General features: G+C 36.2%; 2 protein-coding genes across 3 annotated transcripts; both read left to right on the forward strand.

Moving 5' to 3' along the window:
• The first annotated feature begins 6462 nt into the window (after window positions 1–6462).
• On the forward strand, window positions 6463–36191 carry CCDC112 (coiled-coil domain containing 112). The gene is made up of 10 exons (XM_021009561.1): window positions 6463–6582; window positions 11508–11629; window positions 13361–13482; window positions 19827–19916; window positions 20649–20724; window positions 24147–24537; window positions 31518–31931; window positions 34782–34877; window positions 35864–35982; window positions 36067–36191. Exons 1-10 carry the CDS (start codon window positions 6490–6492, stop codon window positions 36095–36097), a joined length of 1554 nt encoding a protein of 517 aa, XP_020865220.1. The 5' UTR covers window positions 6463–6489; the 3' UTR covers window positions 36098–36191.
• Window positions 36192–44046: 7855 nt separating this feature from the next.
• On the forward strand, window positions 44047–119871 carry PGGT1B (protein geranylgeranyltransferase type I subunit beta). 2 transcript variants are annotated; one of them, XM_021009520.2, is made up of 9 exons: window positions 44047–44197; window positions 49353–49471; window positions 60150–60217; window positions 65193–65344; window positions 73785–73917; window positions 79239–79284; window positions 83681–83865; window positions 85008–85116; window positions 111849–119871. In XM_021009520.2, the coding sequence occupies exons 1-9, from the start codon at window positions 44058–44060 to the stop codon at window positions 112028–112030; spliced, it is 1134 nt and encodes a 377-aa protein (XP_020865179.1). In that variant the 5' UTR covers window positions 44047–44057; the 3' UTR covers window positions 112031–119871. The 2 variants fall into 2 exon arrangements, with proteins under 2 accessions (XP_020865179.1, XP_020865188.1); XM_021009529.2 differs by lacking the exon at window positions 49353–49471.
• The last annotated feature ends 24308 nt before the right edge of the window (window positions 119872–144179 follow it).

A 144179-nucleotide genomic window follows, 5' to 3' on the forward strand; every position in this document is an offset into this window, starting at 1 on the left:
CTGCTAGTTTTCCTAATACTGAAGCAACCCTGCATTCCTGGTATAAATCCCACCATGCTTTAGTGTGTGATTCTTGTGATATATTGTTGTGATATATCTCCTTGCTACTATTTTACTTAAAATTTTTGCATCAATATTCGTTAGGGAAATTGATCTATAGTTATCTCTCTCTGTTTTGGCTCTTCCTGGTTTATGTATCAGCACCATATTTGTGTTGCAAAAGGGACTTGGTGGGACTCCTTTGCTTATTTTTCTAAATAGTTTATATATTATTGGGATTAAATGTTCTTTAAAAGTTGGTAGAATTCACCTGTGAATCCATCTGGTCCTGGGGATATTTTCTTAGGGAGTTCATTAATGACTTGTTCAATTTCTTTTTCTAAGATTGGGCTGTTTAATTATTCTATTTCCTCTTCTGTTAATTTGGGTAATTTACATTTTTATAAATATTCATCCATTTTGCTTAGATTGTCAGATTTATTGTCATATAATTGGGCAAAATAGTTGCTAACAATTGTTTTAATTTCCTCTTCATTGGTGGTGAATTTACCCCTTTCATTGTTTATACCAGTAATTTGGTTTCCTTCTTTCCTTTTTAAAAATTAAGTTAACCAATGGTTTATCTATTTTATTGGGCTTTTCACAAAACCAGCTTCTAGATTTATTTATTAGTTCACAGGTTTTCTTATTTTCAATTTTATTCATCTCTCCTTTGATTTTCAGGATTCTAGTCGATGTTTAATTTGGAATTTTCAATTTGTTCTTTTTCTAGTTTTTTTTTTAGTTGCATACCCAATTCATTGATTTGTTCTTTCTCCATTTTATTGATGTAAGCATTTAAAGATATAAAATTTCCCCTAAGTATTGCTTTGGCTGCATCCCATAAATTTTAGTATATTGTCTCATTGTTGTCATTATATTTAATGACATTATAGAGTATTTCTATGATTTGTTCTTTTACTTGTTTATTCTTTAGGATTAGATTCATTTCCAATTAATTTTTAATCTATCTTTCCACTGCCCTTTATTAAATGTAATTTTATTGCATTATGATCTGAATAGGATGCCTTTAATATTTCTTCTTTTCTGCATTTGGTTATGAGAGTTTAATGCATGGTCAATTTTAGTGTGGGTTCCATATACCACTAAAAAAAGTATATTCCTTTCTATTCCCATTCAGTTTTCTCTAGAGGTCTATAAAATCTAACTTTTCTAAAATTTTATTCGCCTCCTTAGCTTCTTTTTAGTTTTTTTTGGGGAGATTAGATTTATCTAGTTCTGAGTGTGGATAGTTGAGGTCCCCTACTGTTTTCCTATTTCCTCCTGTAACTTGTTTAACTTCTCCTTTAAGAATATAAATGCTATGCCATTTGGTGTGTATATGTTTAATGTTGTTATTACTTCATTATCTATGGTACCTTTTAGCAAGATATAGTTTCCTTTCTTATCTCTTTTAATTAGGTCTATTTTTGCTTTTGCTTTGTCTGAGATCATGATTACTACTCTTCCTTTTTTTTTTTAACTTCAGCTGAAGTATAATACATTTTGCCCCAGCCTCTTTCCTTTACTCTGTGTGTCTCTCTGTTTCACATGTGTTTCTTGTAAAGGGTAAATTGTAGTTTGGTTTTTTGTATTGTAAAGAGTAAATTGTAGTTCTGTAGGGTTTTTCATCCCTTCTGCTATCCACTTCTGTTTTATGGGTGAGTTCATCCCATTCACATTTATGATAACTAACTGTGTATTTCCCTCCATCCTATTTCCCCCTTCTTTATCCTTCTCTCTCTTACCTTTCACCCTGTCCCTCCTCACAAGTGTTTTACTTCTGACCACTGCCTCTCCCAATCTGCCTTTCCTTTTATCAGTCTTCCCTCTCCCCATTCCTTATTCTTATCCCTTTTTACATCTCTGTAGGGTAAGAAAGATTTCTATAACCAGCTGATTGTGTAGGTTGTTCCCTCTTTAACCCAAATCTGATGAGAGTAAGGTTCAAGCATTGCCTGCCACCTCCCTATCTTTCCCTCTGCTGTAATAGCTTTTGTGCCTCCTTCATCTCAGATAATTTACTCCATTCTATCCCTCCCTTCCCTCTTCTTCCAGCACAATCTTTTTTCTCACCCCTTAATTTTGTTTTTCTTTTTGGCTATTAACCCATCATAGTCAATTCACATTCACACCCTCTGTCTATGTACACTCCTTCTAATTGCCCTAATAGTCATAAAGTTCTTAAGAGTTACAAGTATCATCTTGCCATGTAGGAATATAAACAGTTTAACCTTTTTTAATCTCTTATGTTTTCTCTTTCCTGTTGAAATTTTCATGCTTCTCTTGAGTCTTGTAGTTGAAGATCATTTTTTTGTTGTTGTTCAGCTCTGGTCTTTTAATTAGGAATGTTTGAAAATTCTCTATTTCATTAAATTTCCATTTTCCCCCCTAAACGATCATGCTCAGTTTGGCTGGGTAGGTGAATTTTGGTTGTAATACTAGCTCCTTTGCCTTCTGGAACATCATATTCCAAGGTGCCCTCCCTCCCTCCTGGTCCTTTAGTGTAGAAGCTGCTAAATCCTGTGTAATCCTGACTGTGGCTCCATAATATCTGAATTATTTCTTTCTGGCTGCTTGCAGTATTTCCTCCTTGACCTCGGACGTATGGCATTTGGCTATGATATTCCTATGAGTTTTCATTTTGGGATCTCTTTCAGGTGGTGATAAGTGGATCCTTTGGTTCTAGGATATCAGGCCAGTTTTCCTTGATAATTTCTTGAAATATTATGTCCAGGCTCTTTTTAAAAAAATTATAATTATGGCTTTCAGATATTCCAATAATTCTTAAATTATCTCTCCTTGATCTATCTTTCAGGTCAGTTATTTTTCCATGGAAATATTCCACATTTTCTTCTATTTTTTCATTCTTTTTATTTTGTTTTATCATTTCTTTTAAATTTTTTAAAATTTATTTTTAGTTTTCAATATTCACTTTTATAAGATTTTGCATTCCAAATTTTCTCCTCTCCCTCCCTTCCCAAGATGGCATGCAATCTGACATAGACTATACTTGTACAATCACATTAAACATATTTCTACATTAGTCATGTTGTGAAAGAAGAATCAGAACAAAAAGGAAAAACCACAAGAAAGAAAAAACAAAAACAAACAAATAAAAAGAGAAAATAGTATGCTTCGAACTGCATTCAGACTCCATAGTTCTTTCTCTGGATATGGATAGCATTTTCCAACATAAGTCTCTTTCTATTCTTCTTACAACTTACTCCCCAACATGTCTCTTTGATCCAGTGACACTGGCATCTTGCCCATTCCACAAATGATACACTCCATCTCTCAGCTCTGGGCATTCTTTCTGGTTGTTTCCCATGCTTGGAACACTCTCCATCCTCAATTCTGACTAGACTCCCCTGGATTCCTTTTAAGTCCCAACTAAAATCCCACCTTCCCTAACCCCTCTTAATTCCTTCCCTCTTAATTATTTCCAACTTAGCCTATATATAGCTTTCTTTGTATAGAGTTGTTTGCATGTTGTCTCCCTCATTAGATTATAAGATCCTCTAGGGCAGGGACTGTATTTTGTCTCTTTTTGTATCCCCCGCACTTAGCACAGTGCCTGGTACACAGCAGATACTTAATAAATGTTTATTGATTGATTGTCTATAATTCTTTTCAGCATAATATAGTTTCCCTTTTCATTTCTTTTAATTTTTTGAATGATGTTTTTTATTTGTCAGATAGCAGGATTGCAATTTTTGGATTTACTTGGTGCATAGTAAGTTTTTTTTTCCAATCCCCTCAGTCTTTTTTTGTGGATGTCTTTATTTTTAAAATATGTTCCTTGTAAGGAACAGATTGTAGGCTTTTGGTTTCTTATTCAATCTATCATTCTTTTTCATTTTATTGGATTGTTTAATTCATCCATATTTAAAGTTATAAGAATTAGCATTATATTTTACTCTATTTTGTCTCTAATACTTTTCCAAGTTATTATTTTTCCCTCTTCCTCTAGACATTGTACTATGTCTCTTTTCTCTAAAGTTATTTTAGCTTAATTTAAAAACAATTTTAAAATATTTAAAATAATAAAAATAATAATTACAATAATATAATAATCATAAAATAATAATATTGTTATTGTTAAGCACTTTAAAGATATTTCATTTGATACAATCACTCTCGGAGGTAGGTGCTATTGTTATCCTCATTTTACAGTTGAGGAAACTGAGGTAAACAAAGGTTAAGTGATTTGCCCCAGGGTCACCTAGCTACTAAGTATCTAAGGTCAGATTTGAAGTCAGGTTCAGGACTGACTCCAGGACCAGCACTTTATCCACTGAGACACCTATTCACAGAGACACTGAGTTTCATAAGGTAGCCCTATTCTCACTCACTCTCTTCCCCTTGCTCCAGTCTCCCCTCCCTTTTGTCACCCATTTTCCTAGTTTTGAAGTTTTGCTTATTAGTCTTTTTCCTTCCTTCTTTTATCTGGTTATTTAATTCTCTCCCTCTTTTCCCTCACTGTTAGTGTCATCAATTCCCATTTCCTCTCCTCCCTTTCAACTACTATTGTTCAATAGCTTATTAAATTTAATTTTTTGCACCCCTTTCCAGAGACCATTTCTCTCATTCTCTTCTTTATCCATCCCATCTTCCTGTATAATCTAGATCCTCATTCTCTGGTTCATGACCCCAGTGTTTATCTAATTACTCTCTGTTCTCTGCATTTCTCATGGAATCAAAACTCCCAAGGTATCTATTCTAGGCTCTCCCCTCTAAGCAGTTTCTTTTACTGCCTTGTAGAATTTGCTACATGATTTCTTTTCCAGTGTGCCTCACTTCCAGGAAAATATCAATTCTTGCAAATGTCTGAGAGGACACTGACACTCACCCATGGCAGGTTCCCTACCCACTTCCACTCTCACCATATCTCTGATTATGTAACCCGCCACTGACTTATGCCCTCCTGGCTATCTTCCTTTTCCATTTGCGGTTACCCTTTTTTTTTTTAAAGGCAATTGGGGTTAAGTGACTTGCCCAGGGTCACACAGCTAGTAAGTATCAAGTGTTTGGTCTGATGGCGGATTTGAACTCAGCTCCTCCTGACTTCAGGGCCAACGCTCTATCCACTGCACCACCTAACTGCCCCTTCCTTTTCTATTTGCCTTAAAAATTTCCTCCCTGGGTTCATGCCCTCCCACTCCCTCATGCATCAGTTGCTCCTAAGAGCTCTAACTCCCCACTCCTGACACAAGATGGGCAGTCTTCTCAAGCATCAGATCCTAGAGACAATCCTGAGCACACAGTCCCCATCTCCCTTCACAGAATATCTCTTTCCACCTAAAAGAGTGAAACCTCCTCCAGCCACTGAAACAAATCTTCTCTCTTTTTCAGTCTTTTTTTTTTCCATCCTTCCCTCCACCTTCTCCTCACCCACTCTCCCCTTAAGCTCTTCTTTTCCTGAAAGACCACAGGGATTGCCTTCCCCTTATCTTCCTTCTCCTCTCCTCACTTCCATGTGCCCTCCCATTTTGCAATGTAGTCCCACAAAAAAACTCCCAACATTAATTTATGTGTAGGTGGGGGTGTCATAATTTCTATCTACAATGCCCCCAGGCCTGCTTTTCCACCTTTGCCTCCAACTGACTTCCATCTTCAACCCTGTTTCCTTGTGTATGTTTAGAAAGAATGTACCCCTCTAACAATTCTGTTCTATGGAGTATTCAGGAAGCAAATAATCTCATCAGATCTGGGTTTCTTTCTAAGCATGTTTTGAATAATTCTTTATCATTGAAAGTCCATATTTATTTCATTTATAGTTCAGTTCAGATTTGCCGAGTAGGTCACCCTGGGCTATATCCTGAGCTCCATTATTCTTTGGAATACATTATTCCATTTCCTCCTATATTTTCTGGCCTGTGCAGAATAGTTTTGTGTAATTTGAATTTCCTTTCCTTTGTATTTGAAGGTCTTTCTCCTAGTCACTTGCAGAATTTGTTTTTCATAAATTAAATTATTAAGTTTAACCACTGTGTCTTGGAGTTTACAGTCTTTACTTTTGTTTTCCTAGAGGCAATCAATGCATCCTTTCCATTAGGATTTCTTTTTCTGCATTCAGAAGTTGTGGGCAGTTTTCTTGTATTATTTCTTTAATTATGGTGCTCATGGTTTTTGCCCAAAGCACAGAAACTATAGATCTTAAAGAGGTAGTGGAATTACAGAGTAACAGGTGGCCAGAGAACTCCACTCCCCCCACACCCCCCACCCGCTCAGTGAAATCCAGTTGGGATAAATGAACAGTAAGCCTGCACACTATGTGCTAGGCTCGCACATCTGAACACCAGGAGAGCTTCCACTGACCAGGTAGAAAGATGCCCTTGGAAATGTAGCGCAGCAAGGTCCTGGCCCCGCCCCCGACGGCCCCGCCCCCGACGGCCCCGCCCCCGCCTCAGATTCATTCTCCGTCCATACCAGAAAGATTGTTGAAAGATGGCCGCCTTGACTACCGTAGTGGCGGCGGCTACTGCAGAAGCCGGATCTCGGACCTTGGCCACGGCACTTCCAACCGCGGGACCATCGCAGGTGAAATCCCCGGCTGTTTTGCTTGAGCAGACGGTGCCGGTTCCCAGCGTCGCTGGGCCCATGGCGGGGTCGGAGGTCGGAGGGGAGGCCGCTAGGCCAGACCTGAGGGTGGGCCCCTGGGGTGGGGGGGAGGAAGCGGAGGAGGGGGCTCGGAGGGGAGGGAGGGGCGGGAAGGGGCGCGGGAAGGGGTGGGGCACTCGGGCCACAGGTTTTTTCCAACCTGCCTGACAAGGTGGGGCATGGGGATGGGGCAGAGGGTGCATTTTATCCTTGAGCAGATGGATTCTTTTTGCAAGCTTCTTATTTTTCTGACTTTAGGGAGATTGCTTCGAAAGCACAGGTTGGAATTTGGGGAAGGTGGGAGATTAAAAAAGGCATTTTGGTAGAAATGTGACCAAACATTTGCCAACGCCTCTTGTAGAGATGCCTGATCACTCAAGGAGGAATTGCAAGAGGATTGTACCGATAGATTAATGCATATTTACTCCTGGCACACTGCACAGGTGAAGGAAAGTGGGCTCCACGGTTGCAGAGAGGGACCTCCCTTGGTCTGGTGACTGAGCACTTTTGAGTATTAGTGTTGTTTTCATCGATGTTTTCATCCTTTAGTTGTTGCTTGTTGTTACGCCGTTTTTCAGTTGCGTCTGACTTCTCCTGACCCCATTAGTGGTTTTCTTGGCAAAGATACTGCCAGTTCCTTCTCCAGCTCATTTTACAGATGAGGAAATTGAGGCAGACAAGTTTAAGTGACTTGCACTGTGTCACACAGCTAGTAAGTATCTAAGGCTGAATTGAGCTCAGGTCTTCTTCACCCCAAGGCCTGCACTCTATCCACTTCACCGCCTAATTTCCCTTTTCATCCTTAGTAGGGATACCTAATAAATTCATCCAAGGCTTTTTTTCCTTCCATCACCTTCCATTAAAAAAAAAATTTAATATCCTGTGTCAGCCTCTGAGAAAGAGATTTTTGACTTTGCCCCTATTATGCAAATAATGGACTTTTGGGCATATGTGCCATCTTGCAAATATAGGTGGATCTCCTTTAAACAAACACACCTGAAAATCTGGATGTAAAATAATGATTGTAACTTTCACAAAAAATATTATTTACAGGATTTGTTAATGTATTTAACACATGATTAAAACTTTAATTTACATACTTTTCAGAAGGGTTTATTTTGTGAATTGTGCTACACCTGTATAGTCAAAAATCCCTGTTCAATTCTGTGCAATTAATGGAGTACAAATGCTGCCTGAATTATAAGTGCATGACTCATTTTCCTTATCTGTAAGACGATAGGGTTGGGCTGAATTGTTTCTGAAATCTCTTCTAGCTTCAGATCTGTTGTTATTTGTCATTTATGGCTCTTATAATACATATAAAAAATTGAGTCTCCGTATTGCTTCTCCCTTACCCACTTTGAAGCTACTTTCACTACATTGCCCTTTAAAGTAATCAAATTGTCCTGGGCTTATGGTACTTAGCTGGTGGCCAAGGGGAAAACTGTCTGACCCAAACCCTTTACTATTACTCTGTAAACTGTAGCTGTAAACTTTTTTAAGCAAAGGCACTGTTAAAAATCCTGCATTTAAAAATGGGTCTCAATACTGTTTTCTTGGCTGATCTTTTATTTTCCTGCATATCAGTACAATTTGTTGCTTTCCACCATTTTCCACCAGCTCTAAGCTTCTAAGATCCTTCCCTATTTTCAAAAAATTGTGAGTTCATAAATAATGCCAAATGGAGTAAGTACTCTTCTGGTAGTACCCTAGTTCTTGGGACTTTAGATAACATTTCTTTATTCCTGAGTGGAGATAAGTTCTAATTTGACACCACTGGAATATTATTAGACCTAAAAGGAAACCTATGCAAATTATGAATCCTGTATGGACTATTTATGTAAGACTATGGACTCACAAGATGAGGCAACTTGGACGGACTTAAATCTGTAGTCTGAGAAAGGGAGTACCCACATCAGTGATATATATCACACATCCATTGAAATATTGAAGTTTCAGACCCTGCTGCTGATTTGCTTTTGACCAAACCATTTAGTAACTCTGTTAAGCAGTTATAAAAGGAGTAAAATACTTAAACATTAAGTGGAGGCATGGTATTCCCCACAGGGGAATGTGGTATAAGGGGAATATATTGTTGTTCAGTCATGTCCAACTTTTTGTGACCGTGTTTGGGGTTTTCTTGGCAAAAATACTTCAGCTCATTTTAAAGATGAAGAAACTAAGGCAAAAACAGGTTTAAGTGACTTGCCTAGGGTTATGAGTCTGTCTTCCTGACTCCAGGCCTGGCACTCTATCCACTTCTCCACCTAGCTACCCAAGGGTAGTGTAAGGATATTTAAACAAAGCAAATCTATAAATTGTATGTAAATATATGTCTCATTTTGCATTTGTGGTTATACCCACCTGTAAGAAAATGAGAAACGTGATTCATCATTATTAGATTGTCTTCTGCATTTCTCAAAATTTAAAGTCTTTTAAGAGTTGTTTTTCTGTACATTGTTATGGTCATTGTTCTCATAGCTATACTTGCTTCCTTGCATCAAGGCAAGACAATTCAGCAAGCATTTATTAAGCACTTAATATGTGCCATGCAAATGCAAACAAAAATACAATTTCTTCCCTCAGGAAACTTATGTTTTAACTGGGGAAGACAGTACACAAAAGGGAACTGAAAAAGGGGTTAAAGTACTGAGAGAGGCATGGTATTGGAGTCCGTAGAGTCACAAGCACAGCTAGGACGGAAATGAAGATGAGTTGGCTTGGGCTTCTGCCCAAAATGCAAGCACTAGGAGGCTGGGAGAAGGGGAGTAGCATGGCAGAAGGATGTAAAAGACAAGGGTGATTAGCCCTCAGGGGATGGTTAGATGATCTGGGTTAGACGGCCCTCAAGGAGGTTGAGGGAGGAGTTGCTTTGCTGCTGTTAAAATCTGGAATGTGAGAAGCGCAGCCAAGAGAAAAATGAAATCATTATTAGTCTGTACATATCTCCTCAGGTTTCTTTGTCTTCCTCCTTTTGATTATTTCTTATGGCAAAATAATATTCCATTACATCTATATGCTACAACTTTTTCAGCCTTTCCGCAGTTGATGTTCATCTACATCCCAGTTCTTAGCTATGACAAAAAGTACTACTGTCAAAATTTTTATTCAGGTAGGTCATTGTCCTGTTTCTTTTCCCTCTTTGGGCAAAATGCCTAATGGTAATGGTCAAAAATAAGTCAAAAAAACACAGGCCATTTAATGACTTAGTATATAGCATCAGATTGCTTTCCAGAATTATTGTCCCAATTTGTAGCCCCACAACAGTGCATTAGTGTGCCTGTCCATCCACAATCCCTTCTAACAGTTGCAGGTTTTTTTTTGGTCATCTTTGCTAATCTGATGGATGTGAAGTGTAATTTGACAGTTATTTTTATGTGCATTTCCCTCAGTGATTTGGAGCATTTTTTCATATGGTGTCAATAAATGACATTTCTTCTGATTTCATAAGAAATCAAAGCTATCTAGAGGTATATGAAAAATTGCTCTAAATCATGATAGAAGTGCAAATTAAAACAATACTGAAGCACCACTTCACACCTATCAGATTGGCTAACATGACAGAAAAGGAAAATGACAAGTACTGGAGGGGATGTGGGAAAATAGAGACACTAATGCATTGTTGGTGGAGTTGTGAATGAGTCCAGCCATTCTAGAGAAATATTTGGAAGTACGCCCAAAGGGCTGTAAATTTGTGCATACCCTTTGACCACTACTAGGTGGTATACCACTACTAGGGCTTGTATCTCAAAGAGATCAAAAGAAAGGGAAAAGGACCTATTTGTACAAAAATATTGAAAAATATTTAGTAGCTCTTTTTTGTAATGGCAAGAAAATTGTAAATTGAGGGGATGCCCATCATTGAGGAATGGCTGAAAAGTTGTAGTAAATGATTGGGATGGAATACAGCTGTGCTGTAAGAAATGAGGAACTAGAGGGATTCAGAAAAAACCTGGGAAAATTTACATGAACTGATGCAGAATGAAGTGTGTAGAACCAGGAGAACATTGTACATATTAACAGCAATTTTGCATAATGGTCAGCTATGAAAGACTTAGTTGTTCTATCAGTACAATGATCTAAGACTATTCCAAAAGACTAAAGATAAAAAAGGCTAAAAGTGCACATTGAAGTATAATTTTTTTAACTATTTTTCTTACTTTTTTTTGGCAACATGACTAATATGGAAATAGGTTTTGTAAAATTTTGCATGTATAATTGATATCATATTGCTTAGCTTCTCAATGAGTTGGGGAAGGATGGGGGAGAGAGAGAATTTGGAATCCAAAATCCAAGCATTTCAAAAAAGAAGAGGAAACTGCCTGTTCCTATCCTGACTATTTACCAGTTGAGGCATGGCTCTTGTTATTTATTTATATCAATTCCTAACATATTTTGCTATCAATATGTATCTGAAAGATTTGCTGCAGATATTTTTCCCTTCTAACTAAAGTGAGTTTAGAAAAACTTTCAATTTTATGTCATAAAAATTGTACATTTTACCTATCATCTGTCTGTTGTTTAGTTAGGAATTCATTATAGTTGTGAAAGGTGTTGCCATTCCTTCTTTTCTAATTTGTTTATGATATGGCATGTGACCTTTTATATTAGGTTATGAATCTGTTTAGAGCTTATTGTTGTATACTGTGGAGATGATGGTCTAAACCTAATTTCTCTCAGACAACTTTCTAGTTTTCTCTGAAGTTTTTGTCAAATAGGAAATTGTTACCCTTACATTGTTGTTATCCATGGGTTTGTTGAACTCTTAGTTTATCTTAAAATAATTCTTGGAAGTAATAATTAAGCTTTAGATGAATTTACATTTTTTAAAGTGTACAATAATTTTTTGTGTGTGCTCTTTGAAGAATGACAGCTATTCAGGTACTCAAGATGGTGTTCGATCTTTTCAATTACATAACTGGAAGCAGAAAGCTGATCAGGCCAAGAAAACTGAATTCATACGTACAGCAGAAAAATTAAAAAATCAGTAAGTTTAAGAAAATGATTAGAAATTAACTTTGCTACTTCTAAACTAAGACAATTGAGCTCTTTCGGGGGTTAGTTCACAAAAATACACATAAAGTTAATGAATCATAATAGTACACTTTTTGTTTTTAAATGAAACATTTTATTTTCCTTAAGAGTTTTCTTTTACTCATGTTCCTGTAATCCCTGTGTGTTTTTTTTAAAGGGAAATAATGCAAGAGTATGTGGGTCAAAGGTAGAAAGGATGAAAATTTTAAAATAGCCTACTTCATACAATATAGATAGAAGTGAGAGGCAGTATGATACAGGAGAAAAGAAGTATATGGAGTCAAGAGGAGCTGAATTCAAATTCTATCTCTAATGCTTATTACCTTTGTGACTTTGGGGCATTGGTTTCCTTATGTATGAAAAAAGGAGTTGGACTAGATGGCTTCTAATGTGTCTTTGGTTCTAGAGCTGTAATATGTGTGTTCTAACTCTATACTCAATAATGATTTGTTTGTTAATGCTTATGTAGTCTTTCTAATAAGTAGTCAGTGACAGTCATTGACTGATTAGTGCTACATACAGAGCAATGAGGAGATACTTTAAAAAAAGAATTAGAAGACAGAGCACTAGTTCCCAAAGACTTTTGTAATAAAACCTTTTTGAATTTTTATAGAGGCTTTTTCTTCAAATAACTCATTTATTCGTTAAACGTGTTTATTTAAAATTGCATTATATTTGTGTGTATACATACACATACACACATATAATTATACGTGTGTATTTATTGCAGTTCTATAGATAGAACTTGTTTAGGAAAAAAAGTATTTCCTAGTTTGTGAAAAATGGTACTATAGAAAATCCCTTGGTAAAGTAAAATTTTATCGCTTTTATATAATACTTTTATCGTAATATATTCTTTATATGGACTGAGAATTTGGAAATAAATACTTTTCTTTTTCTTAATCATCAAAATACACTCACCTAATTATAGTTAAGTTTGTTGGGTTTTGGCTGTTTTAATGGTATAATGGCTATCACGTGGTAAATTATTGGCAAATTAGTAAATGATACTTTGCAATCAAATGTTTTGTTTAATGATTTATGTTTAATGATGTGTTAATTAGGATTTCTTAACCCAGTATAGGAATATTAGAAAAAATTATTCTTTTTTTTAAACTATACTTGAGAGCAAAATAATAAACAGAAGAAGCACAATGTATAATTTTGCCTTACTTGACAAATACCTTTTTGATGTTCTACTAGTCCCTAATCAAGTTAGCTATTTATAAAATAAATCATTACGTTGAAAACAGAAGTGTCATCATATTAAAAAAATCTCCCAATTAAATGATTCATGGGTGTGTTTAAAAAAAACCCAAAACAGCCCTTGCAGAATGCCTCAGTAAAGCCAGTGTAGGAGGCAGTGAAGATGGAAGAGGTCAGGAATGAGAGATTGAACAAGTTATTTGAGTTTGTGCCTCACTTCCGTTGTCTGTCATAGAGAGGTAAATGTGAGGAATTATAACTTGATAAACATGCATTTTACTGAATTTAAATTTTCTTATAATTTAAATTCCATAAGTATATATATAAATTTTTGTTAAATTCAGCAATATTGTTTAATAAGTATTGGAAGGAATCAAGACAAATAACTATAAGGGTGATAACTGGTGTATCTTCATACTTGAACTAATTAAAAATGTTTTCAAGTTAAACTTCTCACAATGTGTTTCTTTCCCTTAAGAGTTGCCAATATAGAAAAAGATAAAAATGGTCGTCTCTACAACAAAAAAAATGACTTCCGAATAGATTTTATCCTGTTGGAAGAACTTGAACATAAACTGGTTAACAGCAGGAAAACAGAAAGTAAGCACTTTATATACTAAAACTTTTATGGAGAATAAAATTGTATAGTTGTCTTCTTGTGCTTTGATACTGTACAGGCTATGTTTATCCTAGCTGGTAGTTTTTACTTTGTTGCTAATCTCAGCTCCTTACTCTCCCTTACCCCAGATATCCAGTCAGTTGCTTAATCATGTTGCTACCCCAGCAACACTGCTCACACTATCCACTTCACAGGCACAGTGTTTGGGTGTGCATGAAGTCTTTCTTGAGTTCCCCAGCTGCTAGTGTTTTCCCTTTTAGTATTACCTCATTTATTTTGTTTGTATTCTGTATGAACTTATATTTGTAAATATTTTCTTATCTGATAGAATGTAAACTCCTTGAGGATAGAGAGGTACTGTTTCATTTTTGTTTTTGTATCACCAGTACCTGACATAGTTCATGCATAATAAATGCCTGTTAATTCAGTCAGGCAATCAGTAGGCATTTATTAAGCTCTTAATATTTGCCAGACTCTGTGGTAAGCTCTGGGGATACAAAGAAAGGTATGAAAAACAGCATCTGCTCACAAGAAACTTATAATTGGATAGAGGAGACAATATGTAAACAGCTATATACAGGCTGCATACAAGACAAAATGGAAATAATCAGAAGAGTGAAGGCACAAGAATTAAGAGGGATCAGGAAAAGCTTCCTGTAGAAGGTAGGATTTTAGTTGGGACTTGAAGGAAGCCAGGGAAGTCAGGAGGTAACAGTGAGGAGGGAGAGCATTCCAGACCTGGGGGACAGCCAGAGAAAATGACCGATGTTGATACACTTATCTTATGATTTACAAAAAAAAAAAAGGGTCTTAGGAATAATTTCTGTTAATGAACAGAAATTGATTCTTGGGGTCACACCACCTACTTAATTGTTCTGTGTATTCCTGTATTAAAGGATAACATCTTGATTATCATTATCATAATAATATCTGACATTTACATAGCACATTACATATATTCACAGTCCTGTGAGGTTGATATGACATTCATGGTATTACTCCTATTGAGTAGATGAGGAAACTGAAGTTCCCAGAGGTGAAGTGATTTACTTGTACAACTTGTGAGAAAGGTAGATCCATATCCAGTTTTTTTCTGACCTCAAATCTAGTGCTATCCTCCTTAGGCATAGTTCCTTGCACATAGTAAGTGAGCAGTTAATATTCATTGAATGAATGAATGCTACCACATCAATATTGTCCTTAAAAATATTATCTGAGAATGACAGCAGAGAATTGAACTTAATTGATAAGAACTACATGTAGGAAGACTAATTAGTAGCAAAAATAGTGCTCGTGGGAGAAATAGTGTTTGATTATGTAGTAAAGTGTTATGAATCAAACAAAAGGACTTATTATTATAAAGAGAGTTCATGGTATAAGAAGCTGTATTGCAGTTTGTTATGAGTCTGAATTTAAGGGGCAGCTAGGTGGTGCAGTGGATAGAGCTCTGGCCTTGGAGTCAGGAGGACATGACACTTGACACTTACTAGCTGTGTGACCCTGTGCAAGTCACTTAACTCCGATTGCCTCACCCCCCCCCAAAAAGTCAGAACTTACCAGTATATTTCTTTCCCCCCCAGTATATGAGTTTGAACCATTTGAAAATTAATTTTTTTCATTTATCAAGTATTTTTCTCCCCTCATGTCTCCTCCATGAAAAAAAGAAAAACAAAAAACTTTATTATAAATATACCTTGTTAAAAATGAATTCCCATATTAGCCATTTCCAAAATGTATCTCATTCTCCATATTTATTCCATCATCTCTCTGAGATTTAATTAGTTAATTTAATTTAATCTCATTAATCAGATTTAAGTCATTTATTTCATTTTTACATTGTTATATCATAAATAAATTATACTCCTGGTTCTTCCTGTTTCACTCTGCATTAGGTTATACAAGTCTTCTGAGGTTTCTCTTAAACTGTCTCTTTCATTATTTCTTAGAGCGCAGTAGTATTAGTTTGCACTGTTTTTAAAACTGCCTTTCAAAGGTTTTTATTAGTAGGAACCATAAAATCCAATTCCTTCACTACATTGTAATTCATAAGGGAATTAAGGTTTCCTTGTGGAATATCTTAATTTCCATTGTCATTAATTAAGTGTTTATGGAGCATCCACTATATATGAGCTGCTATGGAAGATAACAAACATTAAACTATCTCTATTATATTAAAGATTATTGTCTGAGAGGAGAAATGAATACAAATAATTACAACACAAAATAGACTGTGATAGCACAATAAGAAATATTCAAAGAAATATAGAAAATCAGAGGAGGGAGTGATTCCTTTTGGCTGTGGAGATCAGAACTTCATAGCACTTGATCTGAGACTTGGAATTAGCATACTTGGTATGGTAAGGGTGTTCCAGATAAAGGGAATAGCATTAGCTAGCAAAGACAAGGTTGTGGAAAAATGCAGATTGTGGTGTGTTCTTTCACAATCTTTAACTTATTCTCTGCACCAGATTGCTAGGCACATAGGTCTGTGCCTCCTAAGTACTTGCTGAATAAATAATTCTACTCCTAGGTTAAGTATAATGTAGACTAACAACATGATTTGATCTCTAGGAACATCACAATTAAAAACAAGAACCCCCAGGGCTAAGTGGCCTATACCTGAGGCAAAAAGCCAAGCTAGGCCTGTCTCCTAACGTAAGAGAAATGAGTCATGTATAGCATGTCACAGTGCTTCATTAGTTATCTTATTAAGATTAAATATTTATTATCTAATAGATGTGAGTAGAAGAAGTGTCCCTGGAGGCTAAGTCCTTGAAATTTAGGTATATCACATTTCCTTGCTCCAGTTGTTAAAATGATGCTGTTTCAGAGCAACACACTTATAGCTCAGTTATTTCTTCCCAATCTAGAACATGAACATCCTGAAGGCAAAGGAAGCTAAATAGATGCTTATATATGGTGTCCATGGAAATAATTGTTGTTGACATGACCATAAGGTTCCAGATGACACATCAGTGAGTTTAAATCAGTTCACTCAGCTTCTATTCTGAATGCCATTTCATGGATCAGGGAGAGCAAAAAACAGAAAACTATAGGCCAATTTCCCTAATGAATATTAAAGCAAAAAAGTTTAAATAAAATACTAGCAAGGAGATTATAGCAACATATCATGAAAGTCATAACTGACCAGGTGCAACTTATATCAGAAATACAGGGCTGGTTCAGTATTATGAAAACTATCAATTGACCATATTGATAACAGTAACAACAAAAATCATGTGATTATATCAAGAGATCCAGAAAAAACTTTGACAAAATACAACACCTATTGCTATTAAAAAACACTAGAAAGCATAGGAATCAATAGAGCCTTTCTTAAAACTTTGAGTAGTATGTCTCTAAAACCAAGAGTAAACATTATTGGTAACAGGGATAAACTTAAAGCCTTCCCAGTAAGATCTAGACTGAAACAAGGATGTCTATTATCACTGCTATTATTCGATATTTTACCAGAAGCCCTAGTTTTAGCAATAAGACAAGAAAAAGAAATTGAAGAAAAATAGGTAGTGAGAAAACAAACTCACTTTGCAGATGATATCATGTGTACTTAGAGAACCCTAAAAAACTAGCTGAAACAACAACTTCAGCAGAGATACAAGATACAAAATAAGCCCATATAAATCACCAGCATTTCTGTATGCTACCCACAAAACCCAGCAGCAAGAGATAGAAAGAGAAATTCCATTTAAAATAACTGCAGATGGCATAAAACACTTGGTAGTCTCCCTGCCAAGACAAACCCAGGGATTATATGAACACAACTACAAAATACTTGTAACACAGATCTAAACAATTGGAGAAATGTTAATTCTTCATGGTTTGGGCCAAGCCAATATAATAAAAATGACAGTTCTACCTAAAATGATCTCATTTAGTGCCATACCAATCAAACTACTAAAGAATTATTTTATAGAGCTAGAAAAGATGGTAAAATTTATCTGGAAGAACAAAAGATCAAAAATATTGAGGGAATCAGTGAAAAAAAATGTTAAGGAAGGTGGCCTAGCAATTCCAGATTTCAAACTATTACAAAGCAGTAATCATGAAAACAATCTGGTACTGGCTAAGAAATATAGTGGTGGAACAGTGAAGTAGATTGAGTACACGATACGCAGTAGTAAAAGACCATGGTAATCTGGTATTTGTTAAACCCAAAGATCTAAGCTTTTGGGGTACTTAACGTTTGACAAAAATTGCTGGGAAAACTGGAAAGCAGTTTGGAAGAAATTAGTCTTAGTCTAGCATCTCTCACCATATGTCAAGATAAGGTAAAAATGTGTAAATGATTTAGACATAAAAGGTGATAGTGTGAGTAAATTAGAGGGGCTTGGAAAAATGTACCTGTAAGAAAAAAAATAAAAAACAAAAATAAAAACAAAAACAATAAATAAAAATTAAAAAAAAGTACCTGTAAGATATATGATAAGGGAAGAATTTATGACCAAAAAAGAGAGGGAAGTAGTTATATGAAATTTTAAAAATTCAAAACAAAACAAAAAACCTTGTATAGACAAAACTAAAAGCAGCCAAAATTAGAAGGAAAATAGGAAAGTGTAAAAAAATCACAGCAAATTTATCTGATGAAGGCCTCCTTTCTCAAAAAATGAGAAACGGAGTCAAATTTATAAAAAATAAGCCATTCCTCATTTGATATGAAAAGCTATGAAAAGGCATTTTAAAAAAAATAAATTGAAGGGGCAGCTAGGTGGTGCAGTGGATAGAGCACTGGCCCTGGAGTCAGGAGGAGCTCTGTTCAAATCCAGGCTCAGACACATAACACTTACTAACTATGTGACTCTGGACAAGTCACTTAACCCCAATTGCCTCACCAAAAATCAAATAAATAAATAAATAAATAAATAAACAAATCAAATAAATAAATAAATGAATGAATGAATAAATAAATTGAAGCTCTCAATAGTCACATGAAAAAATGCTCTAAACCATTACCAATTAGAGAAATACAAATCAAAACAACTCTGAGATACCACCTCACACCAGTCAGATTGACTGACATGATAGAAAAGGAAAATGACAAATGCTGGAGGGGCACTACACTGTTGGTGGAGTGGTGAACTAGTCTAACCATTCTGCAGAACAGTTTGGAATTATGTCCAAAGGGTGATAAGACTATCCATACCCTTTGATCCAGAATTACCACTACTAAGTCTCTATCCTAAAGAGATCAAATAAAAGGGAAAAGGACCTATTTGTACAAAAATATTTATATCAGCTTTTTCTTGTGTGTGTATGTGGACAAAAAATTGGAAATTGAATCAATTGGGTCATGGCTTAACAAGTTGTGCTACATAATTGTGATGGAATATTGTCGTACTATAAGAAATGATGAGCAAGATTGATTCAGAAAAACCTGGGAAGACATGAACTCATGCAAAATGAAGTGAGCAGAATTAAGAGAACATTGTACACAGTAACAGCAATATTGTAAGGATGATCAACTGTGAAAGACTTCACCATTCTGATCAGTATAATGATCCTAACACCCATAAATCCAATTCCAATGGACTCATGATGAAAAATGCTGTCCAACTCCACACAGAGAGCTGGTGGACTCTGAGTGCAGATTGAAGTATACTTTTTAAAACTTCCTTTATTCACAGTGGATAGAGCACTGGCCCTGGATTCAGGAGGACCTGAGTTCAAATCCGGCCTCAGACACATAACACTTACTAACTGTGTGACCCTGGGCAAGTCACTTAACCCCATTGCCTAGCCAAAAAGCAAGCAAACAAAACTTCCTTTATTTTTGGTGTGTGGGTGTGTGTGGTGTGACACATGGCTGGTATGGAGATGTTTTTCATAGTATCATATATATAATTGAAAAAAAATTGCTTGTCTCTCAAGGAAGGGACATGAGAGGGAGGGAGAGAATTTGGAATGTTCAAAAATTTTAAAAACAATTGTTAAAATTGTTTTACATTATTTGGGAAATGTGTAACAAAATAAATAAAAATAATTTTAAAAAAAGATCCCCAAGCCCAAGCTAGCTAATTTTTCATTTTTGTAATGCACTATTTTGTGAACACAATTTCAGTACAATAAAATTTGGACAAGCTCTTAGAGTTATTTAATTCAGGATTTAACATTGGACATTAAGTGTCACTCATAAGCAAAATTACTATCAGTGGTAAGCAAAAATTTTCCAAAACATCAAACTCTGTTCTGTGTGACTCTGTTATAGATTTCATCAGTGTTAAAATGACTTTTCCAATCCTTAAAGAATTTCTGAATTGTAAAAATATTTCTAATAGAATTATTTAATTTTTACTTGTTATCTCTATAGGAACTAAAATCCAACAACACCTGACAAAAATACATAACAATGTAAAGAGGCTTCAACAGCAGTTAAAAGATGTAAAATCTACACCAGAATGTAAGTGACTTATGTTGTACTTTTTGTGTATTAAAAATTATCTTGGGGGGGAGAGATTCATTTATACTTTGAGATATCAGATGTTTTTCTTTTTAGCACTAATTGAGCAAAGACCCATTTTGTGTAAACAAAATGGAAAGAACAAAGAAAAGTTGTGGCATTAATATATGTGAAAATTACACTATAGTTTATCGTATCTTTATTAGTGTTACAGAACATTTATTGTTAGTTATGATAATGATGTTATTACAACTAATATTAATGCTTTCATATCATCCCGTGTGGTAAGGCAATGCAGGTATTTTTCTATAATTTATAGATGGGGAAACTGAAGTACAGAGAGGTTAGTTTAAATGAGTCACTCAAGATAACTAGTTAGTAAACAAATGAATATATTGAGTACCGATTACTGAGTACAGTTTTTTCCACTGTTACTTTTTTTTTTTTTGGTGAGAGAATTGGGGTTAAGTGACTTGCCCAGGGTCTGAGGCCAGATTTGAAATCCAGTCCTCGTGACTCCAGGGCTGGAGTTCTATCTACTGCACCACCTCGCTCCCCCCCACCCCGTGTTACTTTTTAAGATTAATATCTTTTGCCACTGTTCTTGTACTTTAAATTAAGACTTTTTAAATGGAATGAAAGTCAACTTTTTTTCTTATAATTTCATATATACTAGTTATGTTGAAGTATAACAAGTGTGATAGGTTGTTTCCTCTTTTTTTATTTTTACAGTTGTTGAAAAACTGAGAGAAATGATGGAAGAAGTTGAAAATGCAATCAATACTTTTAAAGAAGAGCAGAGACTGATGTATGTTTTAAAATATTTTAAAATCAATCAGGTTTATTTTCACTCTGTTGTTAATGTTATTTTTAAGACTATACAAAAGTGATATGGCATGACTTAGATTGTTATTCCTTTTTCAAGTAATTACTTTTAACGTGGACATATGTTCAAAGTGAATTTTTAAAAGGCAAGATACTTTTTAATGAGACTTTAAAACCTAAATCTTTTCCTCATTTCATTTATACACAGACACAACAAAACCCCAAATCAGTAACCAGTAATTTTTTTTCTGTAAGAAATAGTTATTTTTCATGATGCTTCTGAGTTCTTTCCACGTCCAACACCTTTTCTTGATTTGACAAACAGAAGCATCCAACAAATACATTCTCTATGATGTACAGACTCAAGAAATACCTCCTTGTTTATTGAAGAAAGCTTATTCATGTGATACAGACATTAGGCTTTTGAGTAGTCTAGAAGGTTTTGGCATCTTTCTTTCTTCACCCCAGCTTAGGTTTCCAGCATTTTTTTTTTTTTTTGCTATTATCCTCTGTGCCCACCTTTACATTGAAGCCACTGGATATCAAAGTACATGTTGACGTGGTTTGGAGGATATAGAATTTCTGTTTCTTTGTCTAGTATTAAGTTCATTGTAAGTATGCAAAGGCAAAATTTCCAACTGTTTACTGAAATGACATTTCTTGTTGCATTTGTATGCAAAATAATAGTTTACAATGTGACTTTTTTCTTTCATTCTTCTCTCCAAGGAGAATCTAGTATCAGTCATTGAACTTAGTTGCAAATCACTTATTTCTTCTTTTCATTTATAATGTCACTGTAGATTGGATTTGTTTCCTCTTGGAATGTATCAAATCATCACTGGTAAAGATTGCATATTAGGAGCACCAACAGTTAGCAATATTTGTAGATAGATAACTGTATGATTCTAACCTAATTGCTTGTCCCACTACTCTGCCGTTCTCATTGTAGAAGGAGAAGGGGGACAATATAGGCTTGAGGGTCATTTTATAGGTGATGCAGTAGATAGAGTGCTCAAGAGGGCTGGAGTCCAGTAGACCTGAGTTCAAATATTGCCGTAAATGCTTACTAGCTGTGTGATTCTGGGCCAATCACTTAACCTCTTTCTGCCTCAGTTTTAAATGGGGATAATGAGAGCACTTACTTCACAGGGTTATAATGAGAGTCAAATGAGATAAACTTGTAAAGTGTTTAATACAGTGCCTGGCATATTCTAGAGGCTTAATAAATACTCGTTTTCTTCCCTTTCTCCTCTGTGTTGCAGAGGCCCAAATTTGTTACCCAATAGCCAACCTTTTGGTGACGAACTCTGTGCTTATCTGTGGACAGAGTGCTGTTGTAGTCTGAAAAACCTGAGTTCAAATTTGGCCTCAGACCCTGGGCAAGTCAACCTATTCCTGCCTCAGTTTCCTCATCTGTAAAATGGGGATAATAGTACCTACTTTCCAGGTTGTTGTAAAGATAAAATGAGATAGTTTTTGAAGCAGTTTGCAAAACTTAAAGCATTATGTAAGTGCTGGTTATTGTTATTATCTCCTCTGCTACTCAGAGAGTGAACAGTCTGTCAGGAAGCCTATTCTTAAAACCTTTCCAGGTTGGCAGAATCTGACAGATTTTGCATTCCCCTGGTATAGATTTTGATATCTCAAGGTCTTTTCTACTTCTGGGTCTCAGAGTTCAGCTAGTTCAACCTATACCCAACATTCCAATTACCGAGTTTAAAAAAAATCGCTTTTTATGTAGATGTTTTTTAAAATGTATTATATATTTCTCTATCTTAAACAGATTATACTGAATGTAACCATCTTCTCTTGATGACTGAGTTTTATCATTATGAGTCTTCATTGTTTTACTGTCTAATGCAGCAATGTCATCAGGGTTTATTGATGTTTACAGAATGATTTATGGCTATGTTAAGTAGCTTCAAACTGCAATACTTTTTGAGTTCTTGTTTTCTGTTTTTATTTTTTCAGTCTCTTTCACTCTTAAGGTGTTAGCTCTCACTTCTTTCTACTGTCATTGTTATTGACAATAGCAGCAACTTCCTCTCTCTGCTTCATTTTGGCCTGTCATTGGTCTGGGAATGGAGCTAGGTCTAGATCTAGTTCATCGGAGATGCATGTAGATACACGGAACAGTTATTGCTGGGAACAATCAAACAGAAGCAGTTATACCCTACAGTGCCATAAACCTCTGTAATTAAATATGGATGACAGCCTGGAACTATGTCAGGGTGGAGAGGAATGGGACCGGGGTGGTGGGATAGAGGGGGAAAGGGGATTGAGCAAAGGGAGTAGAAGGAAACGTGGCTTATGAAGAGAGAGCACTAGCTCTGGAGTCAGAGAACCTAGGTTCACATCCTGCCTCTAATGTTTACTACTCACTTAACCTCCCTGGGCCTCAGTTTCCTCATCTGGAAAATAAAGGGGTTAGACTATATGACCCTTGAAGTCCCTTCTAGTTCTAGGTTTATGATCTTGTCAGGATAAGAATTATACAGAGATTGGGTGAGGACAATTAAGAGGAGAGGAAAGTTAAGAATTAGAATAAAGGAAAGTAAATGGAAAACAGGAGTGTACTAGTGTAACGCAACTTACCAAAAAAAAAAATCACTGTCTTAGATTTATAGTTGCAAGGGGCCTTAGAAGCCATTTAGTCTAGCTCCACTCATTTTACAGATGAAGAAACTGAGGCCAGGAGAGGTCAAGTACCTTTCCCAAGATCACACAGGTATTAAGTGGAAGAAGTCAAATTTGAACCCAGGTCTTTTGATTCCAAGTATAGTGCTTTCTTTATTCAGTACGCCATGCTGCCTCTCAGTCAAGGAAAATAAATAGCAAGAGGACATGAGAGCTAGGTAGTGTTGGTGAAGTATAGAGAAACCAAGAGTTAGTTTGTAATAAAAATAGCATATATGGAGTTTACATTTACAAGGTAATTTATTTACAACAACTTGGAAGTGTTGTTGATTCATTTTTCAGTCGTGTCCAACTCTTCATGACCCCATTTAGGATATTCTTGATGAAGATACTGGAGTGGTTTGCCATTTCCTTCTCCAGCTCATTTTACAGTTGTGGAACTGAGGCAAGCAAGGTTACATGACTTGCTCAGGGTCACACAGCTCATAAATGTCTAAGGCTAGATTTGAACTCATGAAGATGAGTCTTCCTGGGTCTAGGCCCAGTACTCTATTCACTGTGCCATCTAACTGCCCGATGAGGTAGGTAGTACAAATATACTTGTTTTTTACTTTTGAAAACTGATACTCAGAGATGTTGAGTGATTTCAAGACTTCAACCCAGATCTTCAAGAGTGCAAATTCATTGCTCTTTTTTTTAATCACCATGCTGGAGGATTGACATGTATATATTTTTAAAAGCTGACTATTCAAATATTCTTAATTTTAGATACGAAGAACTTATTAAAGAAGAGAAAATAACTACTAATGAACTAAATGCTTTAGAGAGAAAAATAGAGACCTGGACATTGAGTAATTCAGGAACAGAGAGACCTTTCAAAGTACCATCAAGCAGAGTTCCCTTGGATTTAGTGATGCCAAATAATCTTCCTGAAGAAGTAGTAGAATTTGAAAAGTTCCTTCAGCAAGCAGGAGGACGACAAGGGGGATGGGATGATTATGATCATCAGTATTTTCTAAAAGTGAGAAATAAGCATAAAGGGAAGCCCAGCTATGTGAAAGAAGTTCTAGAGTATCTACCTGGAAGGACAGAAGAGGAGGTTCAGCTACATGAGAAATGGTATCAAAAATTTCTATCTTTAGAAGAAAGAAAAAAAAAGGTAAAACTTTTGTTTTTTTATATAATTTTTTTAAAGCTTTTACTCTTTGGATATATTTCTCTTTTGTCACCTTTGGTCAGTCTGTGATTTTTTTTCCCTTCACCTCACCTGTCTATAAGCACCCTTTATTTGACCTAAAGCACTCAAAGTAGTAAAATTAAAGCATTAAAATGCTAAATATATTAAAACCTAGGAACTCATATAAGTTTATACTTTGGTAAAATAAAGTTTATATTGAATTATCAAGGAAAGCATTAGAATTAAAATGAACAGAAAACCCCATTTAGTATGGTTAATTCATACTAATTAATATCCCCTATTAGTATAACACCATATATGGTTTGCCATGTATGCCCAAGCATACCCTAATGTCTCCCCCCAAATTGCTTTGCATTTTAATTTAATTGCATGGTATGTTCTTTTAGCTTTAAAAAATCTATTACGGGGGCAGCTAGGTGGCACAGTGGATAGAGCACTGGTCCTGGCATCAAGTGGAACTGAGTTCAACTCCGGCTTCAGACACATACCACTCATTAGCTGTGTGACCCTGGGCAAGTCACTTAACCCCAGTTGCCTCACCCCTAAAAAAACCCAACCACATATTATGAAAGAAATGCTAAATCATATGCTCTAGATATTATAAAAATGTATAGAAAGACCATGTTTGCTCACAGCTTGTACCCCCATTATTGCAAGTTACTAGTTCTTTACCATTGGTCCTCTCCTTTTCCTCCAACTCCTACGTCAGGCATGTCCAATATATATGATCTTTATCACATGAAGATGGGCTATCACATGAAATAGGGCTAAGAAGTGGCTTTTTATTTAATTTAATCATTGGATACTCTTTTAATTTTAATATATGTATTGGTGTATTGTTAAGATAAAAAAAGGAACCAACAAACCAAATTTTAATGAGTGTGCTTATAATAGTGCAAATACCTCAGACTTCTTGGTTAAGCACTTACTTGAAGATCAGTGATGGTACAGTGCCTGCAGCAAACTGAGTAATGACCAACAGGTCATTGCAGGTCTTATTCAAATTCATCAAACATTCCATTTGACACTTGGTTTATATTTAAAAAATTAAATTAGAACATCAGTCTTGATTAACAAGAGGTCTTTATCAGCCTAAATTGAGCATGTTTCCTAGAAGTAAAATAAGAAACAGAGAAGTTTTCAGTCCAATTGATATGAAAAATATAGACAGAGTATATGTAGCCCATCAAAGAATACCCAGCATTTTGCTTTTATTGCCATTTCATCTCCTCTCATTATATAACAAACCAAGGTCACATGCGATCTACCATTTCTCGATAAGGGAATTAGAAACTAGTCTAGAATTAATGTTTTAAAAACACCAACTTGTCATTTAACACCATTGCCTAACAATAACAACAAAAAAACACCAACCGTCAGAATCTCATGTGTTGCACTATTCTTTATCATATTGTTAGATGAGGGCAAGCAGGTTTATTTGTCTAATCAAGAAAAGTGGTGCTATTATCAAAGTAATGGAAAGACCAATTGAGAGAGCAGAGTAGGAAGAAGCAGTACAGTCCAGGTTCCTGCAGGAGCTGCTCCATCACAGCCCTAGAAAAGCAATAGTCCTTCTCCTAATTGGGAAACCCAAGGAAAAATCACAGTGAGCCATTTTTGCATCTCATGTCAGCATCGGGAGACAGATGGAGATCTTCCAGCAGTGGGAACCAGGTCTAGATAGAAGGGTGCCACCCAGACTGTGCATTAGGGTAAGAAGAGAGGGGCCTGATATAGTGCAGGGTGCAGCAACAAGTACCACTTGGCAATTCTATTGCTCATACTGTAGAGCTGCACACCAGATCCAGTGTGAACTGAGAAGGGGACTGCACCTAGAGATGGTGAACCAGAGTAAGGAATGATTTACAGGCCTGAGGCTGTGTACTGAGTAGCAAGCAGGAACAGAAGTGAGCAGGAGCTGTGTGACTAATTCTGGAGAGAGGTCTCACATCTAGCCCACAGCTCATAGCTGAGTAACCAGGACAGGAAGCTCAAACCAAGGGAGAGCCTATCATTCTGTCACTGTAGGTTATGTAACTGTAGGTTGTACACAGTGTTACTGGTTTGAAGAATACATGAAGAACAGTAAGGTGTAAGAAGACTGGAAAGGTAAGAAAGGGCCAGGGTATGAAAGACTGTGAACCCCAAACAAGATTTTGTATTTGTATTTGAGTGGGGAGTGGGGCGTGTGTGTGTGTGTGAGAAAGAGAGAGAGAATGTCAGAGGTAGAGAGATGATCAGACTTGAGCTTTAGGAAAATCACTTTGGTGTCTGAAAGGAAAATGGATTGGAGCGGGGAGAGACTTAGGACAGGCAGACCCACCAGCAAACTATTGCAACTATTTAAGCATGATTAATAGTGGGCCTGGACCAGAATGATGGCCTTGTGAGAGGAGAGAAGGGAGTATATTTGAGAGATGTTAACAATGGTGAAATCAACAGGCCTTGGCAGTGGATTGTGGGGCTGGACACCCTGGCAGTGACAGTTAAAGTCTTTTTAAAGAAATCTCTTAATAGTCTGTCCCTTGTTTTGTTTTGTTTTGTTAACTCAATAAATGTCTTTCACTTTGATTTTTAAAAATAATTTCTAGAGATAGGGTAATTTATTTCTTTGCTTGTCCTTAGTTTTATTTTGTTTCCTTTCTTATGTTCCTGTTGTTTGGAACGTATGTAAGTTGAATAATCTACTCATGTCTTTTTTTTTTCAGGAATATTTCGAATCCCTTTCTTTTGCTGAATGCCTGTCTTTTTTCTTTGATAATTACATCTGGTTTGCAGGTTATGTCATTTTTGGGTTGCATCTTGAACCTTTGTTTTTTGGGAATATATGATTCCTTTCCCTTTTCCTGTATCTGATAAATACAGAATAGTCTTCTATTAATAAAATTTCTTTTCTTTTATATTTGCAAATCTTTTTTCTGGTCACTTGTAAAAATTTTTGTTTTTCATTGGAATTGTTAAATTTAACAACTATTTGCAGCAAAGATTTTTTTCCCCCGGAGGCAATCTGTGGATTCTTTTGATTGGTGTGTATATATATATATATATTTTTTTTTTGTATTATTTCTTGCATTATGGTGTTCAAATTTTTTTACATGTTATGTTCTTCCTTACCTGATTTGTCTCTACATATCCTCTCTTCAAAGTCAGTGTGTTTTGCTCCTTTAGATATCATTTATTCTTTTAATGTTACTGCTTCTTGCTTTTCTTTTTCCAGATTGTCTTTTACTTTGGGATATTTGTATTCCCCGTCAGTTGTCTCCTCTTTTGCTTCTTTGGAGAAAAACTACTGTGTATCCAAGTTTTTCTCTTTGGCTAATTATTTCTGTTGTACTGGCCATAAATTCACTCACTTGTAATTTTGTGCCCAGAACAAGAATTGATTTCATCAATTCATCATAATGATGTGATTGAAGAATTTAAGTCAATTCAATTCAATAAACATTTATTAAATGCTTACTGTGTGCCAGACACTGTGCTAAACCCTAGGAATTAAAATAATAAAAAGAAAGGCAGTCCTTGCAGTAAAGAAGCTTATGGTCTAGTGGGGATAGACCACACAAAAAAGTGGTGGGGACTTTCAGGAAGTGGGGTGGGACCACCATGGGGTAACCTGTGTGCCCAAAACCAAACAGAGCTATTGATGGAAAGTGGAGATTTACCAGGAAAGTTCAGATTCCAGCCCTTTAAAAAGGAAGATTTTGGGAAGAGGTTATTGTTCTATTCTCATTCCCACCAATCAGAGGGGAGAGGCACTGAGGGAGTTGGAAAGGTATTTGGTATCGAAACTGAGTCAGTGTGCTTGATGATGTGATTTCAGATGATGAGTTTATTCTGAGTGGGGCATGATATTCTGTGGAGTGGAAACCAAACAGAGCTGATTGGAAAGTGGATGGGAAGTAGAGAGTCAATAGTACTGTGGGTTAGGAATATAAGCAACTTTAATTTGTTTTGGTCGGTTTGGATTGGCTAATCTTATTAAAGATAAAGATCTTGAAAATTGACTGTCTTTGGATAACTTTTGTTTATCACAAAGCAAAAATATGATATTTTACATTTCGTTTTTAAAGTTTAATTTTTTAAATTAAGTTTACTTGCCAATTTTAGAAATCAAGTTTAGTTAATTTTAGTTTCTATATTCATAAGAATAATGCCCATTATGATTGAACATTCGATAGTATTTTTCTTTTTAAAAAGATTATCTTGATGGACACTCATGAAATATGTTATTTATATATAAGATTATTACCAAGCCTTCTGAACCAAAAATCAGGACACATGGTATGACAAAGGATTTTTTTTGGTCATTTGATGTGAAGTTGTGGGGCACAAAAAGGGAACAGTAGAATAGACTATTTCAAATCAGGATCATCTTGGAAAATCCATCCATTAGTTACCAATAGCCATAAAGCATTTAGTTACTAGATATTTTATGTGGGATGTTTGTCTTTTTAAAAAAGTATTTTTGATGACAAAGTTGAAGAAACTTTCTTACTTCTCAGAAGTGACTTTAGTTTCTCACTTCAAATTAGCAAGGGCAATTATGGTTATATTCCTTGTTAATTAATCTCAGGAAATAGAGGTGGCCTTTTCTTCCATAAGACGTAGCATTTCTAGTCTAGTCAGTCTTCTGCTTTTAGTAATCAGCTAGGCTCGGGCATGGGTATATTTAATTTGGAGGTAATAATGATAATAGCTAACATTTTCCTAGTGCTTAGCTATGTGCCATGCACTGTGCTATCCTCCCAACAATTGTAGGAGAAAGGTGCTATTATTATCATCCCCATTTTACAGATAAGGAAACTGAGGCAAACAGTTTAAGAGACTTGTCCAGGGTCACACAGCTATTAATTGTCTGAGTCTAAATTTGAACTCAGGTCTTGCTGGTTCTAGGCCTGGCACTCTTTCCATTGTATCATCTAGCTTACCCTGGGGGAGGGTTATGTGTATATGTGAACTTAATGAATTCTGAAGACTGTTTCATCAGTGTCAATAACTTTTATATAACTATGGCATGTTTTTTTTATATGTTCCTATTTTAAAAAATAAAATGCTTTTAAAATACTTGGTAAAATTCAGCTTGTGGTCTGTTTCTGCCAAGACATATGCCCATTTTGGAATGTTAAATGTTTGTCATAGACTTGGATATTAAAACATGTTTTTCTTGTCTATTGGGTGGTTTGTTGCCTGACCTGTTGCTTCAGATTTTGTTCCTTTTTGTTTCTCGGTTTCTCCTTTTTCTTAAAGATATAGTTTTAATACTCCCTTCTATTTGCCTCTTTAGTGATAATAACTAATAAAACCTTCCCTTATTAGTCAAACACTGGTTAGTAGAAGATACTAAAGAATTGGCGGCAAAAGTTATCGTAAATGATGGTATAGTAAGTTCGTGATATTCATCAGCTAGTCTAGAGAAGTCAGGCAAAACAAATTTTAACTTTGTCTGAATTCTCTAATTAAAGTTTCAGAATATCACTGATTCGTACACAATGGACTTCTGAAGTGAGTTCTATCTTTTTCTCAGTGTCTATATAAATCCTTTGGGTTGTTTCTCAGTGGATAATGCGTATGTTGTGCCTATGCTCCTGAGAAGAATATTAAGGATCATTAATAAATGCTATTTTATGATGATGACTCATATGTTAGTAATCATGTTGTATTTATGAATAATTGCTTGAAATGTTATGAGAAAATATAGAAATATATTATTAGAAATATAATATGATATTATAGAAAATAGGTTATTAATTATTAGGAAAGTAGCTAAACTTTAATGAAGATCAACTTTTAATATTTTTAAAATGTTTTTATATACATAATATTTTAAAATACTTAAATAAGTTGCTGAAAATTCTGGGGTGGGAAGGGGTCTTCCAGAGTTTTCAGAACCATCCTATACAATACTTTTGGATCCTTAAAGATGGTAAAGATTGTTAATTTTATATAAAAATGACATTTACAATGCCTATCAGAGGGGCTTACACACAGCAGTTACTTAGGTATCATGTTGAATAATTTTGAGTCTGAGTTCTAATTAAATTACTCATAGTTTTTTCAAACTAAAATGTATTTGATTTAGTCACCAAAAGCCTTAAGTAGTTGTCTCAAAACTGAACATGAACTGTAACATAAAGTTAAAATGAGAAAAGAGATCATAGGATCATAAATCTACAACTGGAAGGAACCTCAGATGCCATTGAGTTCAACATCTTTATTTTAAAATTCAGGAAATTGAGTCCCATGGAGGTTAAGTGACTTGCTTATAGTCACAAGATGTGTCAGAGGGTTAGGTTTGAATCCAGATCCTCTGATTTCCAAAGACAATGCTCTTTCACTATCGACAGTCATTCTTCAAATAACGGTAAACATGCTGTACACCGTGAAGATCTAGAAAGCACTATTAAAGATTGGGAGGGAGTTTAATGTATTCTCTTCAATTAAAAGCTAACATTGGTTGGGTTAATACTAAACTTTTATATAATAATTGAGTTATTTCACTATTGATTCCTGATATAGCATCAGACTAGAAGAGAATCACAGAAAAGAGACTCCAGAAAAGAGATTTGGAAATAGGAGTGAGATGACTAAATGAAGGAAGTATAGCCTATAAAGTGCAAAAGGTACAAACAGAAAGATAGAAGAACCTAGCTAAGGTAGTACACAGCAAACTGGAGAAGAATTGAAAAGTATGAGGAAGTCTATTAGGAGAGGTGGCCCAAGAACCAACAGAATTTATAATCAGTACTGTAAAAGTAAAACAAGACAAGTTCTCAACATGGTTGTGAAAAAAGTTTGCATTTTAAAAAATAAAGCCCACAAAATAATTCTAACCAAATAAGAATCCTGTGTAGTTTTTCCAGAAATATAGGGTAAGACTTTATAGTTCGATCACCTGGGATTTAAAATAAACATACATTTACTTTTTTTTTTAAACCATTTAGTCTATTCAGAAATGGAAAACAAAGAAGCAGCAAGAAAAAAAAGAATTGTTGATACTGAAAGAAAAGTCAGAGGAAGTACTTATGACTAATGATCTTAAGCAAGAAGATTCCTCAAAACAAAAAGAGGAGCAGAGAAAGAAACAGAAATTAGCAATTGAAGCCTGGAAAAAGCAGAAAATGATGGAATTATCTATGAAACAAGCATCTCAATTAAAAGAAGAAGAGGAAAAAGAGAGAAAACAACAGAGAGAACATCAGCGCCAATTTTACCTAAAATTACTGCTAGAAAAATATACTCAGCAGAAGAAAGAACAGGAAGAATTGTTGAAACTTGAAAAGGAGATGAAAGAGAAGACTGAAAGGGAAGAAAGAAGAAAAATGGCTACAAATGAAATAATTAAGTTTCAAGAGAGAGTAAGTATATATATATATATGTGTGTGTGTGTATTTATATATATATTTACATTTTACATGTATGTGTGAATATGTGTGTGTATGCATACTTGTGTATATGTAGTATAATCTCTCCTAAATAGTTTCCCCCTCATTATCATGTTCTCTTTTTTCGAAATACATTTTGTTGATACCTATAACATCAGAATCTGGGCGGGGGGAATTTCTCCCCTATTAACAAAAGAATCTAAGAAAAAACATCCAGTATTTCTAATAGCCATACCTCTTTTGACTATATACATACATACATACATATATATATATATATATATATATATATGTATGTATGTGTGTGTGTGTATATGTGTGTGTGTCTCTATATATATACACACACATACACACACATACACATATGTATGTGTGTATGTATATATGTACGTATGTATATGTATATAAATATGTTATAATTATATCTATTATATACACATGTAACTATATTATATAATATGCTGTAGATAGTGTGTACACACACACACACACACACACACATGTAAATATAAATTCTGCCTTAATAGTCCCCTGCCCTTCTACTATAAAGAGAGAGATATTTAATTTTCTGAGCTTCAGGCCCATCATTGGTTTTTCATTTACTCAGAATTTTACTTCATTTTAGTGATTTTTTAATTTACATTGTCATAGTCATCATGCATATTCTTTTAATGACATTTCTAGGTCAAAGGATGGACATCTTAATTACTTTTATTACATAATTTCATATTGTTTTCTGTAGTGATTGGATCAATTGATAGGTCCACTAATAATGCATTTGGATGCGCACTCTCTAGAATTTGTCCAAAAATATGTATTTGTGGGACAACAGTACAGATAGACGATGAACTAGGCCCATAGTTGAATACGAGGAGGAGAGGAGAGTGTGATGGGGTTTTTTTGGGGAATTACAAAGTTATTTTACTAAACCCAAGCAAAGACCTATGAAAGCAAAGACCCATCTTTTCCATACTGACATTTTATTGGTATTGCTATCTGGCAACAAGACATGGAATACCACTACATCTGAAGAACTAAAGATGAGTATTACATTGAGGGCAGTGGAGAGGTACATGATGGATGTGAGCAGACTACAACATAACCAAGAAAGGATTTTAGAGAATAAGATTTAAGGATGTTATCAAGGATTTTTATGATAGGAGGAGAAGATAGGCTGATCATGTGGCAAGAGCAAGGTTTTCCAAGTACTGCTTCGCTAATACCATTACATGTTGGGAGAAAGAAAGGGACTCATCCCGTATGTTAGATCAGCCTCTTCTGGTCCGTTTTTTTTTTTTTGGCCTAGGCAGTGTGTGCCCAGGTTCACACAGCTAGTAAGTGTCAAGTGTCTGAGGCCACATGTGAACTCAGGTCTTCCTGAATCCAGGTCTGGTGCTCTATCCACTGCGCCATCTAGCTGCCCCTTCTGGTCTGTTTTTGGGAGAAATCGGACAGTGGTTGCATAGGATAGGAAAGCATATATGAGTTTCAAATTACATCATTGGAGAGAATTACCAAATCAATTAGATCCCAGGCAGGTCCATCTACTCTTTAGGAAGTTCATATCAATGCAAGTTGAAATGTGGACAATAGACCTTCTACTTCATCTTTTCTTTGTGGATACATAGGCCAAACTTATTTGAGTGATTACCAGTCTCTTCCAAGAGCTTCTCGAGGTTCTGGAACTTGATGCAGTCAGCTCAATGTCATCCACCAACAGGAACATCAGGAGTATTTTCCCCATCCACAGGGAATTTCTCTTTGACCTAGTCTCTGTACTGAACTCCCTCATAGAGATAAATACCTTTGACAAATAAAAACATGCATCATCCTATTTGAGTACTTACAGGTTTTACTACTTGACTGAATGGTTAGCTAACACTGGAAAGGATATTGATCTGTGAGGTTGTTCTTGACTGTACCCTTGAATTACTACTTACCAAAATCAGTATAAATTAAGTCGACTTATTTCTTAGTAGTGTAAAATAGAATTCCTTTTGTTTTTACTTCTAGTTGGAAAACAAACACCATAATTGGTACTTTGAAGAAAAAAAAGTTTTCTATGAATTGAAACTAATTATGGCTCTACAACATAATAGCCAGAAACATTATAATGTATATTAGACTATTACTTAGTCCACTAAAATAAAAATCTTCAATTGAGTTTAAAAAATGTGAGCTGCTGCTGGTTCTGTTAAAACTGCTGGCCTGTTAAATGATACTTTGAAATCACCTGAAAGATAATGGAGGTTTCCCTACCATGAAGTTGAAGATATATGTGGGAATGAAACAAGACCACTGGATTAGGAATCTAGGGAGAACTTTTTTAGTTGTACAAGTACTAACCTTAAAGGGACAGGTAATTTTAGCTTGGTAGCATGTTTATTTCATTGGTGGCTGTCTCATTCCAAGTGAGACCCCAGTGGTTTTATAGTATACCTTCTAGGTTGCTCATTTCTTTCGACAAAATTTGGTTCATTAAAAAACATTACAATTTATCCATGTATCAAAAATTTAAAACATTAATCTTTACTAAAGATATTTGAAAGTCATTTAAAAATCTTAGAGTCATGTAATATTAGAGCTAGAAGCAGATGAGAGATTTGAATTAAATGACCACTTATTTTACAAAGGAGGAAATTGAGGCCCAGAAAGAGGAATTGACTTCGACAGATTATTCAGCTATTAAGTGTAAGAATCAGGATTAGAGAGCCCTGAACTTCTAGTTCAAGCAGCAAACAACTAGACTTTAAAGCAAATTTCATTCTAATTTTCCTTGTCTTCAGAACACATCTCCTTTTTTATTTTGTATATGTTCTTCAGGATTTACATAAACTTGAATTAAAAATTCTGGAGAGACAAGCAAAGAAAAAGGAAATGATAGAAAAAGAAAGAAGATTGGCAAAATTAAGAAAAAAGGTACTGTATCCTAGGACTATATCTGAGTTTCTACTTTATAAAATCTTAAGCAATGTTATCCTATTTTTTTGCCCCTTTATAAAGATGTAGACATAAAATACTTAAAACTCACATTTATTTCCTTGGCTTTTTTTCCTTATTATACTGCTTTTAAAGTTTTTAACTGCTTGCCCAGGTAGAAAAAGCGTAGTGTAATGCAACTAAGGAGGCAACATCTGATTAAATATATATGTTTTAAAAAACAGAAATGTCTCTTTCTAGCCTTCTTTCTCTCCCTTCCTTGATTCTTGCTCTCCTATTTCTTTCCTTCCTTTTTTCCATACTTACCCATACCTTAGACTTGCCAATTATAATTTTTTGCCACATAAATGGTATTGCTTAGTTCCTCTGATATTACTGGTGACTAATCAGATTACTAACTGCTAGTGGGTAAAGAAGAGGACTTTTCGAATCTAGTACATAAAAAAAAGAGAAATTTGATTTCTGGTCCTGTTATCATCACTTATTACATCACTATGTAAAGAATATAGCTATATTCACATCATTGTCAATTTCTGTTTGCAAAACTCTCTTCTGTAATCCTTGTCACCAATTTGGAATAGCCCTGTGGTTAGAAGTAGTAGATAAATTATAAGGAAATGAAAGTCTTTAAAAAAAAACACCTTAAACTTTATTTTGAGGGAGAATTAGAAGAAATATACCAGGTAGGTATTTTAAAGGTAACTTTTATTATTAAGTTGCTATTGTATAATTAGAAAGCCTTAATTTTTAAAATAATAAACAATCATAGCCTGTCTTCTTTAGGAAAATAGTTGCTTGAAGAACATAAAAGTGGTTACTTGTTGAAAAGCTTCTATTGAATTTTTATTAATGTTTACTTTTTATGAAATTGCTTTCCCTGTTTAATGTCCTATTATAGATGTATAATTATAAATTTAGTAGTTAATATAATTTAATAGGTCATAATTTTATTTTCCTATTGACAGGTTGAAGTTAATGTTAGTCGAGATCCATCCAGGTTGTACAAACTTACTAAAGGATGGCAAGAACGTACAAAAGAGAGAGGTCCAACAGGCACAGGGCCTCTTCTGCATATACCACATAGGTAAAAAAAATATAAATGAAGTTTAAGGCTTTTCTTAAGGTCTTTTTCATTTCCTTATAATGTATCTACTACTTCTCTCCACAGGGCTATTCCCACCTGGAGACAAGGATTATAGAAGAGAATTTAAGAAATAAAAATTACCATCCAATTAATGTGAATATTGGTATAATGCTTTACACAGGAAAATAAATGATTTATATACAAAGTGACCACTTATGTTCAGAAATTATCATTTCCTTGTTTAACACTTAATATAAATTGTATAGTGCTTGATTGTTAGATATTGAGGTACATGCTGGCAACTACCTTTTTTACTGTATTGCTCTAGGAAGATAATTGTGTTCATGTTGAAATTTTTATTTTGCAACAGCAAATTGAAGGGGAAAACTAGAAATTTAAATTATTGTAATTTAAGCACATGAAGTAAATAAGTGGACTTTTCCTCTTATGCCTTTATTATGCAGAATGGGAAAACTATATTTGTATGGCTATTTGAAAATTTTTAATACATTTAAAATGGATGCTAGCTTGTATTATTAACAAATTTAGGAAATGCAAAGGAAGGCATTAAAATTGGGAGGCAACATAGCATAGATAAAAGAGGGCAAATTTGGAATGATAGGAGCTGGGTTCCCAGTTCTGCCACTTACATTCTGTACGATCCTGGGTAAGTCCCTTAGTGTCCCTAGGTCTCAATTACCTCATCTGTAAAATAATAGAGCTAGACTCAATAACCTGCACTGTTCCTTCCACCTCTGATGTGGTGACTTCTACCCTGGATATCTTAAATAAATAGGTGGCATTTTTATGAAATGAAGTTTTAATATTTGTTTTATGTTCATTGTTATTATAACTGGGGCCTAACAATGGGGGTCCAGTACTTTGAGTATGTATAATCTCTCCTGCTTACTACCAACATAAGTTAATATTCTGGAAGCCTGCTTCTAAGCAGGCTTGTGTAATGGAGTGCCCTGTCTTCCACTTCAGAGCAAGGGCAAGTCGTCTCTGACTATCCTCTACTTTGTGATTTTTTTAAAAAAAATCTTTTAATTGGCTGCTGAGTTGGAACTGGAACATACCAAAAGCACAGACTGACAAAATAGCTTTTCTTCCTGCTGGCCAGGAGATAGGAGTATAACAGTAGCACTAACCCTAATTTTATATGCACATTCAGCTGTTTCATCATTCAATTAAAAGGCTTTCCTTCACTTTGTAGTAAGGGACAGGCAGGAAATAGTAAGAGTCTACAGGGCATATGCTTTCAAGAGGAGATCAGGACCCTCCATTACACATTCCTGGAAACAGCTTCCCCAGAGATTCATGTGGGTTGTTTGGCACCCTGCAAATCGGACTGTGTATGCTCGAAGGTCTGGGCCCCTATTTGACAGTAAGTCATTACGTTTTTAAAAAGCTTCCTTGAAAAATTATTTGAAATAGTGACCAATTATGAGCAAGGTGGCATAGTATATAGTGTGCTGGATTTGGAATCAAGAAGACCTCAGTTCAAATTATGCTACAGATAGTTACTAGCTATGTCACCCTGGGCAAGTCATTTAACCTCTCTCAGGCTAAGTTGGCAGCTAAATGGCACAGTGGATAGTGTTGGGCCTGAAGTCAGGAAGACTCCTTTGCGAGTTCAGATCTGGCCTCAGACACTTACTAGCTGTGTGAGCCAGGGCAAGTCACTTAACTCTATTTGCCTGGGTTCCATACTTGTAAAATGAGCTGGAAAAGGAAATGGCAAACTACTCCATTGTCTTTACCAAGAACACCCCAAATGGGGTTACAAAGAGTCAGATACAACTAAAAAATGACGAAACAACTACCACAAAAGGTTTCTTTACCTGTAAAATACAGAGATTGAATTTAACAGCTTCTAAGGTCACTTCTAGCCAAAAAAATCTAAAAAATTTGTCTAATGTCTGACACGATATTTTGTGCTTTCTTCTTTATTGGCTTTCTTTTTAGCTATTCTAATCCTCCCTTTAAGCCTTTCTCCTTGTTGAGAATTAGTGGATGAGGATGAGATCCTGAGTAGTAAAAGATTCTCAGTTATCTTTCTGGCCCCTTTTCTCAGAGTGAGGGCATTCTCAGGTAGAGGGACTTTAAGACCTTGTACTGTGTTCCCCAGGAAGACATTTTTGCCAGTAGGTACCCAGTTAATGTGAAGCCAAATCAGTACGTCATTATTTGGATATGCATAGCTAACTACTGATGTGGCATTCCTTTTAGAGTAAAGAATATTTGGCCTGTTGCTAAATTATAATCTTTCTCTTGGTTGTTAATTTCTTTCCATTAACATTTATTAAGCAGCTACACTACCATATTCCAGGCACTCTGAGAGAGGCAAAGACAAAAACAAATCAGTCTCATTCCTTAAGAAATTTACATTCTTGACCACATGAGCATATGTATAAATTCATACAAAACAGGTACAAAGGATGGGAGGAAGTGTGGTACCATGGAAAAAAGCTGAACTTGGAGTCACTGGACTGAGGCTCAAATCTCAGCTGTGCCACTTACTGCATGTGTGACCATTGGCAAATTACTTCATCTTCCTGGATCTTAGTTGATTAATCAGTAAAATGTGGGGTTTGACTAGATAATCTCTAAGGGCCCCTCCACTTATAAATCTGTGATAGTATGAAGATATTAGCATTTGGGGTGACTAGGATTGGCTTCATATTGAAGGTGATCCTTGAATTGAGTCTTGAAGGAAACCAGATGAGGTGAATGTGAGAAGGGAGTACATTCTAGATATGGAGGAAAAGAACCTGTGCAGAGTCACAGAGACAGGAATGTTGTGCGTAAGGAATAGCAAGACCCATTTGTTTGAATAACAGTGTATGAAGGAGGAGAGTAATGTATGCAAAACCTGGATGGGGCCAGTTTGTAAAGAGTTGTAAGTGCCAAAGGAGTTTGTATTTTATCCTGGAGGTAATAACAATAATAATAATGATAATAATAACCAGCATTTATATAGTGCTTTAAGGTTTGCAAAGTGCTTTACATATGTTATCTCATTTGATCATTAGAGAGTCACTATAGTTTATTGAGTAGTAGAGGTGGCATTTTCAGACATATATAACATGGTCATTTGACAGAAAGCTGGGAGGGATAGTGAACACAGAGGATGACCAGATCCAGAAAAAAATCTTGACAGTCTTGAGCACTGTACAGAATCTAATACGGTGGAAATCAGCTCTCTTTAGCCCATTGAAACAAATGAAGACCATTCTAAGTGCCCAGATTGTTGACATCCCAGAAAATGTTGACATCTCTCTGAAAGAATCCTGCATAGCAATTTCTCCACCTTATCAATGTTGAGCTTAGTCTCCTTGGTAAGAACAGAAAACAGCTCACCATATGTGGCCCAGAAGTCAGAGAGAACTTGTAACAGTTGATGCAATCTACAGTAAAATGCAAAATATGATCAAAGGCATTACCATGGATTTTTTGTTCAAGATAAGGTCTCACCTTCCTGTTAATATTGTTATTGAAGAGAATGGTTCACTTATTGAAATCAGAAGCTCCTTGGGTGAAAAATATATCTGAACAGTACCCTGACATGAGACCAGGTATTGTTTGTCTCAAGCCCCAAAAGTTAATTCTTATTTTTATTTATTTTTATTTATTTTTTACTTTTTTTTTCAGGCAGTTGGGGTTAAGTAACTTGCCCAGGGTCACACAGCTAGTAAGTATCAAGTGTGGTCTGAGGTCAAATTTGAACTCAGGTCCTCCTGACTTCAGGGCCAGTGCTAGCTGCCCCCCAAAAGTTAATTCTTAAAGGAAATGATAAGAACTTGTATCAAACTCAGCTGTTCTGATCCAAATCAAATCAACAAACATTTATTAAGTGCTTACCATGTACTAGGGACTGTACTAAGGGCTGAGAATACAAATGCTAGCTGAGAGAAAGACAGTCCCTGCCCACTCACATTCTAATAGGAGAAAACAATGCATAAAAGGAAGATGAAAAGTTGGGGAGTGAGGTGAAGAGAGGGGAATGATAGAGAAAAACCAATTCAGGCCACAGCAGGAACAAATAAGGCTATCAGAAAAATTTTGGATATCTGTTCCTGAGAAAGATGCAGGCTGATAGTAAGTACAGATGCTGAAGACAGTGTCTTGGAGGACTTAACTCGGTCATAAGAAAATACATTTGGTCATTGGGGGACTTTATCCTTTTAAAAAATCTGTTGCTGCCCTGAAAGATAAAATTTCATTTTAAAATGTGTTGATCTAAGCCAGTGGTACAAGGAGAGGCAAGAGTCCATGAATTCTTGAAGATGAAGCACAAATTCTGGGAGGTCTTTCCACTAAGTTTTGAATAGGGGACTTTTTTTTTTTGACAGCACAAGTTCAGAAATCCTTCCTGCCAAGTTTGTTGTCTATTTCTTCACTGCAATAAAAATGATTACTGAAAAAGGATGAAATTTGAAAGAGAGAAATGTAAGAACTTATAATTGGTCACAATTAACTTCACAGGTACAAGATAGGAGAAGTTCTGTTAGCATTTGTTACAAAAAAGATTTAGGGGTTTTATAGAACTGTAAGCTCAATAGAAGTGAATGGTGTGATGTAGCAACCAAAAAAAAGTTAATATAATCATGGCCTACATTGAGAGGCATGGCTTCAAGGATGAGGGAGGTGATAGTCTCACTGTACTCTGTCCTTGTCAACCTTTGCAGCATTGTGTTCTGTTCTTGGCATCACAGTTTAAGAAGAACATTGATTAGCCAGAGAGTTTGCAGAGGAGGGCAACCAGGTTGGTGAAGGGTCTTGAATATTTGTAATATGCAGATTAATTGAAAGAGGAATAGAGAAGTGAAGACTCAAGGGAGACAAGATACTTCAAGTATTTGAAGGACTGCCCAGTAGAGAGGAGTTCGATTTTATGTTTAGTCCCAGAAGGTAGAGCCAGGAATAATAGGTAGAAATTGCAAAGAGGCAAATTTAGGTTTGATCTTAGGAAAAATTTTTGACAATTAGAGCTCAAAATGGAGTCCAAAAATGGAATGGCTTGCCTTGAGAAGCAGTGGCTTTTCAAGTAGAGGCTTCATGACCACTTGTCTGCTATGTTATAGTGGATATTTCTTCACCTATAGGTTGGACAAGATGGTTTGCTGAGGTCCTTTCCAATTCTCAAATTCTGTGATCCTACTGTTACTAATACTACACTTTAGGAATATCACTTTGGCAACTGGGGAAGATGAATTGGAGTTGGTGTGGGGGAGTGCTGAGTCAGGGAGATAAATCAGGAGACTATTATTATAGTAGTTCAAGAGGTGAGTGAAGGGGACATTTGCGAAATTTCATGGGGATTTTTGGTATTATTCAGTTGTTTGAATTGTGTCTGACTTTTCATAACCCCATTTGGGGTTTTCTTGGCAAAGATAACTGGAATGGTTTGCCTTTTCCTACTCCAGTTCAGATTACATAGGAGGAAACTGAAGCAAACAGGGTTAAGTGACTTGACCAGGGTCACACAAAAAGTGTCTGGCCAGATTTTAACTCAGAAAAATGAGTCTTCCTGACTGTAGCCCCAGCACTTTACTGTACCACCTAGCTGTGGAGAGTGAGGAGTTCATAGTGACACTAAAGCTGTGAACCTGAGTGACTAATTAAGGATAGAGGTCCCCTTGACAATTATAGGGAAGTTTGGAAGAGGGTTGGTGGTTTTATGAGGAAAGATGAAATTTTTTTTAAAACAAGTTGATTTTAAGGTAATTTCAGGACACCTAGTTTGAAATGTATGATAGTTGATGATATGGAACTAGCACTCTGGAAGCCATTTGCATAGAGATGATAATTAAAACCATGAAAGTTAAAAAAGAGGGCCAAGACCTTCTGTAGACTCAGTCCCTGTACCTGGTATCTCATCTCAGGCAGTAGGCCAATACTGAAGGCTCTTAAGCAGGAATCACATCTGTCCTTTAGAAAGATTAATTTAACATTTGTCTGAAGGAGAGGAGAAAGAATGGAGTCAGAACAGTTAGAAAACTTAATGTAAGTAGGAAAAGATGAACCTCTAATTGAAAGATAGTGGCCAAGAGTGGAGAGGATGGATTTGTGGTGGGAACAGAACCTTACTGATTGATATGAGTATAAAGGAAGAGAGAGGGAAGATTCAGTGAAGTCTCTGCAGTTCCAAGTCTTAGTGACAGAAAATACCATGAGAAAGAGCATCAAATTTTGGACATTTCGAGTGCTAGATAACTCGTAACATCCAGATAGAGATAACAGAATCATGAAAAGAGCTGAGAAGGGACTTTAAGGATGTCTAGGCCAAACCTGTCTTTACAGATGAGGAAACTGAGGCCCAGAGAAATTCTTTCTGTCAGCAATTAGCTGGAATTGCAGGATTGGAGCTCAGGAAAGAGATGGATATATAGATTTAGGAGTCATTTACATGTAGTTGTGAGAATGGAGGATATTTCCAAGACAGCGAAGGTGACCATAGTGCTTTGGGGGACACTTTTATTTAATGGGATTGGAACCCATAAAAGATATCAAGAAGCTGTTAGGTAGAAATATCAGGAAGGAGAGACATTCATGGTACATAGAAGTAAAATTCAATTCAGCATTAATTAAGGTCCATTATATGCATTGCATAGATGTTAGATGCTAGACAAAGGACAAAAATGCAACAGATATGTTTTCTTAAGGAATTTATATTCTGATATGAGGTGGAAATTCGAAACAAGGAAAACTGAGGAGAAAATATGAACTGGAAGCATCAGAGTAAGCCTAAGAGAGGTGGTAAAATAGCTAATTCTTGAAGGAAGACAAGGATACTTGGACAGGAAGATGAGGAGGGGGAGTGCAATCAAGAAATTGAGGAGGTCTCAGAGGCAAGAAATGGGAGAGAGAGAGAGAGTTAAGGAAGTGGAGTGGTATGAGTTACAAGTAGGTGACAACCAAATTGTGTAGGGTTTATATTATTTGCATTTTGTCCTAAAAATAATGGGGAGCTACTGAAAGTTTTTGGTGTGGTACCAAAAGAATGGTATAGTCAGACCTGTGCCTTAGAAAGATTATTTTGACAAGAAAGATGAGGACTGAGGAAAGTATTTGGTGATCAGATCACTGCTGACCTCAGAATGAACAATTTCCAAAGAGTGGCAGAAACACAAGTCAGATTGCTGGGGATAGAGAAGGTACTGCTGGGGAGGAGGGGAAGGCAGGGAGGTCAGCTGTTGCTGTTCAGTGTGTCAGACTCTTTGCTACCCTGTGGACCATACTGCCTATGGACTTTTCTTGGCAAAGATACTGGAGTGGTTTGCCATTTCCTGCTTCACTGGATTAAGGCAAACAGAGGTTAAGTGAATTTGGAAGGATCACACAGCAAATGTCTGAGGTTGGATTTAAATTCAGGTCTTCCTGCCTCCAGGCCCAGCTCACTAGCCACTGGGCCACCTAGCTTCCCATTTATTTAGCTGTCCAGACTGTTTAAAGTGTGTGTGTGTGTGTGTGCGCTTCAGAGAATATCGGAATTGGCTTTGGAGTAGGCAAGATCAGCACAGGCTTGGTGACCTTGGATAAGTCACTTCCTCCTCAGGGTTCTAAATTGCAGAAGTTACTGACTCTGGAAGGAGGGAGAGGGAGGGAAGGGAGAGCTAGCTGAGCATGTCTGTGAACTGGAGGAGCTACCAAAATGAGTTGATGGAGTTTTCTCAAAGTCATTTCTTGTGGTTAACTTAATTTGAAGACTAGAATTGTTAACATTTTCAGGCCCCTGTAATTGCTTGATCTGTTAACTGACCCACAAAACACGCTTGGGGCAAAGGCCACGGCGGTGGGGTGGGGTGCTGTTAATAAGGTTCACAACACAACGCACGCCCAGCTCTCCACACGTGGGCCGAGGGCTTGAAGTTCTCGGGAGAGAAGCCCCAGCCTCGCAGCTCGAGCTCGGGCAGGAGAGTTTTAAACTTTCCGCGGTTCAAAAGAAACCAATGAGATTCCTTCCCGGCGCTTCGGGCGTCACGTGACGGCAGGATCGGCGCCGGGGGGCGGGACTTCTGCCGAGGTTGAAAAGCTTCCGGTGAGAGGCGTGGTACTTGATCCAGAGCAAGATGGCGGCGGAGGGGGAGCGGTTGACCTTGGTTGACGGAGATGTGGAGCGGCTCGATTTCTTACGGGACCGGCATGTCCGATTCTTCCAGCGCTGTCTCCAGGTGTTGCCCGAGCGCTATTCTTCCCTCGAAACGAGCAGGTACTCACTGCCCGAGGGAGGCTTGGCGGCTGCGGTTGGCATTTTTCTGGGTCTGCGCGCTGCGGGGGAAGAGGCTGTGGAGGTGGGTGCCCGCCTCGGTTCTGCAGCGTGTTACCGATGTGACCATGGGCAGGACGCCGACGGGCATTCTTAAACTGCCTACTGTGTGTCAGACACTGCTTAGGCGTGCAGGGATTCAGGCCGCTCGATACGTATTTATGGGAGCCGGACCTTGCCCCAAGCGCTGAGGATACAAAGAAAGGCCAAGATAATTCCTGTGGGGGGGAGATGGCGTGCAGACGGCCGCACGGCCGCGTGCGGCGGGGTGTGTGCGGGACCGCGGGAGGGGCCCTGGGGCGGGACTTCGGGAAGCTGGGATGCGGGCGGACGACCAGCCAATGAGGAGGCCCCGAGCCCGTGCGGGGAGGCCGGCTGGGGCCGGGTCCCTGCCCCGCCGAGTGCCTGGAGACTGACAAAGCAGGAAGGGTTTGGAAAGCCAAAGATGGTTTTACATGGGATCACGGAGGCCGTACGGAGTCGCTGGAGTTTATTGAATGGGAGTGGTCAGAACGGGAGGTGAAGAGTGGCCATGGTTAGGAAGAGCAGCTTGACCGCTGCGTGGAGGGCGGCTTGGAATGGAGAGGCCCGAGGCCGGCCGGCTATTGCAGCAGTCTGGGCAGGGGGTGTTTGAGGGCTTGTTTCACAGTGGTTGCAGTGTCAAAGGAGAGAAGGGGACATAGGAGACATAGAAAAATAGAAACGACAGGATTTAGCTGATTGCACATAGTGGTTGAGAGAGATGACATCACCATCTTGAGCCTGAGTGACATGTACCGTCGACCGGAATGGGGAAGTTGGAAAGAGGGGGTAGGGCAAGGTAGATTGGTGGGAAAGATAATGAGTTCAGTTTTGGACCTAATGAGTTTAAGACGTCTACCGGATATTCAGGTCAAAATGTCTGAAAAACAGTCAGAGATGTGAAACTGGAGCACTAGACAGAGGTTAAGATTAAAGTAGATCTGAGAGTCATGTGCATAAAGATGGTGAGATGGGAGCTGATGAGATAACCAAGTGAAATAGTATAGAAGAGAAGGGGACACCAGACAAAATATACAAATACAAAAGTGTCTGCTTTCAAGAAACTTACTTTTGGCTGGTAATATTTTCCTTGTTCGTAGATAAACACATATAAGCGCGCAAAATGTAAATATACAAAATAAATACAAAGTTATTTGGAGGAAGGCACTTTTAGTTTTGCAAAGTCTTTGCTGAATTTGTCTTATCTGGTTCTCACAACCCTGGGAAATAAGTGCTATTTGTAGCTCCATTTTATAGATAAGAAAATTGTGGCTGAGCTAGGTTTGATGACTTGCCTGTGGTCACACAGCTAATAAGTGTCTGAGATGGAAGTTGAATTTAGGTGTTCCTGACTCCATATCCAATACTATCAATAGTTTAACTTCATACCATCAAGTTGTAAAAAGACCTAAATACAGTGGTTTATATTTAATCCTAGAGGTGATAAGAAGTCACTGCAGTTTAATGAGTGGAGTAGTGACATGGTTAGATTTGTGTTTTAGGAAAATTATTTTAGTGGCTTTGTGGAGGATGGATGGGTATAGGAAGGCATGGCGATCTCAAGTCAGGAAGCTATTGGAATAGTTCATGTGGTGGCTGTGAGATGAGGTTAGGTTTACAGCTGAAAGTGCAGGAAGAGGGAGTGCTGTGGAACTCGAGAGAAGGGACAGTTTGATACTGTCACTGGAGTGAGATGGAGACTCAGGGAGAAGTAAAATTATTGCCTTTGCTATAGTGAACACTCAGGTGAAATTAGATAATACAAATGTTTAGTGGACCCAGCCAGCTTGGTTTCATGACTTCAGTTCTGTTCATCGACACATGAGTAGGACCAGATGTGGCAAACTGAGAGTAATCCAGGATTGGGGTTTGGCAGGGATGAACAATAATAGGACACACAGCATTTGAGAGTAGAGACAAGTAAAGTTGTACAGATTCACCATAAGACTAAGATTAAGGAGTGAAGAGAAGGTATCTAGAGCAGTGGTGATTACATGGAAAAAAACTGAAAAGTAGAAAAATTGGTGGTCATTGTGAAGATGAAGTATCGGTTAAGGGGAAAAGAATAATAGATGGAATGATAGAAGCTTATGATCAGTGTTCTTGATTAAGGAGATGCAACAGTTTTGGGTTCATTAGATTATAAACTCTGTGAGTTCAGGAATTGTCTTTTGCTTTTTTTTGAATCATCAGGACTTCAGCATAGTGCTTGCACATAGTAGCTACTTAATAAATATTTGATTCATTAAGCAAGGTCAAGAGTGTGTATCTGAGGTGTAGTGGAAGAGTAAATAGATCATGATAGGTGAGAAGCCCATGATGATTAATAAAGGAAACAAAGGTTTTAAGATACATTGTTAACCTTTGTAAGTTGATTAGAGAGCAACCAAGCCCTATATCCTAAGCACTTTCAGGTGCCACTGGTCAAAGAAAAGGTCTTACCTAGTATAGCAATCTTTATGTTCGTGTGTTTTTGCTGGTACAGATGAAATTACTTTGTTTTATGAGAGACTTTAGGGGGAGTCACAGACTAAACTTTTGATGTCTCATTTTCCTGCTTTCATGTGTGTGATTTTGGTCAGGTTAGTTCTCTATACCTTTCTTTTAGTTTGGCAAGTGATATTATTCTGTCCCTTTAATAAGTACTTTGGGAGGATTAATCAAATAAGTTACTAAGAAAAAAGGAAATGGTTGAAATGTAGATTGGTTATTGTTAGCTTTTTTCTGCTCCCACTAATCTGAGATCTCTTATGCTAATATGAATTCTTTTTGATTTCCTTTTCTGCTAACACCATAAATGTGTTGGTTAACTAAAATGTCATGTAATAAATTTAAGTAAAAAAATATAGCTATTGAAATCATGGTATTGAGCTGGGTTTCTTTTCTGTGAATGGTGGAGAGATCTGTAAGTTGCATTTTTTAATTTTGTTGTGTATTATTATTGTATTTTTTTGCTGTTGTATTCTGATAATGGAAAGAAAAGGTAGACCTTGTAGAACATCCATTGGCCCTAGCCTCCATTGTCCAATTTCTCTTGTGGCTAAAAATTCCTGGGTATTGCAAATAGGTATTAGGACATTTCTGAGAGGAAGACCAGCTATTCAGTCTATAACTGCAGCTCATTTAGGGGAGGTATTTTAGCATTTATAATAATATGCCAGATGAAATAAACTATTAATTGAAATACAGGTGGTATGGAGTAAGGTGTAAAAGTACTCTAACTTACGAAATTGAAGGTATACCTTTTAAGAAAAGGTTTTGCAGTAGCCTCCAAGACTGTAGAAACTTATTAATCACTTTTGCTAGTTGCTGGGTTTTTTGCCTTACTTTAATCAAGAGTCAGCATTTTATCATTGTGTAGAAGGAGAATCATTCGAATAAAGTAATACTTTGATAACGTTTAGACCGGATTGCAGTGGAGTTTATGAATGGAGGTAATGTCATCAGTACTTCGTAAACAGCTGTTTAGTAATGTACTTCCTTTCAAAGGATTTGACCTTTGCTACAGAAGGTAAATGTAATTTACCTTTTAAACTTTTGTAAACATCATTCTCCATGTATTTTGATTTATCTATCACAGTCTTGAGTGAGAACCTGAAGTGAGTATAGCCTTTTGCTCAGTTGAAGGTAGATATAGGTGCTAGTCCTGGGATTGACCAGGGCACATAAATCCCAAAACTTGGGAATACTGTCTCCACAAAAATAAATTTTTATACCTTCCTGTTGTCAACCATTTTTCTCTTTTTAGTGGCAAGGGTTTTTATTAGTGATTGTAGAGTAAAAAGTACTGGTTTTAGTGAATGATTATTATACTGCCCTAAACTATGTATTGGGTCTTATTTTCTTTTGTTTCCTTCTTTCTTATTATTTTTTTTTAATCATCTCCTCCTGTCACTTAACTACCTGTGTGGTCCAGGGCAAGTCAGTTAACCCAGGACTTCAGTTTCCTCGCTTGTATAATGAAGGGGTTAGACTAGATGGCCTTTGAAATCCCTTCTAATTGCTGTGATTGCGTGATCTGTTTTTAAAATTGTCAACTGAGGGGCAGCTACGAGGTGCAGTGGATAGAGCAGATTGGCCCCAGAGTCAGGAGGACCTGAGTTCACATGCTGCCTCGGATATGTAACACTTAACCCTGATTGTCTCACCAAAAAAAAAAAATTGTCAACTGAAATGTTGCATATGTTTACCTAAACATGTATTAGCTTTCTGTACTTTAGATGAAGGGGCCTTAAATTATTTATTCATTTTAATTTTAAAATGAGGAAAACAAAGATCTTGTAAGATGGTATCAGAAAAATGCATATAAAGAAGTAAAAATTTTTCTGTTAAAGTAAATGCATAGAAATTCTTAAAATTCTGAAATGAAGTTATAGTTTTATAGCAAATAATACTGTATATTAATTTTATTTGTAGTAGGAGATGAAGTTATAGCTGTATTAAGCCCTGTACAATAAAAAAGGACAACTGTTTGTAATACTGATTGATTGTTGAATTTGGGAAAATATTTTTACTCTGTTCTGAGATAATGCTCATATTCCAAGTGTTTCTGTTCATTGCTCCAGTTCATTTTATGATAATTTATAATCTATGATATTTAATTTATACTATATCAGTATATTTTACAGGAAGAACTTTCTTGGTATATTTATATGAACACCAAAAGTGACTTATTTTGAATAATTTGTACTTTAAGAAGTAAACATTCCCCTATAAGAGTGTTTTTGGCTGATTGGACAGAAAATGAGTTGTTATGTATACATTACAATTTCTCAGTAAATATTGGTAATTATGCATTATATTTTTTTCTTTTATTAATAAGATTATATAGATTCTTTTTTTCTTTAACTCATGTTTTGCTCTCAGGTGCCCATTCCTCAGTTTTCCCTCGTGCCCCTCAATGTTTTTTCATCATATGATTCATAGGAGAGGCAAGTATTTTTATTGGATTAAACAGAATTGAAGTACTAATAAAGTTATTGCAAAATTAGAATGAGTTCATCTTTGTCTGTGATCATATGGAGTTCAATGGTTTGATAGTTATGGTGGATTTTGCCCTTTTCCCTGCACATTCTAGGTTGACAATTGCATTTTTTGCACTCTCTGGGCTGGATATGTTGGATTCATTAGATGTGGTGAACAAAGATGATATCATAGAATGGATTTACTCCCTGCAGGTTCTTCCCACAGAAGACAGTGAGTGAGTTTTTAGCATCTTTCTTTTTTATATATTTTATTTAATATTGAGTGCTTTTGGCTCTTGGACCTAGTCTGTAGTTTTGCAGCTCTTCATGAATTTCATAGGGTTTTTTTTTGTTTGTTTGTTCATTTGTTTGCTTATTTTGTTATTTTGCTCATTTTCCTGGAAGTGACTATGGAATAGGTTTGTGTATTCTACATAGAATTAACTAATTACCATAATTACAGTTTTTATAAGGTAAAAAACAATTCATTACAATGTGGTTTTATAAAATATACAAAATATTCTTTAATCATCTTCTTTCTGTACGCAAAGCATGCTATCTCCTAAGCATACAAGGAGGTATAAACACTCAGAGAGTCTAACTAAATCTGGAACTAAAGTTCTATTCTTATGTAAAATCGGAATAAAAGTCCTATTTAAATGAAAGGTGTTGCTACTTCTTTCCTTATGATTTTGGTTGATGAGAATTTAGTTCTTTGATACTTGAGCTATATAGGCAAACACAAGATAAATTGAGGTGATCTATCCCTCCCACCTTTGAGGTCTGCTCAGTAATACTGCTCCTCCTTGAATAGAAATAAAACCATGCACATAATTACAGATAATTGTTTCCATTTTTCTTTTGTAACACCTGCAAGGGGTATACACTCTGCAAACACTTGGCCTAGTAAAGATATGATGGGGCTGCGTTGATATATGGCATTTCATTTTCACAGGGCCTGGCTTTTGGGGTCCTATCTCTGACCTTCAAATTTTCAGTCTTTACAGCATTCCAGGTGGTAAGAAGCTTGTTACTGCTTCTGAATCTATGCTTTGAGATATTTCAGCTTTTTTATAGGTCACAACCTTGCTTATTGGCACGGTTCCTTTGGCCTGTGGCCTTAGCAAAACTTATTTGCTCATGTAAATGGGACTTTATCAGGAATATTGCCAGCCAAGTAAAAGCTTTATTTGTGTGTATTTCTTTTACTGGGAGTTGGGATGGCAAGGTAAGAGTGTTATAAGGTAAATGGAGTTTTTGCCTCTGTGGTTACATTGGATACAGCAAAACTCAAATTGAAGGGTAGAATGGTATGTTAAAATAGCAGATGTTTATAGGAATCCTGAAGGTAGTTTCTTGGACAGGAGTACTCACGTGTAGTTATAGGTGAACTATTTAAACCTCTTATGACTATGGGCCAATTTAATAGTTATTTTTCAAGCTTTTGTTAGCCATCCCAACACATCTAGTTGAAGTGTTTGTGTATGATCCATATAATCACAAAATCTCACAGTTGGAAGGGACCTTAGAGGCTGTATAATTAACTTATTCATGCAAGGATCCTTTCTACAACAAACCCTACAAGTAGTCATCTAGCCATGCTTTGCTTGATGGGGATAAATTGTTGGAGTTGTAGGAGAAAAGGCAGACTAATACACTTTGATGGAGCTATGAATTGGTTTGGCCATTCTGGAAAAAAATTTGGAAACACAACCAAAAAGCATTTAAGGAGGTCAAAGGCAGGGATAAGGACCATATGTACAAGACTGCACATAGTACAGTATGTAGTGGCATACGTAGTGCCAAAAACCTGGACACAAATTAGGTGTGCGTGTCATTTGGCCAATGGTTGAGCAAACTGTCATATAGGATTATAATGAAATAGTACTGCACTATAAGATGTAACCAATATGACATTCAGAGAAAAGTGGAAAGACTTGTACAGACTGACATCCACCAAAATGAGCAGAACCAGAACAATTTATGCGATAACAGTAACAGTATAATGAAGAAAAATAACTGAAAGTCTTCAGAAACTCTAATCAAAGCGGATAGTAAATTTCAATAAAGCAATGTTGCAACATACTTCCTACCTCTTGAGAAAGTGGTAATAGGCAAGAGATGCCCAATAAAATATGCTTTGTCGACATGACCAGTGTGTTGTATTATAAATATTGCTGTATGGTAAACATTTGTTATAAGAGAGAACTTCTACTTAGGAATTTTTGGATGCTGGCTAGCTTAATGAACAGTGATAAAATTGATTTTATATATAATATGTGTACTTTAATGCACAGAAAAAAATGCAGAACGGGATACAAATAGAATAATACTTTTGCTACCTTGTTAAATTATTTATCTATATTAACACACACATATATATAATTTAACAAGGTAGTAAAAATCTGCATATATTCACTTACACTTATAAAACACAGCTGAATAAAACAGAAAGTCTATGGTTTTAAACAAGGCCCCTCCCATTCCCCATTTTTTTTTTCATATATTGAAATTTCGTGTGGGATGGTTATGTTCATAATAAAAAAGAATTTTTAAAAAAATTCACTCTCACCAAAATGCCTTTTCCAAACCTTTCCATACTGCTCAGGCTTCCAGTAACTATCCTTCTCCCAAACCTCTCAGCTGAGGATCTTGCCACATATTTTGCTGAAAATTTTGAAGCCATTTGCTGAGAGCTCCCTCTTTTTCTTCATCTTACATATATCCCTTATCTGACACATCTTGAGCATTTAATAAATGCTTTTTGACTGATATGACATGACTCAGATCCCTTCTTTCACTGTGTCCTCCTTCACCCCTTTTTTACATGATATGTTAGCTGTCCTCTTTGTCAAGGCTCACCTTTATACATGCACACGTCATACTATTCCATCCTGTCTTCTTCAGAAGATTGTCCCCTTTGTCATCCCCAGTCTCTCACATATCTTCACTCTTTCTCTATTGATTGCTTCCCTATTGCCTACAAACATGTCTGTGGAGGCAGCTGGTGACACAGTGGAAGCAGCTAGGTAGTGCAGTAGATAAAATATTGGTCCTAGAGTAAGGAAGACCTAAGTTCAGTTCCAGCCTCAGACACTTACTAGTTGGGTGTTCTTGGGCTGGTCTTTTAACTTCTGTTTACCTCACTTTCCTCAACTGTAACTTAGTGATAATAGCACCTACCTCCCAAGGTAAAATCCCAAAATTTTAAGGATCAAGTAAAATTATATATTATGTAAACACATAAATATATAATATGTAATTTATCATATATATACATATCCATCTATATCTATCTATATATATTAAAAGGTACTTAGCACAGTAGTTGGAACATAGTAAATGCTGTATAAATGCTTATTCTTCTTTCCCTTCCCATGTTTCTCCCATCCTCAAAAATCCCTCACTTGATCTGTCCATCCTACTCTCATTCCATATCCTTTGTTCTTTTGGTGGCTAATTTCCCTCAGAAACGACATGTATAATAGGGGCCTCCACATCCTTTTCTCCCTCTCTCTTAATTCTCTGCTGTCTGGCTTCTAATATCATCACGCAAAAGAAAATGCTTTCTAGAGTTACAAATAATGATCTCTTAATTGCCGTATCTAATTACATTTCCCAGTCCTCATCCTTCTTGGCTTCTCTGCAGCATTTTCATTCTCTTCTCCTTGATACACACTTCTCTCTAGGTTATTGAGACTCTTTACTCTCCTGCTTCTCCTCCCACCTGTCTGCTCTTTTCAGTCTCTTTTGGTAGATCTTCATCTACCATGGATGTTCTACAGGGCTATGTTTGGGACCCTCTTCTCCCTCTTTTTATTTCGCTGGTGATCTCATCAAGTCCCATGGATTTATCTCTTTACTGATGATTTGCATATCTAGTTATCTAGCCCTAACCTGTTCCCTGATTTCCAGTCTTACATCTCCAACTGCCTATTGGACTTGAACTGGATGACTCATAGATATCTTGAACTCGAACATGTCCAAAACTGAAATCATTATTCGTGCCCCCTCCCCCAACCTTCCCCTCTTTATAATGTTCCTATTACTGATGACAGCCCACCATCTTGCATCCTTAACTCCTTATTCTCTCTCTGATGCTCCCCCCCCTTCAGTCATTTGCCAAGTTCTGTCATTTTTGTCCTCATAAATTCTTTCTTGTATATGCTCCTTTTTCTCCTGACCCTGCTACCCTTATGCAGGCCCTTATTACCTCGCACTTGAACTGCTGCAGTACCCTTCTGATTGGTCTCCCTCCTTAAATTTCTTCACTCTATCCTGCACTCATCTGCCAAATTGATCTTAAAACATAAGTCTGACCATGTCATGTCATTCCCATTTAATAAACTCTAATGGCTCCTTCACCTTCAGGATCAAATATAAAATCCTGTGGCATTCAAAACACTTCATAGCTTCATAATCTGGCCCTTTCTTTCTAAGAAGAGAAAACCTCATTCCCATTCCCCCTTACTCAGAAATCCAGTGACAGAGACTTCATTGTTGTTTCCATCTCTTGACTGCAGACATTTTTGTCATCACTGCCTGGAATTTGAGTTGCCCTCATGTATTGACTCCAATCTTCTACCTTCTTCTTTTATAATTGGCTAGGCAGTGGGGTTAAGTGACTTGCCCAGGATCACACAGCTAGTAAGTGTTGTGTGTCTGAGACCGGATTTGAACTCACGTCCTCGGGCCAATTCTCTATCCACTGCACCACCTACCTGCCCCTCTATTTTCTTTGAAGTCCTAGCTTCTCACCTTCTGTGAGAAGCCTTTCCTAATTTCCCTTTATGCTACTGCCTTGGCTCTGTTAATTACTTCCAGTTTGTTCTTTATGTATCTTGTGGTGTTTACATACTGTTGTTTTCTCCCCTTAGACTCCCATTCAACCATCTTGAAAGCTTGGACTGCTTTTTTGCCTTTCTTTCTATCACGATGCTTAGTATGGTACCTGGCATATAATAGGCACTTAAATGCTTGTTGACTGACGAAAGATTAGTATCATCAGGGAAAATTCACTGTTTCTTGAAGCATTTCATTCCACTTTTGAGATTCTTCCAATTTGTTAGGAAACATTTGTTTTATTAAGCCGGTTATACTTGTTTGCAGGTTTTGCACATTGCTGTAAGTACTGCCCCCTAAAGCAGTGCATTTGCTGAGTAATCTTGCTTAAAGCAATGCAACATGTAATTCCTTCTCCACTTGAGGGTTCTCAATTTGAATATCAGAAGAATTCTAGTAAAGCACAACCAGTTATTCATAAACAAAGCTAATACATTTTCCGATCTTTTAAGGAACAAATTGTGTGAACAAGGATTGTATGGTTCCTTGGATGTGCCTAGGTTTAGTTTAATTTTAATTTATCCTTTTGTGGTTATAGAAATGAGAAGAACTCTTTCTCCCTCACCTCTGTGAGACTTCTTGTGAATATAACTGTATAAATCTTTTCTTTTAAAAATTAACATCGTTTGACCAACTTTTTAGTTGCTTAGCTGAGCCTTAATGAATCTGACTGCCAGATATTGTTCCCTGATCCCACAGTCTTGACTGTCAGAATTTTTGGACAAGAGTTGGAAGCTGACATCCCTTTGTGCTAGTTGGGTTCAGCTTCTTAGTCTAGATGATGGGATTCTTGGGTGCCTGTGCTCAGACCCCAGTTCTAAGACCGTATTTCCCTCTCATCTCAAAAAACACTATCTGTGGTAGTTTCTCCCCAGCTCAAGGACACTATGCCTGGCTAGCAGTCACTCATGAGTGAGCCCCAGCAAAACACTTATCTCTCTCCCTGGTACAGTAACAAACCACACCTATAGGAATTGTTATTTTGAACTGTCTTTGTATTGGCTCATAAAGATATTTGGTAACCACAAACTATCTGTGCCAACTCCCTATCTCATCATATGCATTCTGGATTCCTTATTATATGTATCCTAGACTTAAGACTCCCTACATCTGTCTTATCAAACAAGATGTTGATTAGTGGCAGACTGGACAATTCTTAGTCAGCCCTGACAGCTAGTTATCTTAGTGACCTAGCAGACCTAAGGGGTGCTTTGTGGGCTTTTCCTGATGAACTCTGGCTAAAATGCCTGTGCAGTATATATAAAAGTGCATGTTTCTTTAAGAACTGACTACTCCTTAACCACTCCCTAATCCCTCCTTGAATCACCTAGTTAGCATACTTGGAACATGTTTTGCTACAGTTTTTCCTATATAAACTTTAATTGTACCCCTCTAAGGTAGCAGGTTCCTTAAGAACCTGCTGAATAGCATGACAATAATCCTTTGCCAACTTGACTTAAAGATTACTTGAGCCCATGAATTCTTTCCAGATAATCCTGCCCTGTACTTTGGTCCTTGAGGGGTCCCTGAACCCCTCAAGCAGCATCATAGAGCCCAGTGGACTTCTTTGCCACTATTTTGTACTTAGCCTTTGTCACTAACCTCCCAGTTCTTTAATTTATCCTGTGTTGCTAATTTCATCTCTTTTAGTCAGTTCTCTGTCACAAGCAGTATTGGAGCTTTTAGCAAATTGAGGGGTGAAGCACCATAGGGACCATCTAGATAGTTAGTGGTCTTAGGCAACACAGGTAGGCTTGTAGGGAGGAAAATGTTGTAGAGCAGATATTTAGGAGTACTCTGGATTCTCTTGTATATTGGAATATGTAAAAATCTCTGTATGACAAATTAATTAGCTTAGAGTTAACTAAAAGGTGGGTGGAAATATTCAGCAGTAAAGAAAAGTTATTAATAATGCCTTAGATACAACATCTTTCTCTCCCCTTCTTTATCATCATATGTGGTCATAGGATTTAAAGTTAGAAGGAATCTTGAGATCTTCTAGTTTACAGATGGGGAATTGAGACCTACAGATATTATAATAGATAATATTTTTATTATATTGGCAAAGCCCAACTCTGAGCTTAATATCTCTTCAATTACTTAAGTAATTCTTTATTTCTGTAAAGAGTGCTTTGAAGTTGTTATATAATTCCTATTGTAGCTTGTTAGGTAGACTCCTAGATATTTTGTACATTCTAAATGGAATTTCTTTATGTCTCTTCCTGAGTTTTGTTGGTAATGTACAGAAAGGATGATTGTTTTTGTGAGCACATTTTATGTCCTGCTACTTAATGAAGTTATTAATTGGTTCTGTTAATTTTTACTAGAATCTCTAGGATTCTCTTATTAAACCATTTTGTCACCTGCAAAAAGCTATAAATTTGTTTCCTCTTTACTTACACTCGGATTTGTAGAATTATATCAAATAAAAAAGTGGTGACAAATAAAAAAGTGACCATCTTTATTTTATCCTGATCTTACCTGAAAAGCCTTCCAGCATATTTTTATTAGATAATGCTAGCTCTTGGTTTTAGATAGATATTGTTTAAGGAACAGTCCATTAATTACTGTGCTTTTTATTGTTTTTTACATTAAAATGTGTTCTTATGGAAAGTATTGAGATAGGTGACATAGCCTGCTTCAGTCAAGAAGAGCTTTAAGGTTTTGTATTGAACACGTACTTAAACAACAACAGGACACTATAAAACACTATAGGGTTATGCATAATGAAAGCCGTTTTTTCAAAAGTTACAAATCAGGCAAGTGCCATGCAATGACATTGGCTGAAAATAATTATTTCGATCAGTACTTTTCTTTGTTCTTTTTTGTTTCAGACTTGTGATATTATTGATGTAGGGAACTCTCAATTCCAATGAATAAAAGCAGTAATCTGGAGAGCTGCTTGAGATACCAAGGCGTTAAGTGACTTACCTAATGGCACACAGTAAGATTTGAATCCAGAGTAGCCTGATTGGAATTTTTCTAGCTCCTAAAATGTAATGTAATGACTTCACTGGGTACTTTTTAGCTTTGACACTTTTAAACTGGAACAGTAGATGGTGCTATTAAATAATACTTTAACAGTTAAGAAGTTGGGAGATAATTTCCTTGAACATGTTTAGTTTACTGTGATGCTTAGCATAATAGTCCTCCTTACCAGTTATAAAGAAAAAAGAAAAATTAAAGCCTTTTTTAACTTTTTCCAGAGATTGACTGGTATTGAATTCTGAAGAGTAAATCTGCCACATTGTTATGATTAAATTGGCATTTTAAATTGGAGTAAACCTAATAGTTTTCCATAAGATTTATATTTATCCCACTAGGCTTACCTATCACAATATTTTGCTTAAGGTCAAGTGGATCTATGATCTCATTGTTGTGGAATAGTCTCTCCATTCATAAACATCACATCAAATTCATGCTTTCCCATCTAATACAATGGCCTTACATGAGCTCATTACAGGGAGTCCACCCCCATATGTTAGAGGCATTCCTTTTTTCTTCTTTACCTAGGTCTCAAGAATACTAGTGGAGTCCAAGTCCATGGGCTTCCAATTGACACTTCCTCATTCTGATCACAAGACATAGTCTTATCTTTCCAGTCATATTTTTTTTTGATAACAGCCTCTACTCTATGTCTCCTTTTATAATTCTTTGTAATGTGTTGCTACCTATTCACACTCACTATGCCTTTTTCCATTACCTTTTGGGGCATTGTTGATGAGAGTATTAGAAGGGAAGAGGGTGTCTTTTGTGTCCCTCCTTCCCTCCCTCCCTCCCTCCTTCCTTTCCTTCCTTCCACCTTTATTAATAAACTGACTGTATCTTTACCATTATACAGTTGACAAAAATTTCAAGAAAACACTCATAATTGTTATTATTTATGTACTAATAAAAAGTATTTCAGTAGAGCAGTAGATTCAATAGAGCTATCCTTAATAGCTCTCCTCCAGTCTCCCATGAAAATGTCAGAATCAGTCAATCAGCAAGTAATAATGATGGTGATGCTGCTGTTGCTGCTGCTAGCTAGCACTTACATAATATTTACTATGTCTCAGGAGTTGTATTAGAACAGTCCCTATTTTCAGGAGCATGCACAAGATTCCTTGAAAGATATGAGTGCTGAACTTTTTTTTAGTTTTTTTCAATTTTTTTTAAGGTAATTGGGGTTCAGTGACTTGCCCAGGGTCACACAGCTAGTAACTGCCAAGCGTTTGGTTTGAGGCGGGATGTGAACTCAAGTCCTCCTGACTTCAGGGCCCGTGCTCTGTCCACTGCGCCACCTAGCTGCCCCAAGTGCTAAACTTTTGTTCATTAATATCAGATTTTGCAAGTATCAGGTATTTAATAAGTATTTATTGAGTTCAGTTGAATGGAACTCGTCTCTCCTTAGGAAATTTGTAGGTAAAATTTGAACTCTATTAAAAACTATGAGGAAATTCCATAGGCGCGGAGATTTCCTTTTTTTGTCTTGTGGGTCCTTACTTGCTCTTCTAGCTGTCTTTTGATGTAGGTAATAGATAATAAATGTTTTTAGTTGGCATCAGCAGAAATTTTTAAAAAAAATTTAGTTAAGCTAAAAATTGATGAGACTTTAAAATTAACACCAAAAATAGCAATCAGGTTTAGTTCACTAAGGAACAGTATCAGAAAGGGGCATGGAACAAAATGAGGAAAAGCAAAACAGAAAAGGTAATGAATGACCTGACCAATACTAACAGGCATTTTTTGTTAAATTCCTAGGCAAAGAAAAGAGTCTAAAAGCAAAACAGAAAAGGTAATGAATGACCTGACCAATACTAACAGGCATTTTTTGTTAAATTCCTAGGCAAAGAAAAGAGTCTAGGAAGACATTACTTTTTTAAAAAAGAAACTTGGGGGATAATACAACATTATTTGCCAGGAAAAAGCTTTTCAGTTTTGGGGATTGGGGTATCTAAAGAAAAAATAGTAATTTGATTTAATCTGAATTCTTTTATTTTTATGGTGTGGATGGTTATATTCCAACCAGAGTGGTTTTAAGCCAAATTTCATAAAGTCCTTTTTTTTTTTTAAAGTACATAGACACAACTGAGTTTTCCTGTCTTCTCACTTGCCATTTTGCTTCTTTCTGTTTCTGCTATATCTTCTCTTTTCTGTGTTAGTAATCAAGTTCTCGTTTCTGGTTTTATCTATGACGTTTTAAATAAGAGTTTTAGTGAGTGAATATATAGGCTGAGTATTTTGCTTTTGCATGTTAGTTTTTAACTGCTAACTTCACAAAATGTCAGGGTTGGAAAGGATTTCAAAGGCTGGTTCATGCCTGAACAAGAGTCCTTTCAACAACTTACCAGACAGATAATCATCCAACTTTACATTATAGACTTCTAGTGAGAGGGAACCCAGTATCTCAATCTGCTTTTAGACTGCTCTGTTAGGAAATGATTTAACCAAAACCTAGTTCTGCCTTTTGGGGCCAAGCAAAAGAGGTACGATCCCTCTTCTGCATGCTAGTCCTTCAGATACTTGAAGACAGTCATCATGTACACCCCAGAGCTTCAGTATTTCCATTTCATTTAACAATTTTCATATAGCATCATCCCAAAGACATTCACTATTTAGCCTCACACTGGAAAAGCCTAAATGAAAAGCATGTATATTTTCTTAAAATGTGTGTATATATGTACACGAAGGAATGAATGTTTCAGTGATTAAAGAACCAGCCTAAGAATTAAGACCTGTGTTCAAGTCCCACCTCTGTTCAAGTCCCACCTCTGATACATACTGACCGGCTGACTGGCTGTGTATCCTTGGGTGAGTCACTTAACATCTCAGTGCCCTAGGAAATGTTCTGAGTCTGTAAGTAGTAGTTGCTGAACTGTGTTAATAGAGGGATTTACCTCACTGGGAGTTCCCTATGCCAGTGAAATCACAAGTGCAGGCAAAAAAGGTGTACAAGTATCTATCCCTACACATCTTAATTGATAGCCTTTTTTTTTGGCTTGATTTAATATTGTGCTGTATTTTACTACCTAGCAAAAATAAAAGTTTCATTTTAACTTAAGTAAATATGTATGTTTATTTTCTAGGATCAAATTTAAACCGCTGTGGTTTCCGAGGTTCTTCATACCTGGGAATTCCATTCAATCCATCTAAGGTTAGTTTAGCTGTGTGTTGGGGGACAAAATGGGGCAAGAGTGCATGGTGCAAAAAAAGTTGAGAAATGTGTTAAACGATCCATTGCTAGCTAGAACGAGGCTACATGTATTAATAGAGTATGTTAAAACAGTAAAAGCTGAATTATTCCTGGAGTACACCAGAATCTGGTTATTTCTAATTTTCTTCCTCCCTTCCTTCGCCTGAAAATACAAATCTTCAATCCAGCAAAGGTACTGTTATTGTTGTTATTTGCTAACAGTCTTTCTAGTGTGGTTATTTACCCTTCCTGCTGTTTAGTGCAAAACACGTGTCTTTTCCTCAGGTATTATTGTTCATAAAAATACTGATGATAATCACATATTATATTATTAAACTGATTCAAATGAAAGAGCAACCTAAATCATTTTAGGAGAGTTTCTATCTCATAATATCTATATTCAACTTTAAATTTTGACCTTCAGAACTAGAATATAAACCCATCTTGTGAGTTCATGCATCCAGCTGATCAATTTAGCAAGTATCCTTTTAAGAATACCAAAATGAGTAGTTTATGTAGTGTATGACTCTCATACCTTTTTCCGCTTATCTTTTTTTGACTTAAAATTAAAGGTAGGAAGTTGCTAGAGTAAAGATTAGGAACACATTAACTCGAGTTATTTTTTAAAAGCCATAATTGAGAGGGGTTACTTGGTCTTCAAAGTTTAGAATTTAAGATATTGCAGACCCACAGTACCTTATAAAACCTTTACTACAGGGTAAATATGCTCAGAATGAAGTAGAAGCATCTGTGGACGAAATAGGAAGTCAAAACAAGTACAGCAGTTGCTCTAGGATAACCATAAAGGGATGACTGTATTGACTTTCAAATTGCCCTATAATCTGATCCCATCCTGCCTACACCTAAAATGTTACCTTAGATGGTTTGCCACTAATGTTTCCCCTTACTCTTCTTCATATAACTGAGCATAATAGTATTGAGAGTTATATACTACATAACTACTCATTTTGGTATTCTTGAAAGGATACTTGTTGAATTGATCAGCTGGATGCATGAACTCACAAGATGGGTTTATAGAGATAGAAACTCTCCTAAAATGATTTAGGTTGCTTTTTCATTTGAATCAGTTTAATAATGTAAAATGTGGTGATTTCTACTGAAATATTACTGTGCTTAATTTTGGCATGCATTATATCCTTGATGTTAACTGAACCAGTTTTCTATTAAAAAAAAAATAAGGCTCACAAATAATAAGGGATTGTGTCCTGTTCCATGTTACTTTCTAGTTACTCTTCTCCCTTCCCTCGTAACAAATAAAAAGTTAGCAAAATAAATCAGTTCTTTGGTCATATCTAGAAATATCTGATTCATTCTGCACTTATAATTCACCACCCTTCTGCCAAGCAGTGGGAAGCCTACTTCACCTTTAGTTCTCTGAAGTCGTGATTGGATTCTGCCTTGATAAGAATTTTTTGTTTTTACATACATATTTTTTTTGTATTTTTCATTTATTTTTCTTATTTATGTTTTTTATAGTTCCTTTTATGTTACAGTTGTTCATTGTGTAAACTGTTCTTCCTGATAATGATTTTATTTGTTAGCATTGCTCTGTATCTGTTTGTCTTTCCAAGTTTCATAGAAGTCTAATAATTAATTACCAATTATTTTGTTTTTGTTTTTTGTTTTTGTGAGGCAGTTGGGGTTAAGTGATTTGCCCAGGGTCACACAGCTGGTGTTATATGTCTGAGGTCAGATTGGAACTCATGTCCTCCTGACTTCAAGGCCAGAGCTCTGTCTACCGTGCCACCTAGCTGCCCCTGGGCAACAATTTTGCCTCTAGTTCTTTGCTACTCCAAAAAGCACCACTAGAAGTATTTTTGTATGTATGTATGAGACCTTTTCCTCTATTGACCTTCTTGAGGTATATGCCTAGTGTTGTTCAGTCATATGTGACTCTTTGTGACCCTGTGGACCCTACTGTCCATCGAGTTTTCTTGGCAATGAAACTGGAGTGGTTTGCCATTTCCTTCTGTGGTAGATTAAGGCATATAGAAGTTAAGTGACTTGCCGTAAGTCACACAGCTAGTAAGTGTCTGAGGCTGGATTTGAACAGTGATCTTCCTGACTCTAGGCCCAGTGCTTTGTCCACTGAGCTACCTAGTTGCCTTCATATGCCTAGCAGTCATTTGCTACATAGAGTAGTAATAATACAGTTTTAGTTACTTCTTCATTACAATTCTAAATTCCTTTCCAAAATGACTGGGCCATTTTCCTGTTCCATCAGCAGTGCATTAATGTGCATGTCTTCCTACATTTTCAGTTTTTATCTTGGATTATTTTTCTAGTCAGGGTATGATGTGAATGAAACCTCAGAGTTGTCTTAACTTTAATTTCTTTTATTAATGATTTAGAACATTCTTTTATGTGATTAGTGATGACTTCTTTTGAAAAGGGCCTGTTCATATCCTTAAGAAGTGGCTTTTATATATTTGTTTTGATAAGTCTCAAACATCAAGAATTTTATCAGAAATAATAGCTGCAGCAATTTTCCCTTGTGTTACTGTGTCTCTTCTAAACCTAGCAGCACTGATTTTATTTGTGCAAGAGCTTTTCAGTTTTATGTGATTAAAATTGTCTGTTTTAATCTGATCACCTATCCTTCGCTTTTATTCAATTTTATTTTATTTTCAGTTTGAATTCTCTGTCCTTTCCCACCCATTGAAAAAGCGAAAGAAGGAAAGAAAGAAAGCCCCTTACAAAATATGTATGGTTGTGCAAAATAAATTCCTGTGTTAGACATGTCAAAAAAAAATTCTTCAAACTGCATTTTGAGTCTATCCTGTCTGTCTGGAGTTTTCATGTTTCATCATGAATCCTCTGGAGCTGGTTGGTCATTGTGTTGATCAGAATTTTTATGTCTTTCAGAGTTGTCTTTACAATATTGTTGTTATTGTGTGAATTGTTCTACTGGTTCTGCTCACTTCACTTTGCATTAGTTCATACATGTTGCCTCAAGTTTTTCTGAAACCTTCTTTATCATTTCTTATAGCACAACAGAATTCTTTCATATTCCATAATTTGTTCAATCTTTTCTCAATTGATGAGCGCCTCCTCAATTTCCAGTTGTTTGCTATCATGAAAAGATGCTATAAATATGTGTGTGTGTGTGTGTGTGTGTGTGTGTGTGTGTGTGTCTATGTGTGTCTATGTGTATCCTTTTTCTCTTTATTTGATCTCTTTGGGATGTAGACCTACTACTATTTGGCATCACTGGGTCAAAGGATGTGCACAGTTTTAAAAATGTAAACTTTTCTCTTTTTTGGGGTGAGGCAGTTGGGGTTAAGTGGCTTGCCCAGGGTCACAAATGTCTGAGGTCAGATTTGAACTCAGGTCCTCCTGACTTCAGGGCCACTGCACCACCATGTAAACTTTTTGTTAGTTCCAAATTGTTTTCCGGAATCGCTGGACAATTCACTGCTCTATCAACAATGGATTAAAGTACCTGTTTTCTGGCAGCCCCTCCAGCATTTGTCATTTTTCTTTTTTGTTGGCCTATCCAATCTGATGGATGAGAGTTGGTACCTCAAATTGGTTTTAATTTGCATTTCTCTAATTATTAGTAATTTAGAGCATTTTTATATGACTACTGATAGCTTGAATTTCTTCTGATGACTGCCTGTTCATATCCTTTGATCACTTATCATTTGAGGAGTTATGCTTATTCTTATAAATTTGACTCACTTCCTTTTATATCTTAGATACCCTTTATCAGAGAAACTTGCTGCAATCAATCAGAAATGTTTACTAAGTACTTACTGTGTTCCAGGCACTATCATTTTTTCTCCCTATTTCCCAGTTCTTTTATAATTTTAGCTGCATTGGTTTTATTTGGGCAAAAACTTTTTAATTTTATGTAATTGGAATTGTCCATTTTTATCTTCTGCGAACCCTCTCCCCCTGCTTTTTTCTCTCTCTCTGCTCCCCTCCCTCTCTCCCCCCTCCCCCCAGTTGTGAACTCTTCCCCTATCCATAGATCTGGCAGGTAATTTCTTCCATGCTCCTCTAATTTCTTTATGTTTGACTTTATGTTTAACTTATGTACCTGTTGGTTCTTGTCTTGGTATATGGTGTGTAATCTATCCCTTGTTAAGAATTCTTCCTTTAACTATAATTATGCAAGATACATCCTTCTATTAGCCTCTAATTGCTTTATTATATGACCTTTTATTTATGTGATTTATCCATTTGGAACTTATTATAAAATATAATCTAAGATGTTGATGTAAACCTATTGTCTACCAAATTGCTTTTCCCAGCAGTTTAATACTTGGTTTTCTCCTGGCCTTTTTATAGCCTTTTATTTTTAAGACCTTGAGGGACAGTATTAAGCTGATACTTTGGTAGATTGTCTAAAATACCTTCAGTTTCTTCTGTTCCTTTGTGTTGTATCTGATTACTTAATGTAATCAGACATTAATTTTTAAGTATTTTGGAGGATGGAGCATATAATACTGGGTAAATATTTTTCTCATTTCAGGATGTTAAATTGTAGGGAGCTGGATTTTATTAAAGTTATTGCAAAAATTTTCATAAAATTAATACTTTTACATCTTAAGTTTACAAAATACAGTTAATTGTATATCTTTATCATTCAGAAGAAAGAGTATCTGCTTTAACTGTAGTTTGAATAAACTCTTATTCTAATGAGTCATAGGAAATATTCATAATGTTGGCAATTTTGAACTGAAGCAGGATAAATTTTAACTTTATACTGGAATACATATAATGCCCATTGTTATTGATGTTTACAAGAGAGAATGGTGGTTTTTCTTAGACTTCTTTTAAGATGCTTTCTGCATGTAAAATATTAGCAAATTAAATTTAATCTGATTATTCACTAGCCATGTAACATTGAATTGTTTATTGATGTATGATAACCAGTTTCCTAACTATAATTGTATTATCTTAAATTTAGGATCTTGGCATAGCTCATCCTTACGACAGTGGACATATAGCAATGACTTATACTGGTCTATCATGCTTAGTTATTCTTGGAGATGATTTAAGCAGAGTAAATAAAGAAGCATGCTTAGCAGGGTTGAGAGCACTTCAGCTGGAAGATGGAAGGTATGATGAACTCTTTGTCACTTTTTAAGATAAGTTTCTTGATTTGAACAAAATAAAAATAGGGAGAATAACAATTCTCATTTGAACCAACCAAAGGTTGGTATGAATGATAACATAGTTGAATTCCTAATAAAAAAAATTACCTCTAATTCTTTTCATGATTTAGAATAGTACCTAATTAAATAATCTTTTCCTTCAGAATGGAAGTATGTGGATCATTTTCTTTCCTTTTTTTTTCTGGCAATTGGACTTAAGTGACTTGCCCAGGGTCACACAGCTACTAAGTATCAAGTGTTTTGTCTGAGGCCAGACTTGAACTCGGGTCTTCCTGACTTCAGGGCCGGTGCTCTATCCACTTGGCCACCTAGCTGCTCCAAATTAAATTTTTTTGGGGGGTGAGGCAGTTGGGGTCAAGTTACTTGCCCAGGGTCACACAGCTAGTGAGTATTATGTGTCTGAGGCTGAGGAGACTCAGGTCCTCTTGACTCCAGGGCCAGTGCTCTATCCACTGCGCCACCTAGCTGCCCCCATATGTGGATCATTTTGAGGAAAACATACTTGTTATTTGAATGTCAGGCATTTATTAGATGCCTTCTGTGTACTGGGCACTCTCTATGCTCTAGGAATTAAAATACAAAATAATTAAACAGTTTTTGAAGCATGTGATGAACACAAAGTACTTTGTAAACCTTAAAGCATTTTATAAATGCTAAACTATTATTATTATTATTAAAATAGAAAGGAAACCAATATAGTGAAGTAGGAGTAAAATGAAATGTGGGCCTAAATATTGAAATAAATGTATGAGTATGATTTTAAACATAATTTAATATATTCTGAAACTTTCTTTAAGAGGAGGTTAAATTAGAGTTGAATAGCATATTATGTAGACGTGGGGCTCTGATATGACAGCATTGTCAAGACTGCTTTAGTAGCAAGAAATTCAAGTTTTCATTTACTTCCTGGCTCTGCTTTTGTTATCTGTGGTTAACCTTCTATGAAAATAGTTCTGCTAAGATTTGACCGTCCACAGGATATTGCCAAATAAAGAATAGTTTTTTCTGACTAATATATGGTACTTTTTAGAACTACAATGAACTTAAGAGTTAATCTGATGGACCCCTCTGTGTGAATAAACTGAAATGGAGCAGTTAAGGGACTTTATTTTTTAAAAGGAAAGCATTGTTCTCAGGTGTTACTGCTGTTGAGGATTTCCTTTTTGGGTCCTAGGGTGGAAATTTAACTGCTCTACCACCTTCCCTACTATGATTTCTCAAGAATCTTTAACTACCACTTACAGTAGGGAAAGTGAAGCTACTAGTATTCTGTGAAATGGTTCTGCAATTGTAAAGTGCTTTGGACATTCAGATCTTAATTTACTAATTTCATTTTAAAATGTCATAGGAGTCATTCATTTTTCATTTCTCTTTATTAATAATGTTTCAAATGTATTTTTTCCACAAAGCTGCCCATTTTTTTATATTTCATTGATATATTTCATCATTCTTAACCAATAATCCGTCTCCCATAGAAACCTCTCTTATGTAAGAAATATAGTTAAACCATGCAAATTAACATTTTAACCATTTATTTCTCAAGAAGTGGGATATATGTTTCATCCTAAACCCTTGGGAGTTGAAATTGATTGGTATATCCGTTGGAGTTAGAATGCTTTAGTTTGTTTTCCTTTTTTTAAAAAGTGAACAATGTATTTGTTATTTATCTCCATCCCACTTTCTACCTCCCCACTTTGAACAATTAAAAAACTAAAAATAAAACCCTCATAACAAATATGCATATGCCAGCAAAACAAATTTCCACGTTGATCATACCCCAAAATGTGTGTCTTATTATTCATTGTAAACTTTCACCTTTCTTTTAAAAGATAGGCTGTGGAGAGCAGCTAGGTGGCACAGTGGATAGAGCACCAGCCCTGAAGTTAGGAGGACCTGAGTTCAAATTCGGCCTCAGACCAAACACTTGACACTTACTAGCTGTGTGACCCTGGGCAAGTCTCTTAATACCAATTGCCTAAAAACAGAACAAAACAATAAAAGGTGGGCTGTGTGCTTCATCTTCAGTCTTCTGTCTTCATGGTTAATCATTGCATTCTGTCAGTGTTCTGAAGACTTTCAAAGTTGTTTTTTTCTAAAATATTGTCATTGTATAAATTGTTCTAATTCTGTTCATTTCATTGCATCAGTTCATAAAGGTTTTTCCCTGTTTTCTCTTTAACTGTCCATTTTGCATTTATTGTGGACCAGCAATAATATTACATTTGTATGCCATAATTTAACTGTTCCACAAGAAATGAGTCCCTTTGGTTTACAGCTTGGTGCTACTGTGAAAGGAACTACTATAAATATTTTTGTACCTATGAATTTTTTTCTTGTTTGATCTCTTTTGGGGTATCAGCCAATAATGATATTTCTGGATCAAAGAATATGGTCAAGTATAGTGACTTTGGGGATATGGTTCCAAACTGCTTTCCAGAATGGCTGGTCCAATTCACAGCCCTAGTGTTATTTGCCTTTTATGTTACTGTGGTCATAGTGTGTATTCTGTTGGTTCTGCTTACTTTGCTGTCTATTACTTTATATAGATCTTGCCAAATTTTTCCAAATTCCTCATTGTTTTTCATTTTTTATGGCACAGTAATAGTCCGTTAAATTTGTATAACAGTTTATTCATCTGTCCCCCCAATTGATCAATATCTACTTTGTTTCCAGTTTTTTCCTGCTATAAAAATGTGTAGATATAAGTATTTTGGAATGTATGGGACCTTCCTTTTATCTTTATCCCCACAATTGTGCGATCACCAGGTCAAAGAGGATGAAGAGTTTAGTTATTTTTGTAGCATAGTTCCAAGTTTTGCAGAACAGTTAGACCAGTTTACAGCTGACAAAATGTATTAATGAAATTTCTGTCTTCTCATGTCCCTTTGAATATTGATTGTTACCATGTTTTATCAAATTGCCATCTTGGGGCAGTTTGATGGGTGTAAGGTGAAATTTTAGTTTTTTAAAATTTATATTTCTCTTATTAATTTCTAGTTATTTAGGATAGAGTTTTTTCACAAGAATATTGCTAGAAAATTATCCTTTTTTTTTTTTAAGTGAGGCAGTTGGGGTTAAGTGACTTCCCCAGGGTCACACAGCTAGAGAATGTTGTGTGTCTGAGGCCAGATTTGAACTCAGGTCCTCCTAATTCCAGGGCTGGTGCTCTGTTCACTGCACCATCTAGCTGTCCTGAAAATTATCCATCTTTTATCAAGAACAGGGAGGGCTTCTTAGCCATTTTTGTGTCATGCAACTCATGTGGTGAAATCTATGGACCCCTTCTCAGAATATTTTTAAATGCATAAAATACATAGGATTATAAAGGAAACCAATTATTTTGAAATACAGTTATCAAAATATTTTTTATAATGTGTTCATGAACTGCCAGATTAAAAATCTTATAAATTACCCACTAATCCTGAAAAAGCAAGTCAGTAAATATTTGTTAAGTGCTTACTATGTGTGAGGCATTATTTTAGGTGCTAGTATACAAAAAAAGGCACAAGACAGTCCCTTCAAGGAATTCAGAGTCATTTAATGGAGGAGACAATAAACATATGTAAAAACAAGCTATGTATACAGTATAAATAGAAAAAATAGATAGGTGAATAGGAAAGGCACTGAATTAAGAGGGATTGAAAAGACTTCCTGTAAAAGATGAGATTTAAGGAAGTCAGGGAAGACGCTAGTGAGATGAGGAAGAAGAGCATTCCAGGCATGGCAGGCAACCAAAGAAAATACATGAAGCCAGGAGATGGAGTGTCTTGTTCATGGAACAGCCAGGAGGTCAGTGTCACTGGATCAAAAAGTATTTGATGGAGAATGAAATGTAAAAAACATGGAAAGGCAGGAGGGGCCTTCTCAAAGGAGGGGTTTTGAACCACAAACAGAGGATATTTTAAAATGTAATTCTGTAGGTGATAGGGAGCTACTGGAGTTTCTCGAGTAGGGGGATGAAAATCACTCTGGTGTCTAAATAGAAGGTAGTTTGAAGTGGGGAGATACTTGAGGCAGGCAGACTCATCAGCAGGCTATTGCAGTAGTCCAGGTGTTAGGTGATGAGGTCCTGTATCAAGGTGATATGTCAGAGGAGAGAAGGGGGTGTATTCAAGAGAAGTTGCAAAGGTGAAGTCAAACAGGCTACAGATTGGATATGGGGGGTGAGAAATTGCGAGGACTCTAGGATTATTCCTAGTTTTCGAGCCTAATTATTGAAAGGATAGTGTTGTCCTCTACAGGAATAGGGAAAATAGGAAGGAGAGGGGTACGGATTTAGGGGAAAAGATAGTGATTTCAGTTTTGGACATGTTGAGTTCTACCAGTTCTAGAGGTCTGGAGATGTGAGATTGGAGGTCAGGCAGGGCAGGTAGATTTGAGAATCATCAGCATAGAGATGGTAATTAAATCCATGGAAGCTGATGAGATCACAGAGTGATAGAGGGAGAAGAAAATCTTTTAAAAAAATTTTTATTTAGTATTTTATTTTTCCCTAGTTACATGCAAAAACAGTTTTTAACATTCGTTCTTAAAACTTTGAGTTCCAAATTTTCTTCCTTCTTTCCCCTTCCCAACTCCCATCCCATTGAGAAGGCAAGTAATTTAATATAGGTTATACATGTGTAAAAAATTTCCATGTTAGTCATATTGTGAAAGGAAATAGGCCAAAAAAAAGAAAAGAAAAGAAAAGAAAACAACCAAACCTCAAGAAAAATAGTTTTAAAAAGATGCTTTAATTCAGACACAATCAGTTCTTTCTCTGGGGATAGATAGCATTTTTCATCATAAAGTCCTTTAGAGTTGTCTTGGATAATTGTATTGCTGAGAATAGCTAAGTCATTCACAGCTGATCATCTTACAATATTGTTGTTACTTTGTGCACAGTACATTTCACTTTGCTTCAGCTCATGTAAGTAGAAGAAAGTCTTAAGAGATTCAGCATCTCTAGAGTTGAGTTCACAATATGTGCAAAATATTCGATTGAATATACCAAACAAGCATTTATCAAGCAGCTACTGTGTCACAGGCACTGTATTTAAACTCTGAATATGTAAGTATAAAGAATGAAGAATCTCTGTTCAAAAGAAACTTATATTTTAATGGGAGAAACAACAATTATGTGTGTGATATGTGTAGCATAAAAATGAAATGAATAAATGCAAATACATGCAAAATAATTAAACACAGGGAGTTTGGAAGGGCATTAGGAAAGGTTTTATGCTAAAGATGATTCTACATGTTGCTGAAGTAAGAGAGGTTTTCTGTTTCAGTCTGGTCAAGACTTCAGTGTGGTCTTAATGTTCTTCATTAACTAGTGAATTTCGCACAGAAAAAGGCTTTTATTCCCTGGTCACAGAGGGTAGCCTGTTTCTAGCCAACCATTTTTTAGATGCTTGGCGTTGATGATAAGAATGTCTGGATGGAAGAGTATAGATATAGATAATTCAATAAGTTCTTTAACTGCTTCTGAATAACCTCATTTCTAACATGGTCGCACTACTTTGGAGCTTCTGTGACATTTCCACTATGCCCCAGAGAATTCATTATTAGGGAAACCTCATCATCCTGTATCTAGCAGGATAAAACTCCATCATTCTGATCCAGAACTTCATGCATCTAGCTTTGGTACTCTGCCTCATAACTGACCTTCTGACTGGAGGGTGGATCCATGAACTCTTAGCCTCCATTTAAGGAGGGAGCTCAGCTCAGAACATCTCATTTCTCACCTGACCACTACTTTGGGACTTCTCTGACTCCCTTCCCTCCCTTCCAACTTTTCACCTTCCTTTTTTGTGTTGTCTTCTCACATTAGATTGTAAACTCCTTGACCACAGGGACTATCTTTTGCCTCTGTTTGTATTCCAGTATACCATCAGTATATTCTTTGTATCTCTAGTACTTAGCACAGTACGTGACAGGTAGGAGGCACTTAATAAATATTTATTAACTGACTAGTAATTCTTGTTCTATTCATACTAGATCAGTATTAATTTTCTCACTTGATAGACTGGGGATTATGGTTGCTTAGTCCTAATAATTCCTTATGCCTGCTATTCTCTAAATGCATTTTTTGCTGACTTGAAAATCATCAATTTTTTTAATATTCCAACTCAGGGTATCCCTTTCCAGGACTTCTCTAATGAAAGGAAAATATCTAGAATTTCCATAATGTTCAAAATTAGAAAATGATAATAACTTCATCCTTTTGATTTGTCCAAGCCTATTACTGAGGGTTGTTGGCAGTGGGCAGGAATAAGATAAAAAGTTTTTTAAAAAGTGTCTTTGTAAATAAACTAATGCTATTGCTACTAGTAAACTTATGTACTTAGAAGTTTCTCTGAAACTTTTAGTATAATCAAATGATCACATCTCTCTGTGGGAAGAAGGGAATAAATTTAGAAATACTAGAAGACAAAGTATAACCTGAGCTAATAAGGAAAATATGTGCTTGAATCCTGCTTTACCTATTGTTGTAGAGTACTTTTAAACTATTAAACTTAATACATGTTACTTGTATATAAATGAGAGGTCAGATCTAAGATACTCTCAAAAATACATCCCAAAAAGCTCCTGAAATAGATGGAAAAATAAAAACGCAGTAGTGGGGTGGGTTTTTTGGTTTGTTTTTGCATGCATGCTGCTCATTTTAATTACTGCTTCTTTTTCTATATGTTCACTAACCATCCCCATAATACAACTTTCTGAATGTTGCACTTGCTCTCACACATATTCCCTCATCCTAAAAAGTTTAAACATGGGTTCAGGGTACACTGGTTTGACATTCACTTGAAAAACCGTATCTTAAGAGTCCTCACAAATATGTTTGCTTTTACTAGTCAACGAGAGGGCAAAATTAGTTCAAAGCAAAGGCATTTACCAATAGCATTGTAAGAAAAGTAATAGTAGAACATTTTCCTTTTAAACTTGAGGCGCAGTCTCCCTCAAATATTCCTAACATTGGTAGGAAGAATAAGCAACATGGGCTTACACGTGGAGGGGCACGTAAGGAACATTTGTGGCCAGCACACATGGATGCAAGGGCTACAAGCAGGACACATGTGTGGATGGTATGTCACCATGCAGAGCCAAACCCAAATGAACCAAGTAGCTAATTGGAGCCCTTCAGCGTTGGGCTCCTTGAAATACCTTCTTTCTATTCCCATGTTTGAAGTAAAATCCCTGTTCCATGCCTTTCAGATTTAGGATTAAAAAGTTGCCTATAACCTCAATCAGTTCCTTATCATTAGCCTACGCATCCCCTTCAAACCATTTCAGAGACCTCCCACAGTAATGTTTTAACTCCTGGTTATGTAGTTATACCTGAGAATAATTTGTCTTGTTCTAGGAGATTGTCCCAATGTGTCCTACTACTGTACTTGTAGCACCCGAAGTGACTTTATCCACATTTAGCACCTTATCTACTGTAGCTTTTCCAAAAGCAACTTTATCCACCAGCTCCATGAAACCATTGGTGCCAGTACCACTGTTCTTTGATTACCACTCCCATAATCCTGACAGTATTCCACAGCCCTTCGTGGATTGAATAGGAGCAGATTAAACTGTTTCTCAGAGGTGGTATTGGGAAAGGAGATAGTTTAAGTGGCATAGCAGTGGCCAGAAGTAAAGCTACCTAGGGAGTATCACAGATATTACACAACATCCCTGTTAAGTAGGTAGTACAAATAGTAGCAGTAGCAGTGGTAGTAGTGTCCAAGGTAGAATTTGGACCTAGATCTTCCTGACTCCCAAGTCTAGTGCCCTATGCTATGCTGCCTCCTATCAATGGTAGTGCCCCATTTTGTAGATGAGAGAGCAGAGGTTGAAGAGAATAAGGGATTTGTCCATGATTACACATGTAATAGTGGCAGCTGGGTGGTACAGTGGATAGAGCACTGGCCCTGGAGTTGGGAAGAACTGAGTTCAAATTTGGCCTCGGATGCTTATTAGCTCTGTGACCCAGGGCAAGTCATTTAACTCTGCCTCAGTTTCCTCATCTGTAAAATGAGCTGGATGAGAAAATGGTAAATCACTGTAGTCTCTTTACCAAGAAAACCCCAAATGGGGTCATAAGAGTCAAATGTGATTGGACAACAACAACACACAGCAAATAAGTGTCAGAATGTGCTCTTTGTCAGCTGATTCTTAAGTCTAGCATTCTTTTTGCTAGGTCATGTTGCATCTGTAATGTGGAATGGTGATTTACTGTTTTCTGTTTGTCAGTAAAGATTTGCTAAATAATCTAGTAAAGGCAGTAGTTTACGAGGTAGATTGTTATTTAAAGTGAGAGTAAGAACATAAAATAAATCTTTTTAATGAAAGGAGGAGTAAAATGCGTGTAGTAACTGCCAATACAATGCTAAGAACAAAATCTTTATTTCTTTCAGTTTCTGTGCTATACCTGAAGGTAGTGAGAATGACATGAGGTTTGTCTACTGTGCTTCCTGTATTTGCTATATGCTCAACAATTGGTCAGGCATGGACATGAAGAAAGCCATAGACTATATTAGAAGAAGTATGGTGAGTTTTGCTGTTCTTTTTTTCCATGTTACTTAATAGAAACAATTACATATAAGATCTTAAAGTTTGTGAATTTCTTTACCTACGTTATCCCATTAGGCTTTACAACAATCTTGTAAGATAGGTTGTTGTTGATTGTCCTTCATTTTTAAAGAGGACCGATCAACATGGGATGCTGTCATGACTTGATTGTGAATTGGGCTTAAGTGAGGCAGAGTTGCACAAAGTTGTCAATCTCTCTTCCTGAGTCATCAAAGTCTAATGGAGGATGACTGGCAGTAGCCTGGAATGCAGTGGGTGACATTGGTGTCTTTGATACCTGACCAAGCTCTAAGCGTGCCATGCTTCATGTCCATTGGAATAAATTGTTCTCATCCACCCATTCTTCCTGGGGAAGTCTTCACTTACTTGGGGTAGACATCCCCCTAACACACTGACAGGTTTGAAGCCTGTCACTTACCGTCCATCTGGGTTAGCCCATTTGCTGAGATGGTTTACCAGGGTGTGGCTGCTGTGCATGCCACAGCTTCTTGTAGCCACATGTGAGAGTTGGGTGAATCAGGTGGACACTAAAGGTGGATGAGTAGCCCTAAAAAGGGTTTGGCAAGCCCCTGCAGCAGAGTTGCTAGTCCTCCTGAACACCCCATATACCCCATAGGTGAGAATGGGTAGGAACTTAGGATTGCAGACATTAGGTAACTTGCTAGTAAGTGTTGAAGACAGGCTGGGAACTAAGGTCTTCCTGTGTAACATTGGGCAAGTCTTTTAACCTCTCTTAATTGCAGTTTCCTTATTTGTAAAATGGGGGGTTTCAGCTAGATGACCTTTTTTCAGCTCCAACTCCTATGATCTTTAATAAGATTTACCTTGATGTCTTTTTTTGTGAGGCATTTGGGGTTAAGTGACTTGCCCAGGGGTCACATAGCTAGTAAGTTTCAAATGTCTGAGGCTGGATTTGAACTCATATCCTCCTGACTCCAAGGCTGGAGCTCTGTCTATTGCATCCTCTCAATGCCCCTTTGATGTCATTTTTCTTAGGAGTTAAATCTTCTTTAGCAGTTCTTAATGACAATAATTTGAAATTGATGATATTTTTCCCTTTTTTTCTCCCTTATAAAATCGAATAGGCTAAGGACTAGACATTCAGGACAGAGCCTCTTCACCTTGTAGTCTTAGAGAGTTGTCAACTGCTACTGACCTACCTGGCTTCCTTTAAGGCCCACCTAAAATCCTGCCTTCCACAGGAAGCCTTCTCCAACCTCTCAATTCTAATGCCTTCCATCTGTTAATTTCTTATTTATCCTGTATATAGCTTGTTTTGTATATATTTGTTTGCATATTGTCTCCTCCGTTAGATTGTAAGCTTTTTGAGGGCAGGCAGTATCTTTTACCTCCTTTTATGTCCCCAGTGCTTAGCACAGTGCCTGGCACATAGTAGGTAAGAGAAATTAATATTATGCTATTATATTAATTGTTATTAATTTGCGATCCACCTTGCTTTATTTTTGTTAAAACCCAGCTCCTGGAAAGATTAGTCAGTCTCTGAAGGGCATGGCTAAGTGATGAGATTAGATTGCTAGGCCCACCCAACTGGGAAAACTAATTTGTATTTAAAGTATAAATGGAATCCAGTCTGTGCAAGCCTTTGTCTGGAGAAGGAGCCCCCTGTCCTTGGTTCCCTCCATTAAAGTTTAGGGCGACTCAGTTTATGAAGGAGAAAACTAGGTAGAGAAGTCCACATGGATTTGGCTTTCCTTTGCCCAGATACTTTGAGGCTTCCGAGTCTCCTGATCATGCCATATTCTCAGTAGGAGGAGCTAAAGACTTTTAGCCCACCTCCTTATTAAATATCCACCAGTCACGTATGATTTTCACTTGTCAAGGGAGTCCCCTTTCAGAAGGGATTTAAGGCATTTCAGGGTCTCCCTGTCTTTGATTTCAGAGAGAAACCACAATTTATTGATTGCTGGCTAGCCTAATTAATAAATTGATTACTAATTACCCAGAAAGTGTCTCTTGGGGTTTTCATTAATCTCATAGGTATTTAATAGCTATTGATTGATTAATTGAAGTGACTTGCCCAGGGTGACACGATCAGTAGGTTATCAGAGGTGGAACTTAAAACTGAGTTTTCTTGGCTTCAGGGCTAACTTAACCTTTGCTTTGCTACCTTTCCTAAAATCGTGAACATGAATTGTTTCTTTTTTGCCTACCATTTTTTTGCCTGTACTAGATTTTTGTAGATTTATGAGATTTTAATCTTTAAATGTCTTGCTGTTTCAAAAATAAAGTCTTTTGCTATAGTTGGATTGTCATTTTATTTCTTAATTGGTTCCTTGCAAAGCAAAGACTGTAAGTATTCCTAATGAAGCAGTTAGTGATGCTATTTTAAGGAGAAAAGTAGATGGTGGTTTGTTGTTTTTTTTTTTCACTTTCGTTCTTGTTTAAGTAGTTTACTGAAAAAGTCCATAGAGTTTCAATAAGAAGGAAATCTCATTTCATTGCAAATTTCCTTTTTCTTTTCCTCTTTTATAATGTTGAGTAAAATTAGAAAAAAATAATTAGGGGCAGCTAGGTGGCGCAGTGGATAGAGCACTGGCCCTGAAGTCAGGAGGACCTGAGTTCAAACAGGGCCTCAGACCAAACACTTGGCACTTACTAGCTGTGTGGCCCTGGGCAAGTCACTTAACCCAAATTGCCCCCCCCAATAATAATAATTACACTTTGCAGAATGTATTATTTTCCAGATGTGAAGTTTTTGTATGCTTTTAAGTCAATAGAAGTGTTTTGGTGTAGAGCGTTGTCTTTGGAGTCTGGAAAAAATGGATCTCTGACACATATTGACTGACACTGGACAAGTCACTTTATTTTTTTAGAATAGGCAGTGGGGTTAAGTGATTTGCCCAGGGTCACACACTAGTAAGTGTTATGTGTCTGAGGCTGGATTTGAACTCAGGTCCTCCTGAATCCAAGGCCAGTGCTCTATCTACTGCATCACTAGATGCCCCTGGGCAAGTTACTTTAACTCTCAGTGCCCTAGACACTCTTGAGACTGTAAGATGCACAGAAGTTGCAATATGCGTAAGTGGAGAGAATTTTATTCCTCGTAATTTCCCTCCACCAGTAAAATTGCAGGTTTGGACCAAAAAAAAGTTTTAACTTTTCAGAATGAAGTTTAGAAGGAATGAGAGGTAGTGTATAGGAAGGTTTGTTTTTAATTAAATATAAATGTTTTTAATAAAGCTTATAAATAATACAACTGTAAAGATAATTCGTAGGTACGTAAAAAGGCATGAGAACTGGAAAATAGTACCTGTGAAGAATACATAAGAGTGGTTAGTGTTAAAAAAGGAGTCAGGTAGCCATGAGAGGTGGTTTGACTGTTAGAAATATATGAAGTGGGTTTTTGTTAGTTGTTTCTGTCTACAAAGAAGACAGTTTTGGAAGTTGGTTTTTTTTTTAATTCCAAAAAGAAAGATTTATATTTGATATGTGAGGCATAAATCATACAAAGATTTCTGCACACTGAAGCATGTTTACAAGGGATTTACTGTTATATAGCAGGACATATACTGGATTAGGCATACAGTGTTATAACAAAGGAGGAACCGGAACCTAGAAATTACGTGACTTTAAGCAAAATTTGGACAATAAGGCCTTTCCAGACTTCAAATTCTGTGAAATCTGTGAAGTAACAATATTTCATCCGAAAATCATAAAGAATTACATGCAGTCTGATCATCTGGTTAGATGTTGGCCTAGATGACCTTCTGAAGGTCTCATCAGTCTTGGATTTTGTGAAAGCAATTTATGCTTTTTGCATTCTTAATTGTGCTTGTAAAAATGTAAATAAATTTAATCATATTTTGATATGAGGTAAAGAGCACTAGATTTGGAATCATTGCACCTAGTTTCAAAACCTGGCTTTGTCATTAACCTCTCTAAGCCACACTTTTCTCTATAAAATTAGGGGACTGTACTAAATATATCTGTGGTGCCTTCCAGTTCTAATCTTTGATCCTATGATATTTAATTTTGGTTTTTATTAGGCAGTAAATCTGAATCAAAGAATCTTAAATATTCATCTTAATATTTTAGATAAAGAACTTTGGAATAGAGATTGACATCCATAAGGAAATAATTTATAGATATTAATCTTATGTCTTAATGGGTATTTTTATTTAAATGTAACATACTTAAACTGGCAGAATGAGTTATTTTGTGAGTTGGTGGTGTTACTTTAATAAAGTCATAGATTTAAAACTGGAATGGACCTCAGAGGTCAACTAGTCTAGAGAGATAAAGTGACTGTTGAAGGTAACACACAGGTCATAAGTACCAGAGCCAGAATTCCAGCCGAGATCTTCTGACTCCAAATCCAGTGTTCTTTCTACTTTGCCATGCTGTGAGATGATACTTCTAATAATTAGGTGGGGGTGGTGGAGTATGCCTTTTGGCGGTTGTTATTTTAAAATGTGCCATTTTATTTGACTATCATTTTAATTTTTATTCATGTTTATCTATGCAAATGTTCATCTATCACTATTAGCCTTTGGAAGCAATAAACTTGAATTATGATAGTAAATATATTTTGTAATTTAGTTATTTTAACATTGACATCTGACGATAATAGTATATATTTATATAGAACTTGATAGATTTTCAAAACACTTTCCTGATAGCTATGTGAGATGTAGACGTGCTGACAACAATGTCAACAGCGAAATAGTCAAATGCAAATTAGAATTGGAAGGGGAAAGAAGAATGGATTTTTTAAAAAAGAAAATTAGACTCTCATAACTAGTTTAAATAATCACTTATAGAAAATCAGTTCAGATGTGCAATACTTGGGAAAAAATCCATTTTTTCAATTTATCATTGGTTGTTGCCACAAGGTCAGGTACGTGAAAAGGTTGTCCATCCCTCCTTCATGCCCTGCATTTGTAAGGAAGAATAGTTATTTTTGGAATTGCAAAGGAGAATAATGGTAGGAGATAAAAACTAATACTTAATTTTGTCTTTGGTGGTTTTTTAAGAAGTGTGTGTTCTTATATTTTGTCTTGTGCAAGGTTGTGACTTTATTGATATAGGAAAATCTCAGGGAAGAAATTTTCTCTGCCAGTGCAGATGATCAACTGTTCCATATGGTCTTAAAGAATTACCAGGGACATGAGAGAGAAAGTGACTTGTCCACAGTCACATAGGTAGTTTGTATCAGAGGCTGAACTTCATGACTCCATGTCTCATTCTCTTTCCACTAAGCCTTATAGCTTTTTAACAACTATTGTTTTATAATAAACAGTATTATTTTTCTTTTTCAGTCTTATGACAATGGACTGGCACAGGGAGCTGGACTAGAATCTCATGGTAAGATATCTTTAACTGGTTAACAATGGGGTTGTATTGTCATCTCAAAGAGTCTCCAGTGTCATGTGAAATTGCACTACTTTAAAAAATAATATTTGAGCATTAAAAGTTTTTCAGAAATAAAAAAAAGTTGGGATTTATCATTAGCGATGTTACATTCTGACAACTTTCATGGGATGCATTACAGTATTTTATTCTAAATGTTGGCATAAACTCTTCCACTATATCCTTATTCTTTTATCATAGTCTGTCTCTGCTCTGCCTCTTTTTTGCTTCGTCCTCCATCTGCCTATGACAATTGAAAACCTCTTCTGAAACCATTGAATTTACAGAATTGTCAACCAAAGATGTTCATGTCGTTATTCTCACTGATACATTTCTTATTCACTGGAGCTGCTCCAGTGGCTAGATGATTACTTGGAAGGATGTTGTTGAGAGAATCCCTGCTTTGAGTTATTATGTGACCTTTTAAGGTATCTTCCAGTCCTATAATTCTGTGATTCTGTGATATCTAAGTGCAGATACCTTGGGATCACTTTTTAATATGAAAAAGTTATTAAATTGGTGTCCATTTCAATTGACAAGACCATAAAGAAATAAAAATTTTTCCTTTAATACTGTTGGCTTTTCTTAATCTGGATGAAAAAATGCTAAGGGTTCTATGTACATTTCTATCACTGCTGTATGTACTCTTCAGAAAAATAAACACCTTTTGCCTTATACTTTTTGAGTCGTTTTGCAGAGTAAGGGTATATACCTTTCAATGATTGTGTTATATTTCCTTATAAAAGTGTCTTATGTTTTAACTTGGAAATTTAGTTTTCTGGTTACAAAGATCAAAGGAGCTGTTTATTTTTTAAAGTGCTTTGTATGTAGTTAGAATAAGTTGCCCTTTGGTGGTTGTGATGTCCTGGCATGGCCATGTAATTCATACAGTATTGTCACTTAAGTAGCATTGTCACATGTATTGATTTGTGTTGACCTTTTCAAGAAAATAAATACTGAGGTATAATTTAAAACCTATTTCCATAGCTTGATTTTTCACTTTAATTCCAATCCCTGATATTGATCCAGAGAATAATTTGAATATTCCTTTGTATTTTATCCTTTTCTCATAACCTAGAATCTAAAGTTCTTCCTGGGGTGTGTATATATCTCTCTGGGGCTTCAGGTCAGTTTATTAAATGGCTTTTTTCCTTAGTGAGTGGCTTTCTTTCTCTAGTTAGAACCTTCTTTTTCTCACTATGCCTACTTAATCCAAAAAAAAAAAAAAAAGGAAATCAGTTTTTCTGTCTTCTCAGCTTCTTCATTTCTTCCCCTCTTTTGTGAATGAAGTTTAACAATTGAGATTATAATGCTATAGGCATCTAAATAATGCTAACATGTATTCCTGTGATGAGGCTTTTAGGTCGAATGGCAAAGTGAATGTCAGTTCTAGGAGTAGCCTTAGTCTGTCTCATTTTATAGATGAAAGGCACTAAGAGGAGGTGGCACTTCTGCGTGCAGCATGTTTATCAATGGCTTGGATAAACTGATGCTGACGATTTTCAGATGACATGAAGCTGGGAGGGATAAGTAAAACATCAGATGACAGATTCAGGATCCAAAATGATCCTAGAATCATAGTTTGACTTAGCAGTTTTTCTGATGATTTCTTGGAATATGGTAGTTTTTCATAATATTTTTTGAAAGGTCCATAATTTTTAGATTGTTTCTTTAAGATTCCAACTTCACCTTTGTTATTAGTGTTTACAGTGTTGTCATGTATTGTTCCAATTTAGTTCTTTTTAAGTTTGCTACATAATATTTCCTTTTTTCTCCACATTTTTGCATTTTAATTCTGTTGTTTTTCTTTTTCTGAGGTTACTTTTATGGAGAAGGTCTCTGATTGAGTGATGGCTAGTTTGACTTTCTGATTCATTCCTCAAGAATCTTAATTCCTATCCTCATTTATTCTTTAGTTGATTTTCTGAACAATTCTGGTGGTTATTGGAGTTGTTCTCTTGTCATTTCCATGAGTTTTGCAAAAATTGTTACATCACCTTCTTTATGGGCTTTTAACTCAGTTTCTTTTGTTTTGAATGCTTTTTCATTTATTCTCAGCTTTTCCCTCTTTTGATCATTCTGCTCATTTTTCTATGACATTATTTTTATAAACATGCCTACTGCTGACTCTTTCCCTTCTGTAAGCCCAGTTCTTTTAAAAAGCCTCCCCCCTAGCCCTTGCTGCCAGTTCTCAGACCCTTAGTTTTGGACAGATCTGTTCACCTCATAGTACTAGTGGTAATTGGGCCTGTTCTTCATCGTGATCAATTCTACTTTCTTTTCTGCAACTCACTTCAGTCCTTGGGTGATGAGATAAGTGCAGGCTGGTTATGCAGAAATTGGAGGAGGATCCTCTAATGGGAGTAGTACTCCAAGAAGCCATTTAAACACCTAGGTCACTGGTTTACCTTTTGTTCCTTCAACTGGATACCTATTTCCTTCTGTATTATATTAATTTTAATTAGCACCGTACTTCTAGTAACTCTCCTCCAGTTTCTTGTCCCTGAGGCTCTGCAGTCCTTTACAGCTACCTCCTTTCCTTCTTCTCAAGCCTCTGAGGCTGTTCTTATTCATGTGTCTGAAATCCTTCAGGTATTGAGACATTGCTAAAGGTAAGCAAGTTAGGAACTGAAAACTGCAGCAGTAAGGGGTGGCTGGGTGGGCTAGTGTATGGGCTGTAAGAACAGAGGAAGGTTGTGAACACTAAGAAAAATGGGGTACTGAATTAGTCTTAAGTTATCTTTTTATCTAAAAATTATCTTGTCCTGGGTTTTTCTTTTATACTACTCTTGTCTTTGCTGAGTTTTCTGCATTTAGAGGCCTTTTTCTTGTATTACTTTGTGTGATAAAGTGGGAGCTGTCTCTAAGATTCTTCTCACTCTACACAGCTACTCTCTAGATTGTGATTTCTAGAAGGTAGTTGATGAGGTGGGAATTCTAGAAGCACAGAATTTTAAGTTCAAAGGAATCTCAGTGACAGTTTTATATAATTCATTCCCTTCCTCCCATATAAGTGGTCATCTAGACACTGCTTAAAGACTTTGAGAAGGAATGAATTAACTTCCCAAAGCAGCTTAGTTCTCACTATTGACATCTCTAATAAGTTTTTCCTTTCATCTGACCTAAATTTACCTCTGCATTTCTCCGGGTTTTCCTCTGAAACGAAACAGAAAAATTCTAATCCCTTTTTCATATGGTAGCCTTTCATATTGTGACCTCCCTGAATCTTCTGTTTTCTAGATTAAACATCCCTAGTTCTTTCATTCAAAAAATCCAGAGAGAGGTTAGCACTGCATATAGATATAGAGATTACTGTATAGCACTATATATGTATTAGTACTGCATGCACACACACACCACACACACACACACACACACACACACACACACACACGCCAGTAAAGGAGACAGAGTAGGAATAGATAGTGAGCTAGGAGGAGAGAACCATGAGAGAGGAATATTATAAAAGCCAAGTCAAGAGAGCATATCCAAGAGAAGGGGATATAATTCAGTTATAATTTTGGAAAAATTATTAATCTTTAAGGGAGTAAGGTACATCTCAGTATCAGTCGTATGTGAAGTTATAACAATTTTAAAAGTTTTATGTGGTTATCAGCAAATTCTGAGTGAAAGTCTAGGAAAATGATTTTTTCTTTCCTTATAGATATTGTTTGGTTTTTCATTTCCTAAGGCAGTTGTAAGGAATAGATGAGGTAATGTAAACCTTAATGTGATATAAATGTGTTAGCTGTTACTGTTTTTATTAAGGAAAATTCATTTACTTTTATTTATAAGGTACACTTCTTCAAATTGTGGTTTCAGCTTTATTTCTTTCAGTGTTCTGCCATCAGAGGATTTAGAAAGGCTTCTTTCACAGCAAACTAGGTTGATTTACCAATAAGATTTGACAAATCAGCTTCTGATTTGACTGGGCTGTAATAGTGGACAAGTTGTCCAGTCAGCAACCCCCCACTTTACAATATTAATAATTTATCTTCAGTTAAGGAAATTAAAATTAGATAAACGAGAGAACATTGTGTTAGGAAGTTGGAACACCTCAGTCTTTGTCCTGACTGCCATTAACTAGATTTATGGCCTGGGACAAATTCAGTTAATCTCTAGGCCTCAGTTTTCTTAACCCTCTCTTGAGTTCCCTTTCAACTCTAAAATTCTGTGACCTATATAATCAAATTAATATTGCATATTTCTGTACCTAATGTAATGGTTGCATGATTTGATTTTATTTGGTCTTTTTTTTGTCCTCTAGAATTGCCTGGTCTCTAGTCATTTTATAAACACTTAATAGTTAATTAATTTGAAACTTAAAGTGTTGACTGGTTATGATTAACAGGAGGATCAACTTTTTGTGGCATTGCATCATTATGTCTGATGGATAAATTAGAAGAAGTTTTTTCTGAAAAAGAATTAAACAGGATAAAGAGATGGTGCATAATGAGGCAACAAACTGGTTATCATGGACGGCCCAATAAGCCTGTAGACACCTGCTATTCTTTTTGGGTGGGAGCAACTTTAAAGGTAAGGCAGGAATAAAAATTAATAAAATGAAAATTTTAATATGGAAAGCTATATAAAACATGTAGTTAGTAACCTGTGTGATAAATTGTTTGGTTTTTGTAGCACATGCTTTTTCTCAGTATTACTGTAAAGTAAGGTTACTGAGCTTCTAGTATTATGGTAGTGATTCCCAATCCAAACTAAGCAAAAAAAGGATTAACCGTCAGAAATAAATAAATTATTCCATCAAACTGTGACAATCAGCCAAGTATTTTGTCTTCGACAATTGCACCAGTGGAGGTAATATGAGAAAGCCTCTTTGCCTCCTTGTGCTGTCAGTCTTTAAAGGTGTACCTTATCTTGCCTTAATGATGTATTATTGACTTATTCGTGAATTAGTTTATCTAAAATTTTATTGAACTTATTGATATTTATGTTATTATTAGCTTGCATAGTCTCTTGGATGACATTTTCCATAAAATTATTACAAAGCATTATTTTCCTATATTTCTTCTAAGATAGACATTTTCCATAAAATTATTACAAAGCATTATTTTCCTATATTTCTTCTAAGATAGTCTATCAAGCTTCAAGGGATGTCTCCAAATTGCAAGTCTTTTGTGCATAAGTCTCGCTACAGTTTGGATTATTTCTTTCTTAAATATGTCATTTTATACTTGCCTTAACTTTACTCATCTCAAAAACCAGTTTTTATTGACACCTCCCGCTAGGGCCAAGTTTCTCTGTTATGTATGGTATCAACTTTGATTTTAAAAGTCTACTATGAGTTTGTGGTATAACTATAACTTAAAGTCATAAGTGACAAATTTTGGGTAGGTAAACATGCTATTTAAAAAAAACCTTATTTGGTTTGATGTAAAGAGAGTTTTGAAGTTTTATTTCAAATCTAAATGTTAATAAGAGTTAAATTGATGGAAAGGTAAGATGTGAGGGTGAACATGGTGGATAAGGGAGATGCTTAGTTAATAAGAGTAGTGCTGATTTCTTGAAAGTTTTTTCAGTTCTCTTGGCCCCCTCATAATTTTTCAGAACCACTAAACTGGAGGAAACTTGTTTAAATAGTAAGAAATTGAATTTTGCATCAAAATAGCTTCTTAAACTGTTGCCTATCAGTAAATGTCCTTCCTGTGATCTCATTTCAGCTGCTGAAAATATTCCAATATACAAACTTTGAGAAAAACAGAAATTATATCTTATCAACTCAAGATCGGCTTGTAGGTGGATTTGCCAAGTGGCCAGATAGTCATCCAGGTAAATGATTCTTTCCCATTTGGGGAGTTTTCCTTTTATTTTTGAAGAAATTTAATGTTTAACATTATTAAACTTTCCTTAAAAATAATAAAATAAGATTTAAGAATAATTATAATTTTTCAAAAGCTATAGAGAGAAATATTAGGTAATTTTTTTTTTCACTTAGGACAACTCAACTTGTCTGTTAGATAGCATTTGTTAAGTGCCTGCTATGTGCCAGGTAATCTGCTGAGTGCTAAGGATACAAATAAAGGCAGAAAACAGCCCTTGCTTTCAAAGAGTTCACAGTCTGATAGTAAAAGTATTGTTAAGGCTTTTGCCTTAAACCTTTTAGTGTCATGATCTTCAGTGCCCAGCTCTGCCTCCTACCAGCTTGATAGTACTATAACTTTGCGTCCAAGGTAACCTGTTTACTATTTTTTCTATTTTTCTCTTGAATTAGTGGAGTCATATCTGTATTTAATATACTTGGATTATGAATCAACTAGCATTTATTAGGTACCAACTATGTGCTGGTCAGTTGGAATACAAAGACATTAATAAAATAATACCTGCTCTTAAAAAGCTTATGTTCTTGTAAAACCTATATCAAATTGCTTGCCATCTCAGGGAGGAGGAAAGTAAAAGTGAGGGAGAAAAATTGTAACTCAAAATTTTAAAAAATGAATGTAAAAAATTGTCTTTACATGTAATTGGGAAAAAATTATAAATATATGTGTATGTATATGTGTTTATGAGTATATATGTTTGTGTTCTGTGAGGGAGACAGCATGTGCATGTATACAAAATAAATAGAAGGTGATAACTTTTGTTGAAGAAGGTACTGATAGCCAAGAGCAAGGAGATTAGGAAGGAAAGGTGGTAGCTGATCTGATATTTGAAAGAAATTATAGATTCTAAAAAGCGAAGAGAAGGGGGGGTATACCTTCTAGTCATGGGAGACAACCAGTACAAAGACACAGATAGAGTAGACAAAGTGTCAAGTGTGAAGAGCGGTAGGAGGACAAGTTTGGCTGAACAGTAGCATGCTGGAAAGTGACTAATATATAATAATGCTGGAAAGGTAGGCTGGTTCCAGATTCTAAAGGCTTTTAACTACCAAATAAAGGAGTTGATATTTTATCCTAAATGAAGGGATGTTGAAAGTTTATTAGGGAGCATTGTGGGAAGATAACTATGTTAGAACCTTTAATTACAATTGAAATTAAGAGAAACTGAGGCACAAAGTTTGGAGCACATTCAGTTTAAAAGGGTTCTTTAGGAGCAGCTAGGGGCACAGTGGATAGAGCACTGGCCCTGAAGTCAGGAGGACCTGAGTTCAAATCTGCCCTCAGACCAAACACTTGACACTTACTAGCTGTGTGACCCTGGGAAAGTCACTTAAACCCAGTTGCCTAAAAATAAAAAAGGGTTCTTTAATTGAACTTCTAAACTTAAGAGACATTAAGTGCCTTATAGGAAAGCTGAGCTTCCAAACTTAACTTAGTGACAAATGAAACATGACGTAGGTAGATACACAAAATGTCATTGGTTATACCAAATGAAAACAATTACAGAATAGATTCATTTACCAAATGGGATCAATTTGATTTTCTCACCCCATAAATACCCACATTAAGGCTCTAAAAATGCTTTAGAAGGAACAGTGATCAAGAAAACTGAAGAAGATCTGCCATAAATTGCTGTATCTAATCTGGGACCGCACAGAAAGAGTACTAGAGGATCAGTTAGAAGGCACAGTGGATAGAGCACCCGCCCTGAAGTCAGGAGGACCTGAGTTCAAATCCGGTCTCAGACACATAGCACTCACTAGCTGTGTGACTCTGGGCAAGTACCCAATTACCTCATATTAAAAAAAAAAATAAAGAGTGCTTGAATCCTTTGGAAACCCTGACTAGGAGATGTGCTAGGGTAGGTGGAAGACAAAGTGTGAACCAGCCCAGGCTCAGTGCAAAAGACGAGATGAGAGCGGTGCCCAACATGGGTTAACTGAGTTCCAGCTATAGCAGAAGACAGAACCATTCCAGCATCCAGTGCAGAGCACTTCAGAAAGTCTCAGCTGCAGCAAGAGATGGGGCCAAATACATCCAATCCAGCATCCAGGAAGCGTAGGCCTGAACCAAGATGGGAGACAAGAACTGAAGAATAATGAAGAAATACCTTGGACTGAGAGAATCCTGAGGGGTAAACCCAGAAAAAGAGAGTAACTCTGTAAGAAAGTACAATTAGAGCCTCAGCAAAAAAGAAGTCACAAATAAAGGACTTCAAGAGTAGTTGGGAAAAATGAAACAAAAAGACTGAAAAAACAAAACATAAGATAAAGATTATCAAAAACAACTGACCTGGTAAACAGGTTCAAGGAAGAGTCATTAGAGTACCTGAAAATAATGCGTTCCAAAAACTTGGATTCCATATTTCAGCAAATCATAAATGAAAATTGTTCAAATGTCTTAGAACCAGAGGGTGAAGTGAAATTAGAAAATATGCCAGCACCTCATAGAAGAAACCAAAAACAAAAACTCCTAGGAATATCATAGCCAAAATCTGAAGCTTCTAGGTCAAAGAAAAAAAAATGCTACTTATAGCCCCCCAAAACGAGTTGTAAGTACCAAGGAGCCATAGACAGAATTACACAAAACTTAGAGGCTGTGACTACGGAGAGGAGAGCTTGAAACATAGTGTTCCAAAAGTCAAAAGATAAAGGCTTTTTAACCAAGAATAACCTAGGTGACAAAAGTAAATATAATTCTGCAGGAGGGAGGACAGCTGTTAAAGACAGACAGACAGATAAATACCTCTTCTTGGTTTTATTAGTATTGATGTCTTTCTTCTGTTTTGACATTGGCTAAATATCCTCCTGTGCCCCCTCCTTTTTTTCCCTCTCAGAGAGCCATATGACAAAGAATGTTTTTTAAAGAGAAAGAGGAAGAAGAGAAAAAACAATTAACAAAACCAATAAATGCATTGAAAAAATAAGAAAATATATACTGTTTTCCACACCTATAAATTCCCATCAGTCCTTTGGACTTGTGGGGGCAGTGTCTTCTTATATATCTCTTTGTGACTATAGTTGTAATTTTACAAAATTCCCTTGCAGTTTTCCTTTCCATTTATATTGTTTAAGTTGTATATATTGCTGTTTTCATTGTCTCTCCATGCTTCTCTGTTCATTGTTTCTTATATCTCAGTTAATATTCCATTACATTCATATATCACAATTTTTTTTAGCCATTCTCCAAATGAAGAGCGTCTACTTTATTTCCAGTTCATTATTACCACAAAATGTATTATTATAAATATTTTGATGTATAATGGAGACTTTCTTCTTATCAATGACCTCCTTGGGGTATGTCCTAGCAGTGAAATCTCTGGGTCAAAGGATACGGACATTTTAATGACTTCATTTTCATAATTCCAAATTGTTTTCCAGAGTGGTTGTATTGATGTCCAATTTAAGTGTGCTTGTTATCCCATAATCCCTCCAACATTGACTGTTCCCATCTTTTGTTGGGACTGAGATGAAATCTCAAGTTGTTTTGATATGCATTTATCTAAATGATTTAAAGCATTTTTGCATACATGTTGTTAATAGTTTTCAGTTCTTTTTTTGAGAACTATTTGTTCTACCTTTGACCACTTGGTCTTATATCTGTTATCTTATATCTTAGATTATTGTTGTTCAGTTGTGTCTGATTCTTCATGACCCTATGGAACATATCACGCCAGTGCTGTCCATGGAGTTTTCTTGGCAGAGATACTGGAGTGATTAGCCATTTCCTTCTCCAGTGGGTTAAGGGAAACAAAGGTTAAGTGACTTGCCCAGGGTCACGCAGCTAGTCAGTATTTGAGGCTAGGTTAAACTCAGATCTTTCTGACTCCAGGCCTAGCACTTTATTCACTGAATCACCTAGCTGCTTCCATATCTTGGGTACTAAACCCTTATCTGAGAAATTGATGCCAAAAATTTTCCCTTTTTAACCACTTCTTATCCTAGATGCATTAATTTTGCACAGAAGTTTTTCAGTTTCATGTAATCAAAATTATTTATTTTATCTTTTATATTTACCTTTTTTTTTTGTTAAAAATTCATCTACCTATACCATGAAAGGCATGTGATCTGCTTCTATTCTAATTTTTTTATGCTGTGCTCTTTAATATTCAGGTCAGGTATTCCTTTTGATTTTATTGTGGAATATGATGTAAGTTGTTGGTTTAAGCCTAATTTCTGACTGACTTCTTTCTCTTTTCCTGAAATTTTTATCAGATAGTTCTTTCCTAAGTAATTTGTCGTCAAGTTTATCAAATACTAAATTATTGAGTTCTATTGTTTCTAATTCTCCCTTGTCCATTCTATTCTACTGCTGTATTTCTCTTTTTTTTAATTAATGCCAAGTGGTATTAATGGCTGCTGCTTCATAGTTTGAAGTCCAGAAGTGTTATTTCTCCCTTTATCCTTTCCCTTTTTTCATTATTTCTCAAAATATTCTAGGTCTTTTGTTTTCCCAAATGAATTTTTTTCTTTTTATGAGGTCTGTATAGTATTACTTTGATAGTTTGATGTAGCGTTGAAGCTGTAAATTAACTTTTGTAGCATTATTATTTTTATTATATTGGCACAGCCCAGCCATGATCACTGCTAACTCAATTGCTTGCCAGTTGTCCAACTCATCTAAGAAGCAAAGACAAACACAGACTAAAAAGGAAAGGCTGGACCAAAATGTGTTATGCAGCAGGTGAATCCAAGAAAGATGTAGTTGAAATAACAAAGAAAATTCACAATATAGAGATAAATAAGGAAATGACGTTATGCTGAAAGAAACTATAGATAAACCAATATTAATATTAAACTTATGTGCTCCAGATGTCATTATATCTAATACATAAAGGAAACAATTACAAGAAAACATTGAGAGCAACAACAGTAATGGTAGGAAATTTTATTGAAACTCTCTGGTTTGGTCAAATCTAACAAAAAGATTAAAAGGAAATACAGAATTGAGAAAATTGCAGAAGAAGCTGGAACTAAAAAAAACAAATGGAATTTTCCAAACTTGAATGCTAAAGAATACATTGCTCAATACCACATGGAACTTTTAAAAAATTGCCTATGTATTAAGGAGATATAATGCAAATAAATGTAAAAAGGCAGAAATAGTAAACACATCCTTTAAAGACTGTAATGTAATAAAAGTATTCATTCAGGGGACGTGTGACAGAACCAGGCTCCTCCTCACTACCTTTCACAATAGCAGGTTGGACAGCATATTAAAAATCAGGCACATCAACTTGCTGACAAAAGTCTATATAGTCAAAGCTGTTGTTTTTCCAGTAGCAGTATATGGCTGTTAAAGTTGGACTATAGGGGGCAGCTAGCTGGTACAATGGATAGAACACTGGCCCTGGAGTCAGGAAGACCTGAGTTCAAATCTAGCCTCAGACCCATAATACTTACTAGCTGTGTGACCCTGGGCAAGTCACTTAACCCCATTCCTAGCTTAAAAAAAAAGAAGAAGAAAAAGTTGGACTATATGGAAAGCTGAGTGCTGCAGAATCATTGCTTTGGAATTATGGTGCTGGAGAAGACTTTTAAGAGTCCCTTGAATAGCAAAGAGATCGAATCAGTTAATATTTAAAGAAATTAACTAAGACTATTTACTGCAAGGTTGAATACTGAAGCTGAAGCTTAAATACTTTGGCCACATAATGAAAAGACAAGACTCATTGGAAAAGACTCTGATGCTGGGAAAGATTGAAGGTGAAAGGAAAAAGGGATGGCAGAGGATGAGATGGGTAGTGTCGTGGAAGCAATGACCATGAGTTTGGACAGACTTAAGGAGATAATGGAGGGTAGAAGGGTCTGATGTGCTGTGGTCCATGGGGTCAGATATAGCTGAGGACTGAACAACGATAGGCTGGAGCTTCATTGGCCACTACCTCCCTTGACACAGCTTCCTGGTTACATAAGGACATGAAATATCCATTTACATTGTTTTTGATGTCCCTATGAATTGGGAGACCTCTGAAGTCAACAACAGTGACCATACCCTATTCTGCTGACCAAATGTGCTTCATATGTGATAAGAAAGGCCTCATCTAAAGAAGTTAAGTCTCACTCATCCTTGTTGCATATCCTTGCTGTGTAAGTAAGTCTCCTTTTGTTAAATGTTCAGAAACTTATGAGCACCTCATTTTATCCCATTCAAACCTGAACTGATTTGATAGTAGCCTGCCTCCAACATTTGGCATAGTTGGTAATTTGAATGAAATAAGAAGGTCTTGTGTCTCACATCATCTGAGTTGGGGAAAGGCACTACAAATACAGAAGGTGGGATGCTCTTGGGACATTACATGGTATCTTATTAGAAGAGCCCTTTTGATCAAATATAGGGAGTCATCTGTGGGATAGGGAGGGGGCTTCTGCTTGGATGGGAAAATTATTTCAGTGGGTACTAGGAGAGGCGACTTAAGAGCGTAAAAAAAGAGCCAAGTCCAGCATTCCCTGCTTGTTGTTGACAATCCTGTAGATGGACTGCCCCTGTTATTGGACCCTACTTGCTACAGAACAGAAGAAGCAGAGTCGTACAATCATCTTTTGTTTAGAGTTACCCATTGTGGATTGAGTTAGATTCACAGGAAGCCATGTAAAGAGCTGGGTAGAGCTTAGAAGTTTCTGTTACTAAATGGAAATAGCATATTAGAAGTCACCCTTGCCTGAGTCCCTCTGAAATTAAATGCCCTTCATGAATAGGTGACAACTGTTTCAGAGACTGAGGTCTCTGGTTTGGGCCCTGAACCCTGGTCTGGACTCCTTCACTGGTCCAGTGGAGCCCCACCTAAAATAACATGGCTACTCAGGAACATGGTTTTGCCTTGTTGACTGGTGGTTCTGTCTGCTATGAGACAGCATAATATATGAAATGAGGGGTCCTGGCAAGTCCTTCCAGTGGGATGCATAGCTGGCCTGTGAGAGGGCCTTTGAGGGATAGGGCAGAGAAGACCTTTATTTACACTAATCTCTCAGCAGTAGTCATGAGTGTAGCTAAATGGTCTTTCATCTAGAGAGTAAAGGACTACAACAATTTTGCCAGTGCCTCCCACTGTGTATAATTATTTGTGGTCATGATAGCACTTATAAAAGACTTCATTAGCATACTAGCAAAGTAGCATAGTAATCATTTACCATATAAATGATAGGTTGGAGCTCCTTTAAGAGCAGCAGAGGTTGAGGTCCAGTACAAATATGGACATTAGGGTGGTAATATCATATTGTGCTGGGTAAAGAACTATATGATTCCCCTAAGGACAAAAAGAACTAGCTGAAAAAGAGCTAGCAAAGAGGGGAGGGAGAAACCCAGCAAACCCCTGGTAGATTTACAGGACATTTCTATCAAACTTTTAAAGAAAAATTGATAACAATACTACATAAATTATTTTCAAAAAATTACAATGCACCAACATAGTCCTAATGCCTAAACCAGGGAAAGATAACACAATAAAAAATTACAGACCAAAATCATTAATGAACATAGACTGAAAAATATCTACCAGCATCCTGCAAAACAATCTACAGCAACTCATCTGAGAACTTAATTATGCTTACTTTCAATTTATAGCAGAGAAGCAAAGATCGTGCAGCATTAGGAAAATTAACGAACGTAGTTAATCATATGAAAAACACAAATATTTAAAAGCAGAAAGTTCTCCTTAAATAAAGGGCTTAAATGACTAGAGAAATATGCAGTCTTCCAATGTGGTATGATTCAAAGAGAGATCTGATTACTGCCTTCTTGGTCTGTACTGAGATCCTTACCCAGATAGAGCCACTACTTCCTTGAGACTTAAACCACTCCTGTATGCTCTGGAACTGTGACCCAGAACTGTGTAATGGGCAGATGAGGCTGCCAAATGGCATCTGGTACTAGCAAAGTGATCCCTCTTTCTGAGCAGTTGTTCAGTCCCTTTACTCTTCTTGCACCCTGGATGCTTCTGCTGATGTTTGATGTTACATTCCAGGCCCACAGCCTGTCTTCTGCCACATTCTGCTTCTGCTTTGTCAGGCTCCTGGCCAGCTCCTACCCTAGTGTCGTCAGATCTCTCTAAGTCTTTCTAAGCTGCTCTGGGTTGGGAAAATTACTTACTATGACTTTTTGTTGGTTTATTCCCCTCAATTTGGTTTGACAAACTTTTTAAAAGTTGAGAGGAATATGTTGGGAGAGCCAAGCAAAAATATTTGCTTCACTTTACCATCCATCTTGGCTCCATCCCCTCATATTGATTCATTTTTGTGGGGGCATTGTGAATTGAAGTCTGTTGTTTCAAGTCTATACCTCTATCTTCAAGTTTATTTTCATAATTGTTCCCTTGTATTTTTTTAGAAAGAAATCTCTTAACTTTCACTTTTTTATTCCTTTTTTTTTAAACCCCATACTATCTTTGTATTTCTGAGTAGGTTTTTTTTCCCTCCTTTTAATAGTCTATAGAAATTTGGTTATTTATTTTGTGACTGTTATTTCCTTGTTTACCTTTCCTGTGTTCCTGGTTGAGGTATTTGCAAGTCAGATAATCTGCTTGGGTCTTTTTTCCACATTGTTGATTTTCAGGGTATGTCATTTTGAGGTATATCTAGAGCATCTTTGTTTTTCAGAACGTTTTACTCCTTTCCCTTCTGTTTCTTGTGGATTGAGAATAGTGTTGTGTTGCTTTGTATTTGAAGGTTTTTCTCCTGGTTGTTGCAGAATATTTGTATTTCCAATTGGTTGTTTTCTCTTAGTTTCTTTGGAGAGAATTGCTTTGGTTGACTGAGTTTTCTAATTTTAATTTTGTTTTGCAGGCTATAATTTCTAACGTTTGTTTCTTTTTAACTTTTTTCAAAATTTTGATTCTTCTCAAATGAGTCAGCAACATCTTGCTGCAGTTTCATGCTTTCTTAGGAATTCACAGTGTGTTTCATGGTGTTGATTCAACACCGTGTCTTACAGTATCTGCTTAGAGATGCTTTCAGTTGTTGAGATTTCATAGTGACCAACTTTCCTTCTGTATTAATATCTTCCCTGTTGATTTATCTGCTTGTGCTCTAGGTTTTAAACTGAATTTCCTTCCTCTTAAGATCGTTGGTAGTCTTTTTTCCTTATATTCTCGGATCACTTACTTTCTGACACCTTCTCCTTTATCACAGACTCCATTCCCTTGAGGGGACAGTACAGGTTAATCCCAATTGAATGCTGATCCCTTTCAGATGTAGACTAGTACATCTGTGATCTGTATGATTATACATACTATATATAGTAGATCTGTAGATGTAGATCTGTGTCTTCACTGGTGCCCTCCCTAGTTTTCCCACTGCCACCCAAGGCAAAGGACATTCTTGCCCTCCTATGCCTCCCCTTCACAAGTGGGTGGACAGAGTTCATTTGCTCCTTTTTTCTAAAGAGTGAGGTGAGTGCAGGGGCAAGGTGTGCTGTTAGGCTGTAGCAGCAACAGCAGAAAAAAAAATCACAGTGGGGATCCCAGAGTATACACCAATGGGTCATCCTTTGAGAGTGTCAGGGTTTTGGGGGAAGAGGCCTGCTGAATGAGTTAGTACTTAGTAATCCCTGCTGTTAATTCATAAGGCCATTGCCTTCTTAGGTTTCTTAATGTCTTAGCCTGTGGCAGTAGTTGTAATTGTTTTTCCTCTGGTGCATAATTTGACTTTTCAGGGAGTTTTGGAGAGTTAGCCAACACTCTAGAATATGTCTAATCCTTTATAGGTCATGTGACCGTGAGTTTAAAAAAATGGATCTTTAATGAAATAAAAGATTTCTAGTCATTCCTGATGAAAAGGTCAGAAGTATTAGAGTTCAGAATGGCAATGCAAGAGACAAGAGAAACAGAAAAGTATATACATTTTATCAATTAAAAAAGACTATCTCAGGATGAATTGTTTATATATAATAGTGGGAGAATAAAGGATCAAATCTGTCAAGTAGTGCCTGTCAAAATCCAAATGGCTTCAAGAGTCATAAAGTTAAATAAGACAAGGAGAGGGCTTGAGAAAGTGGGGGAAGTTTTGTTCTGTTTTGGTGGTCTGAGGAGAAAAAAAGAAACCTGTATGCTGGGGAGGGAAAGAGGAGGAAGGGGGAGGAACTCACTGTCTCACATAATAAGGATGCTTGAGATGAGGAGTACATGAACATGAAGGAAAGGTTGGGAGAAACAGGCATCCCATCAACCTTGCTTTATCTAAAGCCTACACAGGAGGTTGCACTGTTGCTGTCTGTGTCTCTCTTTGTCTTATACATACACACACACACACATGCACACACATACAGTGGATGACCTTAGCATCTTTGATATCTGACCAAGCTTTTAGTGCCCCACAGCGCCGGCATCAGCACCTTCATGGCCATTGGAACAGATTGTTCTCATCTGCCCATTCCACCAGGGGAAGTCTTCACACTCTTGGGGTAGAATTCCCCCAACTCATTGACGGGCTTGAGGCTTGTCAGTTACCTTCAACCTGGTATAGCCCATCTGCCGAAATGGTTTTACTGAGATGTGGCTGCTATGCATACTACAGTTTCTTGGATCCAGCCACAGGTAAGAGTTGAGTGACAGCTGGACAGCAGAGGTAGATGAGCAGCCCTGAAAAGGACCCTCACACTACAGGTGCTAATCCTTCTTGAATACTCCATATACCCAAGACAATAGTAGAACAGAACAAAATGGTATAGATGGGTTGTGTCCTGCTTTAATAGAGCAGTCTACTGGTCAGATCCTGAATCTGTGGAAATACTTATAAGATATTTTTTCTCATTTTACCACTACCCTTCTTATCCTTGATACATTAGTGTCTGTTCAGAAGCTTTTTCAGTTTCAAGTTCCCTATTCTGTAAACACTGTATTATGTTCCTTCAATTACTTTACTTTTTTTCTAAGGTGACCCTGTTTCCATTGGCTTTATTCCACTCACCTTTAATCCCTTCAGCTCCTTTGATATTCCCCTTTCTTCTCCTACCCTTTAGCTGGTCCTGTTCCTTAGTTTAAAATGTTTTTTGCTCTCCTTTGCAAACTTTCTTTTATTTTATTCACTTTCTTCATATTTTCTTCCTGTTTACTCTGGGATCCTTATTCTCTGATTCATGACTTTTATAATTATCTAGTCTCTTTTCTCTGTAGTCTCTATGCTATCAAAACTTCCAAGGTATCCATTCTAGGGTCTCCCCCTGAAGTGCTTTCTGCCACTGCCTTGTAGGTATCATCCCACACATTCCCCTTTTTTGTTGTGCCTCATTTCCAAGATAGTTTCTTTCATCATCATCATCATCATCATCATCATCATCATCATGATGAATAATAGCAGCTAATATTCATATAGCACTTACTGTGTACCAAGCACTGTGCTAAGTGGTTAACAGACAGTTTTTATCTCATTTGATCTTCACAACAGTTCTAGGAAGTAGGTGCTATTATTATCACCATTTTACAGATGAGGAAACTGAGGCAAACAGGGTCCAGTGACTTGCCAGGGTCGCACAGCTAGCATCTGAAGCCGGATTAGTACTCAAGTCTTCCTGACTCCCAGCCCAGCACTCTATCCCCTTCACTACCTAGCACTGCCCCACGGTAGGGCCCCTCTCCCACCATGTCCCTGATTATACAGCCCACCACTGATCTCTATGCTCTCTTGTTGACTGTTTTTCTACATTTGCATGGAAATTTCCTTTCTGTATCCATGCTCTTCCACTCCTCCAGGTGCCAGTTACCCGTGGAAGTTCTAACACCCATGCATTCCCGCCACCGAGTAGACTTTTCAAGCACCAAATCCCCCAGATCTCATCCAGTAAGGTCTTATCACCTTTCACTTCTTTACTCATAAGAACATTCATCAGTGGAACCCCCTTCCACCTCTAAAGTAAGACCTCCTGCTTTTCCTCTTCTCACCCACTTCTCTGTAAGTTCTTCTCTTTCTGAGACTGTAGAGTTCACTTTCCGTCTCTGTCCCAGTTCTCCAGCCCCATCCTGCCTTTTGTGTGCCTTCCCAGGTTGTAATATAGTTCCACAATGGAAAACATTCACCTGGTAGGCAGGGGTTTGCCAGATTCTATCCATAATGCCTCTTGTCCACCTCTTCACTATTACTTCTGCCAGATTTCTCCCTTTATGCATGTCTCTTTGGGCACATTTTGAAAAAAGCTTCTTATTGGTCTCTGTATCGTTACTCTACTTCTGTGACTATCCTTGCCTACTGCATTTACTTACTCTTTTATTTCTCTTTTTTGGGGTGTTTGAGAGGCAAATCATCTCTTTGGTTCTGGTTTTCTTTCAAAAAATGTTTCAAACTCTTCTTTATTATTGAACAGCTATCTTTTGTCCTGTATAGTGAAGCTCAGATTTGCAGGATAGGTCACCCTGGACTGCATCTTAACCTTCATTGCTTTTCAGAACATATTCCACCCCCCCTTTTATTTTCTAGTGGGTGCAGAATAGTCATGTGTTACATATTTTAAGGTGTATATTCTGATGTTCTGAAGAACTTGTTTCTCAATTGAATTATTAAATTTAACCAATATGTGTCTTGGAGTTTATAGTCTTAGTTTCTTTTTTGTTTTGTTTTTTGTTTGGTGATGATGTGTGAATTTTTTCATACACAAAAATTCTGGCCAGTTCTCTTTTATTTCCTTTGTTAATAGTGTTAAGGTTTTTTGTCCTGTTGTGTTCCTCTGAGAGACCTATGATCTTTAGTCTGTCTCTGTGCTTCCTTTCTTCAAGTTCAGTATGGTTTGCTTGTATAGTGAGCACATTTTCTTTTATTGTTACTTTTTTTGCTTCTCTTTTAGGTTGTCCTTCAGTTCTGTGTACTTATATTCCCAGTCTATTGTTCTTCTATCTTTTTTCTTTTTTTTTGTGAGGCTTGCCTTTGCAGATTCAAGTTTTTCTAGTCTGCTTATTATTTTTCTTGTACAGGACAAAAATTATGCACTCCAAATTCTTATTTCTCTTTTAAACCACTTATCAAGGCAGACTTCTATATGCATAAGTAGTCCTATTCCATCCTTTCTTCTCCAGCAGATTGCTTCCTTTATTATCTCCATTATCTCACTTACCTTCAGTTTCCCTGTCTACTGGCTTCTTCCCTACTACCTACAAGCAGACCTATGTCTTCTCTATTTTCAGAAACCCTCGCTTGATTCTTTCATTCCCACTAGCTGTTTTCCTATATCTGTCCTACATCTCTTTTCCATTTCATAGCTAAAGTCCTTGAGAAGGTCTTCTACAATCACTAGCTCCACTTCCTTTCCTCTCTCTTCTTAACTCTGCAGTCTGGCTTCACCCTTCTTTCACTGAAACTGCTCTCTTCCAAAGTTATCGATGATCTCTTAATTGCCAGATCTAATTACCCTTTCTCAGTCCTAATTGCTCTTGACCTCTTTAAGAATGCGAATTGCCATTTTTTTCTTTGATGCTCTCTTCTCTAGGTTTTTGAGAAATTGCTCTCTCCTGATTCTCCTCCTTCTTGAATCTTCATCCAGGTTGTATCTGCTAACTGTGGGTGTTCCTTACGGCTCTGTCCTGGGCCCGTTTTTCCTCTCCCTATTCTGATTTAGTTGGTGAACTCATCAGCTCCCATGGATTCAATTGTCTCTATGCAGAGCACTCTCAGATTTATTTATTGAGCCCTCCCTTCTTTTCTGACTTCTAGTCTTGCATGTCAGACTGCCTATTGGACAACTTTTAATGGATGTCCTGTAGACCTATTAAACTCAACATGTCCAAAATGAAAAAAAAATGTCCAAAACTAAATGTATTATCTTACTCCTCAATTCTCCCCTCTTCTGAGTTTACTTGTATTGTAGAGGGTATCATTATCCTCCTAGCACCTAGACTTGAAACCTAAGTGTCATCTTTCACTCTTCCAACTCTCCCTCACCTCCATATCCAGTCAGTTGTCAAATCTTGTTTCTGTTTTTGCAACATCTCCCTGTCATGTGCCCTTTCCACTTTCTTCTCTGATGCTTCCACCACCCTGGTATAGGCTCTTATCACTTCATGCCTGGATTATTGGAATAATCTGCTGCTTGGGCTTCTTGCCTCAAGTTTCTTCCTACTGCAGTCCATCTTCCACTCGGGTGTCAAAATTATCTTCCTAAAGTTCAGATCTCACCATGTAAACAACTCCCCACCCCTAAACACACATCTTGTTCGGTAAACTCCAGCAGTTCTCTTATTATTTTAAAATCCTCCGTTTGGTTTTTAAAGCCCTTCATAACCAGACCTCTTTCTACCTTGCAGGTTTTCTGACCCCTTACTCCCCTTCATGTAGTTGCAATCTACTGACCCTGAACTCCTTACTGGTCCTCAAACAAGACATTCCTTCTCCTGCCTCTAGGCATTTTTACTAACAGTCCTTCATGCCTGAAATGCCCTTTCTTCTTATCTCTACCTTCTGGCTTCCTTCAAGTCTCAGCTGAAGTCCCAGCTTCTGCAAGAAGCCTTTCCTAATCCCCGTTACAGATAGTGCCTTCCTCCTGTTGGATATCTTTATTATAGTTTGTACATAGTTGTTTTAATGTTGTCTCCCTCATTAGACTATAAGCTCTTAGAAAGGGACTATTTTTTACGTTCCTTATATCCCTGTCTCTTAGCACAGTGCCTGGAAGTTGGTAAACACTTAATAAATGCTTCTTGATTTGCTTTTCTAGATTCACTAATCATCAATTGTATAATATGATCTAGAGTTCTGCTGATAATAGAAATAAAACTCATTAGCCAATCACTTGCAAATTTTGATTCTTCTCCCTCTTTTAGAAAATCACCAATCTCCAAAATATCCATGTGTGCTACCTATTCTGTTCTTTATCATTGCTATTTTTCTTGTTAAAAAAATAATATATTTAATTTTTTTGTTCTTACTGCACCTTGATTTCCCTGTTTCCTTCTTCCTGCTTAAAATATTTTAAAGAGGAAAAAGAGAAAAACAAGACATTAAAATTAATCAACACAGAGAGAATCTGATTTTTTAGTCCTTTCCTCTCCCCCACCTCTGCAAAATAGTCTGGTGAAATGTCTTATAATAGCTCTTCCTTGGGGACAGTACCTTTGTATCATTCAGTTTTTATAGTTTTGTGATTATTCTTTCCATTTACATTATTTCAGTCATTGTTATATTGTTTTTCTGCCTTTGCTTACTTCATTTTGCATTAGTTCATATAAGTCTTTCTGTTTCTCATTCATCATAGTCATTTACTGCAATTTCTTTAGCCATTCCCCAATTGATGGCCAATTTCCACCTTTATGCTACCATGAAAAGTGACAGTGACTTTTTTGGGGCTTTCTATATGCCTAATAGTAAAATTTCTGGATCAGAGAGGGTGTGGACATTTCATTCATTTTATTTCCATTATTACAAATTGCATTCCAGACTGGTTGTACCAATCAACAATGCTTTAGCATGCTTGACTTTCCACAGAGTCCAATAGTGACTCTTCCCATACCTTGTTATCTTTGCCAGTATGCTGAGTGTAGAGTAAAGTATCAGGGTTATTTTCATTTACAATGCTCTTACTAGTCATTTGGGGGGTTTTTTTGGTTGTTGCTTTTTTAAGGCAGTTGGGGTTAAGTGACTTGCCCAGGGTCACACAGCTAGTAAGTATCAGGTGTTTGGTCTGAGGTCAGATTTGAACCCAGATCCTCCTGACTTCAGGGCCGGTGCTCTATCCACTGTGCCACCTAACTGCCCCTCTTATTAGTCATTTGGAGCATTCTCTCATATGGTCAGGCAAGTCTTCTTTTGAGAACTGTTTGTTCATGTTCTTTAACCACTTCTTTATTGAAGATATGTGATTTTTCAACAAAGTTAACTGACAGTAATCGAACAGTAATATGTCCACAATTTCTTTTAGTACCTTGAGGGTGTAGTTCATTCAAGACAGGTTTTTGCCCAAGACATAGTAGTCTTTCACTGTGCTTCTTAAGTTCCTTTTGCCAGTATTGTTTCTGTATATGAATTCCCTGAAGTGGGTAGTAATCATCTATTTTGATAAGACTTTGGTGGTTTCTGTTGTTTATTGAAGACCTCCTATTTAAAGACTATAGATACCTATTTTTGTTACCTTGTCAACAGCTATCCTCCATCATAATACCAGTGAATCTATGCTATCATGGATAATATGGAGGGTGGATGGAAATAGATAACTCCATAGATAATTTTTTTCCATTCTTATGGATGAGATTCTTTATTTCATTTTTATAAATTTATTTATTTTTAGTTTTTAACATTCGCTTCCATAAGATTTTGAGTTCCAGATTTTTTCCCCATCTCTCCCCTCTCCCTGTCCCAAGATGGCATGTAAATTGATATAGGCTCAACATATATATTCACATTAAACCTATTTTCACATTAGTCATGTTGTAAAGAAGAATTAGAACCAGTGGGGAAAACCATGAGGAAGAAGAAACAAAAAAAAAAGAGCAAATAATATATTTTGATCAGCATGCAGACTCCATAGTTCTTTTTCTGGATGTGGGTAGCATTTTCCATCATGAGTCTTTAGGAGTTGTCTTAGATACTTGCATTGCTAAGAAGAGATAAGTCTGTTGAAGTTAATCATTGCATAATGTGGCTGTTACTGTGTACAGTGCTCTCCTGGTCCTGCTCATTTCACTCAGCGTCAGTTCATATAAATCTTTCCAGGTTTTTCTGAAGTCTGCCTGCTCATCATTTCTTATAGCTCAGTGGTATTCTGTTACATTCATATACCACAACTCTTTCAGCCATTCCCCAGCTAATGGGCATCCCATCAATTTCCAATTCTTTTCCACCACAGAAAGAGCTGCTATAAATATTTTTGTACATGTCAGTCCTTTTCCCATTTCTGTGATCTCTTTGGAATACAGACCTAGAAGTGGTATTGCTGGGTCAAAGGGTATGCACATTTTTATAGCCCTTTTGCATAGCTCCAAATTACTCTCCAAAATGGTTGGGTCAGTTTACAACTCCACCAGCAATACATTATAGTGTTCCAATTTTCCCACATCATCTTCAGCATTTATCATTTTCCTCTTTTGTCATGTTAATCTGATATGTGTGATGTACCTCAGGATTGGTTTGATTTGCATTTCTCTAATCAATAGTGATTTAGATCATTTTTTTCATATGATTGTAGATAGTTTTAATTTCTTTATTTGAAAACTTCCTGTTCATATCCATTGACCATTTCTCAATTGGGGAATGACTTGTATTCTTATAAATTTGACTCATTTCTCTATATATTTTAGAAATGAGGCCTTTATCAGAGACACTGGCTATAAAATTTTTTTCCTCAGTTTTCTCCTTCCCTCCTAATCTTGGTTGCATTGACTTTATGCAAAAACTTTTCAATTTAATATAATCAAAATTATCCATTTTGCATTTCATAATATTCTCTATCTATTGTTGGTCATAAATTCTTTTGCTCTTCATAAATCTGGCAGGTAAACTATTCCTTGCTCTCACAGTTGGCTTATATATCAGACTTTATATCTAAATTATGTATCCATTTTGACTTTATCTTGTTATGGGGTGTAAGATGTTGGTCTATGCCTAGTTTCTGCCAAACTCTTTTCCAGTTTTCCCAGCGGTTTGTATCAAATAGTGAGTTTCTCAAACAGTAGATTACTGTAGTCATTGACTAGTGTGTCTTGTGTACCTAACCTATTGCACTGATCCACCACTCTATTTCTTAGTCAGTACCAAATAGTTTTGATGATTACTGCTTTGTAATGCAATTTAAGATCTGGTATGGTTAGGCCACCTTCCTTTGCATTTCTTTTCATTAATTCCCTTGATATTCTGCACCTTTTGTTCTACCAGATGAATTTTGTTATTATTTTTTCTAGCTCTATAAAATAATTTTTTTGGTAGTTTGACTGGTATGGCATTGAACAAGTTAATTTAGGTAGAATTGTCATTTTTATAGTTTTTTTTTTGAAAGGCAGTTGGGGTTAAGTGACTTGCCCAGGGTCACACAGCTAGTAAGTGTCAAGTGTTTCATCTGAGGTCAGATTTGAACTCAGGTCCTCCTGACTTTAGGGCCAGTGCTCTATCCGCGGCACCACCTAGCTGCCCGAATTGTCATTTTTATTATATTAGCTTGGCCTATCCATGAGCAACTGATGTTTTTCCAGTTATTTACATCTGACTTTATTCCTGTGAAGTGTTTTGTAATTGTGTTCATATAGTTTGTTTTGGCAGGTAGAGTCCCACATATTTTATAATATTTTATAATGTCGACAGTAACTTTAAATGGAATTTCTCTTTGTATCTCTTGCTTTTGGGGTCTGTTAGTAATATAGAGAAATGCCAGTGATTACCACTTCTAGGTCAATATCCCAAAGTAATCATAAAAATGGGAAGGGGGGGCAGCTAGGTGGCACCGTGGATAGAGTGCCGACCCTGGAGTCAGGAGGACCTGAGTTCAAATGCGGCCTTAGCCGCATAACACTTACTAGCTGTGTGACTCTGGGCAAGTCACTTAACCCCAATTGCCTCATATAAAAAAAACAAAAACAAAACGGGAAAAGGACTGACATGTACAAAAATTTATATAGCAGCTCTTTCTGTGGTGGCAAAGAATTGAGAATTGATGGGATGCCTATCAGTTGGGGAATGGCTGAACAAGTTGTGGTATACGTATGTGATGGAATACTATTGTGCTGTAAGAAATGATGGGCAGGCAGACTTCAGAAAAACCTGGAAAGACTTATATGAACTGATGCTGAGTGAAGTGAGCAGAACCAGGAGAACATTGTACACAGTAATAGCCATATTATGTGATGACTGACTTTTATAGACTTATCTCTTCTTAGCAATGCAAGGATCTAAGGCAACGCCAAGAGACTTATGATGGAAAATGCTATCCACATCCAGAAAGAGAACTATGGAGTCTGAATGCAGATGGAAGCATAGTATTTGCTCTTTGTTTCCTTCTGTGACATTTTGCTTTGCTTCAGATGTCTTTCTTTTCTTCTCTTTTTCTTTCCTTTTTTTTTCTTCTTTTCTCACATTGAACATGGTCAAAGTAAGGGAGGCAGAATAGCATCATGTGTTATGATATATTCATGTTAAGGAACCCCAAAACTAGAGGATAGAACCACTGTGGAAAGCATTTGATGATGATCATTAGAGGCTGAGAAAAAATATTATTATATATTTTAATGATAATGTTACCTTTATTTCTGCATTTCATCAGTTTTCACCAAAATGCTTGTTTTTTATTAATGGGATAGTTAGTGAACATAAAGAAAAAGAAACAGTAATTGCAAAGAGCCAGCATTGCATTTGATTTAAATATTAATTAATAGATTTATATGTTCCTTGACCCTGTGCTTTTTAACATATTTATAACTGACTTGGATAAATATAAAGACAGTATATGTAGCAGGCCAGGCCTGACACAGTCCAGTTTGGTAATTAAAAGTTCAGGATTTGAATGGAATGTGACAATTGTAGAATGTTTAGCAGGCAGCATAAGAAGGTTTACTTAGCTCTGGCATGGAAAGGATACTCAACAAGGAAGCAGCATTTAACTTAGGTAGACACCCCCAACTCTTCATCTTTATACAGAAATGCATCTCATCAACAGTGCAATGTAGTGATCCAAGTGGTTATTAGATATCCAAGTCTGAGGACCCTGGCTCCACATGGGCTGACCTCTTTTATGGCTTTAGGTGACCAGGAAGTAATACCAGAGGCATCTAAGCTTGAGGCTTAGCCCCTGAGGAAATCAAGTCTTAGGGATCATTTCCTTGTCTTTTGGGGAATGAACTAGCCTAGCCTAGTTAAATACTTACCAAAGTGTTCAGCTGCTGCAACATTCTGATTAGATTTTCGGATGACACAAAATTTAGAGGTATGGCTAACATTTAGGTAAAAAAACATAATCTAAAAAAGATCTCCACAGGCTAGAATATTAGATTTATCCCTTTTAAATTTAATTATTATCTTGGGCTCAAAAAAAATCCACTTTAATAGTACAGGAAGTAGAGGCAGGAGATTGTTGCTAGATGCAGTTTTGGGGGGAGAATTGTGTAATTTTAGTGGACTGCAGTGCAGGCTCACTATGAGTTAGCAGTATAAAATGTCAGTCAAAAAAGTTAATTTTTTAGCTGTATTATTGAGCTATAGTGTCCAGGATTTAAGGGTGTGGCACACCTGGTGTACCCTGCCTTTGTTGGACCACGTCTGGAGTTTTAGATTCAGTTCTGGGTACCACATTTTAGAGGGGGAAGGCTATTGATAAGCTGAAGAGCATCCAGAGAAGTGATAACCATGATCAGGGACGGGGAACCTTTGTCCTGGAGGCCACATGTGGCCCTCTAGGTCTTCAAGTGCGGCCCTTTGACTGAATCCAAACTTCATAGAACAAATCCCCTTAATAAAAGGATTTGTTCTGTAAAACTTGGACTCAGTGAAAAGGCCACAGCCTGGGAGGCTACATGTGGCCTTGATGCTGCAGGTTCCTCACCCCTGATGGTGAAAGGCTTCAAGATGAAGCTGTTGGGAAGATGATTCAGAGATACTGTGTTTTTTTATATTTGAAAAAAGAAGACATGAATTTCCAGGTCACATGATTAACAAGATGGAGAGCTAGTTATTTTCTCTGTTCTCACAAACTCTCAAACCTCTCTAAAAGAAAACTTAATGCTCTAGTGATAAAGCTGTATTAGTAGTCTCCATAATCTAGGATACTAAGAATCCTAACAAGGTAAAACCATGAAATAATGTTTAACAGTGTTAATCCAGCACTGCCCACTACACTTTACTGTAACAGAGATGCACAAGTTGACCCACAGGCTTGCAACAGAATTCCACTTCTCATCCTCGTTCCCCTACTGGCACTCCCAGTACAGTAGAGATCCAAATTCCAAATGACAGAAATATGCACAGTAGCCACGTGGCAGTGTCATGTTCTGCAACAGGGCACAACCAGAGCAAAGGAATGGAGCGAACATGTGTCTAATAGTAGAGCTCAACTCTACATTCTAGTGCTGCAGAGATCCAAATTCCAAATGGTAGGAATTTGCTCACTCTGCAGTAGCAGGATAGGATTATTCTGTTCCATTGGTCTAAAGAGCTAAGGAACAGAGGGAATAGGGCAAGATGTTGGGGTAGAGGGGTAGCCCTTAAGGTAGAGGGAAAGAGTGCAGTATATAGCTGGAGTCAGATCTGTCCCCCCAAAAGTCACGTGAGGCAGAGTAGGTACCTAGGCTGTTGGACCGGGAATTGCCCAATGTGGGAAGAGGCTGATGCTCTTTTAAATACATCCCTCAGGAAAACTACTGTCAGAAAAGAAGAACTCAGAAAGTGATCAGTAGGGAAAATAAGGGGTGGGGGGAGAGAGTTAAATCACCAAAGATGTCAAGAGAAAGAAAACTTAAAGACCTTGAATGTAAGCAGATCAACAGGAAAAACTTTTAACAGCAGAAGGAAATTTAGGCCCTAGATACAGTACATGAGTTCAGGCATCTATGAATAAATACTGTAAAACAAAGGAAAATCATTCTATACCTGATGATACAGAGGACCCTGTGGATTTTGAGGAGAGCATGGAACCACAATATGCTGTTCCTGGGTGATTTAAAAGAGAAAAAAGAATTGAGAGATTAGAATTTATGATCAGAATAGCGAAAATAATTGGCAGAAGAAAAAACAAAAACAAATCTGGAGTGACAAGTCTCATCAAAGCAGCAAAAGAAAGGATAACTGGGAATGCAAGTACACCGAAGTAAAGGATGATATGGAAGAACAGAAGCAAAATGTAGTATCTTAAAAGAAAACATGTTCTCCATACAAGCAAAACATATTGCCCTTGAAAACAGTGTGTAGGGGCAGCTAGGTGGCACAGTGGATAGAGCTCCAGCCTTAGAATCAGGAGGACCTGAGTTCAAATCCAGCTTCAGACACTTGACACCTGGGCAAGTCACTTAACCTTGACTTCTTCACCAACCCCCCCCAAAAAAAACCCAAAACAAAACAAAAACCATATGTGTAGAGAGAGTTTAAGGATTATTGAGGGCCCAGAAGAACATTCACAGCCTGAATGCCATAACAAAAGAAAACTGGCCAGAACTTCTGATTATAGATTATAGAATTGAAAGAATTCATAGATCATTTTAAAAAAAAAACTCCAAGACTACAAACTTGAGGCACACAGGGGTTAAATTTAATAGTTCTATTGAGACATAACAAGTTCTTTGTGCCTAGGAGAAAGGCCTTCAAATACAAACTAAAGGAGATTGGAATAACACAGGATTATTCTAAGTCCACAGAAAATAAAGGAAGGAATGGAATAATCTGTTTTGTTTTGTTTTGTTTTTTCTGACTAGGCAATGGGGTTAAGTGACTTGCCTAGGGTCACACAGCTAGTAAGTGCTATGTGTCTGAGGTCAGATTTGAACTCAGGTCCTCCTGACTTCAGGGCTGCTGCTCTATCCACTGTGCCACCTAGCTGCCCCATTGGAATAGTGTGTTTTGAAGAGTGATGGAGCTCAAGATGCATCTCAAGACCAACATTACACATCTGAGCCTAACTATAAAAGAAAAAAGATGGGACATTCCATAATGAAGTGGCCTTTGAAATATTCTTAGAAAACTATACTTTAAGAGATTATTTGCTTCTCAAATAGGGCAGACAATAGAAATATAAGAACAGTAAACAAATATATCAACCAAGGACAGAAGCAAAATAAGAACAGGGATCGTTAAGGGAATTCTTTCTAATTGTATTTAAAGAGAAAAAGATGAAAGAATTGACAAATAGTGTTGATAGTGGAAAAACAAACCTGAAACATCATGGACTAAATCTCAAAACACTTCACCTACCAGAGAATGAATGCTTTTTGTGGGACTAAAAAATGAGAAGACTTGGAAAAAGGAAAGGAAAAATAGAATGGAGGAAGAAGATGCAGGGGAATATATAATGTACCATATTAAAGTCAGAGGCTAATGGTGAGGGGAAAGTAACTCCTGTGGTCTCTCAGGAAGAGGAGAGCCTTTAGGAAAATGGGTGAGGAAGCAGAGAGATGGGCAAAAGGGGATACCTTGGTTTTTTTTTTACAAGAGAAATACTGATGAACGTTCCTGTGGGTGAAGAGAGAGATTCTGTAAAGGAGCAGACAGGGACTTTAAAATGGGTATTATTTGCAGGGATTTGATGCTTAGAGAGACCACATCTTGCTTCTGGAGGAGGAGAGTCAGAGCTCCTGGGGGCAACTGACACTCCAAAGAATGGGAAGGAGAGGAAACAGGGAAGAGATTTTTAGGGAAAGGGGGGCAAATGGCCAAGGAGAAACCAAAGGTCAATATTGAACTGCATAATCAGGGACATAGGAAGAATCTTACCTGAGGCAATATCCTCTATCACCTGTAGGAACTGGCATTTTTTGAAGAGCCATAACCAAAAAAAGAGGGTCAGTGGGCAAGCTTAACAAAGCAGTAACAAAAACTCTTTAGAAGAGAACACAAAATAGGTACCTCAAAAGTTGCAATCACATTAGGAATACAGAGAATAAAGAAGAATTGAAGAATATAGGGGCATTAATCAAAGAATTAAAGTTAAAATGGGGCAGAAAGATAATGAAGAGCAAGGTTTTAAAAAATGCTTTCTAGGAAAGGGCCCAGAAAACAAACAAAAAAAAATTGAAGGGGAAGAGAAGAAGGGAAATTCTTTTTGACTCTTTAACTGAAAGGGACAAAAGAGAAGGATCAAATGACCAAATAAAAGGAAGGAAGACCTAATAAGCAGAACTCCACAGGGAAAGAGGTAGTAACATATGGGGACTGGAGAGTGGAGGATTGAGTGTGAGGGGAATAGAGCCAATGATAATAGGCTATAATAACTGAAGACATGGTACTGTGCTTACAATGGAAGAGGGACAAAAATCCGAATATTAGAGACAAATGGAGGAAAATATAAATCTAAATCTCTTAACTTTGAGTGTGAATGGTTTAAATAATCCAATGAAACAGAAAAGGAGTGACAGATTGGAAAAGAAAACAAACCCCACAGGTATGGAGAGAGAGAGAGAGAGAGAGAGAGAGAGAGAGAGAGAGAGAGAGAGAGTGTGTGTGTATGTGTGTGTGTGTGTGTGTCCACAAATATCATAAAAAATACCCATTTAAAACCAAAAGCAAACATCATATATAATATGTAACAAACCCTTTTCTAGTAAATATAGGAGTAAAGCAAGGGTGCCCAGCCTCTCTGGCTCTTACTTGATTTGGTTCTGGAAATGCTAGCAACTGCAGTAAGACAAGAGAAACAAAAGCATGGACATGGGTAAAACAAAGACAGAGCTACCCCTATTTATAGTTATGATGACGTACTTACGGATGAGTGGTACTTCCAGACCTCAAACTGTATCATAAAGTAGCAGTCGTCAAAATCATCTGATATTGTTTTTAAAAATAGATCAGTTGAACAGATGAGACAAGAGAGAATCAGGATCAGTGGAATTGAGTGTTTAATAAATTGGAAAACAAATTCCTTAAGAAAGAATTCCCTGTTTGATTTTTTTAAAAAATATATACTAGAAAAGAGTCAGGCAGATATTAGACTTAGACCAAAACCTTGCACCACGTTCCACAATATATTCTAAATGGATACGTAGCCTTAATATTAGAGATTATACTGTTTTCAAAAATTAGAAGAGAAGCAGATTCTGTTTACTCACAGCTATGGGTAGATATATTCTTAACCAGATGAAGGAAAAGAGGCGATTACAAAAGATGAAACAAGTAATTTTGATTACATGAAACAAAAGTTTCTGCATAGGCATCTAGGATGAGAAAGGAGGCAGACGAGAAAAAAATCTTCGCATAATTTCTTTTAAATGGCTTGATGTCCAAAATACATAAAGTAGCTAAATATATGTGACCAATATCCATTTCCCATTAGATGAGTAGTCAGAGGTTCTCAAAATAAGAATTAAGAACTATTCACAACCACATGAAAAAATGCTCCAAATCACTAATAATGCAGATAATGCAAATCAAAACAGTCCTGTGAGTTTGTTGCACACCCTGCAGACTAAGATGACAAAAATGGTCATTACTCAATTTTGGTGGGATTATCAGAAGATAGGCATGCCGATACCTTGTTGGTGGAGCTATGAATTGGTACAGCCACTTGTTGAAAAATAATTATGGAATTATGTAAATAAAGTGACTAAGATGTTCATGCCCTTTGATGCAGAGATACCATTACTAGACTTATGCTGCAAAGAGGCCATTGATAAGAACACCCCCGTACACACCAAAATATTTATACCAGCACTTTTTGTGGTAGCAAAGAATTAGAGACAAATACCCATCAATTGAGGAAAGGCTAAACAAATTGTCGTACATTAATGTAATGGAATATTACTCTGTTGTAAGAAACAATGAATGTGAAGAATATAGAGAAGCATGGAAAGATCTACATAAACTAATTCACACTTGAAGTGAGCAGAGCCGAAAAAAACATGTACATAATGACTACAGCAATGTAAATGGAAAGAACAGCTCCCCTCTCAAAAAAAATCAGAAATGAATGTTGTAAAATGATATTGATCAAGCATTCCTAACCTCTTCTTCCCTCTTGTCCCCACCCCCACCCTTCATTTTCCAGATGTGAAAAGTGTTTCATGTTATACATGTTCTTGAACTTTTTCAGTGTGTTGATGGTTGCACTTTCCCCCACCCCCTTTTTTTGGTCTTTAAAAAAATACCATTCTTTATATAGTATTGCTCTCTGGGGAGAGGGGGGGATACTGGGGAAAACTGTGATGATGTAAAAGATATCAATAAATTCATTTTTATAAAAAATTAGAAGGAAGACATGATAAGTGTCTTGAAATATTTTGAATGGCTGTCACATGCAAAGAGAGGGATTAGATTTATTCTTGGTCCCATGGGGCAGAAGTAGGAACAATGGGTGGAAGTTGCAGAAAGTCAATATTAGACTTGTAAGGAAAACCTTAACAATTGGAGTTATTCAAAAGTGGAATGGACTGCTTCCAGAGGTGGTAAATTTGCTGTCACTGGAGACCTTCAATTTGGCAAGATATGAGGCTTGTTTTTGTAGGCATTAGTTTCAGTGGTCTTTAAAATCCATTCTGAGATTCTGTAAAATATTTTACAGATGTTAACTTTTATACAATGTGGCACTTGAGACTTTTAAAAAAATACTTTTTTTTTAAGAAAACAGTATTAATCATTTTACCGTTGTTTGCTTCATATATGTATTTTACATTCCTGGTCATACAGATTATTCGCTAGTAGTCTAAATTCAGTCCACACTTGCCTTTTCTTCTCTCTGTCCTTATAATGTATATATTTACCCATTTCCACTCCTCTTACTGATATCTTAACTATCCTTTAAGCCTCATTTCAGGTGATTCCTCATCATTATTTCCTTTTATTTCTACCACCACCACTCCCCAAGCAGGAAGTTCTGTTTCTTCTGTGCCTACATGATTACATTTCATATTCTGTTTTGTATTTTATTTGTGTACCTGTCTCATCTACCCATCTACAATGTTTGCATTTACGTCAGAGTCTATTTTATTCAGTATTCTATTCCCCTGTAGCTTTAAGCAAATTGCATTACATACAACCGCACTCAGTAAAGGTTTGTTAAATTGAATCAAAGAATGGTAATGAGCTATGCACTTAAAATATCTTACAGTATATGCCAAAATAAATAGCCATCAAAATATTAATATTGTATTTTCAGATGCTTTGCATGCATACTTTGGAATCTGTGGTCTGTCACTGATGGAGGAAAGTGGAATTTGCAAAGTTCATCCTGCCCTGAATATAAGCGCACGGACTTCTGAACGCCTTCAGGATCTCCATCAAAGCTGGAAAACCAAGGACTCTAAACAGTGTTCAGAGAATATGTATATTTCCACGTGACTGATTTGGGTTTTGTGGGAGGGGAATAGGGTCAATAATTGGTAGCATAATATTAGACTAAGGCTAAAAGCCATGCATAACCAAGTGTGCTATTTTTTTTAAGGGATAGAGTCATACAATCAATCTTATGCTGGTGTCACTTTGAAATGTAGTCTTGAGCTTAGCCCTTTGCACTGTGATTCAAGAGTGTTTCATTTGTGTTGAAGTTTGCCACTGTAGAATCTGATGCTTCTTCTAGTGGCTTATATTTCTTAGAAACCCCTTGAAGCAAATGAACTATTATATGTATTTGTTAAATTTTTTTTAGAAGTTTTCAGTACAAACCATGTCAAAGTGCATTGATCAAAAAGTATCTTTAAAACAAGTTTACACTTCATATAACACTGACAACCTTCTGGAGACTACTTAATGGCCTTTTGCAAAACTTGATTTACCTGTAATATATAGATGGGTTTGGGGATAAGTTATGTTTCTGGGAGTTATTCTTTGAAAGCAGTTGTTTCCAGATTTTTTTAAATGAAATATTCTGTCTTTTCCTTAAGTTGGTGTGTCATTTAAAATTATAGGTCCTACTTAAAGAAACTCAGTAATAATTTTGTACCAAGAGGAAGTAGGCTCATTGATTATAGTGAAAGCTTTTTTAAAAGATATTATTATTAAATAAAATAATAATGAAGTGTTTAATTGGGCCACAGTAGAGTAAGAGAGTAATATAAATTGAACCATATGTAGCTGTGAGAGAGGTTTGTGCTAAGCATAATTTCTTTAGGTAGTTTTGCTAGGGTGGGGTATAGTCAGTGTGTGGAAGAATTCCCATTTATTTTTGGTTTCAGTTTCAAAATATTTGTTCCTTTTTGCCTTTCTGGGAGAATGGCACAACCTTCTTAGAATACTAAGGTTTTAAAGTAACTAGGTAATAGTTTAAAAAAATATAATAATGTTATACTTGAAATTCAAAATTTTATGATTGTGATATTTTTGGCCATTTGGGTTTTTGTTGATATTTTGCCTCTAATCTATCTGTGAGCAGCAAATGGTGCTTCCCTGGTTTAACTCATCCATTACTTAAGCAAGTTGAAACCTGCATTCAGGAATATAATAAACACTTTCTAAGAGCACATATATGTATAAACAGAGGCGTCTGGCATGATGGTTAGAGCGCTAGACCTGAAGTTGGGAAGATGAGTTCAAATCCAGCCTCAGACACTTAGCTCTGTGACCTTGGGCAAGTCACTTAATCTGTGTCTGCCTCAGTTTCCTCATTTGTAAAATGGGGGTGATAATAGCACCCACCTCACAGGGCTGTAGGGAAGATAAGATGAAATAATATTTATAAAGTGCTTGGCAAACCTTAGGCACAATATAAATGCTATTATTATTATTATTACTGCACATTTATGTATGTGTATGTATACACGCATGTGTGTGTGTGTGTGTGTGTGTGTGACATGCATTTTTTTCTGATGAACCTTTTTGTAAAAGAATGAAATGGACCACAGGGGCTGGGGAGTCTGAATGATTGTTAAGAATTTTATGTTGACTAGTAAACTGGTTATGTTTATTTTTTAAGGGAGATAGTGTAATCATTTGGAGTCTTTATTGGTGATCACTTTATCTGTTGACCTTGTCTCCATTGTACCAAATTCCTCAAAGATAGGCAGACTTAAGATTGGGTGAGACTCCCTCTTCCCATCCAAATGGTTGTCTAATTACTGCAGTTTAAGAAGAAAGACATGTTTTTTTCTGCACATGTGATCAGACTGTTATATTTTCTATATGCAGAGTATCCCCAAAGTCTCAGTGCAGTTTTAAGCTGTTAAGCTATGTTTTTTGGAGCTATTAAGACTTAAAACTGCACTGAGACTTTGGGGACACCCTGCATATGTAATCATCATTTTAACAAAATTACTGGTATCCTGCCTAGGTAATGTTTGATCATTTTGTTTTCCCAACTTAGCATCAAAATTATTCTTTAAATAATAATCTTTTCCAGAAAAACATACTATAAATATAAAGTAGTGATAGCCTGTGAAATCAGCAAACGGTTGTTACCTTCATACTTATTTGCAAAATTTAACTACATTATTTTTCTTTCTTTTTTGTTTTTGAATTGGGAAAATAAAAATCTTCTAATGGTAAAGAAAAACAGTGGCAGCAATAAAACTTGATACTATTTCCTTTCATAGATAACCCTTTCATTTAAATTCTGTTTAAGACATTTGATGGTAGATCGCAATTAAATATTCAAAATCTACTACTACTTTTCTACATCAATTATTTAAGTCAGTGTATGTAAGTAGAGTTGGAAAAAAGTCCCAGATTTATTGACTATACATAAAATAACTTCTGTATTACTTCTAATAATATTCCCAAACAAAAACTGAGAGATCTCTATGATGAAAGAGCCCTACTTCTTGAGATTTTCAGATAGCTCTTTAAATTCTCTGTGTTATACTTGGTTAAACATATAAGCTTTAGTGATTCATTATATGCTTATTCTTAATGACTTTTTTATATCTTTACTTTGATTATTGGACCCATCAATATTAGCTTTCTATAGCAATGTATTATAGAAGCACTATTTGGCTAATAGAAACCACCAAATTTTTTCTATCCAATTTTACAAGAAAAGTATTAATGAATAAAAGAGTGTGTGTGTGTGTGTGTTGTGTGTACACATTCTTTACCAGTGGTGAAATAATAGTGAGGTAAGAAAAAAGGCATAAAATAAAACCTCAAACAGACACCCCCAGCTGACGTTGGTGAGCTGTATTTTTCTGGCATTCCAAACATTTAGAAGAGACGTTAATGATAAAGCAGTTTCTCCACCACCAGGTATTTAAGTTTTCAGTTTTTTTAAAGAAAGCAGAAAACTGTGAATTTTACTTTTTAGTTTTTTTGGATGTTTTTTTTAAAAGTACAAACAAACCCTGACTTACAATACCCTTCACATGTTGTAGCCAGGGACACCTTGCTACCTTTTCCTTAGCAGCCATTATTACCACTATGAGTCCTGGCCCCTTTTAAGAAATGGCTTCCAACCATTGCTACCTAGGGGTAGCCTGTTTCTACTTACATCCTTACTCCCCACTGCTGACTGCTGTCACGAGGGATTTCCTTCTCTTTTTCCTTATTTTTCTCCCCTCTCCACTACCACTGTTGCTAGAAACCTCCCTGGAAGTTTCCTACTCTCTTCTCTGTATCATACTACCACTGCCTGTGGGGACCCTATAGTATCTTCTGGAGCTACTGATTTCCATTCCAACTTCTTTGCCTTTTTCTACTTTGAAACTGTTTCCTACTCTAGCTATCATCCTGTCCAGCAGCATAGCTACTAGGGATCCTTGCACTTTCTTCTTTCTTTCCATACTTCTCACTCTTCCTTTCCCTTCCTCATGTCAGTGGAGCTAGCAAGGTCCAGTTCCTACTGTTAGAACTGGTGTAGGGAAGAGAGGGCAAATTGTATCCTTATTTCCAGAGCTAAGTCCGGAGGGATGTTCTTGGTGTCCTGAGTTACAATTTTCCCAGAGACGCAAGTTAAAAGAAGATAACTGTTTTTTAATAGTGTTATTAATATTATAGTTCAACTGAATTATGACTAAATAGGCTTTGGTGGGTTATGCTAGAAACCAACCTATATTTATAATATTCTTTCCATGGGAATTCATTCCAAACAACTTTCTTACAAGTGTATTTTGTTTTTGATTTAGTGCAAAGAATGCTCAATTTTTAATCACAGGGCTTAGGCTCAGATCCCAGATCCGATGTTTACTTTTCCTGTGTAACTTTGGACAAATCACTTAACTTCTCTGGGTCTCAGTTTTCTCACCTGTAAAATGAAGGTGTTGGACTGAATGACCTCTAAAGTCCCTTCCTTTAAATCTTTGATCCTATGATTCCTGGGCTTGATGCATATTAAAGCTGAATCTCTTGAATATTTTACATCTTTTATTATAAAATTATCATTGAAGTTCAGAATGATAACCCTAAGACACTTTTAAGATTTTCAACCATCAAGAAATAGTGATATTGTTGCTCTTAGAAAAGCAGGAAGGAAAGACCAACGCATTTTTAAAAGGTTTTTTACACAAACTGAAAACTAAAATGGATTGGGGGGCTAGATTTCAATTTACAGAGCAAATGTTTCTTGAGCAAAAGTAACAGCTCACATTTATATAACGTTTTGGTGAAATTTCACCTCCTTTTTGTGTGTCGGTAATTTTTTTCTTCAAGACTCTACTGTTTGTGATTCTCAGTTGTATCAGAGATTTTTGTATTATCTTAATATATGCATGGGAGACACCTTGTTAGAGGGGAAAGCCTTTCAAGTGATGTCTATAAACACATATCTACTAGAGCAAATGCTTTTCTGTGGTAAACACAATGTGGGATCTTGTTTTCTCTCCAGCTCTGAATCAATTGTGTAAGTGAAAATGTGTTCTAGTATTTGTTAAATTCCATGTGTTTACTTCTCATTTTCATCACCGCAGATGATTCTAGGCCCATACTTGAAGCCTTTCCAGTTTGGTAGGACCTGGGAGTACTAATGTCCACTCATATAATCTTAAAGAAACAATAATCACTTCCTCACCAGTGACCCATTGAAGTATTTTAGTAGTAGTTTTCTCACAGCAAGTTTTAAAGCATATATATAAATGTGAATTATTATTATACTCAGTGAATTTTCTTCTTTTAAGAAGTGAAGAAATAAAATTCTGATTTCATTGGGACTACCAGTGTAGAAATTCATTCCACTAATGCAGATCACAAACTTGTCTGTGATTTAGTCTTAGAGAATTATCTGCCAGCTGAACTCAACTTTAGATTTAAAAATCACAGAATCTTGAAAGTTGGATGGGACTTTGAAATTACAAAACTAGTAAATAGGTTCAAACCTAGTTCTCTGCTGACTTCAAATCCAGCATTTTCTACAACATTCCACTGAATTCCTCAAACCTAACACCTAAATAAATGGAAAAGGGTAGAAATTGATCTATTCAAATAGAGTCTTTTTTTAAAGCAGAAAACTCAGGCCTAGTGAAGTCAGGAGATTGCGGAAGTAGGACCAGAATCCAGATTTCCAGATAACAACCTTAGTACACTTAACATTCCCAAGCATTGCTTTGCTAAGAACGTGAGATAGTCGCTGAAGTTGTTTATATTTTTCACTCTGTGGTAGTAAATTTGGCTTACATGTTCCAATGTTAGAATCTCTTATTATCTTAACCTATATTAGGAGATATAAAAAGAAATGGAATTCTTCCAGTGAAGAAATTGTGGTGTGTGTGTGTGTGTGTGTGTGTGTGTGTGTGTGTGTGTGTGTGTGTGTGTGTGTGTGTGTGTGTTGGGGGAAGGGTCCTTGAAGATGGGGAGTAAGATGGGAAGTTGCCCTGCCTTTTACTTTAAGGCTAATTCTAATCTAAAGCTCAGAATGAAGCCTGCAGAGAGGGAAGAGATTCATTTAAAATAGAGATAGTAGTCATGTATAACTTTGAACAATATTAATAAATATTTGACTTTTTATTTTAATCTTAGCACTCAAAAAATTCATGAGTTACATGATTTCTTTAAAGTATACAGAGATAATAATTCTCTGCTACAACATATACCAAGTAGGTTTTCCTTTATATTTTAGATAAGTTATTAGTTGCCAGTTAGGCAGGTAGTACCTTCCGTTTTTATTAATCTTGGTATAGAAAATTTTGTTTCAGTCTGAGGGTAAAAAGATATAGTATGGCATTGTGAATAGGAAGGTAGCCTTAGAGCCTGGGTCCAAATCTTCTGACATAACTAGTAAAATGATGGATAAATCATTTGACCTAAGTGCCGAAGTAACTCAAGACTATAAGTTACAGATAGGGAGGGCAGGAAAGTTTCCACACAATGAATTTCCTACACAGTTGACATTATAAATCCAGAACCATTCCTCCTCTCCAAAACGTAGGGCAAAGTAAGTAGAAGCCAAAACACAAAAATTAGTTGCAAAAGTGCTTTTGTTTTTCTGGTTTGGTGACTTCTGTGTATTGATCCACATGTAATAAGCAGCAAATATACCACATGTTCTAAGGTAGTCCTCCCAATTTGCCCCATGTGAAAAGAGTTTCTTCTTAATTGAGTCACAAAGTAATTGTTGGAAGTAAATGTGAAAAAATTGAGTGACGTTAACAAATCCATGTAAAACCAAGAAAAATGTTACTTCCAAAAAGGAAGGATGTATTTTTCTCATGAATTGTTTTTTTCCATTCTACATGTCTATATATAAGGCTCAACCTAAAATAACATGCATTGCAAACTGGAGCCTAATCATGAGTGAGAAAAGTGGACAATCAACAAAGAAGTTTTTGAGGAATTCCTGCAAAAAAAAAGAAAAAGACATGGGCAGGATATTCAATTTGAAGCACCCCCAAATAATAGCTACATAAACATAATACAAGTACCATCAACAATCATTTGTGAGGGGAAGGATTGAGAATTTATATGGTACCAACTGTTGTGTGCCAAGTACTGTGCTAGAAAATATGCACTACATATTCATAATTGAAATGCAAATTAAAGCAGTTTTGAGGTTCTGCTTCATACGTATAAGACTGGCAATGAGCAAATGTTGGAGGTTCTGTGGGAAAATAGCTACACTATGGCACTGTTTAGGTAGAGTTATGAATTGGTCCACCCATTCTGGAAAGCAATTTGGAACCAGGCCCAGAAAATTTAACTTTATCTGTGCAACTAGTAGGCTGATACTCTGAATAAGTCAAAGAAAGAGAGAAAAGATCTATGTGTACAAAAATTTTTGTAGCAGCTCTTCATTGTAGCCAAAAGTTGAAAACTAAGGAAGTATCTTTCTATTGGGGAATGGCTAAACAGATTGTGGTATATAGACGTAATGGTATATTATTGTGACGTAAGAAATTATGTTGATATATAGCTTCAGAGGAAACTAGGAAGATCCTCTTTTGCTGAGCAAAATGAAATATACAGTAATAACATAGGAAAACCAATAATGAAAGATTAGAAATATGTTTACTACTGACAAACCATGAGCACAAAAGCGTAAAGGTGAAAGAATGCCATTCTTGACAGAGAAGTGAACTTAAAATGCAGAAAGGAACATGTTTTTGGATGTGGCTAATGTAGGAATTTATTTATCTGAACTATGTTAGGTGTGCAGTGAGGACTTTAATTTGGGGTGTTTCTAAACTGTTTAATGGGGTAGTAGAGGAGCATATTAATTTAAAAATGCTTAAATGGAAAATAAAAATAATAAACTTAAAAACAGAAAAATGAACAGAAGAAAACAAGGCAATTCAGAAGGAAGCACAGAAGTACAACAGTTTTGAAAATAACATGGAAATTGCACTTGTTAAAAAAGTGACATGAAATAAATATTGGAACTTTTATAAAAGAATTCTCTTTTTTGGGTTCTGTGTCTATGGAAATGCTGTCTTTGGGTGTTTAAGTTCAGAATTTTAAAATAGGATTGGTGACCTTTTGCCCTTCTTCCCACTAGCAACCCAAATTACTGTATTTTCTACATCCATTTCATTTTTGCTCCTCTTCATGAACTGCATATTCCAGCCAAACTGGCCTACTAGGTATTCTCTGAACTCAAAATTCTGTCTCTCTTCTTTGCATGGGCTCTCCCTGAAACCTGGAATGTACTCCCTTAGCTCTACCTCTTAGAACTTCTGGCTTCTTTCAAGGCCCAGCTCAAGTGCTGCCTTCTGAGGAAAGCCTTTCTTCATTCTCACCAGCTATTAGAGCTAACTGCCTCCTCAGATCATGTTGAATTTGTTTATAAATGCACGTGTTGTATCTCCTCAGTAAAATATAAACTCTTTTTATGTTCTGTGTTTTTTTATTAATGTCTTTTTATTTATCAACAATCAGTTCCATAAACTTTTGAGTTTTAAATTTTTCTCCCTCTCCCCACCTCCGTCCCCAAGATGCCTCACAATCTGATATAGGCTGTACATACACGTTGCTATTAAACATTTTCACATTAGTGATCTTGTAAGGATATATAGGAATATAAACTTGAAGACAGGGATAATCTGTTTTGTCTTTGTATCCTACATTTTGTAGTCCTAAAGCACTATGTGCTTGCAAATTTTGTTCAGTAGTGGTCAGACTCTTTGTGACCCCACTGGGAGTTTTCTTGGCAAAGGTACTGGAGTGGTTTGCCATTTCTTTGTCTAGCTCATTTGACAGATAAGGAAACTGAGGCAAACAGGGTTAAGTGACTTGCCCAGGGTCACACAGCTAAGTAAGTGTCTGAGGCTACATTTGAACTCAGGTCAGGTCTTCATGACTCCAGCTCTGGCACCCTATCCCCTGTGCCGCCTAGCAGCCCTGAATTTGCAAGCTGCTGTAGTCATTGAATTACACCTGGAACAGTCCTTGGGCCCTAATTGATGCCTTTCCAGCTTTAAAGTATCTATTACTCCAGGACAAGCTGGAGGAAGTTGTCCTTCAGGGAATAACCTTTAAGAATACTCATAGTAGACATATTTCAACTGAGAGGGAATGGATTAATATATTTTAAAAATCTAAGGAACTCAAGGCTCGACCTAAAATAACATGCCTTGTATGCTTGTTAATGTTTAACAAATATTGTCCAGCTGAGTCAGGAAGACTCATCTTCCTGAGTTCAAATCTGGCCTCGGACACTATCGGTGTGACCTTGGGCAAATCTTAACCCTGTTTGCCTCTGTTTTCTCATTTGTGAAATGAGCTGGAGAAGGAAATGGCAAACCATTCCAGTATCTTTGCCAAGAAAACCCTCAGTGGGGTCACAAAGAGTTGTATATAACTGAAAACAGTTGAACAGCAAAATTAACTTTCTTGTCTAGACAACCAACAAAACAAACCAAGCCCTGATTTGTAGTGTTGGCCAATTTGAGTTGGCTCTAGAACAACCCTGAAAATATTCTGACAAGATGAGTCATTGGAATAATAGTGGGAGGAGAGTTCCTTATTCTGTAGCAAGTAAAATTTGGATTTGGGAAATTCTAACATTGAAGTAGATGGTTTTAAAATAGGACCCATCTAAGGAGCTTTGCTATATGGGCTGTGAGAGCAAGGACATTCATTGAGACAGTGAGCAAACAGCTTCATTTCTCCTAGTCATGTCACTAATGTGCTCTGACCTTTGGCCTGTCATATCATTTCCTTAATAATAGAGTTCAGCGCTTTATAACCCAGGAATCATAAACATTTCCATTGGCCCATACTTAGCAGAATTGATAGGATTGATTAGATTAGTTCAGTAAAGGCATTAGTAAGGCCCAGGCACTATAAGTATTGAAACTGCAAACGAAGACAGCATTATTTCCAACTCTATTTGACAGAGAATCCAACCCTGTTCTTCATCCATTGAATGTTGACTCACAAGAAAGTACTCAGACCAAATTCCCCAAAGTGGATGACACAGGGCCTAGCTCCATAGTGCTAATAGTATATATTTCAAAAATGTTTAACGTAGTATTGACTTACAATAATAATAGCTTACATTTGTATGATTCAAAGGTGTTTTTCTCATAATAGTCCTGGGAGGAAGATAGAACAATTAATTTTACTCATTTTATAGTTCAAAAAACTGAGGTGCAGAGAGGTGAAGTTATGATGATTTAATTTGTCTTTTCAACAGAATTGTGGAAAGAAAGTAAATTGGGAATGAATGAATTTATTAAGCACATGCAATTGCAAAATGGGGATGCAACTACAAAAGTAAGAGAGTCAGTGCCCTCAAAGAGCACACATTCTAATGGAAACAACACAAAGAAAAGACTGAAAGGTCCCATGATCCTTTGGGTGCAGGGGACAAGTTGGGGGGGGGTAACACCTTTTTAAAATTTAATTTATCTGCTGAGAATACAGGTGACAGAAGTGGGTGGAAGTCTTGGAACACAAGAATATTTAAACAAATCCAAATGCATAGGGTGTGTCATGTCAGTGATAGGAAGACCTGAGTTCAAATCCAGCCTCAGAAGCTTACTAGCTGTGTGTTCTTGAGCAAGTCGCTCAACTTGTGCTTGCTTCAGTTTCCTCATTTGTAAAATGGGGATAATAACACCTACCTCCCAGGTTGGTTGTGAGAATCAAATGAAATATTTGTAAAGCACTTAGCACAGTGTCTGGCACCTAGTAGGAGCTATCATCATCATGTAAGTGAAGTGGAAGGGTGGAGAGGGAACAAAAAGGGTCTGTGAGACACTTTGTTCTGGAAAGGTTATCCTGTGCTGAGAATGGCTAATTCAGACCAAGGTGATTCTTTGTCTCTTAGTCATTTTGTCTAACCAAATCTGAAATTTAAATAAAGGTCAAGGGTGAAGGTAAACATTTGCCATCCTGTTTTTCTGATGGCTTGTCTTTTCTACTATTCAGAAACTAAATTATTTCTGTATATTTGGGCCTTAGTGTCTCCCTTTCTTACAATTCTTTTCTATACACTTTTTCTATAGATTTCTTTCCAGGTCCTGCCTTTCTCCCATAATAGAATATCAGTTTAGCTAATGTCCATCAAGGACCAGTACATATGTAGTATCTCTTTGACTTATCTCTACCACGTGAGAAATTGCAGAAGGGAATAAAAACCAAAGTTGTAACCAAACAACAAAGCTTGTAAACCTCCGGCACTGTGGTGCAGTGGAGTGGCTGTGGAATAAGAGGCCCTGGGTTCAAACTCTGCCTCAGAAGCTAATCACCTGTAGAACCTTGGGCAGATCACTTAACATCTATGAGCCTCAGTGTCTTCACATGGAATAGGAAAGGTTTGGACTGGATAGCCTCTGAGGTTTCTCTATGTCTATGTTTAAATATCTGATGTCTGTCCGGTTCTTACAAATTCACTGCTTTAGTGAAGGCCCTCATTAATTAGCCTGTACTATTGCAACAGCCTCTTAGCTGGTTTCCTATCTTCAGGCCGCCTTTCCACTTCTTCAACCTATATTTTGCTGCCTTTACTAAAGCAAAGGTCTGGCCCTGTCACTCTCCTGCTCACAAAGCTCCATTCCCTATTTCTTTAAGGATAAAATACAAGTTCTTTTGTTGGGCATTTAAAACACTTCACAATCTGGTTCTGGCTTACCTTCACTCACTTTGGTCCAGACTGGCCAAACTGTTCCTTTCACAGTCTGTCCCCTGAACCTGGAATGCACTCCCTCCCCTCCTCTAACTTTTTAGAATTCCTGCCTTCCAACCTCAGCGCAAGTGACAAATAAGGCTTTTCCTGATCCCCACCTCTTGCACCCTTTACTTTCCTCACCAATTATATACTTTGCATCTATAACTTAACTTTGGGACAAAGAGATTTGAGAGAAGGCTGATTCCCAAGTGTAAAAGAAAGGGAGATGGGTAGGCAGGAAGAAGGAACTCAAGAGCTGAGCATGGAAATGCTGCTGACAGATAAACTGTGAGAGCCTATGGGAAGATCTGAACAGATCGGAAGCTCAGGGGCCATTAGAGCTGATCCAGGGAACAAGACAGATCTGTGAATCCAATTTGCCTCCTAGTGAAAATGCTTTCTCCTCCTCCTGGTTATCTGGGTAGCCAAGTTGTTCAGTTCCTTATCTGTTGCTTACAATTTAAATTTCATTTATCCTAAATTAAAACTCAAGCAGAAATGTCAAACTTTGTGTGATTTTATTTAAGGCTTACAAGTAGAATAAGGTAGAGTGTTCCTTAAGTTAGTGAGACAAAAGGTTTGTTTAGCAGGAGCTAATCATGTTAAAGACAAAGTGGGAGTGATATGTGCATGTATTTGTATCCCCAGCACCTCGTAGAGTGCCTGGGACATAGGATCATAGCTTTAGACCTGGAAGAGACCAGTAAGACCAACCACATCCCTCTAGATAAGGAAACTGAGGCCCAGGCAGAGTAGGTGACTTGGCCAGGTCACAACAGGTGCCACGGACAGCATACGAATCCAGGTCCTCTGATTCCAGAGCCGATGCACCTTCCATTACATGGCACTTCCTTCATAGCAGGCCCTTCATAAATACTTGCTGATCAGTTGGTTAATATATCAGTAGTGTTGTGCTTGAATTCACACATGTGTTATCAAAGATGATTTAACTGGTAAGGCCTTACTTCTTCTTTAGGAGCTCTTAGAATATCAAATGTTTTAAAAAATTACTCTTAGGAGCAAAGTAGTCAACAAAATCACAATTTATCACATTTGCCAGATCAAACAAATATAAATTGTGATCATGAGTGACATTTGTATAGTTCAAAAGTTTTGCAAGCACTTTCTGTAATTTTTCTCCTTTGAGCTTTAAAACAATTCTCCTTTACAATTGAGAAAAGTGATGCTCAGAGAGGTTGAATTATTTGTCTCTGGTTACAGAGCTAGTGTCAAAGGCAGGTTTTGAATTCATATTTTCCTGATTGTGGGAAGTGGGCAGAGTAGCACTGAAGGAGGTGACTTGTCAGTGTCCACTGCCTTCTGATGTACGTTTGGAGGGCTAGTTGCAGAACCTGATGTGATGAAAAAAGCATATCAAAGAAACTAAAGATGTTGCACAAACTTAAATTATTTATGTTAAGTGCTTCTGTATTGATCTTTTGCCATTTTTCTCAATCCCACTTTTCCCATTCTTTTTTCTTGTCATCAATCAAGAAATGTATCCCAGACTGAAAGCCTGAGCTGCCTAAATTGTGATTGACTACCTCATTAAAAAGAGAACTGGCTATTCGATACATATCTCTTGGTATCTAATAACAAGCTGTGTTTCTCTTTACATATCTCATTTCTTTGGAAAGAATGGTGTATTGTTTCACTATGTACCCTTTAGGAAATGGTCCAGCTGTATCTACCAAGATAGTATTACTTTATCATCGATAAGCCCAATAAATTACTTGATGCTCTGAAAAACCAATATATTAAAAATACCGTTAATGTTGTGTGTAGAATGGATACCTTATACTGACAGTCAGTTGCTGCCAAAGGCTTTAGTCTCAAAGGTAGCAGTATATTCCTTGCTCACACTATGGCAGGATTTCAGTAGACTAATATTGCTATAGGATGCTGCACTGAGACCTGAGGGAAGATAAAAGTGACATAATATCATTTCTTATTTTCCTCCTAAAAGTTGGAGAATTTTGCCAAACATAAAAGGGATTCCAAGTGGTATTTGCCACGGTTGTTTCAATAAATCAATAAAGGATCTAAAGCAAGGATTTAGGGCTCTTGATCCTTACATAGAAAAAACAAATCACCAGACTTCTGGGGTCTGGTTGATTCTGGAGAAAAAGGGAATTGTTAAAAACTACTATATCTTGATTTCCTGAGGAAAACAGAAGAGTGAAAAAAAGAAAACTTCTTAGAACTCTGAGATATCCAAGATGGCTTTTGGTTTGACAAAGGATCTCTCTGGCCTGGTCCAAGAACAAACAAGGCTGATTGATGACCAAGGAGTATTTTAAGAATCTCTTTGAATTTGTCCCAAATAGTTACCAAGAGAACACCTCTTAAAAAAAATAAAAAACATCTTGTGAAATATCTCCATGATAGTTTATGCAACTTTTACAGAGTTCTAGAGCTGGCCTTAAAACCAGGAAGACCTGGGTTCTACTTCATTCTTGGATATGAGATCCCAGGTAAATTACTTAACCTCTCAGTGCGCTAGGCAATTCTATAATACTGTAATCTGCAGAGAATGTGCTAACCTGAAATGGGCAGGGCAGTTTCCTCACCTAGGAGTTCTCTGTACCAATAAAATTATAGGTATTATCCCTATTCTTAAGTTTTAATCTAGTGGGGTTGGGGAGGGATACTAGCACAAACTCCTACAAACAATGTACCAGTCCTCAGAACAGCCAATGCCAGCTCTAATTTTCAAATATCTGAATCCAAACCTAGTCCTGGCCTATGAGAACAGAAGCACTTAAAAGAACCAGTACCTATAGGGAGTGCACAGAGATTTAAGTTGTTCAGTTGTTTCAGTCACGTCCTATTCTTCGTGACCCTATTAGAATGGTTTGTCACCCCCAGTTTTTGACTTTCCTTATAATTTTGGTTGCAGTGGTTTTATTTATGCAAAAACTTATTAATTTTATATAATCAAAATTATCTATTTTACATTTTGTAATGTTCTCTATATCTTCTGTAGTGCTAAATTCTTCCTTAATTTATAAATCTGACAAATAAACTGTTCTATGCTCTCTTAATTTGCTTATGGTATCACCTTTTATGTGTAAATCATGTACCCATTTTGACCTTATCTTGGTATGTGGTATGAGATGTTGGTGTATACTTAGTTTCTGCCATAATGTTTTCCAGTTTTCCTGGAAGTTTTTGTCAAATAATGAGTTTTTGTTACAAAAGCTTGGATCTTTGGGTTTGTCATATGCTAGATTACTATGGTCATTTACTGTAATGTAATTTGTACCTAATCTATTCTACTGATCCACCACTCTATTTCTTAGCCAGTACTAGATTGTTTTGATAATTACCACTTTATAATACAGTTTGAGATCTGGTATGGCTAGACCACCTTATTTCCCATTTTTTTTCATTAATTCCCTTGATATCCTTGAGCATTTGTCCTTCCAGATCAATTTTGTTATTATTTTTCTAGCTCTATAAAATGATTTTTGATAGTTTGATTGGTATGGCATTGAATAAATACATTAAGTTAGGTAGAATTGTCATTTTTATTGTATTGGCTTGGCCTACCCATGAGCAATTAATGTTTTTCCATCTTTTTAGATCTCACTTTATTTGTGTGAAAAGTGTTTTATAGTTGTGTTCATGTAGTTCCTGGGTTTGTCTTGGCAGGTAGGCTCCCAAGTATTTTATACTGTCTACTATTATTTTAAATAGAATTTCTCTATTTCTTGCTGCTGGACTTTGTTGGTAATATGTAGAAATGCTGTTGATTCATGTAAGTTTATTTTGTATCCTGCAACTTTGTTAAAGTTGTTGATAATTTCAAATAGTTTTTTACTTGATTCTCTATGATTCCCTAAGTATAACATCATATCATCTGCAACGAGTGATAATTTTTTTTTCTTATTGCTATAGCTAACATTTCTAGTACAATATTAAATAATAGAGGTGATAATGGGTATCCTTGCTTCACCCTGATTGTATTGGGAAGGCTTCCAGCTTATCCCCATTACAGATAATGCTTGCTGATGGTTTTAGATAAATATGACTTATCATTTTAAGGTAAACTCCATTTCTTCCTATGTTCTATGTTCTAGTGCTTTTAATAGAAATGAGTGCTGCATTTTGTCAAAGGCTTTTTCTGCATCTATTGAGATAATCATATGATTTTTTAGCTTTGTTACTGATATGGTCAATTACGCTGATAGTTTTCCTAATATTGAACCAGCCCTGCATTCCTGGTATAAATCCCACCTGGTCATGGTGTATGATACTCGTGAGATATTGCTGCAATCTCTTTGGTAGTATTTCATTTAAAATTTTTGCATCAATATTCATTAGGGAAACTGGTCTATAATTTTCTTTATTTGTTTTGGTTCTTCATGGTTTGGGTATCAGCACCATATTTGTGTTGTAAAAGGAATTTGGTAGGATTTCCTTCTTCACCTATTCCTTTTTTTGCCATGTAGTGCTGAGAAAAAAGTATATTCCTTTTATTCCTTTCTATTCCCATTCAATTTTCTCCAGAGATCTATCATATCTAACTTTTCCAGAATTTTATTCAACTCCTTAACTTCTTTCTTATTTATCTTTTGTTTAGGTTATCTAAGGGGGGAAAGTTGAAGTGCCCCACTAGTATAGTTTTATTGTCAATTTCCTTCTGTAACTCATTCAACTTCCCCTTAAAAAATTTAGGTGCTATACCATTTGATGCATATGTGTTTAATATTGATATGAGTTCATTATCTATGGTACCTTTCAGCACGATATAGTTTCCTTCTTTATCTCTTTTAGTTAGATTTTTACTTTGCTTTGTCTGAGGTCATGATGGCTACCCCTGCTTTCTTTGCTTCAGCTGAAACATAATAGATTCTGCTCCAGTGCCTACGTCTACCCTGCGTGTATCTCTCTGCTTCAAATGTGTTTCTTGTAAACAACAAGATGTAGGATTCTGATTTTTAATCCATTCTGCTATCCACTTCTGTTTTATAGGTGAGTTCATCCCATTCCCATTAATAGTTATGATAACTGTGTATTTCCCTTGATGCTCTTTTTCACTTGTTTATCCTCCTCTTCTTCTTACCCCCTTACCCTTTCCCTTCTCACAAGTGTTTTACTTCTGATCACTGCCTTCCTCAATATACCCTTCCTTTTATCAGTCCCCTCTCATTTCTTCTATTATCCCCATCCCTTTTTACTTTCTTATAGGGTAAGATAGATTTCTACATCCAACTGAATGTTTATCTTATTCCCTCTTTGAGTCAATATTGATGAGAGTAAGGTTTAAGCTTTGCCCACTCCTCACCCCCCATCTTCCTCCCCATTATAATAGCTCTTTCATGCCTCTTTTATGTAGGATAATTTACCACATACAATCTCCCCCCTCCTTCTTCTAATGCAGTTTTCTTTATTTTGTTTTTTTGGGTATCATCCCGTTAAAGTCACCTTATATCTCCACCATCTTTCTACATATATTCTAATTGCTCTAATAGTAGTAAAGTTGTTAAGAGTTACAAATATCTTGCCATATAGAAATATAAACAGTTTAACTTTTTTTTTTTTGTTTAGGCAGTGGGGTTAAGTGACTTGCCCAGGATCACACAGCTAGTAAGTGTTATGTGTCTGGGGCTGGATTTGAACCCAGGTCCTCCTGAATTCCAGGGCCAGTGATCTACCCATTGTGCCACCTAGCTGCCCCCCCTTAAACAGTTTAACCTTATGGAATGTCTTATGTTTTTTCTATCTTGTTTCTTTTTTACCGTTTTATGTTTCCCTTGAGTCTAGTATTTGGAAGTCAAATTTTTTATTCAGCTCTAGTCTTTTAAATAGAAATGCTTGAAAGTCCTCTGTTTTGTTAACTATCCATTTTTTCCCTGAAAGATTATATTCAGTTTTGCTAGGTAGGTAATTCTTAGTTGTAATCCTACCTCATTTGTCTTCTGGTATATCATATTCCAAGCACTTTGGTTCCTTAATGTGGAAGCTGCCAAACCCTGTATAATGCTGAGTATCCCTCCATGATATTTGAATTGTTTCTTTTTGGCTGCTTGCAATACTTTCTCCTTGGTCTGTGAGCTCTGGAATTTGGCTATGATGTTCCTGGGAGTTTTCCTTTTGGGGTCACTTTTAGCAGTGATCAATAGATTCTTTCAATTTCTGTTTTGCCCTCTGGTTCTAATATATCAGGGCAGTTTTCTTTGATAATTTCTTGAAAGATGTTATCCAGGGTTTTTTTTTTAATTGGCTTTCAAGTAGTTCAATAATTCTTATATTATCTCTCCTGGATCTATTTTCTAGGTCAGTTGTTTTTCCAATGATAAATTTAATATTTTCTTCCATTTTTTTTTACTTTTTTTTGTTTTATCATATCATTTCATAGAGTCATTAGTTTCCATTTGTTCAATTCTGATTTTTAAGGAATTATTTTCTTCAGGGAGCTTTTGTATTTCCTTTTCCATTTGGCCAATTCTGTTTTTTAGGGAATTATTTTCCTTGGTAAATTTTTTTTTTTCTATACATTGTCCTGTGTTCAGACTTTCTTTTTTTTGGTGAGGCAGTTGGGGTTAAATGACTTGCCCAGAGTCACACAGCTAGTGAATGTTATGTGTCTGAGGCCAGATTTGAACTCAGGTCTTCTTGACTCCAGAGCCAGTGCTCTATCCACTGTGCCACCTTGCTACCCCACCTTGGTAAAATTTTGTATATCTCTTCCCATGTTATTGACTCTTCTTTCATGATTCTCTTGCATTACTCTCATTTCTTTTCCCAGTTTTTCTTCTACTTCTCTAATTTGATTTTTAAAATCCTTTTAAAGTTCTTCCAGGAATTCTTTTTGGGCCTGAGACCAAATTGCATTTTTCTTTGAGGCTTCATATGTAGCCTCTATTTGACACTATTGTTCTCTTCTAAGTTTATGCCTTGATCTTCCCTATTCTTATAGTAACTTTCTATATTTAAGCTTTTTTTTTGTTTGTTTGCCCATTTTCCTGCCTTTTTTGTGACTTGATGTTTTTTATGTGAGAATTAGGCTGTAGTCTTGTACTGTCCCAAGCTTTTTGTGCTGGTGCACTGGGTCTCACTGCTGGCTTTCACTGGGCTTCAGGGCTTAGCTGCTTACTTCCTCTGGAAGGTTGACTTCCCTTCTGGCTTGTACTGTGGGGCTGGGGCCTCCCTGTTGGGCTCCTCTGGGTATGGGGATTCAGCTGCTGGCCTGCTCCAGGGGTGGGGGCCTTACTGCTAGGTTGCTATGGTAACAGAATATTTCTGGTGGCGGTCCTGGAAGAGGGATCTTGTTGCTGGTCTGCCCCAGGGGTGGGGCCTTGCTACCGTGTTGCTAGGGACACAGGGTCTCTCTGCTGGCAGGCCCTTGGGGGATATTGGTGAGCCCCAGGGCAGGGCTTCACTACTAATCAGCAGTGGGATCAAGGCCTTGCTGGTCACTTGTGCTGGGGGGTGAGCTCGCTGATGTGGGGCCATGCTGAGATTGCTCACTTGCCTAGAGGGCCGCTGGTTGGCAGGAGGGGGGCCTCATTGGTGGATTGTCCTGGGCTTGGAGCCTTGCTGCAGGCCTCTTGCTGTGAGGCTGGCCTCTCCTGCTGTTCTTGGACCTCACTCTCCTTCCATGCTAGTGAGACTGACCTTTCCTGTGCCTAGATCAATTCTGAGGCAGTTTTCTAGTTGGTTGGAGGGGAATTTGGGAGTGCTTCAGAGGGTTCCTTCCTCACTCTGCCATCTTGGCACCGGAAGTACCAAATAGTATTTTTAAAGACAAAAAAGGGGGAAATAATAGGAAAAAACAAAAGTGATCAATCCATTGAGAAAGTCTGAACACAGTACAATGTATAGCACTTGTGGTCCTCTCACTTCTGCAAAGGAGTATGGAAGAAGTCACATTCACTTTTGATTGGGGATGGGGGGTCAGGTATTCCTTCCATTTACATTGTTGTTGTCGTTGTATATATGGTTGTTCTTGGCTCTGCTTCTTCTCTGTGCTTCATTTAATGTAGATCCTTCTGTGCTTCACATACATCATTTTTTACAGCATGATAATATTCCATTACATTCATGTAGTGTTTTAGTGTATTGGGACATTCTTATCTATGGCATCCCACTTTCAAAAGGAAGCCTTCCCCAATCCCTCTTAATTCCCTCTGTTAATGATTTGCTGTTTATCTTGTATATAGCTTGCTTGGTAAATATTTGTTTGCTTGTTATCTCCCCCATTAGATTTAAAGTTTCTTGAGGGCAGGGGCTATCTTTTTGTATCATTTTGAGAGGATGCCCATCAATTGGGGAATGGCTGAACAAGTTGTGGTATGTATATACATACATACATACATATATATATGATTGTGATGGAACACGATTGTGCTATAAGAAATGACAAGCTTGATAGTTTCGGAAAAACCTGGAAGATGTATATGAACTCCCACAAAGTAAAGTGAACAGAACTGGGAGAACACTGTACAAACTAACACCAATAGTATATGATGATCAATTGTGAATGACTTAGCTATTCTCAGCAATACAGTGATCCAAGACAATTCCGAAGGACTTAGGATGAAAAATGGTATTCACCTCCAGAGAAAAAACTGGTGGAGTCTAAATGCAGATCAATGGTTACTATATTTATTTGTTGCTGTAAATTGTATATCTACTCTGTTCTACTGATCTACCTTTCTATTTCTTAGCTAATACCAGACAGTTTTGATAATTCTTGCTTTATAATATAGCAATATAGATCTGATCCTGCTAAACCGCCTTCCTTTACTTTTTTTCATTAGTTCTTTTGATATTCTTGACCTTTCATTCTTCTAAATGAATTTTATTATTTTTTCTTTTTTTCCTTTTTAAAAATTTTTTATTAATTTATTTTGATTTATCAACAATCACTTCCATATGCTTTTGAGTTGAAAATTTTTCTCTTCCCCCCCTCACCCCCCCCAAGACGGCACACAATTTGATATAGGCTTTACATTTACATACCCATTAAACATATTTTCACATTAGTGAAGTTGTAAGTAAAAGTTAAAACCAATAGGAGGAACCATCAGAAAGATGAAACAAAACTCAACAGAAGATAAAAATAAGTGATAGCAATTCAACTTCCATAGTTCTTTCTTTGGATGTAGACAGCATTTTCCATCCCGAGGCCTCTGGAGATGTCTTAGATCCTCATAATGCTGAGAAGGGTTCGCTTTAACATTCTTAGTCATTGCATAACGTGGCTGTATTGTGTACAAAGTCCTCTTGGTTCTGCTCACTTCACTCAGCATCAGACCATATAAGTCTTTCCAGGTTTTTCTGAAGTCAGCCTGTTCATCATTTCTTATAGCACATTAGTATTCCATTACATTCATGTGCCGCAACTTGCTCAGCCATTCCCCAATTGATGGGCATCCTCTCAATTTCCAATTCTTTGCCACTACAAAAAGAGCTGCTATGAATATTTTTGTACATGTGGGTCCTTTTCCCATTTGTTTGATCTCTTTGGGATATAGCCCTAGAAGTGCTATTGCTGGATCAAAGGGTATGCCCTTTGGGCATAGTTCCAAATTGTTCTCCAAAATGGTTGGATCATTTCACAACTCCACCAACAATGTATTAGTGTTCCAATTTTCCCACATCTCTCCAACATTTATCATTTTCCTGTTTTGTCATGTTGGCCAATCTGATAGGTGTGATGTGGTACCTCAGAGTTGTTTTGATTTGCATTTCTCTAATCAATAATGATTTAGAGCATTTTTTCATATGACTATAGATGGCTTTAATTTCTTCATCTGAGAACTGTCTGTTCATATCCTTTGACCATTTATCAATTGGGGAATGGCTTGTGTTCTTATAAATTTGTCTTAATTCTCTATATATTTTAGAAATGAGGCCTTTATCAGAGAGACTGGTTGTAAAAATTCTTTCCCAATTTTCTACCTTCCTTCTAATCTTAGTTGCATTGGCTTTGTTTGTGCAAAAACTTTTCAATTTAATGTAATGCAAATGATCCATTTTGCTTTTCATAATGTTCTCTATCTCCTGTTTGGTCATGAATTCTTCTGTTCTCCATAGATCTGATAGGTAAACTATTCCTTGTTCTCCCAGTTTACTTATGGTATCAGCCTTTATATCTAAGTCATGAACCCATTTTGACTTTATTTTGGTATATGGTGTGAGATTTGGGTCTATGCCTAGTTTCTGCCATACTCTTTTCCAGTTTTCCCAGCAGTTTTTTTCAAAGAGTGGGTTCTTATCCCAGAAGCTGGGGTCTTTGGGTTTATCAAATAATAGATTACTATAGTCATTGACTACTGTGTCTTGCATATTTAACCTATTCCACTGATCCACCAGTCTATTTTTTAGCCAGTACCAAGCAGTTTTGATGATTGCTGCTTTATAATAGAATTTAAGATCTGGAATTGCTAGGCCACCTTCCCCTGCATTTCCTTTCATTAGTTCCTTTGATATTCTGGACCTTTTGTTTTTCCAAATGAATCTTATTATTATTTTTTCTAACTCTATAAAATAATTTTTTGGTAGTTTGATTGGTATGGCACTGAATAAATAAATTAGCTTAGGTGTTATTTTTTTTCCTAATGTAGTAAAATAATTTTTTGGTAATTTGATTGAGATGGCATTGAATACATAGATTAATTTAAGTAAAATTGTCATTTTTACTGTATTGGCCCTGCCTGCCCATGAACAATTAATATTTTTCCAATTATTTAAATCTGATTTTGTTTTTATAAAAAAGTTTTTTTTATAGTTTTGTTCATATTAGTTCCTGGGTTTGTTTTGGCAGGTGTACTCCCAGGTATTTTAGACTGTCTAGAGTTATTTAGAATGGGGTATGTCTTACTTCCTCTTCTTGCAGGTTTTGTTGGTGATATATATGATGATTATTTATGTGTTTACTTTATATCCTACTACTTTGCTAAAATTATTAATTGTTTCAACTAACTTTCTAGTTGAGTCTTTAGGATTTTCCAAATATATCATCATATTGTCTACAAAAAGAGATGGTCGTATTGCCTCATTCTCTATTCTTCTTCCTTCTATTACTTTTTCTTCTATTATTGCTATTGCTAGGATTTCTAATACAGTATTGAATAATATTGGTGACAGTAGTCATCCTTGTTTTATACCTGATCTAACTGGGAAGGCTTCTAGCTTATCCCCATTGCTTGCTGATGGTTAGGTAAATGCATCTTATCAATTTAAGGAAAAAATCCATACTTGTATACTTTCAAGTGTTTTTAATAGAAATGAGTGTTGTACTTTATCAAAAAGCTTTGTCTGTACCTATTAATCATATGATTTCTTGTTACTTTTATTATTAATATAATCAATTATGTTAACAGTTTTCCTTATGTTAAGCCATCCCTGCATTCCTGGTATAAATTCTACTTGGTCACAATGGATAGTCTTAGTGATATATTATTGTAATCTCCTAGCTAGTATTTTATTTACGATTTTTCCATCCATATTCAGTAATGAAATTGGTCTGTAATTTTTCTGTTTTTACTCTTTCTGGTTTAGGTATCAATATTATATTTGTTTCATAAAAGGAGCTTGGTAGGACCCTTCATTGCTTATTATTCCAAATAATTTATTTAATATTGGAATTAGTTGGCCTTTAAATGTTTGACAGAATTCACTTGTAAATCCATCTGGTCCTGGTGCTTTTTTTCTTAGGAAGTTCATTATGGCCTGTTCAATTTCTTTTTCTAAAATAGGTCTATTTAGATATTCTAGTTCCTCCTCTGTTAATCTAGTCAGTTTATATACTTGTAAATATTCTTCTATTTTGCTTAAGTTGTAAAATTAATTGATATGTAATTGGGCAAAATAACTCCTTAAAATTGCTTTGATTTCATCTTTGTTAATAGTATATTTACCCTTTTCTTTTTTCATACTATTAATTTGGTTTTCTTCCCTAGTTTTTTAAAAATCATATTAACCATTGGTTTATTGATTTTATTGGTTTTTTCATAAAACCAACTCCTATTTTTATTTATTAATTTAATGATTTTCTTACACTCAATTTTAGTAATCTCACTTTTAATTTTTAGAATTTCCAATTTAGTGTTTAATTGAGGAATTTTAATTTGTTCTTTTCTAGTTTTTTTAATTGTATGCCCAATTCATTGGTCTGCTCTTTCTCTGTTTTCTTGCTGTAAACATTTAGAGAGATAAATTTTCCTCCAGTTACTGCTTTTGCTGTATCCCATCAGTTTTGATATATTGTATCATTATTGTCATTCTCTTTAATGAAATTATTGATTGTTTCTACAATTTGTTCTTTCATACACTCATTCTTTAAGATTAGGTTGTTTAGTCTTGAATTAATTTTCATTCTATGTTCCTATGGTCTCATGTTAAATATAATTTTTTATTGCACTGTGATCTGAAAAAGATACATTTAATACTTCTGCTTTTCTGCTTTTAACTATAAAATTTTTTATGTCCTAATATATAGTCAATCTTTGTAAAGGTCCCATCTACCATTGAGATAATAAGGTGTGTTCCTTTCTATTTCCATTCAGTTCTCTCCAGATTTCAATCATATCTAGCTTATCTAAAATTCCATTCACTTTTGACTTCTTTCTATGTAATTTTTGGCTAGATTTATCTCATTCTTAGAGAGGAAGATAAAAGTCTCCCACTATTATAGCACTATTATCTATTCCCACCATAATGTATTTAACTTTTCTTTTAAAAATTAGATGCTATATTGAGTTCAAATCTGACCTCAGACATTTAACACTTACTAGCTGTGTGACCCTCGGCAAGTCATTTAACACTGATTGCCTCACCAAAAAGCAAAAAGAAAAAATTTAGATGCTATATAGTGTTTGGTGCACATAGCTTTAGTATTGATACTGCTTCATTGTCTATAGTACCTTTTATCATAATGTAGTTTCCCTGTTTAACTCTTTTAATTAAATCTATTTAGCTTTAATTTTGTCCAAGATCATGATTGCTAAGAGAAGACTTCAGAAAGGAATGGGTATTGTGTGGATGAGGGATTAGACTTATTTTGCTTGGATTTAAAGGCCAGAACTAGGATTAATGAGTAGAAGTTGCAAAGAGAAAAGCTTAGGTTTGATAAATGGAAAAAAAACCCATTAACAATGAAAGCGGTCTGAAAGGGTTGCTCTGGAGGTGGTGAGTTCCTTAGCATTGGATGTCTTCAAGCAAAGGCTACTTGATCATTTGCTTGGGATGTTGTCGATGGGTATCTTGTTCAGGTACAGGGAGAACTAGATAGCCTTTGAGGTCCCTTCCAACTTTGGAACAGTATGAGTCTATGAATGACTGACTTAGGATCAAATACAGCAATTTAATCACACTATTTAGAACAAAATAACAGTGACATTTCACAACATTCAGTGTGAACATACTCCACTTAGAGAACTGTACTCAGAGCTTCAAGGACTGGGAAAATAAGGAAAAGATAGCAGAAAAAGACATGATCACTGCCCTTGAAGACAGAATACAATCTAAGTGGAGAGCCATACCATTTACAAATATACACTGCATAGGAACACTTTCAAAGAAGAACACAGACAAGTGCAAACTATTAAAGTGCAAATGGAATATATTTTACATATATATATATATATATATATATATATATATATATATATTATACACACATGTGTATATGCTGAGGAGAAGCAAAGTAATGAAGCAATGAATTCTAGTGATAAGAATAGCCACAACTTGCAGTTCCATAATATTCTAAGGTATAAAACTTTAATGCTGGTACTTTGGGAAAGATAAAAATCATAATAGTACTATATATCACCTGATACATAGTAAGTGCTTAATAAATAGTAATCAGCATGTATATATGTTTGTGGACTGACTGATAATATAGATCTGAGAATGAGATCCCATTGCCCCAAGGGCTAAAGTTATAGAGGACACTGAGGATTCCTGAATACTGACCGTTCTTCCCACCAAAAAGAAAAAAAAGCTATCTACCACAATAGTTGGTTAAACAAAAACTGACCGTAACTACTTGTCCACTTTTATTTCGTAAACCAAAGAGAACCTATTTATCTCTTGTTTCTTTAGGAGAAAATAAAGGGGCCAGATGTTACCCAATCCTTTTGTCTCTTAGGGTAGGCCCCATGTAGGTAGGAGTTAACATACAGAAATCAAGTTAGAAGAGGAAAATCAAGTCTCATCAATCATTAATTAAGTGATTACCATGTGCCAATGACTATCCTAAGCACTGCTAATACAAAAATATAAGTAATAAGAAAGACTACCGTCACAGATCTTTCATTCTGATGGGGGGGCGAGGAGACAGCACATAAAAGGGAGACAAAAAAGGACAGTAGCTGGGTAAGGTTTGAAGGAGTATACGTGGCTGGCCTAGGCAATTTGGGAGGAGCTTACCAATTAGAAGGAACTGCAGGGACAGAGGGATCTTCCAGGGTGATATGGATGCTCTAGAAAAAGTCTGGAGTCAGGAATGGAATTGGAAGAGGAGTCAGTCAGTCAATATTATTATTAATAAAGTAAACATTTTATTAAGCACCTCTGAACCAGGCACTGTGCTAAGCACTCAGAATACGAATATAAAAGAGAAAGACAGTCCCTGCTCTCAAGAAGCTTGCAGTCTAATGAAGGGAAGACGACACTACAAAAGGAAGCCAGAAAGTGAGAAGGAAGTAAGGAAGGTACCCAGGCAAGGGCATGATGAAGAAGTCCAGAAGAAAGGAACCAGAACAGAAATGAAGAGATGGCTAGCTTGGGTACCTTCCTTAGATGGAGCTTTTAGGAGGAGCTCTTTACCCTGCCCTCCAATTAGAAGAAGTAGGCTAAAGAATGAGAAGGAAAAAAAAAGAATCCCACATAAAAAACTATTATGATGAGAAGGAACTTCTAGTCAGAAAACCAAATAAAGAGAATGACTCCAAAATATCTGTAAGGAAAACCTCAAATTAAAACAGACCTTGGGCATAAATTCAATTAGAAGTCTTTGAAAAGAAGAAACAATCTTAAGTTTGAAATATTTTTATAAATGAAATGAGAATGCTAGAGGAAAAAAATAGAAAATGAGAGTTATTTGACACAAGAGGTACAAAACTTTGTCTAAGCAGCAAACTCCCTGAAAATTGGAATGGACCAAATAGAAGTCAGTCATTCTATGAGAAATATTAAAACAATGTCATAAGTCCTTCAGAATTATCTTAGACCACTGAATTGCTGAGAATAGCTAAGTCATTCACGGTTGATTATCGTACAGTATTACTGTTATGATGTACACTGCTCTCCTGGTCTTGCTCATTTCATTTTGTGTAGTTCATAGAAGTCTTTCCAGGTTTTTCTGGTAGTATCCTGCTCATTGTTTCTTATTGCACAATAGTATTTCAGCACAATTATATACCACAGCTTGTTCAGCTATTCCCCAATTGATGGGCATTCCCTCAATTTCCACTTCTTAGCCACCACGAAAAGAGCTGTTATACATAGTTTTGTACGTAGAGGTACTTTCCCTTTTTAAAAAAATCCCTTTAAGATACAGATCTAGTAGTGGTATTACTGGATCAAAGAGTAATGTATGATTTTTAGCCCTTTGGGCATAGTTCCAAATTGTTCTTCAGAATGGTTAGATCAGTTTTCTACTCCAACAATGCTTTAGTGTCCCAATTTTCCCACATCCCCTCAAAAATTTATCATTTTCTTTTTCTGTCAAATTAATTAATTTGATGGGTGTGAAGTGGTACCTCAGAGTTGTTTGAATTTGCATTTTTCTAAGCAATAGTGATTTAGAACATTTTTTTCATGACTATAGAGAGCTTTGGTTTCTTCATCTGAAATTTTTCTGTTCATATCCTTTGACTATCAATTGGGGAATGGCTCTTATTTTTTTCCTGGCCTGGACTGTGGTCTGGATGACCACAAACACTCTCTTCCACCCTGGAACTGTAACTGGGGTCCCTGCTCCTCCCCCTCCCCCACTCTAATATGCTAGTGCTCCTCCTTGCCCTGGGAGTAGTGTGAGATATTGGTCCTTTCGCAGTTTCTGGTATACTGTTTTCCAGTTTTTCTAACAATTCTTACCAAATAATGAATTCTTACCCCAAAATCTTAAGTCTTTACACTTGTCAAATACAAGATTATTATATTTATTTGCTGCTATAAATTGTGTCTTCTCTGTTCCATTGATCCTCCTTTCTGTTTCTTAGCCAGTACCAGATAGTTTTAATAATCATTGCCTTATAATATAATTTAAGATATGGTGCTGCTAAATCTCCTTCCTTTACATTTTTTAATTGGTTTCTTTGATATTGACTTTTTGTTATTAATTAATTTTGTTATTTTTTTTAATTCAGTGAAATTTTTTTGTAATTGTGATGGCACTGAATATATAAATTATTTTTTATTATATTGGCCTACCCATGAACAATTACTATTTCTCTAATTATTTAAATCTGATTTTATTTGTATAAACTTTTTTTAAAAAAATAATTTTCTTTATATAGTTCCTGGGTTTGTTTTGGCAGGTGTACTCCCTGATATTTTATATTATCTCATTTTAAATGGGGTATCTCTTACTATCTCTTCTTGAAGGGTTTTGTTTGTGATATATAGGAATGCTGATGATTTATGTGGATTTACTTTATATCCTGCTACTTTGCTATAACTATTATTTTTTTAACTTTTTAGTTGAGACTTTGAGATTTTCCATATATGTCATCATATTGTTTACAAAAAGAGAGTTTTATTACTTCATTCCCTATTCTGATTCCTTCTATTTCTTTTTCTTCTCTTATTGCTATTGCTAGGATTTCCAATACAATATTGAATAATATTGGTGACAGTGGGCATCCTTGTTTCATGCTTGATCTTACTGGGAAGGCTTCTAGCTGATCTCTGTTAACAAGTAATGTTTGCTGACAGTTTTAAACAAATGCTTTTTTATCAACTTAAGGAAAAATCCACTTATACCTGAACTTTCAAGTGTTTTTAATAGAAATGAGTGTTGTACTTTATCAAAAGCTTTTTCTGCATTTATTGATATAATCATATGATTTTTAAAATTGTTATTATTGATATGATCAATTATTTTAATAGCTTTCCTTATGTTAAACCATCTCTGCATTCCTGGTATAAATCCCACTTGATCATAATGTATAATCTTTATAATATATTGTTGTAATCTTTTAGCTAGTATTTTATTTAGGATTTTTGCATCCAAATTCATTAATGAAATAGGTCTACATTTTTACTTCTCTGTTTTTACTCTTCCAGATTTAAGTATCAGTATCATATTTGTTTCATAAAAGGAGTTTGGTAGGATCCCTTCTTTGCTTATTATTCCAAATAATTTATTTAATATTGGAATTAATTGGTCTTTAAATGTTTGATAGAATTCACTTGTAAATCCATCTGGACTCAATGCTTTTTTCATAGATAGCTCATTTATGGCCTATTCAATTTCTTTTTCTAAAATAGGTTTATTTAGATATTCTATCTTCTCTTCTGTTAATCTAGGCAATTTAGGTTTTTGCAAATATTCTTTCATTTCACTTAAATTGTTAAATTTATTGACATATAACTGGGCAAAAACTTTTTATTATTGCTTTAATTTCATCTTTGTTAGTGGTATATTTGCTTTTTTAGTTTTTGATACTAGTGATTTGGTTTTCTTCTCTCTTTTTAAAAATCAAATTAACCAATTGTTTATCTATTTTATTTGTTTTTTCATAAAACCAACTCCTAGTTTTATGTATTAATTCAATGATTTTTTACACTCGATTTTATTAATTTCACCTTTAATTTTTAGGATTTCCAATTTAGTGTTCAGTTAGGGATTTTTAGTTTGTTCTTTTTCTAGCCTTTTAAAATTGTATACCCAATTCATTAGTTTGCTCTTTTGTTTTTTCATAAAACCAACTCCTAGTTTTATTTATTAATTCAATGATTTTTTACACTCAATTTTATTAATTTCACCTTTAATTTTTAGGATTTCCAATTTAGTGTTCAGTTAGGGATTTTTAGTTTGTTCTTTTTCTAGCTTTTTAAAATTATATACCCAATTCATTAGTTTGCTCTTTCTCTATTTTATTGATGTTAGCATTTAGAGATATAAATTTTCCTTTGATCACTGCTTTTGCTTGTATTATATAGGTTTTAATATGATGTCTCATTATTTTCATTTTCTTTAATGAAATTATTGATTGTTTCTATGATTTGTTCTTAAACCCACTCATTCTTTAAGATTAGGTTGTTTAATATCCAATTAACTTTTAACCTGTTTCCATTGTCCCTTATTAAATATAATTTTTATTGCATTGTAATCTGAAAAGGATACTTTTAGTCTTTCTGCTTTTAACTATAAAATTTTTATACCCTAATAGATGGTCAATCTTTATAAAGGTACCAGGAACCACTGAGAAAAAAGTATCTTTCTTTTTATTTCCATTCTATTCTCTCCAGATTTCTATTGTATCTAGCTTATCTAAAAATCCTATTCACTTCTTTGACTTCTTTCTTATATTTTTTTTGTTAGATTTATCTAGTTCTGAGAGGGGAAGATTAAAGTCCTCCACTATTATACTACTACTATCTATCTCCACTTGTAATTCATTTAACTTTTCTTTTAAAAATTTAGATGCTATAGTATTAGGTACATATGGGTTTAGTATTCATATTGCTTCATTATCTATGGTACCTTTGATCAAAATGTAGTTACCCTGTTTATCTCCTTTAACTAAATCTATTTTAGCTTTAACTTTGTCTAAGGTCATGATTGCTACCCCTGCTTTTGTTGCATTAACTGAAGCATAATAAAATCTACTCCATTTTTCCCCCTCAGGCCACCTTTTCCTAAGGCTTAACCCAACACAGTCTAGGCTAGTTTTTCCTTAAAAGGCACTGAAACCATCCTTTTTAACTCTGTGTGTGTCTCTTATTCTTAAATGTGTTTCTTGCAAACAACATATTGTTGGATTTTGATTTTTAATCCATTCTGTTATCTGTTTCTATTTTATATGTGAGTTCATCCCATTGACTTTCAAAGTTATAATTACTATTTGTGAATGTCCTATCTTATTTTTACTCACTATTTTCCTTTTTAGCTTCTCTTTTTACCCTAGCCCTTTTACCTTATCTACTCCCCTTATCCTTATCCTTATTTTACACACACCTCTAAGTATCCCTTATCTTGTCCACCTGCACCCTCCTAAATCTTAAACATCTCTTTTGTAAAATTCATAGGGAACTGATACATTTATATGAATAAGAGCCATTCCTCAATCGATAAATGGTCAAAGGATATGAACAGGCAGTTTTGAGAGAAAGAAATCTGAGCTATCAATCATCGTCAATTACTTATAATTAGAGAAATGCAAATTAAAGCAACTCTAAGGTTCTATTTTACACCCATCAGATTGGCAAAGTTGAACAACAAAAAAAGGGAAAATAACAAATGCTAGAGGGGCTATGGAAAAACAGGTGTATTAGTATACTACTAGTGGAGCTATGAATTGCTCCAGCCATTCTGGAAAGCAATTTGGAACTATGTTCCCAAGTTATCAAACTATACATACCCTCTGATCTGGAGACATAGCTACTAGGTCTACATCACAGAGTGATCAAATAAAGAAAAAAAGGAACTACATATACAACAATCTTTATAGAAGCTATTTTTACAGTGACAAAACTGGAAACTAAGGGAATGTCTATTAAATGGGTAATAGCTGAACAAATTATGTTCTATGAATGTGATGGAATTATGAATTATGCTGTAACAAAATGACAAAAGAGATGGTTTCAGAGAAACCTAGAAAGACTTGTTATGACTTGGTGCAGAATAAAGTGAACAGAACCTGGAGAACAATTTCTACAACTACATTGTATAGACGAACAACTTTGAAAGAACTCTGGTCATCCCAATGATCGTCTTGATTCCAGGTGACTCATGATGAAACATGATAACTGTTTTTTGACAGAGAGGTGATAGACTTCAGGTGGAGTGTGAGATGTATTTTTAGACATGGGCAATGTGGCAATTTGTTTTTTTGACTATGCATATTCATTACGTGAGGTTTTTTTCCCTTTTTCAATGGTGGGTGAGGGCAGATTTGAGGGAGAGAAGAACAATTTCTGTTAATTTAAAAAAGGAAACAGAAAAAATGCATCTGCTATGGGCCAGCCACTGTCCTAGGTGCTGGGTCAGTGGCATTGATAAATCAAATTGTGGGATGATACTTAATAAAACCATCATTTGACTTTCTAACCTTTTCTATTCACAAGTGAATATAAGTGTTTTTGACATTCTAAAAATTGTTATACTTTAGCATAACAAAATCTCATTCTGAAGATAACTTAAAATCAATTGAAAAGGGGCAGCTAGGTGGCGCAGCAGATAGGGCTCTGGCCTTGGAGTCAGGAGGACTTGAGTTCAAATCCAGCCTCAGACACTTGACACTTACTAGCTGTGTGACCCTGGGCAAGTCACTTATTCCCATTGCCTAGCAAAAAACAAGACAAAAACAAAACAAATCAGTTAAAAAATGGTGGCTATAACTTAGCAATAGCATGGAAAGGATATTCAGGAAATGGTACAGCAATGGTTCTCTGCTCCTGCATTCTTCTTGGTGTTGTGTTTGTCAGAAGATTGTGTAGATCCTGAGGGAAGTGTATTGGCATTCTTTTACTTAGGCCACCTAGAAGTCCTTAAGTCTCTGAACTTCAGGATGGTTTCAGTGCCTTTTAAGGAAAAACTAGCCTTGACTGCATTGGGTTGAGCCTTAGAAAAAGGTGGCTTGAGGGGGAAAAAAATAGCCACCTATATGAAAGGAATCCTAGTAAATATTGAACCTTCCATTCTTTTTTTTTTTTAATCCATCATCATCCTTTTGGCCACACCCTGATAAAACTGTCTCAGCAGACAGGCTAAATCAGGTTGAGGGTAACTGATGGGCCTTAAGTCTGTCAGTGATTTTGGGAGATGTGTACCCCAAGCAAGTGGAGACTTCCCCAGTGGAATCAGTGGATGGGAACAATTTTGTTTCAACGACCACGAAG

Source organism: Phascolarctos cinereus, unplaced genomic scaffold (genome assembly GCF_003287225.1).
Source record: "Phascolarctos cinereus isolate Bilbo 61053 unplaced genomic scaffold, phaCin_HiC Scaffold_4;HRSCAF=312, whole genome shotgun sequence".
Classification (NCBI taxonomy): domain Eukaryota; kingdom Metazoa; phylum Chordata; class Mammalia; order Diprotodontia; family Phascolarctidae; genus Phascolarctos; species Phascolarctos cinereus.

Excerpts from the sequence above, each read along its gene's own strand:
- CCDC112 (XM_021009561.1), top strand. The coding sequence starts at position 6,490 with ATGGCCGCCTTGACTACCGTAGTGGCGGCGGCTACTGCAGAAGCCGGA. Across the intron at positions 11,630-13,360 it reads GCAGAAAAATTAAAAAATCA|AGTTGCCAATATAGAAAAAG; the intron begins GTAAGTTTAAGA and ends CTTTCCCTTAAG. Across the intron at positions 34,878-35,863 it reads TGGCAAAATTAAGAAAAAAG|GTTGAAGTTAATGTTAGTCG; the intron begins GTACTGTATCCT and ends TCCTATTGACAG.
- PGGT1B (XM_021009520.2), top strand. The coding sequence starts at position 44,058 with ATGGCGGCGGAGGGGGAGCGGTTGACCTTGGTTGACGGAGATGTGGAG. Across the intron at positions 60,218-65,192 it reads TTCCATTCAATCCATCTAAG|GATCTTGGCATAGCTCATCC; the intron begins GTTAGTTTAGCT and ends TCTTAAATTTAG. Across the intron at positions 79,285-83,680 it reads AGCTGGACTAGAATCTCATG|GAGGATCAACTTTTTGTGGC; the intron begins GTAAGATATCTT and ends TATGATTAACAG.